Below are 128,314 nucleotides of genomic sequence, written 5' to 3' on the forward strand. Positions count from 1 at the left end.
ATTAATGTAGTAAGGGGATACATTTCATTTGATCACAAAATAAATAACTAATTTTGTTTCAAGGTGTGCGTGTAATGTTTGCACCCTCAAAAAATGTTTTTTTTTTTTAAATATTTTTACAACATTTTCTCTACAACAAACATTCTTAAAGGTCATAATTAGCAAGGTTCGGTTAAGGTCTGACATTTTCTTTTGAAGTTGTACCCATAGGTAAGGTGTTTACAACATGTTTTAGATTAAACAAATGAAATAAAATAAAAGGTGCAATTTATTAGTTTTAGAATAATGTCCGAATGTGTTTGTAATTTTCTATCAACAATTTAATGAATTGCCTCACAATTGTTTCAAATAATATCATGGCTTATGTATATGTAAATGAGATGAAATCCAAAAATGACATACATTATTGACATAGGCAATCTTTTTGTCATTACCATAAACTAATGGTGATATATAATAATTTCAGCAGCATCCCAGAGGGCAGAAACTGAATCTAGGCCCACAGAAGAACGAGGTCGTAATGTCTTGTTTGGCCCATTACAATAATACAATTTCACTATTGTAGGCCCCTTATTGAAGGTTTTACCGGCTCTGCAGATTTCCGTTGTCTCTACACTACCACCTGAGCAGCTTCTCAGCACTCCGTCTTGCCAACGCATGTAGCCACTGCCAGTAAAAGGTAATAAGCCAGATCTAAAACAGCAAAAAATTAAGACAACATTACAACAAGTCAAACAAATATTATTGCCCCTTAATTAGATTACTTTTTATTTTATAATAATTTTAAAGGTGATTTTTGGAGAATATTTTATTTTTGGTATATTTTAAGTCAAGCATAATTTTTTGCATAATCAGAAATTTTAACATAAAAATAAAATTACTATATTGCAAAGTTAGTGGTAACAAATTTGTAAAGGTACCCTCTTATTTTGAATTGGACAGAACCGCACAATCTAGATTATGTAAAGATAATACGTTAAAAGACAATGTAGACACTACTTATGCCAGAATTATGTATATTTACAGGAGATCTATGTGAAAAAAATGGATTGTTTTTTGATTGGATGGATTGATTAGATGAATTTGATTGGATGAATGGATGGATTGATTACTAATATTGTACAATAATACTATTTAAAAAAAAAAATTGCATTGTCACCATACAAATAAATTATTAAGATTTATAAATATTTATATTTTTTTACAAAGGTGACTTTAAGTAATTCATAGTGTTATTTTGAAAAAAAGTGCAGGTGGCATTAACAAACAGTGACATGATTTAAAAATATTGCTTGGCATGCTGCCTTTTGAGTCGACAGTTGTGTTCCTAATATATTTCTAATATATTCCTGAAAAATGGAATGCTAAAAATATATATATTTTTTAAATTATCACCAACTAAAGTGCATTTCTCTATTACACAGTGGAGAAAATCAGTGGCCAGTCCCAGCCTGTTCAGGCCATTGAAGAGGAGGGATCCTTCACCCTCCATCTGACAGCTGTTACACCCTCTCTAGCCTCACCGTCAACACAGCCACCAACACCACAATTTAGCCCCAAACATAGCCCGCAGGTGCCACCTGCAGATTTTTCCCAAAATTGAGGTTCCAATCATGCAGCAATTCATTCATTAATGCTATTAATCAGCAGGCTGCAAATATGCAGCAAGTGGCACACCAAAATGATCGCACCTACAGGGAAACAAGTTGGCATGTGGGGGAGGTGCGTGCAATGCACAACTTCCACAGAGATATCTGGAATGACTTCCTGCAATTTGAAACTCATTTCCTCCTCCTCGTGGAGGAACAGGAACAACAGCAAGTCACAATTATTAGATTAATGGAGAACCAAGGCCAAGCAACCCATGAAATGAACATCACACTCATTCAGCAGCCTCCAAAACATCTGGGGCCACAACTTCAAACAGTACTTAAATTCATTCTCCTTTGCAGAGATCAGTAAGGCCCAGAGGTTCGCAAAGAACCATCAACAGTTCCCTCTGCATCCAGAGGCCAGAGAGGATGAAGGTCACCTAACCCAATAGCATACATATTCTTTCAATTACAAATAAAGTACAAATAATTCTAGTGTATTTTTTTATGTGTATACCATTTTTTATGGTTACATTTTTCAGCCAAATCTTTTAGTAAAGTTTGACTTAATAAGTAATGTGTCTATGTTTTCTTTTCGAGATTACAGATTTAATATGCTTTGCAATCAGTGACATTTATTATGTAGACATTTAAACACAAAAGGTTAACATTTCTAGTTGATGAAAATGCTGATTACATTATGTAAACTAAAATGGTAATTTTTTATTAAGTCATATTTTGTTGGGGACAAATAATCAAATACATTTTTTAATTATTAGGCACATTTGCTAAGGTTTTTTTTTTTTAAATCACTGAGTGTTTTTCCATAGCAACATTCAAACGTAAATTTTGTGCTAATTTTTCATTATAAATAACTTTGAGTGTGTTATTTAGCACAAACCAACAAAAGTCCTATTTGATTTGGCATTTTTAAATATTAATGGGCATTTAGAGATGAGTTTTTTAAGGTATATCATGCAGGAAAGCAGTTCTGATTCTTATATTTTGCATAATACACATACCCCTTAGAGCAGGCCCCCGTAGTCAGTGGCCCACCCACCCGCCCAGCAGCTTTGCCGGGAGTCAAGTACAGTGGAATTCTCGCGAGAGGTCAGAAGTTCTTGGGAGATTCCTCTTAATCAACAGCAGCCGGAGACAGTCAGTCCTATTCAGCGGCAGCCGCCGGAGCATGGGACGGTTGCAGCATAGGAATTTGTAAGAGAAATTTTTACATATGGTCCACAAAGGATTTTTTTCCCCATACAAATGGCCCTTGGCACAAAAAAGGTTCTCCACCCCTGCCTTAGAGCTATAGCCTGATAGCAAATATGTACATACCGATTTTTAAACTTACAATATACACAATCTGAATAATTAAGGTTAGAACTATGGTTAGGATTAAGAACACTAAAACATCATTAGCACACCTATTATGGTTTATTTACTCACCACTTAAGTGGTCCGGTATGACTTGCTGCCTTACCAACCTCCTTAAATCTGTACTCCACCAGATCTTCCTAATTCATCTGCTTGCTCACTGTTTTCTCCATCAACACCATGGGGCAGATATTATGGAGAAAACAGCAGCCGAACACAATCTTAGCCACCTCTTCGGGACTATACAAGAAAAGGCCACCCGACAAAAACATTGTTCTATCACACATCAAGTGTCCTTATGTGCATGCTGGTAATTGTGTTCAGCATCAGAATTGGGGGCAAACAGTGGAATCAGAAGCCAAGGTAAACACGGATACCTCTTATCACCTGAAAAACATGGATAGGCTAAGTTAATATTTTATTTATGATATTGGGGTACCCTTAAAAATGTTTCTATGTATGTTGTTGGTTATTGTTAATTTTGAAAATGTATCTATAACATAAGGTGATAACATATTTGATAGCCTTCTGAAAGCATATCTTAATGACCTTGCAAACTGGTTGAATGCAAACACAAATTTATTTTATTTGCATAATATATCGTTAACAGTTGGACTGATATATAGAAAATGACATAATGAACGGCACATTGTGTATTTTTTGGCTTAAAATATCAGTCCAGTTAAAAACAATATATAAACACATAGACAAATATACTGAATTTAAATATTGCAGCAGCATGGCTTGGGTATTGTATTTATCTCTTGTTAAGTCTTAATACATCTGCCCCATTATTCTTAAGTGACACTCATATGCTGAGTCACCAAAAAAGAAAACATAAATAATATTAGTCATTGACTACACATGATCCATGGCAAATAAGCATAATGTCATCAATTATGTTTGTTTGAACATACCCAGTAGTCAACCCTCTGGTATTTCTTCCTTCTCAAATATAGAATATAAGGATGATTGTAGACTATAGGGTTCATGACATAACCATACAGTAGATAACCAGACAGAAGTATCAGCTGCATATTATCATCACAGTCTACTTGCACATTAAGGTGCTGATTTCTCCATATCACCCATTTTAAATGCAGTGAAATAAATTAATATTAACTAAAGGCAGTTAGTGAAAACTAACATTTTTACTTGAATTTATCATTATACTCCTGCCTGTACAAAGACAGTGATAAATATGTTTTCAGATTACTTTTTAGCACGCTTACTATACTATGTATACATATATAGATGGAGCCTCCTCTAGCCGTCTCTGGATAGCCATGGTGAGCCATGGCTGCAACACAATACATAGAACAATACAGTAGGGGATCTACAGATCAATTGTCAGATTTGGCTGGTTGGAACAAAACCTGGTAATATCTGAGTGACAGTTTTTGGCAGTTTTCCAGCATTTCAAATCAAATGGTCAACTGTCATCTGCTCTCATCCATTACCAGGATTTTGTTCCAACCAGCCAGATCTGACAATCGATCTGTAGATGTATGGCCAGCTTAATCCTATTAATCACTTAATCCTATTAAAGGGCTAGATGAGGATGGCTCCATCAGTATGTTGGCCTGCATATCAGAATCAGAATCAACTTTATTGGCCATGTATGCTTGCGCACACTAGGATTTTTTTGTGGATATACAGTGCAGCATCAAGCAGGAATTAAGGGGGGAGGCATTACATACATTACATTGAGACATTACATGTCGGGAACACATGCCCACCAAGCTTCACAGTGCCTAGGCAGCCATCCATGGCGCCATTGGTCACTTCAGCAGACCGGTAGGTGACAATGGGGCAGATGTATTAAGCTTTAACAAGAGATAAATCCAAGGGTGATAAGGATAGATAAACATATGGCTTGAGTGCACAGATTCTAGGCAGCCATTTGCGGCGCCAGCTTCGTGTAGGAGAAACAGCATTGAGAGCCAGCATGGGCGATGGTGGGGGTGGGGGGCTGGGGGGGGGGAAAGAGTCACTGGGGCCTGGGGAGAGTCAGTGAGGCCTAGGGCTGGAGTTGGGCCCTCCCTGGGCTGAGTTCCAATAGTCTGATCATCTCTACTCCCTGGGGGTGGGGCGGGGGGGGGAGGGCACCACCACACAATTTAAAGCTCCAGCCACTGTTGCAGCGGGGAGTCAGCAGCTGAGACCTGTGGGCCTGGTCTCTTCTCTCCGTCATGGCTGGGTGCCAGTGGGGGTCGCCGTCGCCTCAGTGGTCATGCTGGGGACTGAGCCAGCGGCTGGGTCCTGAGCCTCTGGTGTCGTGACGGGGCCGGGCTGTGCCCCATCTTCTTCTGTCTCCTCCAGGCACCCCCTGCATGGAGGTGATCCTCATGCCAGGATGTGGCGGTGTGCTCGTCCCGGCCGGGTGGGGGGTGGTCGCCGTGCCGCCAGTAGCTGTTCCGCCAGGTTCTCCCTTCCTATCTCCCTCCATCCTCCCCTGTCCACACCTCCACAGGGAGCCCTTTCTCCGGGGCCGAGGATGTAAGCTCCTGTGGATGGGAGCTCGCATGTGTGCGACCATCCCTGACCGGAAGTGAATATGCATTAAGGGTGTTACAAGAAGAGGGATCAAGTAACAACAGAGTAGCCCATGGGCTCCCATTGGCTAACACTAAATTCATCTTGGTATATCTAAGAGCATAGTAACTTGGCAGGTAAGTATTACTCTCACTATTAACCTTTCCCTTCTACAAACTGCAGGGGTACTAAGCATACCACATTGTCCTACAAGAGGGAGTGTTGGTTTATTTTTAGCTGGAATCATTAATTATATGTTTATAAAATGAGTTGTATATATGATATTTACATGTCTTCCAGAATCTTGCTTACATGTTATATACCATTTTGTGTCACATATTGTGTAATGGAAAGTTAGCACATGTTCCAATGATGTGTGAAACCAATGACTTTCGTTAAAGGTGAATAACAGCTGTCTTTCTTCACATAAGTAATGTGTTCAAGGTGATACACATACCCTTAGGCTTCTCTTCCCATGTAGAACTGCCTCTCTGAGTAAACATGTCGTAATATGCTATAAAACTTTTCTGCTTATAGGTTTCATTACAGTGAGCAGTTCACACAGTAACTTTGTCACTGTCTGATTATATAGTTGTTTACCATACAGCTGCAGATAGCCACAAATCTTTCTGGAGATTGTTTAGGAAACTAGTACAAACATCTACAGGAATGTGATACAAATAAAAGAATTCCCATTCTAAAAATAAAAAGTACAGACTACTGTATGAGACTTATGTATGTTACTTTTTCAATACACTGTTAATATTTTGCGGGGAACAAAAATCTAATTTGAAATTATTTTTAAGAATACCTGGAATGAGCAGGGTATCGGGAAGCAGGCAGAACACCAACAGCGACATCCCAATGCACATAATCCCAACACCTGGGTGGTAAGAATGCCCTCCCCAACTCTCCCTACCTGCAGCCTAACCTTACCCCCCACCCCCCCCCGCACTCTAACCTTTGCCCCACCCACAGCCGAACCCTAAACTCCCATAAACTGCCTAAACCTAACCAAACCTCCACCCTACCGCCGCAGACTAATGCTAATCAGCCCCTGCACACATATGTTCGTAATGCGGTCAGTTGGGATTCCGATGCCGGTATTGTTCATAATGTCAGAGCACAGACTTCCCTGAACAGTAAATATTAGTAGCAGAGGCAGACTCCATGTTGGATTTTTCTTCTACACGTGTGAATCTCTGCGAAAATGGGCACCATTTTCAAAGTAATTTCAGCAGCACTAAAGCGGAACAATTGAGAGGAGAGTATTAAATACTAGTGTGCCGGCTGGTGTAGTTATTGTGCTCATCACTGGTAGCTCCTTGGCTGCGGAGCCTAGCTGTGAAGCTAGTTGCATGGTAGGTATTTTTTGGGCTGCAGTGTCATCTATTCAATGATGATTGTGCTGCACTGATCTCTGGCTCCCACAATTGCCCTTTTCCTGGCGAGACACCGTGACACACGGGAGGGACAGTGGGACAGTCTGCAATTGGCGGGACAGTCCTGCTGTAATCAGAACAGTTGGGAGGTATGGAGCTCCAATCACAGTAGAAGTGAAGGGGAGGCCCAGCGTCCCTGTTTTAAACAATGGCAATTTCATAGGCGATATGCTGGTGTCGGTGGATTGCACCCATTGATTGCCACCAACTGTGGTGAGACACCGTTCTTATCAGTTTACTTGGTAGTTACAGGTAAACAGTCATACCTTACCAGGGAAGTCCAGCAGTAGAGCATTGTGTTCCTCCTGGAATGGGTCATGTTGGGAGGTATGGGCTTGGCTATTGTATTAAAAGCACAATCTGCGTTTTCAATAAAGTTCTGAAAAGCTAAAGTTGATTTGTTTATTTTCTGCTAGCTACATTTTTATATTTTTTTCATATTTTACAACTACAAACTTTACAGGCAAAAGTGCTATTTGCTTAGTTTTAAAAATAAGTATATATATATATTTTAAAGTAAAGTTCTTAGTTCTTACATACAGAACAGCTGCTTTGCTTGATTTAGGTTTTTACTGTTTTACTGCTGATTACAGTTACTGACAGCTGAAATAACAAAGTGAATCGCTTCGGTTTCCACTTGAACTGTTGAACTGTTGTATTAGAGATGTTGGGGCAATACAGGCAATCTGCGATAGAGTGTGAATCCAGACGTTTGTAACCTACACTGCCCCTTATTATGCCTACTTTGTCCTGAAGTCATGCAGGTTACCTCACACTCCCATAGTGGTGTATGTTATTGGGCTGCTGCATGCAAGTGTAAAATTAGTCACATTTAATTGAATTTCCCCTGACCTGATGCTTTGCTTTGCATAGAGTATAATATGTCCATTACCAGAAAACAAGCTATACACAGTTGTATATACAGTAGGCCCTTATTCAGGTTGATTCGGCCGGGCACAAATTCCCCCGGGACCAATGTGTTGCGTATGCGTAGCAGCATATCTGCGCATGTGCATACACTGTTTACCGAGTGCACACTCCCTGCCTTTCGAGCGCGCGGGGGGGGGGGGGGGGGGGGGGGGAGAGGTGCGAGTGGTCTGGACCACCTTAAACATTTGCTCACATCTGAAATTTGTTTCTGTTTGTGACTGGAGAGGTGCAATGGGGAAGGGAAGCAGTGATCCAATACAGCCAAGAACAGCTAGAGATGACAATGAAGGGTACGGTCACTAGATAGTTGCTTCTAATTGGATATATGTGAAATCCCTTCTGAAGCTGATATGTGCTATCTTCAATAATCATTGACCACAAATGTGTAAATATGCAATTTCTATGTGCCAATTTTTAAAGGTTCTTTTATGAGCACATATGCATTCAACTTAGCATCCGCACTTCCTCCTATCACCTTCATGCCACATTTGTTAGGCTAGGTACACATTATGCAATATATCCTTCCTATTGCCGATGAACGATACATTGTTAGACCTGTACACTCATCATGGACCTTATTCTGATCTGCAAATTTTGCAGCGCTGCATGTGGCTTTAATGCCGCCCACCGCTTGCACGGCTGCCCGCCCCCCTCGCTTAGTGATCATCGAATGATTTGGAACGAGCATGAAAAAATTAGAACATTCCCACGGACACATGCGTGCTGTCTGACTTCCACTTGCCGAATGAAGATGGTGCCGGAGCCGGGACTTTTATAGAGATACGGTCTTGCGAGAATCCGACGCGGGATGATGACGTTTTGGCCTCTTTTTGGACTCGGAAAGATGGCGGGACATGGCAAACTCCTCGAATCTGGCCTCGGATTAGGTAAGTTTGGGGGGTTCAGATCTCTAGGATCCGAACCCGCTCATCACTATAATGCAGTGGTTCTCAAATGTGGTCCACAAGGCACCCCCATCAATCCAGATTATAAGGCTATCAATATAACAGGTGATTATATCATCTGTGCATAAACAGGTATATCCCTAAAAATTGGACTGTTGGGGTGTGTTGAGAACTGCATTTGAGAACCACTGTGCTAATGTACAGTATGTGCAAACTAAAATCAAAACTTAATTGCACAAGCTGAAGTGTCTGAAATGAATTACAGTTGTTTTCTAGATACAGTTACAGATAAAGCAGAATTATAAGGCATGACTTTCACAAGTGTCTTTTTTCTCCACAAAATGAGTGGATCATTATCTCATTGGTGACCTAGGGTTAGCTGACATGTGGCTGAGGTTACACGCTCTTTCACTAAGAAACGCGCAGTTGTTTTATTTCATTCTATTTGATAAATATTTATATGCAGCTGTTGCTTCTTTTTGACTTTTGGCAGCAATTTCTAAACTGTATTTTTACAGCACCGTCATCTGTTGGTGTTCACAACTTTCTGAATGGTGTTTAAAAATGTAACAAATGACATATTGTCACCCCTTTTTGTTGAATACAGCTAAGTGGCAGCTGTCATTGAGTGAACGAGGTGGGTGGGGGGGGGGGGGGGATTAGTGGCACAGGTGCATAATCTCCATCAATTTTGGGGGAATGATTATTCTACAATATGTTGGTGTCAGTAATAGCTGCTTTCATTTCTTACAATGGGAATAATGTTATCTCTGCTATTCTTCGCTTATGCTACAACAGATTATGTACACACGATGTGTACAGAAGAACTGCACTTTTTTAAAATGTTCTTCTTAAGAAAAAGCAAAAAGAGTCCAAAATCCACTTACAAATATTACTATCAGTGGCAGCTCCTACTTAATTTTTGTAAGGGGCTGCTGCTGCCTTCGTAACCAAAGAGGAGACAACCAGGTCGCAGCACCTGCGCAATGGCTTTGGCAGGTGCCAGAACTGGCTCATGCACAAACACTAGGACTACACATGAGCAAACACCTGGCTTCTATGGCCTGCATTGGCTGTAGCCCACAGAAGCTGGACTGGAAAAACTTGCATGTACAGTATCTCTTCTGTGATCCATCTGGATATTCTATAAATAGCTAAAGAGACATACAATAGTTTGCATTTAAAAGTTTTAAAAATGTATTTTTATTTCTAATCATTATTCTCACATTGGACCTTATATTGGCCATTTAACTGAATGGCCAATATATCGCTGGTCCTTCAGCCAATGTATACCAGAAATATGTCTGTGAATGATGTCATTCACAGACATATTGAGTCAGCTGTGTAGCAAAGCCAATGGCTGAAATATTGGCACACTGCCCACCACCCATAAACCCACTGCCCAAGCCCTCGGTGATTGACAGAGCAACTGGGTAGGCTCATGTAAATGCCCAGTTGTGACATCAGTCATGACTTATAGCACAACATATATGTGGAACACACTGCCCAGCCGCTGACACACAGATGCTGACACACAGACAGCCACTGACACACTAACACACTGATGCTGACACACTAACAGATAGACGCTGACACACTGGCAGATGCTGGCACACAGACGCTGACACACCAGCACATTGACAGGCAGATGCAAACATACTGACACAAAGACCAGAACAGAACCGGTGCACCGTGTTAGCGTCCAGAGAGAAAATCACACTTTGACTAATAAGGGTCTTCTCTTCAAGTTAAAACAAAGGCTGTACTTTCACTCTTGGGCCACCGGGTGGCACTATTACTTCAGGGATTGTGATGTAGACCCTTAAACAGTAAACTGGTCCTTAATGTATTTTCTGGGAACCTCAAAGGCAGGTCTCTATATGGATGAGGCCTTGACAATTCTTGGTGCAACCTCCAGGTCACGCTAGTGTGGGCGCTTTTGCGTTGCCACACTCAGCTACACCTCAGTATGTTACTGGGGATGTGCTATCACCAACTCCTTCAGACGGTCTGCCAAGGATTAACTCGAACTATGCCCTCACCCTCTGGCCATTTGCTTTGACACAGCAGCCCATAAATCACAATGAAACACTCACTATTAGCAGGCAGGGTTCAGCTGGGCTCACCATGTTGCTGGGCTCTGTTGCTGCTGCTGCTGCTGCTTTACTCTGGGACTGGGCTCTGCTGCTGCTGCTGCTGCACCCCTTGCTTGTCACCTGTGGTGCTGGGGCTCCTCTCTCTCTCCCATGCACTCCACATGAGTCCTTCCCTGCAGGCTTCTCTCTCCCATGCACTCCACATGAGTCTTTCCCTGCAGGCTTCTCTCTACTTCCTCTTCCTGCTCTGCCTGTCCATCAGGGTTTCACTCCCGCCCCTGCTGCAATTAACCCTGGCTGGGCTGGCAGCATACATTATGCTGGGGCATTAACCCCTTACTAACTGTGGCACCTGGTGACTGATATCACCTAATGTCAGGGTGTTACACACACATACATCAATATGCAGATATCCACTGATACACAGATGCTGGCACATGATGACACACAGACACTGACCTGCAGGCACATGCTTACATGCTGAAACATTGAATGCTGGCCATACTGTACATCATGGTAATATCGTTCCAACCAGCCAACTAGGTGGCTGGTTGAAACAATAATCCTGCAGTTTGTAAGAGACGTTTGCTCCCACACTGAAAAACAGCAGATAACAGTCTGTCCAACTAGTTGGGAAAAACCTGGTTGATTTTTCATAACCAAGTGCTCTAGAGTAGAGGGAACTTCCCCCCAACTGAATGATAAGTAGGTAGACATTGGTCTGCAGTGTCCACCTACAGTATGTTTTCCCATAACCAGGAAAGGACCACCGGTGTCCCAGTGTGACTTACTGCCATTACCCCACACCCACCACTCTACCCCATTTGGATTGATATTCGTTCCCACGCTAAAGGCCCTATCCCCACTACTGATACCTACTCCCCCCTGCAAAAGCCTTCCCTTTGCAATTAGCTCCCCCTGGGATCAGGACCCACCCCTTCGCACCTGCTCCACCCCTGCCATTGGCACACACTCCTCAGCCACTGCCTCACTGTCACTGCCACTCTGCCACTGCTCCCTTCAGCACTATGGATCATGACATCTCTTGCTACACTCTGTGCAAGAGTCCACTGAGGATGACTGCTGAGAAAGAGCTGGGCACACTGCTAATAAAAACGTTACAGCAGATGCCCAGCATCACTGGGCAGAATGCCCTAGTTATGGCCCTGAGTGTACAAACCAAGTCAGCATAGCAGGCGGTCACAGTTTACAGGTATGAGAGTAGCAGTACCTTCCTCCTAACATGGCAACAACTGCTTTGAAGTAAAAAAAAAAAGAAAGATGCATATAATAAATTAAGGGCAAATATATTTCATATACATTATGTTCTGTCTTCTACATAATCTCTTCCACCCAGAACAAAATGTTCTGCTTGTAATCTTCCCACCATATATATGACTCCATAATTAATTAAAAAACATCCTTGTCATCAATTATCAATTCAGCACAAGTTCAGTGACAAAAAGGTAAATTAAATTGGAAACATCAGGAGCTTTGCAGTTTGTATATCGTGGAAAGGATCATGTTGAAGTGTCTGTTAAATGTACATGAATTCATGTGAAAACTTATAGTGATATAAAAATCATTTAAAAACAGAAAAGCAGAAAAATTATTTCCAAATATGCTCTACATTTATCAAAGAGGCAAATAACTGTGGCATAAGGGTTTACAATTTAATGCTTACTGACGTACAGTATTAGACACCATCCCAGGTGTCTAATACGGTATGTCAGTGTGACATAATGTGAATAAGGGATACTACTGTGTGGTATAATGTGTACAAGTAGAACTACCATGTGGAATAATGTGTATAATGGGTACTAATGTGTGGCATAATGTAATGATAAACTATGCTTATCTTGGGAAAAATGCACCTAGGACTGTTAAAGGAAGTCACGATTTTGAAACTTGTTTGCAAAGCTCATGATATGTACTGTAATGTTTTATGTACTCAGGATGATATAAGTACATGTTATGTCACAATGTCAGGAACGGTGGGTTGGGTTCAGACTTGCCAGGTAACTGGGTTCCATGTGCATTATAAGAATGAGCAATCAAGCACATCTCCAGGCTGCAAGCCACACAAGCCAGAGACGGATGCCTCTGTCCCCATGGCACCGTTGCTGCAGTTCTCTTGGCTTTGCACTTTGGTTGGAAGTGCCATCTGCACACCATCCTTATGGCCTTGTAAATATTGTCTTGACTAAAATGATGTAAGCAGCAATCAGATCCAACCAGAACATAAATATGTCAGATCAAGCAGTGCTATAGTGGCCAATGTGGATTGAACACAACTTAATGCTGATTGCTGGGAGTTACTCATAAACTTTTAGCAGATTCCTCAATGCTTATTGTACCTCTTATCAGCTAGTGAAGTGTACAGTACATACCATTCTAAAAGATTTCAGGAATTTTATGTGATGCATTTAAGCATAGGACTATATTTTTACAGATATAAGGCTAGATGTCATAGCGTCCAAGTAAAGTGGCCATGCGGGATGCCGGACGGAATTTTAACTTTTTATTAAAGGGGGAGGCAAAACTTTGACTTGTAAATGATTGCCTCTTTAAAAAAAATGAGTTTGACTGGCATCCCGCATGGCCGCCGAACTTGGACACTATGATATCTGAAAGATCATCTTTGAATGATTAGCTGTGATGCTGGCATGATGACTCTCCAACATATGTTTTTTTTTCCAGACCTGATTGCAAAGCACTTTTTTTTTAGCAAATAGACAAAAACATGTTGCAATGCATGTGGGGCAGATGTGCAGAGAGAGAGAGAGAGAGAGAAAGAGAGTTGGATTTTGGGATTATTTTGATTCTGTGTGGGTAAATACAGGCTGCTTTGTTATTACACTCAAAGCATAACTACCATAGGTGCAGGGGGTGCAGCTTCTATGGGACCTGAGGTGTCTGGGGGGAAGGGGGGGGGCATCTTCTCACAATTGGTTGTGAGATAGGGGCCCATATAAACCTTTATTATGAGGCCTACAAATATATAGTTATGCCGGTACTTGTTTCCTAGCACGGCGCCCGTCGGGTCGCATCGCAAACCTTAACTTAAGGTATGCGATGGGACCCGACTGACCCGATTTCGGGCTTTTTAACAGCTTTCCCGACAATGTAAAAATCGGGTCCATCGCATGCCATTATACCGACCTGATTTTACATTGTATGTAATGTTAAATGGCCGTTTAAAATCGGGTCCATCGCATGCCATTATAATGGCATGCGATGCGACCAATGCGATGGACCCGATTTTACATAGGAAGCAATGTTAAATGGCCCCCCATACCCGATTTTTTTGTATAGCCACCCAGATGGGTAATTTTTATGTCAAATGCCCCCCCATTGTTAACTCCACACCACGATGACTGCCAAGCCGAAGTGTGGTGAGCGCAGCGAGCTGGCGAGGGGCGGCGGTACGCGTCCTCCGACCTTTTTGTACCCCTACTATCCACTTCAGCGTGGAGTTGACTTTATATAGTGTGGCGAGCGCATCAAGCCACCTAGCCCGAAGCGTGGCGCATGGCCACGTAATACGTCTGAAGTAATGCGCATCCCCTCGTAGGGCTCGCTGCGCTCACCACGCTTCGGGCTCGGTGGCTCGCTGCACTCGCCACACTATATATAATCAACTCCACGCCGAAGTGGATAGTGGGGGTATGAAAAGGTCGGAGGACACGTACCGCTGCCCCTCGCTGCCTCGCTGCGCTCGCCACGCTTCGGGTTCACGTTGATCGTGGCGTTAACAATGGGGGGGGGGCATACAATGAAAAATGGGGTCTGGGGGGCATTTAACATTGGGGCCAATGTAAAATCGGGTCTCAGGGATCATTTAACATTGGTTCCAATGTAAAAAATCGGGTCGGTCGGGTCAATCGCATCGCATGCAATTTGGTTGCATGCGATGCGATTGACCCGATTTTTGCAACCCAATGGCATACAATTAAAATCGGTGGCGCCGTGCTAGGAAACAAGTACCGTTATGTCCCTGATAACACTGCAATTTAGATTTCAGTTTTATCACACCCACCCAAATCTAAATCTCTCTGTACATGTTACATTTGCCCCCTACAGTGCACATAGTTTTGTCCATTTACTAAAATATGTGCTTTGTGATCGGGTCTCACCAACCCCTATAAACTAACATGACCGTACCATATAATTCTCGGGTGCCGGACGGGGACCCGACGTGGGGATCCCGACAGTCAAAACCCCAACACACGGGGTCCCGATGGCCACCGGCTATTCTCCCTCGTGGGGACCCACGACCCCCATAGAGGGAGAATAGTATAGGTGGCGAGCACAGCAAGCCCGCAAGGCGCTTTGTTGCGCTCACCATTCTGTCTGGGTCCGACCAGTCAGGATCCCGACGTCGGGATAATAAGTGTCGGGATCCGACTGTCGGAACCCTATACCACATACATAATTCTCTGCTTCTAAAACCTCTCAAGAAGAGTATACTATTCGGTATGAAATGGAAGCACCATGTAGGGGAGTCATTGCTAATATTTTGGTAATAACCTCCATTTACATTCCAAACCTGTCACAGCTATTTGCTTTTTCTGTCAGGCTTATTACTGTAACCACATGCCAGCATCCTATGTGTGTGTGTGTGTGTGTGTGTGTGGGTGTGTGGGTGTGTGTGTGTGTGTGTGTGTTTGTGTGTGTCTATATGTATATAATTGTTCATTTGTAACTCTGTGCAGGGAAAACTCAGCATTTGCTGTTGTTGATGGTAATAGGATTTTCACTGAAATTTTCCTTGAGATCCTCTAACATTGGCTATAATCTTTCTATCACGTTAATTAGATAATTAGCAAACAAAATGGTAAAAATAAATGATGTAATGAATGCATCAATTACACATGTACACACAAGGCACACAGTACACATGCATTACACACACACACACACACACATATATATATATACCACACACACACAGGGACCAGGACTGGAGTACAAGCAGTCTCACCCTGGATAGGCCCTGGCAACATCTACAGGCAAGCATGTAAAACTATTACATCACACACAACTATGTGTGGTGGCCGAGGAAAGGGGGGGGGGGGGGGTACTAATTAGAGATGAGCGGGTTCGGATCCTAGAGATCCGAACCCCATAAACTTACCTGATCCGAGGCCGGATCCAGGGTGTTCGATGGTCGCCGCCATTTTTCCGAGTTGAAAACGAGGCCGGACGTCATCTTTCCGCTCTCGGATTCTTGCGAGACCTGGGGATATATAGTTCCCGGCGGTCGGCGCCATTTTCAAACAGGCTGGTGATTTCAGACAGCACGGATGTGTCCGTGGTGTCTGCTGAGCTGAGCTGCTGGGGAAACATGCTGGGGGGATGAAATGTGTGTGTGGGGGGGTGATTTATGCATAGGGGGCTGCTGCTAGTGCTACAGAGGGGGCTACATTATTTTAATTAAGCAACACATTTTTTTTTTTTAAATGACTGCTGCCAGTGCACAGTATAAGTCCAGGGTGCCCACATGTGTGCTGCATCAGTCCAGGGTGCCCGCATGTGTGCTGCATCAGACCAGGGTGCCCACATTTGTACTGTATCCATCCAGGGTTGCCCACATGTGTGCTGTATTTGTCCAGGGGTGCCCACATTTGTGCTATATCAGTCCAGGGGTGCCCGCATGTGTACTGTATCCATCCAGGGGTGCCCACATGTGTGCTGTATTTGTCCAGGGGTGCCCACATGTGTGCTGTATCAGTCCAGGGGTGCCCGCATGTGTGCCGTATAATTCTATTCGTGCCCTCTTGTGTCCTGTATCAGTCCAGGGGTGCCCGCATGTGTGCCATATAATTCCATGGGTGCCCCCATGTGTCCTGTATCAGTCCTGGGGTGCCCGCATGTGTGCCGTATAATTCCAGGGGTTCCCCATGTGTCTCATATCAGACCAGGGGAGCTGCCCTTTTTTTTAATGAAAATAAAAATATGGTGTTTTTTTTTTTTTTTTTACTGCAAGGGCTGTTAAATGCGCTGTAGTCCAGGGGTGAGCCAAGAGTGCTGTATAATTCATGGGGTGTTGCTAAGTAAGGTGTGCTGCTCTTTTTTATAATTAGAAGAATACAAATTTTTATTTTTACTGCAGGAATTTGTCTGCCGTATAATTCATGCCTGCCGCCATGTGTGCCGTATCAGTCCAGGGGTGCTGCCATCTGTGCCGTATAATTCCATGTGTGCTGTATCAGTATGTATGAGTGGAAATTAATGTTATTGAGGTTAATATAGCGTAGGAGCAAAAAATAAAAACCCAAATTCTGCGATTTTAGCAGTTTTTATGCTTTTTTAACAAAAAATCAGAATCCAAAACCCAAAAAATCCAAACACAAAACACTTAGGAGGTGTTTTGCCAAAAGCCATTAGAACCCAAAACCTCAAGGTAATCAGAACCCAAAACCCGAAAAGTGGCCGGTGCACATCCCTAGTACTAATTACCTGTGCCTGGACGAGATGGTGGAGCTCGGGTCTGCCAACCCCCCCCCCCCCACACACACACACACACTTTGCCTGCTTACTTGTCAGCAGCAGTTTTGATGCCCTGCTGGGTGGGTGCGCTCAGGGTGGGCTGTGGTGGGTGCTACACAGCAGCAGCAGCCGTCTCTTCTGCCTTTGTGGGGGGGTAGGCAGAGACGGGTTCGGTACTTATGTAATATCTGGGCTCCCATTTTTCTTATGAGACCGCGTCCCCTCGCAGGGCTCGCTGCGCTCGCCACGCTTCGGGCACGGTGGCTCGCTGCGCTCGCCACACTATATAAAATCAACTCCATGCGTAGTTGGATAGTAGGGGTATGAAAAAATGGGGTGCATTTAACATGGGAGCCCAGGGGGTTCTGCTGTTAAACAGATCTCTCCAATGATACTGATCACACCCCTATCTAGATTTGCCCCTGGTTCAGGGTCATCACAGTGCTCCCCATTATTTTTGCATCATGTTGCATGAAGAAAGGGGGGGGGGGCGTGTTCACAACTCTTTATTGATTACTGATTAGGCCACACCCTTGACAAGTTTACTGGGCCCGCCTAAGCTCTCTACGTGTACTCTACATCCAGAGATGGGTTTAGACCCCATGGGGTACTAAGTTAAATACCTATCTAGGGCCCCACCCATAAACAATCCATAGCACTATACTTTTATTCCTGATTTATGCCCCTTACATTACTTGTTGTTTTTCCTTTATGTGTGTCCTAGTTCCTCTCTCTGCTTATCTGACATCATACACATTACCCCCTAAAGTGCAGGTTACAGGCAAATACTGTAGGACTGGAGATCCAGGTGTGTCTAATCAGTGACAGCCTGCCGGGAGGATTCAGTCTGTCCAGCTCTTGGACAATTTCTGCCCTATGGAATCCATAGGGCCTTATGCAGTTGTGGTTAATCCACTTCTGACTACATCCGTGCCTGAACAAAATGCCCAATACACAATAAGCGATATCTTAAATGATATCACTCATTTTGGGACTTCTGAGGGTTATTGTTGCAATATCACTTAGAGTGTACGCTAAATATTGTTAATTATGTGCGCTCCCGCGGGTCATTAACAATATCCTCCATCATCTGTACATGCAGCTCAATTTGACTTTATCATCAATGACTGGGTGTATGTAGTGGGGATCCGATGACATCACTGAACAGTAACTTTAACGATATTGTTCAGAGTTCAAGGAGCAAATCGCCTAATGTGTACATGGCTGAAGACTTCTACATATTGGTATTTCTCAGGCTACAAAGACACAATGATTTCCGAGGAGTTTTATTTCTAGAATTTTAGGTATACATTTCAGATTCTTTACTTTGCGCTTATGCAAATAAATAGCAAATGTTAATCTAAGAGAGGAAGATAACGTAGTTAGACAACCATCACTTAATAAATTAGGAAACTGTGCAGCCGCTACACAGCTGCCACATAATAAGTACAGTATATAACATGCCCAAATCTCTACAATCTGGGGCTTATGAGCAAGCATCCAGAAGTGCTTTACACCAACAGGTGGGATAGTGTTGCTTGTAAAAAAGGAAATGTTGAAGATACTAGTTTGGAGGATGGGCAGTGAGGTCTGGACGCTGAGTCAGTTTTAGCAGTTGTCTGACATCTTAGTGATAATTGCACTGTACTATCACTGTACGAATATTGATAGGGATTTAGGGCCAGATTCTCTAAGCTTCAAAAGTGATAAAATGGAGAGTGATAAACAGCCAGCCAATCAGCTCCTACATGTCATGTCACATAATGTGTTTGAAAAATGTCATACAGGAGCTGATTGGCTGGCTGTTTATCACTCTCCATTTTATCACTTTTGAAGCTTAGAGAATCTGGCCCTGAATCATCACTTTAAATCAACGGTTCTCAAACTGTGGTTTCTGACCCCAAAGTGGGTCTCGACATGGGGTCAGCGGCGTAACTAAATTTTGGGCGCCCCCCCGCCGTTAAAGGGAGGGCGCCCAGACACCCACCCGCCCCTCCGCCCGCCGCACGCCGCACCAAACCCCCCCCATCCCCAGTATTTACCTGTGTTCAGTAGTACGTACGCGCTGGTCCCGGCTCCCTTCTTCTGCTATGAGGACCACCACAAAATGTCCGCCCCCATACAGCAGACAGTTTCAGAGAACTGTCTGCTAAATGGGGGCGGACATTTTGTGGTGGTCCTCATAGAAGAAGAAGGGAGCCGGGACCAGCGCGTACGTACTGATTACTGAACACAGGTAAATACTGGGTATGGGGGGGGGGGGGTTTGCGGGGGTTGGTGCAGTGGGCGGCGGGGTGTAACTATAGCACTGCAGCCCCCGGCTGTTGATTTGTCTGTTATTTTAGACTCCTCCATTTTGTGCCTCCACATGTATGTGCTGTCTGCTGACTACACATGTGATGACCTTCTGCAGGAACTTGCTGGGGTCCTGTAATGATTTGTATTGTCTGATGGGGTCCCTGAGCAAAATAGTTTGAGGACCCCATGTTTAAATTATACATTTACACAGTCTATAAATATACTGAAATTTGCTGGATATTTATTGAATTACATTTTTATATGTCCGTACACTGTATGGCCCTTATTCAGATCTGATTTCAGTACAAATTTGTTTGGAAAATGGGTAAAACCATGTGCACTGCAGGTGAGGCAGATGTAACATGTGCAGAGAGAGTTAAATTTGGGTGGGGTGTGTTGAAACTGAATTGCGGTGTAAAAATAATGCAGCCAGTATTTATCCAGCAGAGAAACAAAATAACACACAAATCTAACTCTCTCTGCACGTTACATCTGCCCCACCTGCAGTGCACATGGTTTTGCCCATTTTCCAAACAAATTTGTACTGATCAGATCTGAATAAAGGCCTATAGGTGATCAAATAACAAAGACACTCAGTATTTACTCAAATACCAGTGGCGTAAGTTCATCCCAGTTGCCCAAGATAAATATTGCCCCCTACCACCATACACACACACACACACACACAGCACTTTATACAAATATATGTATGCATGCATGCGTGTGTGTGCGTGTATGTATGTTGTGTATGTTATGTTTAAAATAAAGAGAGTGGCAACTTATATATCCTGTTAGGAGGGGGAGTCAGCTACAGAAGCAATATTGATGGTTTTTAATTAACTGATTCAAACTTGCACGGGAGGAAAGGTGCCCCCTTGGGAGCAGGAGCCCGGCTGCAAAGGGCTCCATTGCCTCCCAGAGTTACACCTCTGTCACATAGTGCTGCAAGTAGAATGTGATGGAACAGTCATGTGATGGAACTTATTCAGATTCATTCGCTCCCCTGCATGTTCGCACAGGGGAGCAATGTTTTGCGACTGTGCATCAGCATAGTTAGTTATGCGCATGTGCAGCCGCTGTATGCAAGCGGCCAAGGCAAATAAATTATTTGCTGACACTCGCACACATCAGTGCGGGTGGGGGTTAATAATAATTGTGTTATTCACGGTAAAGCTATTTCCTTATAAAATACAGTCTGCAGCAGACTCTAGACTTTTGGCAGACATGGAAACTCCCTCTGGAAACTCATTTACTGCTGCACTGGTGCTCTAGGAGCTCTAAACATCCAGCTGATACATATTGTGCCTGGATATTTATTATAGCACAGTAGCAGGAAATTGTACTTGCTATAGTGTCATACACTGACTAACAGCTTCGCTGAGTCATCATTTAGTTCTCCTTAAATTACTTCTCGGTTTTAAATGGAAAAAAAACAACAACAACAACCAGACATTCCTGTTAAAGATTACATGAGATGATCATGTGACCTAATAGTATGTTATGGAAAAAACTAAGCAAGGTATGGTGAAACTACTGCACTACTATCATTTCTAATCAGTAAATAAAGTCAACTAGAGGGGGAGGGGAGTAGTCAAGAAGGGGAGGTGACACCTTGTGGTGGTGGTGGTGGTGGTGGTAGTAGCAGCGATGGCACCGGCGCATGTACAGCTCATATTCAGGATATTTTCATGAATAAGGATGCGGATGGCATTTGCAGGACAGATATTTGCAGCAAGTTCTATACCGTATTGAGTTATAGCAATGTGGATTGGGGAAATTGTATCATATCTGCATCCTCAGATATGGATTGTGGTAAATCTGCCCATAAAATGCGCTGTGAAATTCACAATTGACTTGTATTTTTCTATAGATGATTAAAAGTAGATGTATGTATTGTGGAGTCTCATTTTCCCTCTAGTGGTCCTTTCCAATATAACTCATGATTCTGAGGTGAGAGTAAAGCATTACAAAGCAAGTAAATGTGTACCTGGACAACCCTTTTTCACATGCATTGTAAATACTGTTGTAGGCCACAAATGCTTATTCAGATTAATTCGCTCCCCTGCTTGTTTGCGCCTGCGCATTCGCATAGTCCTTTATGCCCATGTGCAGCCGCTGTGTGCAAGCGGCCACGGCTAATAGAATAGTCAGTGGCGCTCACACACATCAGTGCGGGTGGGGGTCATGGGTGTGCGGGCCTGGGGATCCCCCATGGGAACGCCCAGCATTTCATGGGCATTCCCATGAAAACTCTGGGCGTTCTCATGGTAATTTCCTGATGATGTCAGCGGAGGTCAGATGCCCGCCCGCTTCCCGTACAGGCACTCACAGATGTAAGACAAAAAAGAGGTGTCTTACATTTGCGAGCGCTAGAAAAATCATTAGATGGTCCACAACCATCTAACGATTTTGTGCCCACATGCAAGGCTGTGAAAGGATGAGTATGTTAATCATCCATATGCATGCCTGCGGGTGATGTCGGCTTGCGAGGGGGGGTGGCGGTGCGAGCTGCTGTGCGTGCGGTGCTCGGCGACTAGTGTACTCACAAGCCTTCAAAATTTGCAGACTTGCGAGTCAACCTGAATAAGGGGTTATTCAATTACCCCGCGACTAACTGCCAGAAAAAAAGCCCTGCGGTGTGGGCAATGGATTGGCCTTTTTCCAGTACCAAAAAAAAAACAGACTTCAGGTATAGAAACCCACTTCTTTCTGCATGCAACACGGTTTTGTAATTTCTTTCTCTGTGGACTCTACTGTACAGCTGTGAGGTTCATTCAGACTGTAGGAGCTCACGTGTTATTAGTACAAGTTTTCTTACAGGTCCCCTTCTGCTACAGCAGCGGTAGCAGTAACAGATGGCGTAGCACTCAAGGATCCTTCTGAGGAAGCACAGATTGGAGAGGAGTCGGTAATGGTTATGAAAATGGTTTCAGGGCTACTTCTGAACATGATTGAGGATACTGATGATGATGATGTTGGTGGTGGACATTGCAGGCGCTTGGTTCTAACAGAGAGAATAGCGCTAGGTGATAGTGGAAAAGAAAGGGGAAACCTAGGAGGTTTCAAGCAGTGCTTATGAATGAAGACTTCAAAAATATAGATATCAATTGGATGATCTTTACATAAAGAGTAATTTAGTAGGTTTAAAAAACCTAATGACATACATTAAAACCACATGTAAGCATGATAAGCACTTTGATAGACACTGCACAAATCTATCGTTCAAATGATAGAAAAGTGGGTCTGTTCCTGTATTGCCCTCAAACTGGCAGTCCTTCTTATTGGAGAACTGGATGGAAACAATGTCAATGATAATTACCATTCCATTTGAAAGTGTAAACACCTGGTGTAGATTAATCTTCCCGGTCTGTAACAAGTGAATTAGGGTACAATGCAAGTCCCAATCGGCCATTAGAGGTGTTTATATCCAATGGGATCAATGAGTCCTCACTAGTGATGTGACCAATATGAAGTGCGTAATAGCCCAATGGTCACTGGAGATGACTGTCGCTGTTGGTCTCCACAGTTGGATGGATTTATGGAAAAGCACTTCCAGGGGACACAGGTGATGCAAGGAAGGACTATGATTTCTGTGGAGGGATCCACAGGGTATTTGCAAATGTGAATCAGTGCAGGTTGCGGGTTTCTTAAGCGTTTCGCTACTCTCCTATATGCAGCTTTATCAAGGTTATAGGAGATAATGGACTAGTTGTTACATTTTTTTTTAGCCAAAGTTTTAGAATTTGACAAAAAATTTTGTTGATTGAGCTGCAAGTGACAAAACACGGAGGAGGTTCTGAGTCTGGTGGAATTACACAAGCCGTAACTCGGCTAGACTCAGATTCCCGTTGTTTGGAGCAGTTCAGATTCCTATTTCTAAGTAATAAAAATGTAACTGGATGACAGTGTAAGTATAAATACTATATTTTCAATTTTTCTTTCAGAAATGTGTATTTCTCTCATTTACTCTCTGTCAACAGTGTCTGCCAGTGATGCTGTGTTGTTTACATATGCTCATGTGACAGTTGAAAGTGTGCAGTCGTTGGTCATGTGATCTGATGTGTCCTATCATGTTACTGAGTTTTCAGTCATTAAACAATGCCATTTTATATGTTATAGCTATAGCGCTGGCTATCCAGTCACACGCTGATATACTGTACACATGCCTTAGTATGCATATATCAGAGCCCAACCTCATACTCAAGAGTTATGACAGGATTGTTCTATGGTCAGCTAATGTAGTAGATTATTACTGATTATGAATGGCTGCTCAGGGAAGTCCTGATCAATTTTTTGGAATAGATCATCATAGTACAAGTCATGTTTGATGAGTCTAATGTGAAAACATTGAAGTTATATGGTAAATTTGATGTTTTAAGTTTTTTTTGTCAGAATTATCCTTACAGTGAGGCATTGATGTGCTGCTTTCCTGTGATGTGAGCAGTGTCTCCATGAAAGCTGTTACTCTGTAAATCTGTGGAGTGATACCACTGTGGCTTTGTGCATGGCTGGATTAACAATGGGGTTTAGGCAGCTCCAGCTCCAGACCCCCTATCAAAGTAGTCCCTATAGGTTCTATGTACCAGCACAGGTTTGCTGTCTCAACCTTGAGGGATGCATGTATTTATTTGGGCTTAACTACTATGAAACCATGTAACTTTATGTAACCTTATATCAATCATGCATGCACTAGCAGTATTTACAGTACTATACAAGTTCAGTATCCCTTATCCAAAATGCTCGGGCCCAGAAGAATGTTGGATAATGGATTATTTTGTATTTTGGAATATTTTTTGTATTTGAATGAGGTATATTGTGGTATCTTGCATTTATGTTTTATAAACACATCAACACTTGAAATACACCCAAACATATTTTATTTATGCATGCAACAAGGTTTTAAAACATGAAACAAAGTTTGTGTACTATCTCAGGCACTGAATTAGAATGCCAAGCAATGATTTTCTTGCACATATTTCAGGCCACTTACATATAATTTCCTCAGTAGTGCTGTTACAGATCATTTACCCAGAAGTGCCAGTTACAGTTGCCCCCAGTAGGGTTTTAGCAACAAAAAAGTACATTTTGGAGACTATGGTTTTTCGAATAATTTGAATAACGGATATTTGCATAAGGGATAATCAACCTGTATATATTTTTTATCAAGGGGCCCATACTAGGCACACTTTAATGTTAGTCAAACCTCTGTGGCAGCTGGCTACACCTCTGAACAACGACCCCTATCACTGCATTCTCCAGTGCGCCCTTCATGCAAGCGAACCATGCAGGTGAAAATGTCTATTGAACCTGATATACTGTACACAGTGTTTTTCTTCAATGAAATAAGTTAGTTGTAGAACTCAGATTAAATGGTATCAGCTAAAGTTACAAATAGATACAAGATTAACAATAGTAGATTCCTTTGTTAAAATCACATCCAGTCCTCGGGCATACCTCAAAAACTGTCCCTCTATTTGGACACTGTCCCGCTGTCTCACCCGCAGGCTACGATTTCCCCCGGGAGGAGGGGACAGGTAGAGTAGCAGCCAGGACAGAGCAGCTGGTGGTCACTAAGATGCCTTAAGCATGTGCAGGGCGGGGAGTTGAGCCTAGAGGCTGCCCAGCTGCTTTAGGATTGCAGGGCACACCCTGAAAATAACAATGTCAAAGGATCGTACAGTGAGGCTCCACCCCCTCCACCTGAGGCTCTGCCCCTCTTCCAGTGCTGCATGTCTCGGATTGTTACTTTCCAAACATCGGCGTAGCTACGTTTTGGGCGCCCCCCGCCACCCATTCAAACCCCCCAATCCCCCGCAGCCTTACCTTTCGCGCTGGTCCCGGCGGCTCCGTTCTTCTGCTGAGGACCACCACAAAATGGCCGCCCCCATACAGCAGACAGTTTCAGAGAACTGTGTGCTATATGGGGGCGGCCATTTTGTGGTGGTCCTCAGCAGAAGAACGGAGCCGCCGGGACCAGCGAAATAGGTAAGCCTGCGGAGGATTAGGGGGAGGTGTAACTATAGCACCGCAGCCCCCGGCGCCCCCATATGCACAGCGCCCCCCCGCGGTGGCGGGGGCTGCGGTGCTATAGTTACACCAGTGTTTCCAAAGTTGAGAGGTATGCCTTGGGGCACAGTAACACTGGTGGCTCCAGAGGTGGGGATGGCTCCAGAGGTTCAAAATTTAAATAGGGGAGCCATGCCAACTGCCATTCCAAAGTGACCCACTGGCATTTGGTGCAGCTCCCCTATTTAAATTTTGAATTGTGTTGCAGCCCCACCTCTGGAGCCACCAGTGGTAACAATCCATGTTTTCCATATCTCCTTGCTATAGCAGAAGTGTATTCATTGCTTTTGAAAAGATCCACAGATGGTTCTAATGATTCCACTTGTCATTCTGTGTGGATACCAGGAAAACATGCACTGTGTATCAGAGGACAGGATTGTGATCACTGTCTTGTAAGTGTTCTGACCTTCACTTTATTTACTTCTGAAATTATCTTTTTACTTTATAAGAGCTATTTAAAAGAATACAGATTTATAGAAAGTAAAAAATTGCAGATTTTTTGTACTGTTTTGTACCGACAGAAAAAGAGCACTGTTTCTAAATAATACAACAGCAGAATTTGAGCGCTAGGGACTGACTATGATGTGTCGTGAGCAAATTGCTGCCCTGTGGTGGAGGGATGCCACCCTCAAAAAGAACTAACAAGGAAAAGAACCACTAGGCGCCGTTTGCACAAGTTGCTTGCAATATAGGGGCTCACAAGTGTAAGCAATAAACTCTCAACCATACCAATTGTGAGCTACAATTGAACCCCCCTTTTCTTGTCAACTGCTGGGACACTTTTGGTTACACCTGGGAGTGAAAGCAAGCCATTACAAACTTTGGTGCACAGTAACCTGCAACCCTCATAAACACAGTGGTAACTAAGGCCTTTATCCATAAGCGCTTAGTATTGTGAGAATTAAGTGCACTTACATTAATGTAATTTTTTAATTATTTGCATGTATGCAATTTATTGTTTAACTGTGAATTGTTATTAATGTGTTATTAAATTGTTACTTTGTGTGTGCAAACGGCGCCTACTGTTTCTAAATATTCTATTATTTTTCAGCAGAAGTCATTGAAAAATGAAATTACTTACACATTGCAACAACTAATCACGTTATTACAAAGTCAGACCAAATTGACTTTATTTGCATTCTTTATACTATAGGATTGGACATGCGTAACCAGTTACAACATTTCTTACCTATAACGATGGAGGCTACAATAGCACTCTCTTATCTGATGTCCACCTAGAACACTGTCTCAAGCTGCATGAGGTTGTCTGCTCTCTGCAACTTTTGGCAGCCTCTGTGCAATTGATCAGTGTGTATCAGGCTCATATCTGTCTTCACAGAGATCCTGTAACGTGCGGTTAGAGGTTCATATTAGCAGCAAAGATGGGATAGCTCCCATGGCTAGACAGTGTGCTGACTTCAATGCAAGACACCTGTTGTCTGCAAACTCTATGTTTGTGGGGCTTTAAACCAGCCAGTTCACATGTCCTCATGGCAATGACATAAAAGGTATGTAATGCTTTAGTTCAGTTACATTTCCATTTATTGAGTCTTTGGGAATCCTGCGTAAACCATGATTTATTTGTATTGATGATGTCATGTTTAGTACTATTGAAGCAATTCATTATTCAGGCGACTTTGTAATCAATACAGTTATGTGTGTCACAATTCATTATTGGGTTCTAATAAAATGTTCATTATTTGCATTAACAAAATTCTGTTCATTTCACATTGCCTACGAAGTTAACAAAGGAAACTTTTTACCCTTTTGACCTTAGCATTGCAATTCTAAGTGATAAACTAAACATTCATGAAAACTTAATGAGATGGGAAATTAGTCCATTCTCATATTTCGACAAGCGACATTACACCACTGTCTTCTCATTGGAAGATAAACCTTTCCTGTAAGACGTTTATTCTAAAACCTTTTTTTTATTTATTTATTCAAAAAGTATTTAGCTGAGGACACTTGCCAGAAGCACAGACGTAATGCCCAAACATCAAAAACTTGTCGCCTCTGAAAATGACGGTAATATTATATTCGTGTTCTCACTTTTTATTTTATTTATTGCATTGCTTTACTTTCCGTGTGACAATTGAACTCTAATACCTCTGTAAATCTTGAGTTATATATCTTTATAGATCAAATTGCACTTCTTTAGACAGAATAGCACACATTCATTTTTTGATCCAACTTAATCACCCCTAATGTTATACTTTGTGTTTTTACTTCTCTTCAGCAAAATGTAATTAAAGTTCTCTTTAAACTCAATTGTACATGCACAATTGTGTACTCAATTATTTAATATACATTTCTGCATATTTATATTGCTTTCATATTGTGCTTTTTATATAATAAAAAAAACCTGTTAAACTATCACTTTTCTTTCATAAAACTTGTATATGATACATAAGCTATAAATCACAATAAACAAAGTATCATAGCATCAAAGTATAAAAGTACATTGAATACTATATACCAGATTTTATATAGTTCTTTGCTAGAATAATATTAATAATTGTCCTTTTTTGATATGAGTTTATATTCATGCATCATATACATTATTTAACTGGGCTTCAGACCTGCAGATTGTAATGTAGTTTAATTTGAACAAAGTGTACTGATATATAAAACAGTGCTTTCAAAATCCATATGAAGGTTGAGCTGATCTATAGAGCATGGATGTTGATTTGCTCTATACTATACATGTGCCAAACCGTAATTGGCTGATTATATGACATGTTGTCAATAAATGTGTATTTCCTTAATTGTTAATGTTTTAGACCACCTATTTCCTCACTGCTCTCATAGCATGAAAGTCATCCAATTTCAAAATCAGTGATTTTGGTGAAGTTTAAATGTACATTTATTGAAATGCTGTGTACATTCATGTCTGGTCTCCTCTTGTTCAAAGGATAAGGCTCAATAAATGCTATATTATACATAACCACTGGGAGCATGGTTCAACTTCAGTGGATGATTGAAATGTCACTCTACATAAACTAAGCAATAAGAATATCAAATATCCATGTACAGAGAAATAAATTATTTTAGGAATAATTATTTTGAGCTATTTTACAACTTATATTAAATTGTATGGTAAAAAACACCCTCAAAGGTTTAAAATTGATAAAAAAAATCTATAATTATTGATAAAAATGTATTTAAAAACATTGTTAAAATCATGTAATTTTTGAAACCCAAAATTTGGTTATAAAAGCCAAATTTCAGATCAAGGGAAGATTCAAAATGGGACTTGGATTAGATTGGATCTCCTCATGGGACCCAGATTCAAACTGCACATCTCTAAAGCAATGTAATAAAAAACCTACTTGTAAATAAGTTATAGATCCAGATAGTACTATACATGTTAAAGACTAAATATATATGCAACGCTTTGTTGACTCTAGTATTTAAGCAATTTATTTTAGAAACTGCTATTACTTTAAAATGCATAAAAAAATATACAGAGAAGTCATGTTTTGCGATAACAATAGTACATTTAGGGTACTTGTGCAGTTACGTAGTTAGCGTAGCATCCCTGTCAGAATCAGTGTAGAGTTCCCACGGCCAGCGTAGTCAGCATAGTTAGCGTCCCTGTCAGTATCAGAGCAGTGGTCCCGCCCGTTCGCAGCTAGCCGGAGATTACGTAGTTAGCGTAGTCAGTCAGGCGTCCCTGTCAGTATCAGCATCGTGTTCCCGCCTGTTCGTGGCAAGCCGGAGCTTACGTAGTTAGCGTAGTCAGTCAGCGTTACGCAGTTAGCATAGTCAGTCAGCGCTTATTACATTGTGTGGGAACCATTGACCATTTTAACCTGCCTGACATGACAGGTGTGAATGTGTTCCTGAAACACCCCCACTATCCACTCCAGCCCGAAGCGTGGCGAACTCTGCGAGGGGACGCAGTACGTGTCCTCCTGACCTGTTCATACCCCACTATCTATGTCAACGTGGAGTTGCTTTTATAAAGTGTGGTGAGTGCAGCGAGCTACTGAGCCCAAAGCGCTGTGAGCGCAGCGAGCCCCGTGAGGGGATGTGGAATACACGTCAAGTTATCCACGTCCCCTGTTGGTAACCACCAGATCCCCTGCACTGACAGACGCCGGCGGAGAGGGGAACATGTGGGCACCGGCGGAGAGGCGCTCCATCTGTCTGAGACACAGGAGATAGGGGTTCGGTAGCGCATGCATCTCCTGCACAAAGGAGGGGGGGGTGCGTTGCGCTCTCCACACTTTGGGCTCGGTGGCTCGCTGCACTCGCCACACTTTATAAAGTTAACTCCATGCCGATGTGGATAGTTGGGGTATGAACAAGACAGAAGGATGCGTACCACGTCTCCATGCGGGGCTCGCTACGCTCACCATGCTTCGGGTTGGCGTGGATAGTGGGGGTTTGAAATGGAGGCATTTGCCAGTATGTAACATGGAGCACTGACAAATGCGTCCTTTATTGTGCATGAAACACACTTGCGCAATGCACCAGAGACGCACCCGCTACCGAACCCCTAGCTCCTGCATCTCAGACAGATGGAGCGCCTCTCTGCCGGTGCCCACATGATCCCCTCTCCGCCGGCGTAGGGATCTGGAGGTTTCCAGCGCTCAGAGCCGGCCCTAGGCATAGGCAAACTAGGCAAATGCCTGGGGCATTTGGAATGCCTAGGGTCACCAGCACCTTCTGCTGATTAAAATGATATGCAGCATGCCTATATTCTGTGTGTGAATGAGGCTGTATTCATGGAAATTCATGGAAATTACTGTAACATAGCATTCCATATGCAGGTACAGCCACAGTCGCACACAGAATATAGGCATGTTGCATATCATTTTAATAATCGGAAGCTCCGTGCGTGTCATGGTCACATAACAATGCAAATAAGATGAATTTTCAGCAAAAAAGGCACCCAACGTTAGCAGAACTGACCAGGAGCTGCATGGCCTATTGAGGCAAGATCGATGGTTGAGGAAACATTTGTATCCAAGCAGAGGCAGAGGTCACAGTGTTAGCAGCTGTGCGATTGCTGTCTGTGGGTGGGTGGGTTGGTTTTGCAATAGTGTTCAGCATATGTGTGTCATGTATAAATGCATTAATATTGTGCGACATATGTGTAACTGGCATTATGTGTGTCAGGTGTATAAGGGCATTACTAATGTGCAATATATGTGTAATGGGCATTATGTGTGTCATGTATATAAGGGCATGAATAATGTGCACCATATGTGTAAGGGGCATTATGTGTGTCATAATGTGAATAAAGGTTGGCATAATGTGTAAGGGGCATTTTGTTCCTAAGGCCATTAATAATGTCGTGTAAGGGGCCTTACTGTGTGGTATTATCAGGGGTGCCGAGAGAAAAGGGTAGGGGGTACAAATTACCCAGCCAAAGTCTGATGGAAGGGCCCAGTGGGGGCTTGGGGTCCCCTCCCCTTGAGTGACAGCAGCAGCTGCAGCTCTTCTCCTCTGCCCAGCACACACTGCTTTGTGCTGGGTTGCAGTGTGGCCATGGAGGTGCTTAAAATACAATATTTTCTCAGGATTTTTTTCTAAGGGTATAATGTGAATAATGTGAGGAGTAATTTATATTGGGTAAAGTGGTACTACTGTGTGATGTTACATGAATAAGGGACACCATCGCATGATATAATGTGAATAAAGTTGCACTACTGTGTGGCATAATTTGAATTGGGCTTACTATTGTGTGGCCATGCCCCTTCCCAGCAAGAACACACCCCTGTTTTGGCTGTGCACCGATTGTGTGCACTGTTTCTATTTAAAATATTGTGGGTAGGAGCACCAAAATGATGACTGCTATGATGAGGGTTGATGGTGCTGAGAAAGGGGAGCAGGGTCAGAGGTGGAACTAGTGGCGGTGCTAGGGGGCACCAGACAAAATCTTGCCTAGGGCGTCATTTAGGCTAGGGCCGGCTCTGCCGGCGTTGTGTGAGAGGTGCTCACTAGGTGCTCACTAGGCGGTCCCTGGGACAGTACGGTGACTACAGTAGCTGCCTGAAGGGGGCACTACGCTGACTATGCAGGGCTACCGCAGAGTCACTACGCTGACTATGCTAGGAGGCTGTTGGGCTAGCTTAGCCTACGCTGAAAATGTAGCATAGCCTGCCGCTATGAAATTACACAAGTACCCATTTTAGTTTTGATTTGAAACTGACATATATGCATAAAATACACACAATAATTAATATGTGCATTTGTTTTTGCCTACAGTACAAATTGAAGTTGGAGAAAATGCCGGTAAGTCATACCTACCTAATACATACTATACAGGATGTATACATACTTTATGACTTTTTGGCTGCTCCGTGTGGGAAGGAGCAGCTTGGTCAGCTCAGAACTGTACGGTCCAGGGCATGTAATCATGATGACATCACCACTACAGCATTGCAAAGCGGGGTGTAAGGCTACCTGGATGCATTTCAGCTTGAATTGCATCATCACCCACCCCACTTTGCAGGGTCAGTGGGGGCATGAACATAAGGGCTAGGGAAGCAGATGGGGATGTGGGATAATTGCCCACTTCATCCAAAAAAAAAAAAAACAGTGGCAAGAGAAAGATTATTGCATTTAGCTGTACTTACACTAATTAAAAAAAAAGAACTTATCCCCTTTCTTTTCCCTTCCCGCACCCTCGATCCCCGGTTACTCTTACTATATACCAGCTATTCTCGCCTTTATATCTGACTATGGTATCGTACACTATACACCCACATTTAGATTATGGTTAACTGTCTCTCTATTAATGCCAAGGGCCTCAATTCGCCAAATAAGAGGAGAGTAGCACTAGATTACTTTCACAAACAGAAGGCCAACGTTGTGGCTGTACAAGAAACGCATTTTAGGGCCTCCGCCCCTCCGAGGTTCCATGATAGACACTTTCCTCACTGTTACACAGCCAATGGCCCAACTAAGAAGGCTGGAGTTGCAATTTTGATCTCCCAACAATGCCCCTTCTCCCTCACTTCCCAATTCTCTGACCCTGAAGGCAGATTTCTGATTTTAACAGGCCTATTAGATAACAAGGAAGTGACTATAGCATCTTGCTACGCCCCCAACATTAAGCAAATTACATTCTGCAGGAAATTCTTCACAAAGATCCAGCAACTATCTAAAGGAGCCATACTACTACTTGGAGACTTTAACTTAGTTCCAGACCCATCAATGGATAGCTCACGGAACCAGTCCTTGCCCCGCAGACATGCTCTCCCCCCCTCAAAGAGTATCAAGCAGCTACTTTTAGAGTACGATCTATACGACTTATGGCGGGTTAAAAATCCATCGGTGAAAGATTACACCTTCTTTTCACACCCACACAGTACATATTCGAGAATAGACCTAGCCCTCTCGGATAAGTGGTCTATTAAATCCTTTTCCCAGGTCAAAATTCTCCCTAGATCGTGGTCGGACCATTCTCCGCTGTTCCTAAAGTGGGACATAGCCACTAGAAAAACCACCCCAGGTCCTTGGAGGCTAGGCTCCCAAAGCCTCACCCAGCCAGAGTCCCACAAAGTAATTCAAGAAGCCGTAGAGCACTATCTTTCAGAAAACTCCCCAGGGGACACCTCCACATTTACCCACTGGTGCGCTCTCAAGGCGGTGGTAAGAGGATCCGCGATCCAGATAGCGGCAAAGCTTAAAAGAGATTATAGGAAATCCTTAGAACAAGATGAGATCGCCCTTGCTTCCTTGGAGTCAGCCCATAAGGCCGACCCAAATGACAAATCCCTCTTTTTTTTTTTTTTTAAATATCTTTTTATTGAGCTTTTTCATATATAATGAAAATAAACAGATATCATACATACTGTGTTTCTGACTGATTATTTTTCATAACATATGCAAGTAGTTCCGGATATACAGTAAGGATATTACAAAGGTTTAGAATAAACATCATGTGTATAAACATATCGAGAGTCGTAGACATAAACATAAATATATGATATGTGTTTCACGTAAGATGACAAATATACCATAACATTTGTAATAGTACTGGATTTTTCAACCAGAAACAGAAACAAAAAGCAAAAACAGAAAAAACAAGAAAAAACCATATCTATGTAAAGACAAGGGAAGTGTGGGGTGGGAAGGAAGAGGGGGGGGGGGGTATATATATCTTGACATGGCCTATCTTAACCTCATTATAGATATAAATATGAATAAGAATAAACACTCCTAGGATTCAACATTCTGATATAGGGACGATCAACGTCCCTGATGTTATCTTTTTCATGAGGAACCATTCAGTATTTTGAAAAACTTTAAATATGTGAGATTGAACCTCTGGTTCTTGACCTTCAATAAACAAAGCCCATTTCTTGTAGAAGGAGATTATGCCAGATTCTGGGGTTACAGATGCTGATTTCCTATCATAATATAATAGTTGTAACATTATATTCTGTACCTCCATAATAGAAGGTTTGGAAGGAGATAGCCAGTATTTTAGAATAGCCTTCTTAGCTACTGTCATAAGTATTGTAAGTACAGGTATAAGCAGTGTTCTATTCTTTCCCAGGTCCCAAGTTGAGAAGTTTACTAATATACATGCTAATGGGTCTATCCGCACTTGTATTTGAAATATGTGGTTGATGTAATTAATAATTTTATTCCAAAAACGTTTTATAGCTCCACAATCCCAGAAGCAGTGTAAATAGGAAGCAGATGATACATGGCATTTAGGACATTTACTGGAATTGGACGCTGCGAAGTGTGCATATCTAGCTGGTGAAATATACGCCATTTGAATCGATCGAAAATGCACCTCCTGTAGATAGGCGGAATTGAGAATCTTCATAGTCCTATCATAATGTGAACTGATCGCCTCATATGAGGTGAGAGTAGGGAAGTGCATTTTCCATTTCTCAAATAGTTCTGTCCATTTAGTGACAGTCTGTGTGTCGGATAATAATGTATAGAGGGACGAGAGACGGTATGGTTGCCTTCTGCAGGAATTCAATAGGGTATGAATTTTATTTGGCTGTGAAGTAGCCAATGGAGTAGTCTGTTTATCAGGGTGCAGCAAAGGATACAGGTAGTGACGAAGCTGTAAATACATAAAGAATTGACCATGGCCTAGCCCATACTCATCCTGGAGTTTATTAAATGGCAGAATTATGCCACCTGGGTCAAAGACTTTTGAGGAAGCAGTAATGCCTTTGTCATGCCAGTTTCGGAAATGGGAGTTAGAAAGGGATGGGGGAGAAGAAGGGTTGCCCCAAATAGGTATAAATTGTGTTGCAAGATGATTACATTTAAGTGTTTTATTAATTGAGCACCATGCAAGGTAAATATCTTTAAATAGTGGGTTATGCCTAATGTTTGGAGGTATATCTGTTAGCTTAGAGTGAAGAAGGGCACCTGGAGAGAATGGGTGTAGCATAGCTTCATCTAGATGAATATCCGTGAATGAGCAAGAGCCCAACAGCCAATCAACAACGTATCTAAACATTACTGAGTCGTTGTATAATGAAAAGTCAGGTACACCAAGTCCTCCTAGTTTTCTAGGGGCAGTTAGTTTTTTAAGGGCTACTTTTGGTTTTTTACCCTGCCATAAAAAATTGTTTATCATTTTGTTTAGTTTTTTAATGTCTGTTTTTGTTAGCCTTATTGGTAATTTTTGTATTAGGTAAAATACCTTAGGGAATATTATGCTTTGGATGACAGCGATACGTCCAAGGAGAGAGATAGGGAGCATTTTCCAACTTTCCATCAAAGCAGATATTTTTGTAATAACTGGCGTATAGTTTTTTGCATAGAGATTCCCAAAATCTGCTGTTATTTTAACCCCTAGGTATTTAATGTCTTGGGAGGTGGAAGCGAATGGGAGGGATGTTACATAAGATTTAGTATTTGCATCTGTTGACGAGAAAAATAGAATTTCCGATTTGGTGATGTTTATTCGGTATCCAGCTCTGGCTCCGAATGAGGAAATAAGACGTAGTATTTCCGGGATTGTTGTGGGGGGATCAGATATAAAGAGCAGCATGTCGTCTGCAAACAATGATAGGCGTAGTTCCTTGGTTCCCACTTTTATTCCTTTGAAAATGGCAGAAGAACGCAGTGCTATCGCTAACGGTTCTAACGCTATCGCGAAAAGGAGTGGGGAAAGTGGACAGCCCTGACGGGTCCCTTTTTTGATGGTAACTGGGGCAGATAGATGACCATTACTTGCTATTTGTGTCTGGGGAAGATGATATATGCATTTTAAGATCTGGATAAATTTATCTGGGAAACCAAACTTAATCAGTGTATGAAATAGGTGAGGCCATTCAATCAGGTCGAATGCCTTCTCCGCGTCCAACGATAAAATCAAGTTGGACGAGGAGAAGGGTGCGCCCGTAACTGAAGCATAGACCGCTGTGAGTACTTTTCTGACATTGATTTCAGAGTGTCTGCCGGTTATAAAACCGGTCTGATCTGAATGGATTATATTAGGCAATATTGTTTTAAGCCTTTCGGCTAGGATCTTGGTCAGAAGCTTATAATCAAGGTTAAGCAGGGAAATGGGCCTGTATGAGCCTGGGAGGGAAGGATCCCGACCTGGTTTTGGTAAGACTTTTAGGATGGCCGTATTAAAATGTAGGGGGGGTGTGTCTTGCGTTAAAAGGGAATTAAGTACCATAACTACTGTGGGACCTATCAGTGGGAGAAGTATCTTATAGAAGTCGCCATTTAGGCCATCAGGGCCCGGTGCTTTATCTTTCTTAAAGTTTCGGATGGCATCCTCTACTTCTTTTAATTGTATAGGTGCTGTTAGAGCCGTAGCTTCCTGTTGGGATATTTGGGGGCATGGTAATTTAGTCCAAAAATCAGATGGGAGACTAGGGAGTGATATAGGAGGGGTATCTTCTGGAGGTGGACCTGAGTATAGTTTTAAGTAAAAATTGCGAAGTACTTCCGCTATTTCAGTGTTGGAGGTCGTCAGGTCACCTTCCGGGGTTTTAAGTGGATGAACTACTGCAGGGGGTCTTGTCCCATTCAAAAGATTGGTTAGGAGTTTTCCTGTCTTATTTCCGAATTTATGGAATTTATAATTCACCGAAAATAGAAACCTATCGCCTAAGGATTGCATGTAGTCGTCAAAGTTAGTTTTTGCTAGCAGATAAATGTTTTTGTTAGACATTGTAGGAGATGTCTTATATTGTTGATAGGCAGCCGTCAACTCATTTTGGATCTCTAGGTATTTTTTTGTATATTCCCGTCTCATTTTGGATACGTAAGCAATAATTGAGCCTCGTAGGACGGTTTTCGCCGTCATCCAATAGAGGGTTGGGTTAGATTCTAGGTGTGCTACATTGTTACTGTTATAGTCCCTCCAGGTGTCCTCTAAATGTTGTTTAAATTTTTTCGAATTGGCCAGGTAGGAGGGAAATCTCCATGTCTTATGTTTAGGGGATTTCAGGGGGGATTCCATAGTGAAGGAGACTAGGGCGTGGTCCGATATAACAATCGGGGCAATGTGGGAGGATATTATGTTGGCAAAAACTTTATGAGAGGGTAGGACATAATCAATTCTTGACAATGTTGCATGGGCCGCAGAAAGACATGTGTAGTCTTTTTCGATGGGGTGTAGTGCCCGCCAAGCGTCAATTAATTGGAGTCTCGTTGCAAATTCAGGAACTCCCACTTTTGGGAGTGAATGGGCTGAGGGGGGGTTTTTGGATTTATCCAGTGTTAATGAGGATACTAAATTGAGGTCTCCGCATATCACTAGGGAGTCAGGGATTTTTGGGGAAAGCTTTGCAATGATATGTTGAAAAAACTTTTTTGAGTACTTATTTGGGGCGTAGATATTGCAAAGCGTGAATGAACATGTACCTATTTTTAGGGTGAGAATGAGATATCTACCTCTCGGGTCTGTTATAATATCAGAGGCATCACAGGGTATGTGTTTTTGAATTAATATTACAACCCCTCTGGATTTGGATGAGTATGGGCTAGAGCCTAGTACCTTCCAACCTAGAGTATTCAGCTTCGTCACTTCTGCTGGGACTAAATGCGTTTCCTGCAAGAAGGCAATGTCAATACCTTGTTTTTTGATGTACATTAAGACTTTCCTCCTCTTAGCCGGCGAATTTATTCCTCCTACATTCCATGTTCCCATGGTTAACGTATCCATGATCCTCGGGTGAGTTTAAGGTTTCGCAGGTCTGTCAGTCTTCGTGAGGTAAGAGCTGGTGAAACATAAGGAGAGAGGGGGGGGGAAGGAGACAAAGACAGGGGGAACACAAAAACATAGCTACCAACTATAGTAGTTACAATATGTTTCATAACTATCAATTTGTTGATAATATAACAGGTAGAGAGAAAAAGACAAATTCCTAGTTATGAAATCAACTTCCGTATAACTATAATCTGGGTATAAAGAAAAGAGTAAAGCCTCAGTGGAAAGAACTCGTCCGGTAATACAACCGTGTAAGGGCAGTTATCAGAGCCCTCCACGACCCCCACCATAACTCAGATTTATAACACCATAAACACTTATGTTATGCATCATTCCCAGCTGAATGGGGAATGTGTGCGGGAGAAATACATTATTTATAAATTGAGGAAATCTTTAACGAGTGTCCCTGAAAAAAAAAAAAATTTGAAGTGGTAAAAATGACCTAAAAACATTAACTGCTAAACCTTGTGAGGAGAAACAAATATAAAAGAGAGGAGGGAGGCATTAGACCTGGAATAAGCTTTAGGTCTGACGTACATCTCTATTATAGGGAACCATTATAGGGAATCTGTATGGTTTGAGGATAACGTCCCTGATTTTGTTAAGGTATACATATATACCTAATAAAAGGAAAAAGTACCGTCCAAGGTAAAAATAAAAAATCCAAAAAGGAAGGAGGTAAGTTGCAATGTCGTTATTTTGATGGCATAGCGTTCTGTAAGAGAACCAATGTATTTAGATCTCTGACTGCTTAGGGAGGAGCACGTTGAGATGATGGTATCAAGCTGGTTCAAGGAGGGGTGGACTGGATCGGATCACTGATGTCATGGGAGAATTGAGTCGAGATCTCATCTAGGTACGCTTGGGCATCTTGTGGATTCATGAAGTCCTTGTGGGAGGAGCCATCGTAGATGCGTAAGCGAGCTGGGTATAGGAGGCCAAATTTTCGGCCCTCATGTATCATTTTGGAGCAAATGGGCGAAAAGGCTTTACGGGCCCTAGTAAGCTCCACGGAGTAATCCTGGAATATAAAAAGCTTTTGGCCCTCCCAGACCAGGTCTTTAGTTTTGCGAGATGCTGACCAGAGGATCTGTTTATGGAGGAAATTTAAACATCGGAAAAGCGTGACCCTGGGTCTAGGTTTGGAGGGTGAGGGGATCGGGCCAACCCTATGCACCCTCTCCACGACCATATCATTGCAGTCTTGGGCAACCCCCAATAAAGTAGGCAGTGTATTCCTTACAAAATGTGCCAGTGCTGTGGTCTTAATAGATTCTGGAATACCCACTATGCGAAGGTTGTTCCTTCTAGATCTATTTTCTATATCATCCAGCTTCTGCCATATCTGTGAATTATCAGAAGTTAAATGTCTGACGGTTTGTTTAAGTCCATCTACCTCATGAGCAGTGGCGCCTATCATGTTCTCAGCATGTGCCATGCGTTGGGTCAGGGAGTTGATCTGCAGCTTAATGTCTGTGACCGCTTGCTGTAACAACGGAGCCATCGTGGATTTGATGGCTTCCACGATGTCACCATAAGTTGCTGGGGCTCCCGGGTCTTTGCATACCTTAGTGGCTGGGTCTAACTCAGAGGCAGCCTTCTTTGAAGCCGGAGCGGCACTATCACGCTCCGTGTCTGCGCCGGGCGCCATGTTTGGGGATGTGCGCCTCTTGTCATGGCGTGCTGCGGGCGGATTAGCTGTGGCTGCAGGAGTTCCTGAGCGGTCCATGCCTGCCAGGAGGGGATCGGTAAGCAGAAGCTCTGTGTGCCGGGGTGTTTGGAAGCTGCGGACAGCCTTTACAAGGTACAGCGGGACGGTCTATGGAGGAGCTCCGGGTGCCTGCGTCCTCACACCATGAAGCCGGAACCGGAAGTCTGACAAATCCCTCTTTAAGCGGCTAAACGAAACCAGAGACAGGGTTAACGGTCACTATCTAGCCACGGTACACCGCAATATTGCTAGGTTGAACCAAAAATACTACCTCCTTGGCGACAGAGCGGGAAGAATGTTGGCTAGGAAGTTGAGGGGCAAGAGAGCCAAAGAAAAGATACACCTGATATACTCAGAACACGGGGCGAAAGTATTTGATCCTAACGAGATAGCTAATGTTTTCTCAACATACTATTCTAAACTTTACAATCTACAGGATGATCCCTCCACCCCCCAGCCTGACGCGGGGGGAATGGAGAATTTTTTCGACAAAATCTCCCTACCCGCCTTGCCCCCGGAGGCCCGTTTATCCCTTAACGCCCCCTGGACCTCGGAGGAGGTACAGGGCGCCATTGACTCCCTCCCGATTGACAAGGCCCCGGGACCAGATGGCTTCCCATCAAATTTTTATAAAACATTTAAATGCCAACTATCCCCTATACTGGCCAAAGTTTTCAATGAAGCTTCTGAAACTAAGCATTTCCCCTCAGAAATGCTCGAATCCCGCATAGTTACTATACCCAAGCCAGGCAAACCTCCTACCTCGGTCCAAAATTTTAGACCCATTGCGCTTCTCAATTCGGACCTGAAGCTATATGCTAAACTTGTTGCAAACCGAATAAGCCCTCTCCTCCCTTCCCTCATTAAAAATGACCAGGTGGGATTTGTCTTAAATAGGCAGGCCCCAGACAACACACGCAGGGTTATAGACGTTATTGAACATTGTTCAGCAGAAAAGATCCCCCTATTGGTCCTATCGTTGGACGCCGAGAAGGCATTTGATAGGCTCCACTGGGGCTTTATGCAATCAGCCCTGGAAAGGTTTGGCTTCCAGGGACGCATATTAGACTCTATTTTGGCCCTTTATTCCCAACCCTCCACTAGGGTATTTACCAATGGCTGTATATCACGAAGCTTCCAAATCACAAATGGCACTCGCCAAGGGTGCCCCCTTTCCCCCTTAATATTTGCTCTCGCAATTGAGCCTCTGGCTGAACGCATTAGAAGCGAGGGTTCCATTCTAGGCCCGATAATCGGTAATCTCTCCCATAAGATCAGTTTATTCGCCGACGATGTCCTATTATGTATCCTAGACCCCATAAACTCCCTTCCTGCCCTACATAAGGTATTGCGAGAATATTCCGAAGTTTCGTATTACAAACTCAATACCAGTAAGACGGAGGCTCTACCGTTAGGCCTCCCGCAAGAGCTAGTCATACAGTTGAAAGAAAACTACAATTACTCTTGGCAGTCCTGCTCTTTAAAATACTTGGGAATACAGCTGGCCCCTGGTAAAAATATCATTGATTATAATTACAACCCCTTACTAAAGGCTTTCTCTGATTTAACTAGGGATTGGATGATGCACAATGTCTCGTGGCTGGGGAGAATTGCGGCTGCCAAAATGGTTCTCCTTCCAAAATTAATGTACCTTTTCAGGTCCATCCCAAGACTTCCCTCTAAGGCCGTTCTTCAAAGATTTAACCAACTTATATCTAAATACGTCTGGAAGGGGGCTAGACCGAAGGTAGCAAAGAAAACCCTAATAAAACCCAAATCAGGTGGAGGTGTGGCATTTCCTGATTTAGAGCGCTATCTTGCTTCCTGTATCCTAAACCAAGTTAGGGATTGGATGTCACCCCTTGATCAAAAACCCTGGGTAGTCCTGGAAAACTCCTACCCCCACCCCATCCCATTGGTAGACTTGCTGTGGCTACCCCCTACTATAGCACGCAAATTCGCAGCGCAATGTAAATCTATCCAAGTAACACTTGACGCCTGGTATAAAGTGGTAGAAGCTACAGATAAGGCAACCCTACCAGCCCCCCCTCTGTCACTTAAAACCCTTAAGTCTTTAATCCCTATACCTCAGCTGAATAGATGGGTAGCTCAGGGCATATCTTCAGTGGGCGATCTCTACATAGAAGGACACCTCAGGTCATTCGCAGATATACAGAATAATTATAATATTCCAAAACAGGACTTTTTTATGTACCTACAGTTAAGAAGCTGTCTCCAAGCACACTTACCAGCATCAAACCATTCCCCCTTCATACCTACATATTTGAAAAATCTAGCGAGCTCCTCTTCCCATAAGGGGGGAATCTCTAAATGGTATACCCAGCTCACCCCAGCCCCGGATGGGCATAAATCACCCTCCCAAACACAATGGGAAAGAGACTTAAAAATGTCCCTCTCTGAGGAGGACTGGGACGGTATCTTCAAGTCGTGTTTCAAGATCTCACGTTGCTTACACCACTCTGAAATGTTCTTCAAACTTATCCACAGAGCCTACTTCACCCCGGAGAGGCTACATAGAATCTGGCCATCCACCACAGACCTCTGCTGGAGGGGATGCGGGCTGGTTGGAGACCTTATCCATGTCTTCTGGGAGTGCCCGGCTCTGTGGCCTCTCTGGGCGGAAGTATTCCTCCTAATAAGCACTATACTCTCTCGCCCCACTGCCCCAGACCCAGCATTTGCACTGCTCCACATTTTTCCACCCTATTTCTCTGCCGCAGACAAATATTTAGTTGGGCATGTGCTCATAGCCACCAAAGCTATGATCGCTAAACAGTGGAAATCAGAGGTCACCCCGACAGTAGACTCTATTCGAAAAAAAATCCACAAACACTACACCTTTGAAACCACTGGAGCGAAATACTCCTCAGCACCAAACTCAATCTTGATGAAATGGTTTGGTTGGTCCCTCTACTGTGATAAGGTGGGCGCCACAAACCTATTATGTGATTCTTCTGAGGCCTCTTCTCTTACCTCTTCCTCTATTGGCTTTTAGCCTTAGATCAATACTGTATAATGTTATACTATTTACCTCTACAGTCAGATGATACACCAACTGATTTAAATACTGGTATACCCCCGTTCTTCTAGACCAGAGATATGTACCCGTTCAATTATAACTGTTATTAGATAAGCAATTCGATGCAAATGCTCTCTGTATCTCTTCCTTGTACATGTTCCCTTCCCTTCCTTTTTTCCTTTCTGTACCCTCCCCCCCCCCCCCACAAAATGTCTTTCAGACTAAATTTTTTGCAATAAAAATTTAATGTTTAAAAAAAAAAAAGAACTTATTTTTTCAGTTTTTCAGACGGTCAAATAAGTCAAATAATTAAATTGATGATTGGTTATATATGGTTAATTGCAAATTTAAACTTTAAGGCAATAGTGAAAAATAACCCAATATGTGAGTGATGCAGTAACATTAATAGGGATGGAAGATGTCCATACTTTAATGGAGGAAATTGTGTAATCATTCAGTTCAAAAGGAAAACCCATAAGCAAAACTTCCTGTAACTTCTTTCTGTCCCAGTATACGGTGTGTTGAAACTGAAATCTAAACTCTAGTGTAAAAATAAAGCAGCCAGTACAGTATTTACCCTGCACAGAAACAAATTAACTCACCCAAATCTAACTCTCTCTGCACATGTTACATTTGCCCCACCTGCAGTGCAACATGGTTTTTGCCCGTTTGAGAAGAGGTCTTAGAATAAAACCTCTCTAAATAAATTTTATTTGATACCTTAGTAAATACTAAAATCATTTTATTATGAAAATATATTAGATTTCTGCTGTAAAGCATCTAGTGACCTCTGATTTATTCCTATACATTTTTAACAGACTTAAGACAGACAGCAAATATGTTTAAAAAATAACCTTTCTTGAAGTTCAGTTGTGTGTCTCGATATCACATTATGAAAGACAATAAAATCAAACTCACTGTCAATCTGGGCTTGATAAATGATTCTCTTTAATATCAGAAATCAAGCAAACCAGCCTGCCAGAGCTACATGTTATTTCTCTGTTCAACTATTCTGTTTGAAAATGCAGAACTTAAAATTTATATCAGAAACCACATTTTGCTAAATAATATAATATTGTTCTCATTTACATCTGGTGAATTAAAAATTCAAAAGCCACAAAAATGCTTTATTACATAAAAAAAAAAATCCAAATTTTTTTTTTCCAGAAAAATACTATAAAAACATGTATAAAATAACATTGTCCTAATGTTCATAATGTATTTCTAGTTGAAATACATTATTGAACAGAACTAATGTACAGGGGCATACACACGTTGAAATGTGTGCTAAGCGTTTTTTGCTAAGCTATTTAGGGTAGGCAATTTCTCGGTGTCTAGATCACCCATAGAGAGCCCATACACATGCAGAGATTTGTGCTAAGCAATTTCACTTGAACAAAAAAAAAAAGGCAGGGTAGTGGTTCAGGATGAAGTAGATCATGATTTCTATCGCTCCTTCTGTACATAGAGAGCGATTTGCAGTCCATTGCTAAGCAATTTGACTAGATTTTGACTACATGCACTGACTTAATGTAGCTAGCGGCAGTGGCGTAACTAGGGCTCCATAGCCCTAGCAGTTGCGGGGGGGAGCCAGCAACACATGGGCTTACTGTCACAATGCAGCACCTGTGGGAGCTGGAGGCAGGAGAATGCCAGGGGCTAAGTAGGCGTTGGCGCTAGCTGCTAAGCAAGGTATGTGAAGCAGGGAGGCACTCTCCCCGCTCTGCTCCATTTCTGAGATGAGGTGCGCTGTCACTGCCAGACTGCTGAGTGTTGCAGCCTGTGCCTATTTGTGACAGGCAGCTGGGCCAGCTTTATGTCCCTCTCCTCTCCCATTGCCACACTTCACTTGATTTATGTAGACTGTGGAAGGCTTTATAATCAACCTAAATCCTTACAGTAAAACACATTACAGTGAGGCTTTAGATTGATTATAAAGTCTGCCACAGTCTGAGTAGGCTGAAAGAAGCACATGAACTTCCCTGCTGTGTCCGGACACCTGCTCCTGGAGCCTGCCACCCACCATTGGCATCAGGAGGACCTGGCACCCTGACTCCTATCCTGTGTCAGGTCTAAAACTCCTCTATGTTGTATATTCAGTGGGAAAACAGGCACATGAGGGATATCTGTGATGGGAGGGATAATTGTTATGGGGGCACAAGAAGGATATTTATGAAACAATATATATATATGGGAGGGGGAGGGGTGCAAAAAATTTTTCATCAGGGGCGCAAAATTTCTAGTTACGCCACTGACTAGCGGGCGATAGCGGTGTGCTGGACTGCGCATCACCATCGCTTGGGGGCATACAGTTTAGCAATCTGTGCTTACTTTCTAAACGATCTGCTCAGATTGCTTAGGAAAGAGCACAAAATCACTCCATGTGTATGCCCCTTAACCCCTTACCACCACAGCCTGTTTTTGCCTTCCTGACAGAGCCCTTTTTTTCAAATCTGACATGTATCACTTTATGTGGGGATAACTTTTTATTGCTTTTACTTGTCCCAGTGATTTTGAGATTGTTTTCTCGTGACACATTGTACTTTAAGTTAGTGGTAAATTTTGGTCGATACAGTCTTTTTTTTTTTGTGAAAAATACCAAAATGTCGTAAAAAAAATTGAACATTTTGCAATTTGCAAAATGTTAAATTTTCTGCTTGTGAGACAAATAATCATACCACTCAAAATAGTTAATAACTAACATAGACCATATGTTTACTTTATGTTTTAATCATTATTTCAACCTCCTTTTATTTTTTTTGGACACTAGGGGGCAGCAGAGTCAAAATTATACACATAACTCATAAAACGCTGCAATTGGCTGTTCACATTTGAACAGCCAATCGCAACGATCGCCGATGGGGGGGGGCATCGCTGCCCCCCCTGGGCAATGAGGGAAGATGTCTGCTGTCAGGGACAGCAGACATCGTCCCTCTGTCACCGCGTCTATAGACGCGGTGACAGTTTAATGGCATGACGTACATTTATCCAATGTGTCGGGAAGTACATCCCGACCATGACGTAAATGTACGTCAAATGTCGGGAAGGGGTTAAAATATATTTCAAATATTTTTGTCAAAACCTAGAGTATATATGTATTAACAAGTAGCAGCACTCAAAATATCAAGTCCTATTTAGACAAGTTAAGTAAACCACATTTTATGTTGATTTATTACAATTACTTTTATGAACCTTAACCCCTTCATGACAGAGCCAGTTTGTGCCTTCATGACAGAGCCATTTTTTTCAAATCTGACATGTTTCACTTAAGTGGGGATAACTTTTTTTTGCTTTTACTTATCCCAGTGATTTTGAGATTGTTTTCTCGTGACACATTGTACTTCAAGTTAGTGGTAAATTTGGGTCGATACAGTCTGTGTTTTTTTGTGAAAAATACCAAAATTGTGGTACAACTGGGCAGTGAAAATGAAAAAAATAAATTTTTCATTTTCACAGCTCAGTTGTATCAAAATTGGTGAAACCCCGGGGGGTTTGAAATGTACACTATACCCCTTGATGAATTCCCTGAAGGGTGTAGTTTGCAAAATGGGGTCACTTGTGGGGGGGTTCCACTGTATGGGTGTTTCGGGGGTCATTCAACCAGAATCTGTGCTGCAAAATCCAAAAATCACTCCTGCCATGCACCCAACTGGTATTTTTGGTCACACGTGAGGCATTGCCGTACTCGGGAGAAATTGGGGCACAGATTTTGGGGTGCTTTGTCTCCTTCATTCCTTGTGAAAATGAAAAATTTTGAGCCAGATCTGCATTTTTGTGTAAAAAAATGTAATTTTTTACACAAAAATGCAGTTCTGGCTCAAAATTTTTTATTTTCACAAGGAATGAAGGAGACAAAGCACCCCAAAATCTGTGCCCCAATTTCTCCCGAGTACGGCAATGCCTCACGTGTGACCAAAAAATACCAGTTGGGTGCATGGCAGGACTCAGAAGGGAAGGAGTGATTTTTGGTGGTGGAATGAATGGTGGGTGCTATGTCGCATTAGCAAGACCCCCGAAGCACCAATACAGTGGAACCCCCCCACAAGTGACCCCATTTTAGTCACCAGCTTTGGGAGGGGGGCTGGCGCTGCGGCTGGCGGGGGGGTGGGAGGGGTGCTGGCGCTGCGGCAGCCGGGTGGGTGGGAGGGAGGGGGGCTGCCGGGTGGGAGGGGGGGGGGGGGGGGGCTGGCGATCGGTGGTAATCGGTGCGGTATATACACACACACACACACACATATATATATATGTGTGTATATATGTATATATATATATATTTATATATATATACATATATATACACACATATATATATATATATATATGTGTGTATATATATATATATATATATATATATATTTTCAGTGCATATATTTAATTTTATAACTTTTTCTGCAGCTTGATGCTGCTGCTGCTGCTGCGGGGGGGAGGGGGGAGGAGGGCAGCGCTGCGTGCGCTCCAGACGCTCCGGGGGAGCCGGGGGAGCTGCTGCTGCCGGGTGAGTGCCCGGCGGGTGCGAGGGGGGGGCTGCACATCGGTGGTGATCGGTGCTGTACCTGACAGCACCGATCACCACCGATCCCTGTGTTACCGAGCGGCTTAGCCGCCGGTAACACAGGAAACGCTGTGAATGGCTGTTCAGATTTGAACAGCCAATCACAGCGATCGCCGACCGGGGGGGGCACCCCTTCCCCCCCTGGGCGGCGAGGGGGATGTCTGCTGTCAGGGACAGCAGACATCACCTAACTGTCACTGCGTCTCTAGACGCAGTGACAGTTAGAAGTCATGACGTACATGTACGTCAAATGTCGGGAAGTACTTCCCGACCATGATGTACATGTACGTCAAATGTCGTGAAGGGGTTAATCACAGACAAAGTTTGTGAATAACCTCTCTACAGTATGTACACATATCAAGCAGAAAATACTGCTTGATATGTGTACATACTGTAGAGAGGTTATTCAAATACATAAATAAGTGCCTACACATGTGCTAATGAGATCAACATAATATATGTTACTTGTTTGAGTGCATTTGAAAACATGCGTGTGTCTATAGGGGCCTACACATGGGTAGATTTTGGTGAGCAGTCTGAGCAATGTAGACCGCTTAGGATCGCTCAGCGCACACAGCACTGCACAGAGATGTGTCAGGGATGTGTACTGAGCTGTCTGTCAGGGATAGTGAGAATACTGGCCCTGACCAGCGATTAACTAGATTTAACACTGCTGACACAATAATCTTACACTTGTTGCTTTTTTTTTCACATATTTTATAAATGCATGAATGTCCATCATTCAGTACATAAAATAAACTAAAATCTTCTTTCTTGGTTCATTAAAGTCCATAGGGATATTTAACTGTATTTTTAATCCAATGGGAGATGCAGTTGCTTAATATGAGCACTCGCCACTGTATGACTGGTGTGGAGTAATCCTGAATAGCAATTCAACCAATCAGAAGTATTTTACCCACACTAGCCAGTAAGTGGAAGTTAATGTGGATCAAAGATGTTCAGTGGCAGCTGATTATGGCAAACAACTGCATAATGTACCGTTGTTTGGTATTTTCTCCTATTGGATTACAAGGCAAAACTATTTTTATTAGATTATTATAAATAATTAAATTCAATTCAGATGTAAAGTACAACAGAACATGCTGGTACTATGTAAGAAAATATTAGTAAATAATAAAATAAGATTAAAAACAGATTATTTAAGTTTATATTAAACTTTTAAACAATTTATTTCAAAGAATGGGGCCTATTATGTAATATCTCTTGTCTGGAAATTCATGTGGAAGCATTGGTGGGATTTAAGTCCTAGGAGGAAACCCCTTTTAAAACATTTTTTCTTTCTGCTTAAGGGGAAAATTATGACTCGGAGGATGAGGAAAATAATCCCCCGAAACGTCGAGAAAAAAATTGGAGAGTACCAGATATGAAGCCTTGGTTGGCAGAGACGGACGATGAGAACATAAATGCCACAAATGAAGAAACCAATGAAAATGGAGAAAGCCCTACTACTGGCAGGAAAGGGAGAAAAGGACGGAAAGGACCTCGACCAGCCAAAGGAAAAGGAAAGGAAAAGAAGGATAAGAAAAAAACGGATGCTGATGGGTAACTTTGATGTTGAGTGCACAAAATGTATATTTACGCCACTGCAACCAATGCATTGGTATGCTGGTTGGAAAGATAATCGGGCTGTTTGGGGGAGTGAACAATAGTCATTCAGTTGCTAAATCGACTAGTTGGGAAAATCAACCATAGCTGATTTTTTTCCAACTAATCATCCTAGTGTAGGGAGCAAGTAGGCATTGATTATTAGGTGCGAGCTCTAGAAAGTGTTGTTTTCCGGAGCTTGATACATACAGTATAAGGAATGCAGTAGAGTTTTTGTAGTTTGCAAAAATTGCACTTTTTGTAGTTTTCACTGTACAGTATTTTACCCTTCCTACTACATTCTGCTCTAGAAGGGGACTTAGAGAAGCAACTAGAGTTCATCACAGACTGTCTTCTAACTTTGCTTGACCTACTAATCCTGCCAAGGTTGTTGTTTGCACTTGCATGCCCAATCATGTCATTCCCCATAGGGTAAACATACAGCACAGCACAAACAATACTGCATTAGTGTGTATTAGGCCCTGTCAGCTGAGCTATAAATAGTACCTTAGAAGAGAACCTAGCTATGTTATATACTAAAATGGTGTTAAGTATGTGCACATGGCCATTAAAATACAGAGTATTTAAGGTATAAAAGGGAAGAAAAAGTAGAACAGCACTGGATTTCACTGAGTGTGAGTGGAGATACACATATGTATCAACGTAAAATGTATATTCTAAAAAATAAGGATATCCTAACAAATAAAAACAATATACATGTGCAAGTAACAATTCCCATGGAGAGGTGTCTCTCTAGAAGTATTGGGATTGTGGCCCCCTTCAAAAATGTTGCTATGGACCCACCAAGTTCTGGCTACACCCAGGCATGCACACTTGCAGTATGTTTTCCTTACCGCTCAGTATGAAGTACATACAGTATACTCCAGTCTCACTGATGTTTATTCAAATGTAAAATTGTTGCCAAAGATTTAGTTGGTGATAAAATGCTATCTTCGGGTCAGATCTATATATGACTCCTGATGTGCATAGAAACATGGACACTTTCAGAGACATGTTTGACTGAAAGTAAACAATCACATGCTGGATTATTTATATAACATCTTTATTGATTTAAGATACCCTGTTGAATCTCAAGAATAATATTCCTGTATTATTTGGTTATATGCTGTCTGAAATTTCAGAACCAGCATATTTCTGTATTTTGATGTAATGAATGGTGTTTTAATAAAAACATTTAAACAAACAAAAAAAAATTGCTATCTTCGGACTCCCACAAATATTGGCAAGTAGTGTATATAGTACAGTATAATTTCTCCTGGATTCTATGATGCAGGGGTTTTCTCATGTGTTTTTTCTGCATTTCAGTTTTCATTTATTTAATTTGAATAAACTGATTGTTTTGATATTTGACAATCTCTTTCAGATTTTAGTGATCAATTCTGCTGTTAGTTCTATTCAGTATTTTTTCTGGTTTTACAGTAGTTTAGATTTTATATATACTGTACATATCTATCTAAATGCAGGTCTGACTCTGACGAAGATGAAATAACAGATGAGGAATTAGAAAAATTAAAGGAAGCAGTAGAGGAAAAAAAGAAACTGATTGCAACTATAAGGAACAAACCTTGGAAGATGAAACAAAAGTTGGAAGTCCTAAAGTAAGACCTTGCTGGCTAATTATTTGTGGTTACATTTATTTAGTACTATTTTTACAAAACCATTTACAGTATATATATATATATATATATATATATATATATATATATATATATATATATTTTGTGGTAGAACTAAAAGCAAATTGACCATATGCTTACAGTGAACTAAATGCATTGATTCAGAGAGGAATGCAGACCACCCATACCCATATACTATTTTATTAATTCTTCATCATCAGCCCTATTATTGGTGCATGTGTAACACATACCTCCCAACTTTTCAAATGCTGGCATCAGGTCTCCAGTGTGCGGCCTGCACATTCCCAAAAGGGGTGTAGCCTCGTGAAGGGGAGGTTGCTTCATGGCAATATGGCAGTGCCGCAATCTTGATCTACCCACCCCTTTTTTTTCACTGCCCTGCTGTTCCAACTGCCCCCACCCCCACAACTGCCAGCTTCCAGCTGGCTAGACGTCACACAAAAAAAAAAAAACATGACTGTCATGCGAAAATTGGGACAGTTCAGCAGTACTTTAAGATAACAGGCTTATTATTGTTCTAGACAATTATTTTGAAATACCTCCAGTGAACATTGCATATGTCAGTACACCTCTTTTCTGTGTCTTCGGTCCCAAATACAAGTGACATGCATGTAATTCTGCATATACTTAGTTTCAGAGAAGTGCTAAATTATCGCAGATATTTTATGCAAATAGGCGTATGGTCAATTTAGCACCAGCCCCTTTAGTATGTGAGGTTTTAGAAATGAGAGTTTCAGTCTCCAAGCTCCCATCCCAGAGTGCATTTATTCATTTATTCCAGTAAGCCTGCCCACTCAATAATCAGGCAGCAAATCAGAACCTGCCTCTCATCTGTGAGAGAAGGGTTTTATTAGTTACTCTGTTTATTGTACTTTAAACATGCAAAACAAATGCCTGTGTTTTTTTTTTTGGGGGGGGGGTTATGTAATTTTACATACAGCAAGCCAGATTCAGTAAAGCAAAAATGCAAGCATTTGTTACCATGCCTCTGGTGCAAATACATTTATATTGTTTCTGTGCAGAGTAAATACTAGCTGATGTTGCATGTAGACCCCAGTTATTAGCTTTATTTTTACACTGGAAATCACTTTGAACACAAGCCACCTAAATCTAAATCTCTCTGCACGTTAGATTTGCCCCACCTGCAGTGCAGCATGGTTTTTATTTACTATACTTCTAAAATGTCTAAGTATTTCAAAAAACCTTCTTAAAAAAAAAAATAAGCATGTGTTTGCTATTTCTGTAACAAAATAATATATCTACCTTTTAGGGATGCTCAGGAATTTGTGGAAAAATTTGAAGGAGCACTTGGAAAGGGAAAGGGCAAAAAGCTGTATGCATTCAAAGTCATGATGCTTAAAGTAAGTGCATTTTGATTTATTTGTAAATCTATTTTAAATTGTAAATGCAATATTTTAAATTGTCACTTAAATATTTCGGCAAAGTATTATTTTACTAATATTACTACATTTTCACAGAAGTTACAAATTGTATTAAAACATTCTCCTGTCCTGAAGAATCAATTACCATGAATAAGCCAATTCCTGTAACAACAGGACTGTTGTCCGTTCAGCAACCCTGTGTTACATTTCTCACTACTGTATGAACATTTCACAAGGGTGTTGACTACCCCAATCATGTTTTCATGTGGCTTTAGACTTCCAATATAATTGACTCCAGGTCTAGAGAATTTGTCTGGTAACAGCAAGTAAAATAAATAAATTAGATATTTACTAACTTGTGTTGCAACACATACAAATAGATGTGCACTGAAATAAATTACAATACAGCTGAATCTAATGAGGACTTACAGTGATATAAAAATAAAATACAAAAATGTATTTAAAAATTGACTGTGAGTTAAAAATATAGGTACTTGTGAGTTATCCGGGCTGCCGATTTTGTCCTTAAGTTTGGTTAACTTAAGGACACCCGACCGACGCGATGCCCACGATTTAGCTCCAAATCGGGGGCATCGCGTCGGTCGTGGCCGTTATAAGGGGCCGCGACGCGATGCCCCCGATTTCCCATAGACAGTAATGTTAAAAGACACGATATCGGGGGCATCGCGTCGGTCGTGGCCGTTATAAGGGGCCGCGACGCGATGCCCACGATTTCCCATAGACAGTAATGTTAAAAGACGCGATGGACCCGATTTCCCATAGACAGCAATGTTAAAATAAAATTACAATGTGAAATTGGGCAATATGTTTTTAAAAAAAATGTTTCATGGCCCCCCACCACCGTTAACGCCACCCCGCTATTGACGCCAACCCGAAGCGTGGCGAGCGCAGCGAGCCCGCGAGGGGCGGCGGTACGCGTCCTCCGACCTTTTCATGCCCTACTATCCACTAGGGCGTGGAGTGAGAATAGAATAGTGTGGCGAGCGCAGCGAGCCACCGAGCCCGAAGCGTGGCGAGCGCAGCGAGCCCCGCGAGGGGACGCGGACACCTGTGAAGCCCGCAAGGGCACGCGGATACCTGTGAAGGTGTCCGCGTCCCCTCGCGGGGCTCGCTGCGCTCGCCACGCTTCGGGCTCGGTGGCTCGCTGCGCTCGCCACACTATTCTATTCTCACTCCACGCCCTAGTGGATAGTAGGGCATGAAAAGGTCGGAGGACGCGTACCGCCGCCCCTCGCGGGCTCGCTGCGCTCGCCACGCTTCGGGTTGGCGTCAATAGCGGGGTGGCGTTAACGGTGGTGGGGGGCCATGAAACATTTTTTTTTAAAACATATTGGCCAATTTCACATTGTAATTTTATTTTAACATTGCTGTCTATGGGAAATCGGGTCCATCGCGTCTTTTAACATTACTGTCTATGGGAAATCGTGTCGGAAATCGGGTCCATCGCGTCTTTTAACATTACTGTCTATGGGAAATCGTGGGCATCGCGTCGCGGCTCCTTATAACGGCCACGACCGACGCGATGCCCCCGATTTCGGGCGCGATGAAAAAATCGGCAGCCCGGATAACTCACAAGTACCAAAATATACAATGCTCTGACACAAGCTGTAACATTGCATGTTATTTATGCCTACTGCCTTCTCCCTCCTCAATTGTCTCTCTGGGGTTTATTCTAGTTCATTCTTTCTGACAAAATCCTCACTGCAGGTGAGGCAGATGTAACTTGTGCAGAGAGAATTAGATTTGGGTGGGGTGGGGTTTTACTTCAAAGTGAGATCTATATTGCAGTATAAAAATAAAGCAGTCAGTATTTACCCTGCACAGAAACAAAATAACTCACCCAAATCTAATTCTCTCTGCACATTTTACATCTGTCCCCCTGCAGTGCACATGGTTTGGTACTTGTGAGTTATCCGGGCGTCCGATTTTTTGATTGTATGCCTTAAGTTAAGGCATACAATCAGATGCGATGCGATATCGCATCGCATCGCATCGCATCGCATGCGACCATCGGATGCGATGACCCGATTTTTCCATAGGAATCAATGTTAAAATGATTCCTATGGAAAAAGGGGTCCTTTTCATACCCCTACTATCCAAGTGGGCATGGAGTTGGATATAAACCTGTGGCGAGCGTAGCGAGCCACCGAGCCCGAAGCGTGGCGAGCGAAGCGAGCCCCGCGAGGGGACGGTATTCCGTGTCCCCTCGCGGGGCTCGCTACGCTCGCCACGCTTCGGGCTCGGTGGCTCGCTACGCTCGCCACAGGTTTATATCCAACTCCATGCCCACTTGGATAGTAGGGGTATGAAAAGGACCCTTTTTCCCATTGAATTCCATGTTAAAATGGACTCAGTCCATTTTAACATTGATTCCTATGGAAAAATCGGGTCATCGCATCGCATCGCATCGCATCCGATGGTCGCATGCGATGCGATGCGATGTCCCGATCCGACCCGATTTAAAAATCGGACGCCCGGATAACTCACAAGTACCCATGGTTTTGTCCTTCTAAGAAGGATTTTGTCAGAAAGAGTGAACTAAAATAAGGCCCTCTGTCTCCATTTTTCTCTCACTTTCCCTTCCCATCACTTTTCTCCCCACCTATTCTCTTCCTTCCCCCAATGTCTATCTCTGTCACTGCCCCTTCACTCACGTTTGGGAATCAGTGACAGAGGTGAGAAGGGGTCAAAGTTCATACTAACTGTCATAAAAAAGTATGACTTTTAATTAGCAATCAATTTTTACGAAATAGATACCTAAATGTAAAAGAGAAATAGGCAAAAAAAAAAAACATTTTAAGGTCTGATTCAATTTCAGAATTGCATGTCACATGGTGCATCTATTAGCCAGTTACCGTAGACTGATTTCACGTGATGCAAGCAGAATCAGGTTCTGTCAAGTTACAGGCTGTTAGTCATATCTCTGGCTCTGAGTTGACATGCAGAATCTATTTTGGTGGTTTCTGTGCATAATTCAATTGGCCCCTTTGTGTGACAGCTTTTACTAAATAAACCAGATTAATATGAAGATATGTGCGGTATATTCCAAAAGACTCAGAAGGAATCTATTTAGTAAGTCCTGGAGAAATATAAAATCAAGAGGGATAAAGTACCAACAGACCAACTTGTATCAAGCTTCAAAAGTGATAAAATGGAGAGTGATAAACAGCCAGCCAATCAGCTCCTTCCTGCCATGTCACAGACTGTTTTTGAAAAATATCAGGCAGGAGCTGATTGGCTGGCTGTTTATCACTCTCTTTTTTATCACTTTTGAAGCTTGATACATCTGGCCCTTAATCTCTCACCACTTTATTTTTTCTCCAACAAAATATTGCCCCAGGTTTAGTAAATAGACCCCCTAAAGCTGCAACTATCTTAAAGTGTACTTTACAAAATGTGTCAAAAAGTATAGTTTTTCTAATATGCACTTTTCTTTTAGAAATGGATGAAATTTCAAAGAGATTTTGATAATTTCAAAACTGCCTGCATACCATGGGAAATGAAAATTAAAGAAATTGAAAGTAAGTGAGATGCTTTAACCAAGGGGTTCCCAACCTTTTTTGAATCACAGCGCCCTACAGCATCAGAATATTTTCACGGCACCCCTAGGCCAAAAAAACAAACAGAATACATTTAACAGATAAGTAGATTGGGTTTATATTTGTCTCCTAGGGTCAGTTATGTGGTAAAGTGCAGGATTTGCTTCCGTTTGTACACATTTTATGATTGGCAGCCGTCAGCACTGGTTTTGCTCATAAATAATTAATCATAAATAATTTGAATTGGTCCTGGACCACCATCCCGGGGCACCCCTGCAAGTGTCCCAAGGCACCCTAGGGAGCCACGACACACACTTTGGGAACCACTGATTTATTCTGATTATTTAAAAACTACAACTGGTTAAAATTAATATCATACATAGCTATTTAGAAAGGTAAACATATAAATAAAATTGAAAAAAAAAAAACAACAATCTTATAATAACTGTATTAAAAATTCATAATCACAAACCTATTTTAAAGTGGGATAATGAAGCTGTTCAACTTTTCATAGCATATACTGTACATTTAGCAGTAATAAAATTAACCTACAAATGATGCTAAATTGTTACAATGGTAGCTGTTTCTATAACTTATATAAGACATTTTTTTAATGATAAGAATGGTTGGGACTATTTGTTTTTTCATACTCTCAGTGGGACATTGGCCAGGTTGTAATGGGAGATAATTTAACCGGCAGGGAAAAAGTTGCTTGAAGTCAAATGTTATACTGACTTTTTCCCAGAACTTGGCCAATATCATGGCGTGCGTCTTTAACACTCCGAATGCAAATCGGATCCGACTTCTCATGGTATTTTTAAACCAGGAAGTGTCCAAATTTTTCAGACCAACCAAAATGCGTAGTAAAGTATAACAGTCACAGGAAAGGATGAAATGGGAGCTGAGTTAGCAAGTCTCACAAAAACCTGCTCTATAAATTCAGACATAAATTGTGATTATTGTTTGTTGAATAAGTTGTATTTGGCAATGATGTAAATCAATAAAGAGTATGACAGCACTTTTGCAACAAACAGTTAATTGTATATTTATTTCTAACCTTAAACATAAAACATACTTTGATTGATCAAAATAGGGAAATCCTGCAAATATTAGCAAGATTTCCCTATACTGAGTCAGGACTGCTCTTCTAACTATCACCAGCTGCTAGCACCACATACAGGATCTAAGAGTCACTAGGTCGACAACAGGAAGGTCGACATTCATTAGGTTGACTACTTAAGGTCAACAGCCCTTTGGTCGACTTGGCTCTGCCTAAGATGCTGCCCAGCTGTGCACGGCACCGCGTGATGTCAGAGGTCGTGCTGTGCTGCTCAATGATGGCCCACCCATAGCCAGTAAGACTACTTAAGTGTGGGAGGACAGCGACTATTCCTGTGGTGAAAATGCACTATGCGATCATTACATTATAATATATCATAAGAGGTTGCTGGTATCAGTGATATTGGCCTGCCCACCAATTTGTCCAGGTTTGTCCAATATCACTGGCCAATGCTATACCAACAACCTCTTATGATATATTATATTGTCATTAAATGATTGCGTAGTGCATTTGCACCCCCTCTGTCTCTGTGTATACCACTTTTATTCTCAGTAGATGGCACCTTTCATTACTGAAGGGTGTGCAATTTAGAGCCATTTTCTCTACTATTCCTGTGGTGACCAATGTCTGGTCGTGCATGTTGCAAAAGTGGGGTGTAAGGTCATTTTTTTTCCTGTTGTGCCTCAGCCCTTACAATTAATCTGCACACCCTCTTTAAAGGAGTGTGCATCTTCTTCAGTATCAAATTGTCTATTAGGGGAGGTGCATTTTTAACTGTTCGCACTAAGAGATAAATTGTCTAGAAACGGCTCTGGCTATGTAGTCAGTGACTGTAAACATTGCTGCCATTTAGTTCATACCTATTGTCCTAATAAGTGCTCGAAAGTCAGTTTTTAGGGTACTTGTTTCCTAGCACGGCCACACCGATTTGCATCGGGGTGGTCGTGTCGGAAAAATCGCGTCGGTCGCATCGCATGCGACCAAACCGCATGCGATGCGGCTGACACGATCGACCCGATTTTTACATTCAATCAAATGTGAATAGGGTCCCTGGGACCCTATTTTACATTGGATTCAATGTAAAATATTCCCCAGACCCCCAATTTTACCCCCTCAACGCCACCACCCCACGATTGACGCCAACCCGAAGCGTGGCGAGCGCAGCGAGCCCGCGAGGGGCGGCGGTGCGCGTCCTCCGACCTTTTCATACCCCTACTATCCACGTCGGCGTGGAGTTGAGAATATAAAGCGTGGCGAGCGCAGCGAGCCACTGAGCCCGAAGCGTGGTGAGCGCAGCGAGCCCCGCGAGGGGACGCATATAACTTATACGCGTCCCCACGCGGGGCTCGCTGCGCTCGCCACGCTTCGGGCTCGGTGGCTCGCTGCGCTCGCCACACTTTATATTCTCAACTCCACACCGACGTGGATAATAGGGGTATAAAAAGGTTGGAGGACGCGCACCGCCGCCCCTCGCGGGCTCGCTGCACTCGCCATGCTTCGGGTTGGCGTCAATCGTGGGGTGACGACGGGGCCATATACAATGTGAAATGGGTCATATTGGCCCATTTCACATTGTTTCCTATGTGAGATGGACTTAATCAAGTCCATCTCATCTTGTGCCATTATAATGGCACAAGAACGACGCGATGCTCCCGATTTCAATGTTAAAAAATATTTTAACATTGAAGCCTATGGCAAAATCGTGGGCATCGCGTCGGTCGCGTCGGGGGCCATGTTAATGGCCGCGACCGATGCGATGCCACCGATTTTGCCTTTGACGGTAAAATGGACCTGATATCAAAGGAAATCGGGTCCATCGCGGGCATCGTGTACCTTAACTTTAAGGTACACGATGCCTGCGATTGTGGCCGTTCTAGGAAACAAGTACCGTTTTTAGTGTACTATCTAACTGCAAACTATATGTCTAATTAACTAACTAAAATAGCTAATTAGCTGCTAATTTTAGATTACGAAATAGAGAATACCACTTACATTTGTAATAACAATAACTGCAAGCCAACTAGAGATAAGTCTATGTCTATCCTCAGGTCACTTTGGCTCTTCAGTTGCCTCTTATTTTATTTTTCTACGCTGGATGTATGGAATCAATATGATACTCTTTGGACTGACGTTTGGCCTAGTCATGGTGCCTGAGGTAAAGCAATAAACTGGCTAAGCTACATTTAGAATGATTATACAGTATGTCATCATGTAATGAGTTTCCCTGACATGAAATATATGATTCATCATTGGGTAATGTATAAGAATTATAAGAATAGGGAGTTTACCTTACCGAAAGCTCAGCAAGCTCTATATAAAGCAAATGTATATTTAGAATATATATATTCATACTATACTGTATATTTTGAAATTGTCATGAAATATTTAGTTTCAGTGTGTTTAAAGGTGCCGGATTAAAGGGTGAACAGTGTCTAGACAGTCAAAATGCAGACACCAAAAGGTCGAGGTACACAATGTTGATAGTGAAATAAGGTTAACATGCATATGGTCGACATTGACATAAGGTCGACACAAGCAAAAATGTTGACATGTATATTATTGACCCTTGATAAGGTCTACATGGTTTTTAGACAGGTGACACCTGAGTACGTGGACACCCATTTTGTGTACATGTACCCTTGCATGCCTTGCTTTGCTAGCCATGCTTACCATTCCCAATCGGACTACATGTGGATGTTAAAGTTTGAAAAAGTCCCCCAAAAAATAATAATTAAAAACTCATGTTGACCTTTTAATGGGTTAATCATTAACATGTCAACCTTTTTCTTGTAATGATCTACAGTAATTCATGCCAAACTTTTGTCAATGTAAAAGAGTTTGCTGAAATAAATCACAAAAATTTCTAATTCAATCACCTATAATCAGGTGGACATTGGCCTATGTTACTTCTTAGTGCTACATGGGAAGAGAATAAGGACATTATTCGAGTCCACACGCAATGCTGCAAATTTTGTGGACTAAATGCTGCTAACTGCCCGCAGGGATGGTCGCCACAATTCCCCACACAGCATAATCATCCATTCGCAGCCTTGGGTGCAGGGGAGAAATCATTCATTGGTTGGCGAGACACCTCTCCTTGCACGAGACTGCGAAGGGTTTGGGGGCAGTCTATAAGCATGGTATGACTACAGTCTCTTGAGTTCCTTTCTTAACACAAGATAGACATATACTGTATGCACTTGTTTGGAGTTGGATCACTTTGTTTGCTCTTCCCCCGGTGCAACAATTGGACTGAGAATGCTGGCGATGACAATGACATTCTAAGAGGCTAAATGCATCTGAACTCCTACCACTTATGCTAACACTACAATAATGGTCCTGCTGATATCTATGTGCATTATTACAGTCTTGTTCTATGTTCCTTTTACATTGCAAATATAACTTTATTAGCTATTAATAACACTTCCCAGCCATGAACAATATTATATATGAATTGATGGTACTTATGTAGTAACTGGGCTGCCGATTTTGAAATCGGGTCCATCGCATCGCATCGCACCCGACCATATCGCATGCGATGCGATGCGATGCGATGGACCCGATTTTTCCATAGGATTCAATGTTAAAATGGACTGAGTCCATTTTAACATAGAATTCAATGGGAAAAGGGGTCCTTTTCATACCCCTACTATCCAAGTGGGCATGGAGTTGGATATAAACCTGTGGCGAGCGTAGCGAGCCACCGAGCCCGAAGCGTGGCGAGCGTAGCGAGCCCCGCGAGGGGACACAGAATACCGTCCCCTCGCGGGGCTCGCTTCGCTCGCCACGCTTCGGGCTCGGTGGCTCGCTACGCTCGCCACAGGTTTATATCCAACTCCATGCCCACTTGGATAGTAGGGGTATGAAAAGGACCCCTTTTTTCCCATTGAATTCCATGTTAAAATGGACTCAGTCCATTTTAACATTGAATCCTATGGAAAAATCGGGTCATCGCATCGCATCGCATCGCATGGTCGTATGCGATGCGATGCGATATCGCATCGCATCGCATCTGATTGTATGCCTTAACTTAAGGCATACAATCAAAAAATCGGCAGCCCAGATACTACATAAGTACCGAATTGATTACTATAGACTTGTACTAGAAAGTGGTGTGGCTGGAGTCAGCCACACCTCTTTTCTAGGGCTCATTTTGCCCTTGTGTCCAGCTCTGTATGAGCCTACTTTGTGTTCAACTTTATACTAATGTTTTCTTGTTGTTTCTTCTTTGTAGGCATTAATGGGAAAGCCATATGGTTCAATTCCAAGGAAAACAGTTCCACGTGCTGAACAAGCCAATGCTATGAATTTTGCCACGCTGTGGGACTTTAGTGTAAGTAGCATAAATGAGTGATTGCCATGCGCAGGATCCATTCTAAGAATGAATATTCCAATTTAGAAAGCACAGATTAATGATCTCATAACATAATTAAAAACAAATTTTATTTGAGTCTCACTATACCTATTCACCCAATGGACTTATATAATATCAATATTCAAGCTATAACTACTCGTATACTAACAGATCTTAAATGATGGCGCTGTTTACCTCTGTCTTATATTGGGAGATGTCACTTGATTAAAATGGTAACATTTCCACGCCTATTATATGCCATACAAATGTTACCAGTCATACTAAAGGAATCAGATTTGCAGTTGTTATATACTGCTATTAGTGCTTTTATATGGGCCGGAAAAACTCTTGAATTTCTATGTTTAAATTAAGTCAAAAGGCTATTCTAGGTGGAATTAACTTGCCCTGTATACATAGCTATGTATTGGCCGCCAACTCCCGCTACGCGATAGATTGGATTAACAATACTAATAACTATGCAAATGTGCCTTTAAAACAAGCATTTTGTCCTGATATTCCATTAACTAGCTTACTACATATGAGACCTTCTAATTTCCCGCCTGCTATATCAGGCTTTGATTCTCTAAACTAAAAAGGCGGTACAAACCCTGTTATCGGGTTTTTACCGCATTTTGGGATGCTCTAAACATCCCCCACCGGATTACTGCGACGGGGGGGCATCACCAGCAAAAGCTGGTGATGCCCCATAGAAGCCTATGGGCTTCTACCATGACCCAATGCCGCCCTGCACCGATCCCCCCTGCCCTGCACCGACCCCCAGCTCACCTGTGTCCGGGCCGCACAGAGCTGTGCTGCCTGGACCTGTGACCTCCTCCTCTCTGCACTGTGATCCTCTTCCGTGTGCAGGGAGGAGCAGAGCCCGGCACAGCAGCAGCAGCGCCGGGTAAGGGAGGGAGGGGGGAGCCACCGGGACCCGCTGACTTACCGCAAAGGACAGCTCTTAACGCAAGAGTGGTCCTTTGCCATAATTATCGCATATGTTAGAGCATATGCAATAATTATGTAGGTGATGGGCGGCAAAGGGTGGCGGACCTGGGCTGCGGATGTTATCTTACTGACTTCTATGTATACTGCATGGAGAACTTCTCGTTCTAGATTGGGATAATGTCCTTACAACTCATTTTTTCTTTCAATTCATTATAATAATGTGACACATGTACCTTTGTAACAAAATAGTACACTAGCTCATACATGGTCTGTAGGAGGCATTAGGTTATTAATAGATGTTCTGGATACAGGGGATTTTACGATGCATTCCTATCAGAAGTTATGTGAGAAATATGTGGATTTATATATCCCTATATTTTCCTATTATCAATTAAGAAGCTAAGCATCTACTATATTAGTCAAATTGACAGATAAAGATATTACAGCTGGCTTGGATTTAATTACACGCCATGCTACTAATAAGAGATGCACTACCTCTCTTCTATATTTTAAGATTAAACGACAACATCGAGTAGAGGATTTACAGACAGGGATGGCAAGATGGACTACAGACTTACCCGATGTTCCTCTTTAGTCCATACTGTCTGCATTTACTCGCATAAACAAAAACTTAGTAGCAGCATCGTATATGGAAATGCAATATATACTACTGCATTGGGCGTATTATTCACCTAATGGAAGGCTCCAGATGGGAGCATCTATAGATTCAAATTGCTTTATGTGTGCAGCTCCAGGGGCAGACCTGTATCACTGTATGTGGAGTTGCCCAGCACAGGTTTTGGGTAACAGTAACCCAATATATGCGAAACATTTATAATATCACTGTGGTTCTTACACCTGAGTGTGCAATTTTGGATATATATACATCCTCCCCCCAAAACAGGCCCCCATTGGGACAGCATTTATTTCAGGCTAAGGTAACTGCAGCAGCACAAACACAATTTTGTCACAATGGACATCTTAACACACTAACAATATCTTTGTTATTACCTAGAGCAGTGGTTCCCAACCCTGGTCCTCAAGTATCCCCAACAGTGCATGTTTTGCAGGTCTCCACACAGAATCACAGGTGCTCTAAATAGCTCCACCTGTGATCTTTTCACATGTGCCTGAATAATGAGTGCACCTGCCGGGTGACCTGGAAAACACTGTTGGGGGTACTTGAGGACCAGGGTTGGGAACCACTGCCCTAGAGTATCATATCTATTTCAAATGGATTGGTTGGACATGTTCATAGATAAAGACAAAATTCCCAAAAAGTTCTTTAGAATATGGTTGCCCTATGTCAGAACTCTATCTCCATTTACTAAAACCTCATTAAGGGCCACAGTTTCTCTGACATCATGGTATAATTGGGAAATAATTATGAATGGTTCCTGTCCTTTCTAAAGGATTTTAAAAGTTGTAATTTGAGATTAAGTAACAAATATCAAATGAATACTACTAACAATATAGATGCAATGTACCCTTTGTGTGCTGGTCAATACGGCTGGTCATGATTGACCCTTGTTGCAAATTGCATTCTGAATGTCATGTCATTCTGTATTGTGGATCTCATGTCATCCTTTAGTATGACCGGTAACATTTGTATGGCATATAATAGGTGTGGGTCGCTGAAATCATTCGGGGGGGGGGGGGGGGGGGGGGGGGGACGCATCGGGCGGGGCTGGGGAAGAGGCAGCACTACTGCCTTCTCCATAGAAGTGAATGGGACCTGGGTTACCTGTTCAGACTGCCAAGCAACCCCGGTCCGACCTGGGAATAACACTACTTATGCCCCAGGTCGAATTGCTAGATTGCTGGACCCAGGATATACAACATGGCCCTTTCACACTGCACGCCGATCCGGGTAGACCAGGCAACAACCCGGGATCGACCTGGGTTATTTTTGTGATGTGGTATCAGCTAAGAGTCAGTCATATCTTGCAATTTATCCATTTCAGCATACACAGGATTGCATTTTTTTAGATGCATTATTTTCCCCAACACTTTAACATGCTTCCATCTCTATATGAATCCCTGTGTGTTCTGTTTGCTACTAGTTTTCACTAACGTCCAGTGTTCTGTTTTTGTTTTAGGGACTTGCACAATATTCTGTCCTCTTCTATGGTTATTACAACAGTCAAAGGACCATTGGATGGCTTCAGTTTAGGCTTCCCCTTTCTTATTTGTTAGTTGGAATTGGCACCATTGCATACAGCTTCATGGTTGTCATTAGAACGTAAGTTTGCTTTAGAATACCTATACTTCCTTTATAGTTCTTTTTCTAACTTAGCTGCACAAATGACTAAATGAAATGCAAATGGAATTGTGAAGGTGGTCTGACAAACCTTTTTGCCCAAAAAGTAAACACAAAAACAGATTTATTCCAAACATTAATATAAATCTTAAAAAGAAAAGAAATGTAAGGAATGGGAAAATGTTAGGGAAGGAAAAGGGGGGTGAGAACAAGAGACAAAATTAGTTAATGAAAGTTAATGGCATTTACATGAGGCAATTTTAAAGCTGTTTTATAAGCAATCTGACTAGATTAAGCATGGATTGCTCTGTGTGTATACCCCTGGGTGATGGAAATTCTCCTGATTAAATCTTGACTATATGTAATCAAAATCTAGTCAGATTGCTTAGCAAGTAACTTCACATTGCTCCTTGTATACAGAATAAGCCATCTGGAGCTTTATAATCACTCCCCTGCCTTTCCATGTGAGCCCTCCTCTTTTTCCTCTTAATGGTCATTAGACACCCAGGAATCACCCACCCTAAATTGCTCAGCACAAAACTCAATGCTATTATGTTTCTATTTACTTAGAACCGACAAGACAGTTTCAGGGTTAAACCCTTTTGTTGTTTTTGTCAGTCCTAACTGCTACAGTCAGCTTGTTGTGGCTGTGCTAGGGTGTGGGTGTTTCATTGTCTACCTCTGTCAAAACTTATATTTTATACCTGTTCAGAGGTTACGCTGCATTTAGGCAGCAATAATCCCTAGCAGATAGACTATAAGTTACTACCAGAAATTATATTTCCTTTAAGTGTATGTATAAAACAACAGTATTTTTGAAGTGATCTGACTAGATAATTTAGAAATTGAGCACGGATCGCTCCTTCTGTATAGCCCATAACAATGTACATGTGCGGTCCCGCTTCTCGCCTTCGACGGCTCAGATATTCAGTGCAGGCACTAAATATTTGAGAACTCCTAGCAAGTGCTAATAGGCAAACATTAGGTTAGCACAGATAGCTTAGCACACATCGCTGTGGCATAGCATGGCGAGCATAGCATTGGTTGAGCGATCTGTGCTGAGCGATCTGTGCTAACCTAGATCACTTAGCACATAAAAAGTAGTCCCGTTTGTATAGGGCTTGACTTAGAATTGCCTGACTGATTCATTAACCTCCAAGAATAAGGATGTGACACCTGGAAAGTTCCACTCTTAACCCTCTCAGGCCAAATTGCATCCAGAAGTGAAGTGTTTTTCACTTGTAGTGTTTTAGCAGTTACCACAAAAATTAACAAAATGTAAATTAGTGCAGTGATAAACACACATTCATTCATATAAAGATGTGGAAAGCAGTACAGTTAGAAGAAGTCCATGGGGATTCTGTCTGCGCCGAAGACATTTTTTCTGGATAAATCATTTTAAACATGGTCTTAATGTGATGTGCGCTTTGGACACCCAATTGAGATCACCACGTCGGATATGGGGAAAAAAAAATCCATATCGCGGGCATCTCGATGGAATGAGTGCATAACATTCTACATGAAAAATTGCAAACAAAAAAGCTGTGTGCATGATGGGTGCCACTCCTGCTTATTTTTCATCAAATATGCAAATGAATGGACGTTTTAAATGCATTGTTTGGAATGTTTAAACACAATCGGCAGGATTTTTGTTGTTGACTCATGACTGTGGGCAAAACTTGGATCCACCACTACACAGGTGAAGATGCAGTCAAAATAGTTGCCAATGCCTTGTGAAAGTATGCCAGAAAAGTTTTATCGTCTGGAAAGGTGATGGCCCCTGATTTTTGGGATTCAGAAGGAATTATCTTAATTGACCACTTGCAAAAGTGTAAAATAAATGTCCAAGATTTTGCATTCAAATCAAGCTTTAAATTAATTCCCCATCGACATTATTCTCTGTATTTGGACCGGATCAACTTCTTCACGTTTTCAAATTTGAAATCTGGCTCAGTGAGGAAGTCATTGCTGCTGTCACTGATTATTTTATAGATTTTGAGACATCCTACTTTTTGGTGGGATGTTGGTGGCATGCATAGAGCTCACATTAGAACCATACAGGGTACACAGACCTTACCATTCACTGTAACTGAAAAACTAAAACAGAGCACAGATAATATTAGCATCGCAATTCTCCTAACACAATAAAGCTGAAATGTAAGGAAGCAAAGGAGTAATTATCAGAGGGGATCCAGGCTGTATGTGGGTTACACCCCCAGATTGCTGAAAATTGGGGTGCCCAGTGAAGCCACTCCCCTTATCCAGTCACAAAAATGGAGGATGGGGAGGAGATGAGGGTATAGATGGTCGCTGAGTAGGATAGAGCTGTAACTGAAGTGCAAGGCAGAGATGGCCAAGACATGAGGCAGAGGTGTGCGAGAGCAACCGTATGTGGTGGAAGAGTACTCTGTGGTGAAAAGGAGGATTTCAATGCTTGCTTGAAGCTTTGGAAGGTCAGGGTTTAGTTGCCCTTGGCCAACATGTTTTCATGAGAAAGAACAGAGCCAAGAGCTATGGGTTAGCACTGGGAAAATTTTGTATGTTTGAGGTTTATATATGACAGATATGGTATCTTTCACTTACCCTAAATTCTCATCTTGCTATTGCAGAATGGCCAAGAATGCTAATGAAGATGGTGGAGGAGATGATAACAGCTTTAATTTTAGCTGGAAAATGTATACAAGTTGGGATTTTCTCATTGGAAACCCAGAAACAGCTGACAATAAATTTGCATCTATAACAACTAGTTTCAAAGTAAGACGATTATATGACTTCTCACTGTTGAGCTCAGTGTCTGGACTGCTGGTTTGGACCAGAGTGTTTTACATTCATTTTAGTTCAAAATGGCTTCTTCTGTCATATCTTTATATTTATTCCGTTCAGGAATACACTTTACCAATAAATAAAGCCAACTCTTCCCCTGGTTTAGGGTCCTTGCACCAGCTTGTAGGTGTTGTTTCAGTTTATTCATCCAAATAGACGTAAAGTGTGATTCAGACCCGCTTGTTAAGGGCCAAACTCGGCCCCCGGCTGATTGTGGGGGTCTGTGCAAACCCCCGAGTGAACACCTTCGTCGAGTTCCACACTCGCCGAGTCATTCGCTCCATAGTGGGTGGAATGGGGACGGGCATGGGGAAGGAAACAGAGGAACGCACAGAGTTTTACGGGTGTGCCCATAAAAAACGCTGGCCGTTCTACTGTATATGCCAACTACGACCAAGATAAAAGTCAGTCATTTGATGGTCAGTGGCCGCATGCGAGTGGATGTGTAAGCGTACACACCCACTTGCATACAAATGCGGGGATTCGTGTGGAGGAGGGTCAGGCATTCGGCGGGCGGCGTTTAGCTGTTTGCTAGGCTTAGAACATACACAGCCTAGCAAACAGGTCTGAATCAGGCCCACAGTGCCTATGCCAACTTATTTATACTTCAAGAACTGCACAAAGGTCTAGAGCAATAGTGGTATACTGTACTTTATACAATATAGTTTTAGAATGTATAGCTGTATAATAGTGCCTAGCCAAACAGCACAGGCATACAGTAAACAGAAAGGATTCTAATTGAATTTTCAAACTACAGTATCTGCAAAACTCCTGGCAGGGAAAAAGAAATGTACTGTATATAATTTTACTGTACCAGCTCCCTCTACTGACTTATTACAGTACTGCATCATTCACAGTGATTACATTGTATTTTCATTGCCATGCAATTGTGATTCTATTTATACTCCATGTAGTGTATTTAATGTCCTCTTACTAATAAAGGGTATTTCCAAAATAACTGAGTCTAAAAAAACAAATTCCTTTGATGAGAAAATTTTATGATGAGATGTGAACAAACAGAAAAGGAAAGTTCACTTTGCTTTTGGGGCAATTAGACTAATAAGAACGATCATGTAAAACAAGAGAAATAGATAACTGCACTAAAAATGGATGATGCAACACGTGCTGCCAATAGTATCACACTTTAAAAAATATATATTATATAAAATAATTAGAATGAAAAACTGGTTGATATCATGTGATACAGTCATTAAGGTATATTCATCCAGCGAGTCCTAATTAGAATTCTTGCCAAAGGCGTGTCAGTTGATGGTTCTAAGATGGTTGAATGAATAAGATCTTGGTTGCAGGACAGAAAACAGAGAGTTGTAGTAAATGGAGTACAGTTAAAGGAGGGAAAGGTTAAAAGTGGAGTACCCCAGGGATCTGTACTTGGACCAGTGCTTTTTAAGATCTTTATTGGTGATATTGCAAATGGAATTGAGGGTAAAATGTGCCTTTTTGCAGATGACACAAAGGTATGCAACAGGGTAGACACACCAGGAGGGGTAAAACACATGATTGAGGATCTAGGCAGATTAGAGGAATGGTCAAGAGCATGGCAACTACATTTTAATGCCATACTAAAAAATGCAAAATCATGCACTTGGGTCTCAAAAATCCAAAGACTAAATATAGTTTAAATGGCACTATAATGGAAACTACTGAGGAGGAGAGGGATCTAGGTGGTACTATTTCAGGTGACTTAAAGGCAGGTAGGCAATGTAACAAAGCAATGAAGAAGGCAAGTCAGATGCTTGGTTGCATAGGGAGAGGTATCAGCAGTAGAAAGAAAGAAGTAATAATGCCACTGTATAGGTCATTGGTACAACCTCATCTAGAGTACTGTGTTCAATTCTGGAGGCCATATCTCCAGAAGGATATAAATACATTAGAGACTGTACAAAGAAGGGCAACTAAAATGGTGCATGGCCTACATCACAAAATGTACCAGGAAAGACTAAAATATCTTAATATGTATAGTTTAGGGCAGAAAAGGGAGGACATGATAGAAACCTTCAAATATATCAAGGGTTTTAACAAGGTACAGAAGGGAGACAAGGGCGCCGATTTATGTTTTTGCTGGTGGGTGCTCAAGGGGGCGTGTCCTTTGGGGATGAGGTGTGGCCTTGCAATGGCCCCCCACAGACCCCCCAGTCTGGGACTGAGGCAGGCGGGGATCTGGGCAGTGCCGCAGTGGGGTCCCTGCAGCGCTGGGGAGGCAGCGGGGTCCCAGCAGCGGATGGGAAGTCAGCGGCGGGGTCCCTGCGGCGAATGAGAACTGGTAGCTACTAGTTCCCATCTGCCACAGGGACCCAGTGGCACAGGTTGGTGGCGGGTGAGCTCCGGCCATGGCCCGTGGGTGCTCATCATTTTCCATGGGTGATTGGGCCTGTTTCGGCGCCTATGGAGGGAGATATTCTTCACAGGAAGAGGAGCAACAGAACATGAGGACATGCACTGAAACTAGAGGGAGAAAGATTCAGGGGAAATTGGAGAAATAATAACTTCACAGAAAGAGTAGTAGATAAATGAAATAGCCTCCCATCAGAGGTGGTAGAGGCAAATACAGTAGAGCAATTTAAAGATGCTTGGGATAGGCTTATTGATATCCTTACAAAACAAATATGGTTTGAGGTAACATGTTAAAAAAAGGGGCAGACTGGATGGGCCAAGTGGTTCTTATCTGCCGTAAAATTCTATGTTTCTATGTTTCCCAAAATGCCTCACTAAGGAGTGTCCCAATTGTGCATGCAGCCTTGATTGTGGACTTACACATAGCTAGAGGCAGGTGCTCAATTAGTTTAGTAATACCATTCTGGTGCTTGGGAGGAGGGGTAATACTCCATGGTTTCTCCCAGCTCACCAATCTAGAACACTACATGATAATAGAATTCAGAGATATTGGTTACATATATTTGTGCAAATTTATGTTTAAGCCCCCAAGCCGTCATCAAGGCATCTCTGTATATTGGGGATCTCTAGTGCTATATCTAGGTGCAGGGTGCGGCACCCCAAAAAACAGCACAAGCCAGAAAGCTCAGAGCAGCACACCAGTGAAAATACTATAGTGTTAATCGGTATTAGTAATAGGAAGCAGAAGCTATATAAAGAGAGAAAAAATAAAAAAGAGAAGAGAAGCCTTGAAGACGGCTTGGGGCTTACACATAAATTTGTGCAAATATATGTAACCAATATCTCTGAATTCTATTATCATGTAGTGTTACTACTCTAATACCATTCAGTGAGCTGGGGAAACCATGGATTGATTGTGGACTTCACTTGGTAGATAATATAGAGAAATTCTCCTAATAAGTAGAGATCCAGTGGATGGCATTTCTTGTTTATGAATTGGAATGTCCAGCAATAGATGGCTGTAGTGGAGGATGGTTTCTTCAGAGGTTGGTCTGGTCACATAAAAAGGTGCAGGGTGATGTCCAGGTGGGTGAGGTATCTACATTGATCTTGTATACACCGACACATTTTGGTGTACTAGCAGCTTTTTCAATGCAGTTATCTTAGTGTTGAGTATGGGTTTATATACCAGTAATAATTGAGAAAATGACCAGTAAACATTTTTGATTGAGTAAGAGACAGAGAATTAAACATTCTTTGTATTAGAGTTAAAAAACCGACATAAGAAATATATTAAAAAGATTATATTACCATACAATGATGGCCTTGCATTTCCTGAAATCTACCAGTATATATGTTTTGGATTGTGGGAGGAAACCGGAATATCCTGAGTAAATCCACACAAGCATGGGGAGAATATACAAACTCCACACAGTTAAGGACATGGTGGGAATGGAACTCATGACCTCAGTGCTGTGAGGCAGTAATGCTAACAATTACACCGTCCATGCTGCCTAGTCATCAGACCCCAAAGTCTGATGTTATGAACACAGGCTCACATGATCACATCTCCAGGTTTAAACTCAATGAGAGTGCCAGAAAAATAGATAACCAATAAGGAGATGTTACTATGTAAATGAGATAAGGAACTTGTGATCTGGATAAAACAAGCCAGTGTGTGTGTGTGTGTGTCTACACAATGAAAGCTGGTGAGTGGCTCCACCTGTCCCTCCAAGGTCTGAAAGATGGGAGCACCTGTGTTCATGAAATACCCCTATGCATAGGTGCCGATTCTGTGGGTGCTCAAGGGCACGAGCATCCATGGAAATTGATGAGCACCCACGGCCCGCTGCTGGGCCGCCATATTAACTTGCTAATTTGCGGCTGCAGCACCCACATTGCCGGACCCGCCACCTGGGAAACAGTATTCCGGGAAGAGTGTATTCTGTCCGCGGAGTACCTGCACTCTGGGGGCATTTATGTACCAGCACTGTGGGGGCATTTATGTATGTAGAACTCTGTTGCCGTAATTTGAATTTTGGATTTGGTATTATTTTGGTATTATTTTGTGGCCACACCCCTTCCCCATGCCACTCCTCTATATTTTTGACTTGAGCACCCACCAGCAAAAACATAAATCGGCACCTTTGCCCCTGTGTCCCCTGATGTTCTGACAGTGGAGGGTAACACAATGGGGAACATGCAGTCCAGACTTGGTAGTACCCAAAAGAAAAACTTGTGTGAGCTTCTACACGATACAGCCATAGCAGTGTTGCTGGTATGATGAAGAGGAATTCTCCATGTTCTCCATGTTCACTGTGGGAACTCCATGTGGCCTGTCCCGAGATTTAATAGTTGGTTGCCTGTCCTTTGGCTTTTTAGTTTGTTATTATATTTTATTGGTGTTTTGAAGTGTTTTTTGTTTGATGTTTGTTTTGTATTTTATAACTTTTGGTTAACCAATGTGATCTCTTTCTAGACATACCAATAAGGGTATGTGCATAGCTATGGTAGGTGCACTATGTGTGTGTGTGTGTGTGTTTGTGGCATAACTTTAACGTACTCTGTTGTATAAAGTAAAGGTTTTGGCACTATGGGCCTAATTCATGTTTTTTATGCAAATGCATACACAGCTGTTTTTTTATAGGTCATAGAACTGCTAATCATTGCAAGTGAAGCTGCCATCCAAGTAATTAGATAGACAAGAGCCGCTGCAAAGTCCCCTGCAATTGCATGTGCAGCATTACTGCAATAATTAGGAGCATCGACTCCTAGGGTTGACCTATGGCTACACAAACTGGTGGCAGCAGTAGCGGCTCTGCCACAATGTTTCTCTGCTTACATAATTGCAGCTGAAGGCAGATACATGGATTGAAAATGGCCATACAATGCCTGCGGTTTTTCTGCCACTCCCATGGTAACTATCTCAAACTGTCCCTTACTCTCAATCACTATCCGTATGAAAAAAAAAGTTGAGTGCTAATGCGGCACCTGCGTAGTCTGCCGATAATCACATTGTTGCAAAAGCATCGGTGTTGCGTACAGGGGCGCTGGAACGTTTTTAGGTTGGGGGGGGCAAGATATAATCTCATTTTGGCGCCCCCTAAATTGCTATATGTTACCCCCGGGCACTATACACACTGGCAGCGGCATATACACGTGGGCATTATACACAGGGCAGCGGCATATATGCATGGGCATTATACACAGGGCAGCGGCATATATGCGTGGGCATTATACACAAGGCAGCTGCATTTACGCATGGGCATTATGCACAGGGCAGCGGCATATACACGTGGGCATTATACACCGGGGGGATTGAGGGGACTGTCACTGCTGGAGCTAGAGCAGGAGTGCTGCAATGCTGAGAGCCTGCTGACACATGCATTCAGTTCTAGCAGGGAAAGTACACTTTGTACTTCTACGGAGCGGCAGACGGGCAAATGATGAATGGGGCAAAGAGGGTCTTTTCCGGGAGTCCCTGAGGCTCCAGCCACACATCAGGGTAGGGACAGGGAATTCAACGTGGGCTCCTAGCTTTAGCACAGCGAGACGTTGGTGGCAGGGAGTGGAGCGTGGGACACCAGTCAGGGGCCCTTGTAAGGGAGAGTACCTGTATCCTGGAACAAGGTGCAGGCTCCTGCCCGTCTCGACTGGTCCTCCGGCCATCGGTCAGGCTGGCGCTGGCTTCCTCTCCTGTGCAGGGGCGTTCTAGTGTGGGCGCTGCTATTGCAGCGTTGCCACACTCAGATGCGCCGCTTCTGCTCTGGGCTGCTTCAAGTGGGGAGGGTCTCTACGCCCGCGTGTCCCTCCTTCCTCTTCGGCTCCCCGCAGCAGTCATCCATGTGGGCGGACGGCTGCGAATAGGAATCGGATTCTTGCTGAGGCGCTAAAGCAGCTGTGCGGGCGGGCGGCTGCGATTAATCAGTAATATAGGCCAGGGGTAGGCAAGTAATTTTTGATGAAGTCCTGAATTTTGAAATGATTTTGGTCGATGTCCAAAAAATGCTGCCAATACGGGGACAATGCTGCCAATACAGGCACAATGTTGGCAATACGGGGACACTGCTGGCAATACGGGCAATACAGGCACAATGCTGGCAATACGGGCACAATGCTGGCAATACGGGCACAATGCTGGCAATACGGGCACAATACAGGCACAATGATGGCAATATGGGGACACTGCTGGCAATACGGGCACACTGCTGGCAATACGGGGACACTGCTGGCAATACGGGGACACTGCTGGCAATACGGGCACACTGCTGGCAATACGGGCACACTGCTGGCAATACGGGGACACTGCTGGCAATAAGGGCACAATGCTGGCAATAAGGGCACAATGCTGGCAATAAGGGCACAATGCTGGCAATACAGGCACACTGCTGGCAATAAGGGCACACTGCTGGCAATAAGGGCACACTGCTGGCAATAAGGGCACACTGCTGGCAATACGAGGACACTGCTGGCAATACGGGGACACTGCTGGCAATACGGGGACACTGCTGGCAATAAGGGCACAATGCTGGCAATAAGGGCACAATGCTGGCAATAAGGGCTCAATGCTGGCAATACGGGCACAATACAGGCACAATGCTGGCAATACGGGCACAATACAGGCACAATGCTGGCAATACGGGGACACTGCTGGCAATACAGGCAATACAGGCACAATGCTGGCAATATGGGGACAATGCTGGCAATACGGGCACAATGCTGGCAATACGGGGACACTGCTGGCAATACGGGGACACTGCTGGCAATACGGGGACACTGCTGGCAATAAGGGCACACTGCTGGCAATAAGGGCACACTGCTGGCAATACGGGGACACTGCTGGCAATAAGGGCACAATGCTGGCAATAAGGGCACAATGCTGGCAATAAGGGCACACTGCTGGCAATATGGGGACACTGCTGGCAATAAGGGCACAATGCTGGCAATAAGGGCACACTGCTGGCAATAAGGGCACACTGCTTGCAATATGGGGACACTGCTGGCAATTTTGCTCACCTCTTTGGTCCTTGATTCTGCGGGCGGGTGGGCAGCGCCGGGCGGGAGGGAGGGCGGGCGTTCAGCGCCGGGCAGCGCCGGGCGGGAGGGAGGGCGGGCGTTCAGCGCCGGGCAGCGCCGGGCGGGAGGGAGGGCGGGCGGCCGGGCAGCGCCGGGCGGCCGGGCAGCGCCGGGTGGGAGGGAGATGGGGCGGCCGGGCAGCAGGGAGGACGGCCGGGCAGCGCCGGGCGGGAGGGAGGGCGGCTGGGCTTGGCGCGCGCTGGCCGCATCTTCAGCCCCCGCCCACATGAGCCGCTCACTAGTCAGGGGAAGGAGACGTCACGTCTCCTTCCCCTGGCTTCCGCATCTGCCTTAGCGCCGCCGCCACAGAAATTTTGGGGGGGGCAAGCTGCCCCCTCGCCCCCCCCGTTCCGGCGCCACTGGTTGCGTACAAACTAGGGATGTGCACCGGCCACTTTTCGGGTTTTGGGATCTGATTACCTTGAGGTTTTGGCTTCTAATGGGTTTTGGCAAAACACCTCCTTAGTGTTTTGTGTTTGGATTTTTGGGGTTTTGGGTTCTAATTTTTTTGTTAAAAAAGCAGAAAAACTGCTAAAATCTTTTTTTTTTTTTGCTCCTACGCTATATTAACCTCGATAACATTCATTTCCACTCATTTCCAGTCTTTTCTGAACACCTCACACCTCACAATATTGTTTTTAGGGCAAAAGTTTGCACCGAGGTAGCTGGATAACTATGCTAAGCCACACAAGTGTGCGGCACATGTAGAGTGGCACTGCAGCGGTAGATACGGCAGTACTAGGCACCAGACAGGTAGATACAGCAGTACTAGGCACCAGACAGGTAGATAAGGCAGTACTAGGCACAAGACAGGTAGATACATCAGCAATACTAGTATATGTGCACCAGCAGAATTTATAATAATTAATTTTATTATTAGGTACTGCTTGGCACTCAGTGGCACACGTCAGTGCACCAGCAGCATGGAATTATTTTTTTACAGTCCCACGCAGCACAAGTATTATTTTTTAATTAAATTATATATAACAGCCTAGTATGTAGTTGTACTACTAGGTAGGTACTCTTAGGCAGTAACACTGCCAGTGGCAACAGTGGACTGAGTAAATTATAATGGCAACCTCTATTCACAGTATTCAGTGCAGGCTGCACCAGTGGACTATATATAATTCAATTAATTAAGTATTAATAATATAGCAGCCTAGTAGGTAGAGAAAATAAACTACTAGGTAGGTAGGCAGTAGCACTGCCAGTGGTCAACACAAAAGGTAGTTACACACCACCAGTAGCTTTATGCAGTGCACCAGCAGAATTTATAATAATTAATTTTATTATTAGGTACTGATTGGCAGTGGCACTCAGTGCCACACATCAGTGCACCAGCAGCATGGAATTATTTTTTACAGTCCCACACAGCACAAGTATTATTTTTTAATTAAATTAGATATAGCAGCCTAGTATGTAGTTGTACTACTAGGTAGGTACACTTAGGCAGTAACACTGCCAGTGGCAACAGTGGACTGAGTAAATAATACTAGCAACCTCTATTCACAGTATTCAGTGCAGGCAGCATCAGTGGACTATATATAATTCAATTAATTAAGTATTAATAATATAGCAGCCTAGTAGGTAGAGAAAATAAACTACTAGGTAGGTAGGCAAGCAGGCAGTAGCACTGCCAGTGGTCACCACAAAAGGTAGTTATATTACACACCACCAGTAGCTTTATGCAGTGCACTAGCAGAATTTATAATAATTAATTTTATTATTAGGTACTGCTTGGCAGTGGCACTCAGTGGCACACGTCAGTGCACCAGCAGCATGGAATTATTTTTTACAGTCCCACACAGCACAAGTATTATTTTGAAATTAAATTAGATATAGCAGCCTAGTATGTACTAGGTACTGTAGGTACACCAGGTAGGCAGTAGCACTGCCAGTGGCAACAGTGGATTGAGTAACTAAATAATACTGGCAGATTCAGTGTAGGCAGCACCAGTGGACTATATATAATATAATTAATTATTCATATAATATATATTACAGCACAGCACCAGAGGTAGGCCCCAGCACATAGGAGACAGTAGTACTACAGGTACACAGTTAGACTGTCCTCCTTGCTAGGGAGAGCCCACCCTAAGCAGAGAGGAGAACAGAGTACACAGCAGCACTGAGGGAGACAGCCCCAGCGAATAAAATAATTACAGCACGGCACACCAGAGGTAGACCGCACAGAGGAGACAGTAGTACTAGAAGTACACAGTTAGACTACACAGCAGCACTGAGAGACAGCCCCAGCGAATAAAAAATATTGCGTTCAAGGTCAAGTTCAAGCTCAAGTTTAAGCCCCAGCAGCAACACACCCTCTCCCAACCCACTACTAGACTGGAGTGAAGATGGTGGGTGCAGCATCCGCTTTTAAAGCCTCGCAAAATTCGGCGCCGGGAGATGACGTTCTGACCACGCGGACGGACCCGAGTCAGGCGGGAATCTCCGAGCGCTGCTCGGAACCGGGCTCGGAATGATGACGTTGGTGGGGGCTCAGATCTCTGGAATCCGAGTCTGCACATCTCTAGTACAAACATGAATTAAGCTCTATTTTGATTCATTTATAATTCTATTTGTTGCTAGATAAATTTTAAGATCAATCATTTTCTTTTTTTTTTTTCACTTTTATTATGCAGGAATCCATTTTAGAAGAACAAGAAAACAGGAAGGAAGAAAATATTCACTTAGTCAGATTTCTCCGAGTTCTTGCAAACTTCCTAGTAATGTGCACCCTGGCAGGCAGTGGCTATCTTATTTATTTTGTTGTACGCAGGTCCCAGCAATTTGCTTTAAAAGGTTTGGAAAACTATGGTTGGTGGGAGCGGAATGAAGTTAGTATTATTATTAATAGTATTATTTTCAGTTAAGATGCTTTTTTGATATTGTATTTATTTCTTATCTAGTTGATTAAGTTGATTACACTGAATTGAACCTTTCAAATACACAATTAGTACTTTGACTATACTTATTGCAACTGTTTTATTATAAGCAGAGATGATAAATTATAAATGTAAAATAATTCATTATGGGAAGAAAAATTAACAAGCTACTTATAAGCTAAATTGAGTTATTATAGGGAATTCTGCTGTAGGGATGGAATTGATACAAAGATAGGTTAACCAGGCTGAATATGTTTTCACTGTAGAAATGGAGGTTGAGAGAAGCATCCAGGGCCGGACTGGGACCAGAAATCGGCCCTGGCATTTTGAGCACACAGGCCCACTTGTAGTAGGCGGGACCCTTGCGTGGCGAAAAGGGGGCATGTCCTCATGGAAAGGAGGCGTGGCATCACAAAAAGGAGGCATTACACTGCCCAGTACACATTATGGAACACACCGTAATGCCCATTACACATTATGGAACACACCGTAATATCCATTACAGAAAATGGTGCACACTGTAATGCCCATTACACAAAATGCTGCACACAGTTATGGCCATTACACAATATGATGCACACTGTTATGCCCATTACATATTATGCCACATTGCTACATGTAATGACTCCAGTACAGTAAATTAGTTACTGTAGTGCAATGTTACTCATACGTGCAGTAGAGCTTCAATCCTACTCCATCCACTTCCCTGAGGTGAATTCAGTGGCTGATTTTGGCCTCAAATCCCAGAATCACGCCGATCCTGGGATTGGCCTCCCTAGCCAGAGCATGTGGGCTGCACAAAATTGGCCCACAAGGTCATCGGCCCTTCTGGCATTTGCCAAAAGTGCCAGGTGGCCAGTCCGGCCCTGGAAGCATCAAATATCTGGGTATGCGGTCAATAGGTCGACAGTGTCTAGGTCGACAGTCAATAGGTTGACCACTATTGATCGACAGGAGAATGTTGACACATGAAAAGGAAAATGATGACATTGGAAAAGCCGATGTAGAAAAGGGTTAACATGAGTTTTTCATGATTTTTTGGTACTCTTTACCTAGAACGGCGCCCACGATGTCCATCGCTGTCATCGGGGGTAAAAAATCGCGGGCATCGCGGCCATCGCATGCACTAAAAAAACGGGTGCGACGCGATTTCCCATAGGGATCAATGTTAAAAGTGTCAATGGACGCGATTTTTGTGTTCAATGCCTCAATGCCCGCGATTTTTCCATAGGAAACAATGTTAAATGGGCCACAGAGCCCTAATAGTCCCCCTGAAGCCAGAAATGGCCCCCACAATTGTTAACGCCACCCCACAATCAACGTGAACCCGAAGCGTGGCGAGCGCAGCGAGCCCGCGATGGGCGGCGGTACGCGTCCTCCGACCTTTTCATACCCCCACTATCCACGTCGGCGTGGAGTTGAGAATAGAATAGTGTGGCAAGCGCAGCGAGCCACCGAGCCCGAAGCGTGGCGAGCGGACGCGGATACCTTCACAGGTAAACGCGTCCCTTCGCGGGCTTCACAGGTATCCGCGTCCCCTCGCGGGGCTCGCTGCGCTCGCCACGCTTCGGGCTCGGTGGCTCGCTGCGCTCGCCACACTATTCTATTCTCAACTCCACGCTGACGTGGATAGTGGGGGTATGAAAAGGTCGGAGGACGCGTACCGCCGCCCCTCGCGGGCTCGCTGCGCTCGCCACGCTTCGGGTTCACGTTGATCATGGGGTGGCGTTAACAATTGTGGGGGCCATTTCAGACTTCAGGGGGACTATTTGGGCTCTGTGGCCCATTTAACATTGTTTCCTATGGAAAAATCGCGGGCATTGAGGCATTGAACACTAAAATCGCGTCCATTGACACTTTTAACATTGTTCCCTATGGGAAATCGCGGGCATCGCGGCCATCGCATGCACTAAAAAACGGGTGCGACGCGATGCCCGCGATTTCCCATAGGGAACAATGTTAAAAGTGTCAATGGACGCGATTTTAGTGTTCAATGCCTCAATGCCCGCGATTTTTCCATAGGAATGCCCGCGATGGGCGCCGTGCTAGGTAAAGAGTACCGATTTTTTTCTAAACCGGCTTGTTCATACTTTACCATCCCAGTGCGCATAGAAGGAGAATATATTAGTGTACCAAGCACAGCGACGCACCATGCGGTACACTTATATGGTGTCCATGTTGGCCTGTGTTGTCATAGACACCCCAAAACTCACCCTGGAAATCTCATGTCGACCTTTTGCTTATATCCACCTTTGTCATGTGTCAACCTTCTGCCTTTTGACCAATAGTGGTCAACCTATTGACTGTTGACCTAGACTGTCAACCTATTGATCCACACCCAAATATCTGTAGCAATCAATTATCATTAAAAGTATTTCTTTTATTTTTTGAAATAAATGTGCTTGGGTGCAGTGGTTGAGAGAGCCAGCCAGAAGCTGCAACGGAAGCCTCATTGGTTCCTCCCTAAGGCTAGGGCTTGGATTTATGAGTGTCACTTTAATCTGAGTCATGCATCCTTGTGTGAGATGCAAGGCTGGCAGATGCAGTGGTTCCTGGACAGGTTCGTCAATGGCTTTGCAAAAGGTGGAAATCAACAGTTAAAATATAAAAAGATAAATCTAATCCAAGGAACAGTGCCTGATTAACCAATAGGCTTATGAGGCTGCAGCTTAGGGCAACAGGACTAGGGAGAGGGACCCTTGCAGGTGACAGCTGAGGAATAAAAATAAGACCCAATTTATTCCATGCTTGTTGTCTATCACCCATCCAGATGTACTGGGGTGGGGGTGGGGGGTGTAATGTACTTGAGGTGACTGCTAGATGGCTGTGCCAGTGTAACTTTACTGATGGAACCATTACTTTATGTGCTACAGTGCCAACTGGTCTGCCTAAAGCCTCCTTCACATGCGTCAAGCAGTAGGTCTGGGGCTGGTGCAAGGTTTCTGGACACCCTAGGCAAAGCTACACAATACCGACCCAGCTTCCCAAAATATCCTTCGCCAAGACACTCGCATACTGTACATTATTGACTTCTTCTAATAATATTTTTTATATTTTTTAGATTAATGAACAACATAAATATAAAATAATAACAATATAAATATAACAAAAACATTAATACTGTCTGCAGGACCACCATATAATAAAACATGTTTTTATAGTTCACCCTGCATTACGATGAGCATATTAGTGACCGCCAGACATTACGCAGAACATTTTAGTGACCACTAGACAATATGACAATCATTTAAATTAATACCAAACAATATGGACAGATTTTTTTTTTTGTGACCACCAAGCAATTTGAATAGCATTTTAGTGAGGGGCACTCTTACATAACAGAAGATGTATGTACCTGTATATACAGTTTTAAAATACATTTCTTTATTGGGTATGCTCTAAAATAGAATAGGTTACCTAGTTTCCTTTCCCTCTTTTCCTCTCTTGGCATAAAAAAGCAGCTGCTTAAAGCAGCCTAATAGTGTTGCCGGCCCTGATTAGATCCTACATGCCAGTTGTATAATCTTTGTTATATGCACTTGGGCAGTATGAATGGTGAGTCCCTGTGTGCCCATACACGTGTGTTTAGCAGCATGACAAGGGGATCTACATGTGTATTAGCCTAGGGCACCTGGAACCTTTACTCAAGTCCTGCCAAGGAGCAAGCTTCTTCTTTGCTAAAAAGGACCACCATGCATTGACTGCTGAAGCCTCAACAAAATCACCATAAAATTCAGTTATTCTGTTCCTCTGACATATAATGTGGGCCAAACATCTTCGGCCCTGTTTCTGCAGTCTTCTGACCTGATCTGCCAAATGATCAGCGATCTGTCAGCGGAAACAGGGAAATGTATGTAAAAAAATCTTGACTTGCCCCGAATTTTTTTGCCTAACATGGACATCTACACAAGTGAAGATAGTTTTAACTGGCAATAACCTGGTGATGCCTGGAAGGCTTTACTAAAGCAATACCTATTGCTTGAATACTTACCGCTCCGGAGTCCAACGTTGGCGGCAGCAGTGCTGCACAAATCACCAGTAAAGTGGTGCTTCAGCCATTTAACCTGTGTCATCAAAACATCTGTGTTAAGCTAAACATTTTGTAGTACTAGTTGTTTGTGTACATAACTTATATATTTGTGCTTCTTGTTTTGGTAGGTGAATACGGTCATGTCTCTTTTAGGAATGTTTTGCCCAACAATGTTTGATGTCGTTAGTGGGCTGGAAAACTACCATCCTCGCATAGCATTAAGATGGCAACTTGGCCGCATATTTGCTCTGTTTCTGGGTAACCTGTACACATTTCTAATTGCTCTCATGGATGAAATTAATCTTAAGGTACAGTGAGGAATGGTTCAATCGTATTGCAAAAAATTATTAATTTCCAATCATAGAAAACAAAATCTTGGTACTTTATGGAAATATTTTCTCACAGTTACATTGTAACTTTTTGCTTGTTTTTTTTTTCCCACAGCGCCAAGAAGAGAAGATTGTGCAGCATAATATGACCCAGTGGTTTGCCAATATTTATAATGCATCTTATGTAGAAAATTCTACAGGTCCTCCTTTTCAAGTTGATCCATCAGATGTCCCTAGGGGACCTTGCTGGGAGACGATGGTCGGCCAGGTTCGTTAGCTTTTAATGGGAGTATATTTTGCTTGTTAATTTGAACAGATAACAGCAATGCAAAATCAACAAAGTTGGAAGGAATAGGGCATATACAGTGGAGGCATTGAAAGTGTACAAGTGTAAAGCTGTGGACCGTGCTATGCAGCACCCAATCCCGATGCACAGAATCAAATGCATGGAACAAGTACCATGCTGCTCAATGCAGCATGGCCCCCACTCCCCTCTCAGTGCCGTCCCTCCCTGCCAGCCTTTGCTGGCACCCCGCCAGGTCTGTCCAGATCGCTCTGTTTGCACACACCATAGCAATGGCGATGTTCCCAAGCATTGCCATTGCCAGCTCAGATATTTATAAAATAACTAGTCAGATCGCCTAGCAAGTGCATAGAAAACACAGTGATTAGCACAGATCACTTAGCACACATTGCCCTGGGAAGCTCAAGGGAAATGCAAGTGTTAAAGGGGATTTCAGTATCTTTCTAGTGTAGCCGTTGAGCATATAGGACCGTGGATAACAGCATTTTATGTATAGCTGCTGAGAAAGGTATTTGTTTGGTACTCTGTGACAGTGTGGATGAAGTGATGTGTGGTGTTTGCAGAACCTTGTATAAATGTACGTTATACTGACTTTTCCAGTTAGACTCTGATTAATACATAATTAGCAACTGCACTAGCAACAAAGTTTCCCCTATGATTTGGCTTGGATTCAAAAGACGACAAGCACAAAAGTAAAAAAAAAAAAAAAAAATTATAATAATATATGTATATATTTTCAGTACTTTTTTCCTAGCAGGGCACCCGTCGGGTCTCATCGCATACCTTAACTTAAGTTATGCGATGGGACGCGACCGACCCGATTTCGGCCTGTTTAAGAGCTTTCCTTACAATTTTAAAATCGGTCGCATCGCATGCCATTATAATGGCATGCGATGCGACCGATGCGATGGACCATTATTTAATGTTAAATGCCCATATAAAATCATTTGCATCGCATGCCATTATACCCCCACTATCCACGTCGGTGTGGAGTTGATTCTATATAGTGTGGCGTGCGCAGCGAGCCTCCGAGCCCGAAGCGTGGCGAGCGCACGTGGATTTCTTCACATATATTCCGCGTCACCTCGCAGGGTACGCAGCGCTCACCACGCTTCAGACTCGGTGGCTCGCTGCGCTCGAAACACTATATAAAATCAACTCCACGCTGACGTGGATAGTGGGGGTATGACAAGGTCGGAGGATGCGTACCGCCACCCCTGGCGGGCTCGTTGCGCTCGCCATGCTACGGGTTCACTTTCATTGTGGCGTTAACAATACGGGAGCATTTGACATAGTAATTACCCATCAGGGTGGGTAAACAATTAAAAATGGGGTCTGGGGGGGGGCATTTAACATTGGTTTCAATGTAAAATCGGGTCTCAGGGACCATTTAACATTGGTTCCAATGTAAAAATCTGTAAAATCGGTCGCATGCGATGAAACCGATTTTTCCGACCCGATGGCATACAATTAGAATCGGTGGCGCCGTGCTAGGAAACAAGTACCATAATTTCCTTTGCACACACATATATATATATATCTATATATATATATATATATATATATATATATATAGATATATATATATATCTATATATATAATCGATACAGATGGGCGGCACTCACAGGATTTCTTAGTAAACAAACGTGAAGATTTATTTCAAACACGATCCAACATGTTTCGGGTCTTGCCCGTCCTCAGGGATGTATATATAGATAGATTCGGGGGTCGGTCTGCACTCTGGTTGCCTGGCTGCAACTGACCGTGTTGCCTTCCCAGTGCTGTGATGTATGAAGACGTGGAAAGAATGGGCGGCACTCACGGGTTTAAATCCAAGAATAAACTTTAGTGGGGGTGTCACAGGAAAACCGACGTTTCGAGGCTTCTCTGCCTCTTTTTCAAGGTGTGTACAAAACAAACAAATGCAGTGAGTTTAAATAGAAGCACAATCACTCCTTACCCCGGTTCAGGTGTCCCAGGCGTCTCGCTTCCGCCCGCTGGCTCCGGAGGGCGCTTCCGGGTCTCCCCGTGCGTTACTTCCGGATGCGCGCGTCACGCTGGCGTCCGTCTGGCGGCGGGGCAGTCACCATGGTTACCTTCTGGGCGCTGTGTACTAGCGTCCTGTCGTCATGGATACTCACCACGCCTGCCACCAACGGATTGGGTGTTCCTGAAACGGACAATAACAAACTTAGAACACATGAACAGAATCATCTAATCGAAAAATATACAATCAAACAGTGCAATAATGGTAACGCTCCCTTCCCTGTGTAGTGGGGGTGAGGGGGATAACTGAAGCGTGATAACGCTGAGCCGTGGCTGCGTGTGTGAACCATGTCAGACTTGTTAACAAGTACTGATGGGTTGGAGGTGCTGAAAATGATTGAAGTGAATAAAGAGGGAACATAAAAATTTTTTTTTTAAGAAAAGGTTTTTTTTAAAAAAACAGCTGGCTGGAGAAAGGCCTGGCGAATTCCCTGAGATCTACAAAAACGTAAGATCTGTTGGGCTGTGAGTACTAGATGAGGGGAACTGGGGATGTCAGCTGCCACTTGCACTTTGCTGGACTGTGGCTGCCCTGGAGTTGGATGGTGTAGTATCCAGGGTGAGGCACTGTTATCAAAAGAGGACTGCTGTGGGGACGGGCATGTCCCGGATTAGTCTGGGAAGGTGGGTGGGGCGGCTGGGAGGGGGGGTGGGGGGGGAGGGGGGGGGGTTAGGGGAGCCGGGAGAGGTAAACAAATTATTTGGGGGGTTTTGGGTGGGAGGAAGGACTGGCGGGGAACGGCTGGATGGGTGGTGGGACCCTGTGAAACCTGGGTGTGGTGCCAAGAAGGAGTCTGGCCTGGATGGGTAGTGACAAGTGAAATGCCTATTGGGATGTTGTGGGAAACGAGGGATCCACCTCCTATCTGATTTTGCAAAGGCACCCAGGCACCATTACCAGGTCAGCGAGAGTGCAGGTCAGCGAGACTGCCAGATCTCCAAACCCCTATATATATATAGATATATATATATATATATATATATCTATATATATATAAATATATATATAGATATATATATATATATATACACAGGGCATAAAGTGGTCATGTGCAGTGGTGGAGGAACTAATTTCTCTATGCCACCTAATTACACACCCTCCCCTCCCCTCCCCCCATTAGGCAGAGACAGGGCCAGTGGAAGGGTTTTTGGCATCCCCCTGCAAACTATAATGCTTTTCTCTGAGAATTACCGTGCAGGGCCAATGTGGAGGTTAAAATGTTCTACCTCATCAGTAGAGGTGGTGGAACTTAGTTTCCCCCTCACTTTAATATATATATATATATATATATATATATATATATATATATATATATATATATATATATATATATATATATATATAGTTGGCATTTCATTTACATGGTCCCCATGATGGGGTCTTGCCAGACAAAAGTCTTTGGAGTGCAATGCAATTCAATTCTGAGCAAAGGCAGTAGCTCTGCCCTGGATCCCTTAAATCAGTTTAGGTGGCAATAGCTGAAGTCATGCCTAAAGGGTCCTCCACAATGGAAGATGTTGCTGAGCAATCTGTGCAATGTAGATCGCTCAGGATCGTTAAGCACACAGCGCTGCACATGTGTGCTGAGTAATCCGTCAGGACTGGTGTTCTCTGCTGAGAACACTGGCCCTGACCAGCGATTCACTAGATTTATCCAGCATGCTTGATCTTAATCACCAGCCAATAGCTTAGAAAGTGCCCTGAAAACGCCCCAAGTGTAGGCCCCATTAGAATTGTTGAATCATGGTCATTCATCAAATAATGAAATCACTCCTCACAAGGCCCATTATTTATTGTCATAATATTCATAGGGTCCTTGTTCTGTAACTCAGATCTCACACTCTAATGGAATAGGTGCTCATCCTTTATACTACGGTTTGAAAATTTGGTCCTTTGAAAAATATAAAATGTAAATAGCTAAATAATACATTTATAATTGAGCAGAAAACTTTGTTTTGATTCCAGGAATTTGTTCGGCTTACTGTAAACGACATCATGACGACATATATCACTATACTAACTGGTGACTTCTTACAAGCGGTATTTGTACGTTTTTTTAATTACTGTTGGTGCTGGGATCTGGAGTATGGATGGGTATGTAATTATTTATTAATTTTTTTTTCTTTTGATCAAATATTGCATATTTTAATATACATGTGTCTAGAGTCCGTTTCTGTGTCTCTGAAACACTGCCATCTGATGGCACAGAGTGAAACTACATCTCTTTTCTCTCTCACATGCACAAACACAGAGGCAATCACAAGGTAGCAGACTAGCTTTCGAAGCATTTGCTTCGAGTGGGCTTACTAGTATTTTAATATTTGTTACTTGTCCAAAAATGTAGCGTATTAATGCCAAACTACCTAAACTCCAGATATTGTTGCACACATGCACAGACCATGGCTTAAATTTCTGATATCTGCGTCAGGATGTAATACAGTTGGCGTTTGTACATTTTTTTATTAAAAGTGGAAATCCTTTACAAGGCAAAACCATAAATGACAAATCTTTATTTTTTTTTGCAGCCTTCATATTGTGAATTTGATATAAGTGGTAATGTGTTGGGGTTGATTTTCAATCAAGGGATGATCTGGTAAGCAAATGTCCTTATGAATACGGAATTAATTGAAAAGCCTATACATAATTGTAATATTATTTTTGCCGAGTCATTTAAAGACAAAGGGGAATATATGTTATTGGGTCCGAGTTTGCCAGTGGTGCAGGAAGCTTGCCGATCTTGGGTGATTGTTTTAAAGCGGCAATCATTTACATGATTAACTTTTACCTAAATGATTGGTGCTTTAAAAAGAATTCTGAGATTGACTGTAATCCAGCACCTTCAGCAATGTTAATTTGTTGGTAGCCAATTAGCCTACCAGTATATTTTTGGATTGTGGGAGGAAACCCACACAAACACGGGGAGAATATACAAACTCCGCACAGTTAGAGCCATGGGGGAAATTGAACCCATGGCTTTAATGCTGTGAGGCAGTAATGCTAACCATTACACCATAATGCCCAGTGCCAAAACAATTCAGCTGTTTTTGCAATAACACTATATCAGTGTACTATATTTTATCATTACAACATGCATTGCAGGGGTATATTTGGTCCATACCAACCAATTAGCCTCACACATATGTATTAGGGTACAGATCATTAGGTCACTACAATGTTGGTTGACAGTAATTAGGTCTACACCATTAGGTTGACATGCATTTAGGTCGACATGAGTCTAGGTCGACATGAGTCTAGGTTGACAGGGTCATTAGGGTGACGGGGTCATTAGGCCGACATTGGTTACGGCGACAGTCAAGAGGTTGACGTGGGTTTTTTCTAATTTTTGTCAACATAATGACCCTGTTGACCTAATGACCCTGTCGACCTAGCCCTTCCTACATGTTGACCTAGACTCATGTCGACCTAATGACTGTCGACCATCATGCTGGTGACCCAATGACCATATCCCATGTAATATTGCGTTGCATGTAACTCTAAGTGCAGCTCAGTATGGTTGGTTTGTGCATGCGCTGTAACTGAGGTATGCATTCATGTCATAGCATCTCAGATGTTTCTCACTGACGGATTTGTGGGTGTTACTGGGTAGTAAATGGGCATTTGCACTTAGGAGAAGCATCCTGTGGGCATGTGGTTCGGGTTTTAGCTACAGATGAGACCTATAATGACTCATGTGTGTGGATTTTGCATGTCTTCAACAATACCAACTTCTGCTCCTACGGTAGCGTGATGTAGGTGTAAGAAGAGACAAATTAACCCCTTCAGTGGTGGGGTTTTTATTTTTGGGAGCGCTCCCCACTGGGCGAGTTTTTAATGGGGAGCGCTCCCTTTAAAAAAAAACACCACTACCCCCCTGGGTCCGGGCAGCGCCGCTGAACTGTCAATCAGCGGCTGCCTGGACCTGCGCCCCCCGCGCCGCATCGCTGTCCCCGGCAGCCGGCTTGTCATAAGCCGGCGCCGGGGACTTCTATTGAACACCCGGAGGGGAGGGCTGAGGAGGAGGGAGGAGGAGGCGACGCCGCAGAGGGGAGGGAGCCGGGCAGCGCGACGCTGCCTGAGATCAGAGTGAACTCAGCAGCGCTGCCCGGCTCCAAACAGTGGCAATCCCGAGAATTTTCCGGGCTTGCCAGACTGGGCACTGAGGCACAGCCCGGAAAATTCTTGGGATTGCCACTAAAGAGGTTAATGGGAGGACACTATCATTTCAGTATAATGTGAAGTACATAAAAAACAATGTTTGCAACCAAAATTTCTCTGTTTTCACTCTGTGTGTAATGTAAATAAATGATACTGCAATTAAAGATACTCGACTCTGAAAATGGTTCTCAATTGTTTGTTGATACGTTTCTACAGTTTAATTTTGCAAAACATTTTCATTTTGTATATAAAAAGTAGAATATACTGTATTTTATTTGTTCCAACACCAAGCTTAAATGGCTACATTCAATAACACTGATAATGGATTTCTCGGCTAACAACATTTAACCCTTTGGTATTTAACCCTTTGAGTGCCAAGTGAATTAGTAAAAAATTGGGGTGAAAATTGCCACGCATACATTTTCATTCATCATAATGACCAGTCATGTTTACCTTATATAGGAAATATACTTTTTTTACACAACACTTTTAATTTGAATTTATATAATAAATGTGAGCGATGCTAGTATTTTTAGCCGGTATTTTGAACATCTCTCACAGACCTGTTGGCACTCATATTTTGCTCATCTTTCACAGGGATGTTGGCATTTTGAGTGGATATTTTTGCGCATCTCTCACAGGGATGTTGGCACTGAAAGGGTTAAACCTGATTAAACGTAAAAAAAAAATATTTCTCATCTCAGTGTGAGAAATGATAAACAGGCTATTGTAAATACTAGAAAACGCATTTAACCCCCCCCCCTCCCCAAAAAAAAATTCATAATTACGCAATTCGATGCCTTCAACAAAATTTCTAATAATGAGTATCTATAGCTGCAATCTTTCCATATCAGTTTATTGTGGTGCTGTAATTGTACTGCTACTTATATATCAGAGAATTCCACTATCGCTTACCTGGATTCTTCTCTACTGTACCTACAGTACGTTCAACATGAAAAAGTGTTTCATTATCAGAGTCTCTACAATATCATGTTGGAAAGAGTGGGTGAAATTTAATAGGATGAGAGATTCAGAAAGTGAGAGATTTGGTAAGAAATCTCCAGTTTTTTTAAAGTGGCAATCATTCACACTGCAAAACCAGTTTGATTTTGCTGTGTAAATGATTGCCGCTTTAAAAAAACTGGAGATTTCTTACAAATCTCTCACTTTCTGAATCTCTCATCCTATTAAATCTCACCGATAGTGTCCTTTTCAAGATAAAGTAATCTCATTCATTTTCTTGTTATCTTTTTAGGATGGGATCATTTTATGCTCCATGCCTTCCAGCCATTAATGTGTTCCGCCTACATACATCCATGTACTTACAATGCTGGGCAGTAATGTGCTGCAATGTTCCCCATGCAAGAGTGTTTAAGGCCTCCAGGTCGAACAACTTCTACATGGCCATGCTGCTCTTCATTCTGTTCTTGGCCATGTTGCCTGTAATCTATACCATTGTCTCCATCCCGCCATCTTTTGACTGTGGACCTTTTAGGTATTCCATTTAAAATCAACATCTTTTATGTATATATCTTTTCATTAAATTAGTATTACTTGCCATTGTTCCTACACCAATTTCTTGTAGCTCTATGGCAAGCTGTATTCTCCTGCCAGAAATGCCTGGGATGTTTGTTTATGCTCCAGAGTTAAGGCTACTGAAGGGCAAGTATGTTTAAAGTGAACACACATAAGGAAAGCCAGTCCCGGGGCATTTATTCAATCCCGGGATTTGGGATTGAAAAATGCTCAATTACGGGATTAACCTAGCTAATAATAACCCCCCCCCCCCCCCCCCCCCCAGCGCACAAAATCCCAGGATTGCTACCCTGCCAACACACTAGAAAAATCTATGATTTTAAGATTTATTTTAAGATTTCCCTTGCACTCCCAATCACTCCTGGTCAAAAGATTTAAGATTTATCTTAAGATTTCAGAAAAAGTTGAACCCCTTCAGTGGTATAGCTGGAAATTTTTCGGGCTGAGCTGTACTGGTGCTGGCTCCCCTGTAACATTTTCATGCATATCAATGATAGGTTGGTGTGCTCTGTCATAAGTCCCCCACACACATACATATCTCACCATTTTGACCACATGCCGCACCCCTGCTGCTGCTCCTCACGTCGTTCACTTGAAAGCCCGAACACTCAAACACTTGAGCGCCCGAACACTTCCAAGCACCCCAATACCTGAGCGTCCGAGCGTGCTGGAATACCCAAAGGCCCAAGCACCCGAGTGCTCCTGAACAGCTAAGCATCTGAACATGCCAAACACCAGAGTGCCCAAATAGGCCCGAACATCCACAATCATCTGAATACCCGAGCACATTCGAATGCTCCCGATCGCAATTGAATTCCCGAGCACCAAACTCACCCAAGCCGGCTAATGTACCCAAACAACCGAGTGCACAAACATGCCAAGCACCCGATTCAATGAGTGCCGAACACGCCCGAACACCTGAACGTGTGAACACACCCGAACACACCCGAACACTCAAATCAATGAGCACCCGAACGAGTAAACATGCCCGTACACACCCGAACACCTTAATCCCTGAGTGCAGGTTTGGAAGTGTAGTTCCACAACAGCTGGAGGGCCATGAGTTTGATACCACTGCTATAAGGACTCTGGCCAATCCGCACCTGTACGTGAGAAGGGAGGTTGTGCACTTAAATACTGCTGGGGTGTAGCGTGAGGAGGTAGTGTAGTGACAGAGTGAGCGGATGTAAGGTAATTATGCAGTAAGAGAAGGTAGTTCACTGATCTAGTGCAGGGATGTAATGTGAGTAGGAAGAATAGTGATATAGATATATATATATATATATATATATATATATATATATATATATATATATATATATATATATATATATATATATATATATATATATATATATAGGGCCCCAAACTGATATCTTGTTTAGAGGCCCCAGAAGCCTGAATCCAAATCTAATAGGAAGCATGGGTGAAAGCATTTTACAATTTAAAAATTTAAAATATGTTGGATTATTTTCTATTTTCTATTCGTCTATAGTACACTAACCTTAACCATGTGACATCTACAGTATAAGTACTTTGGGATATAGTTACCCTGCCAACATTTAAAATGTTAACATTTAGACAGTTGTGTTGTCAACATTGTTGGATTGTTGACATTGACATGCTGATATGTACACAGTGTCTTCATCTAAACTGTCAACATGTGAAATGAAGACATTGGGATGTCACAGGTGTACAATTGGAAGAATTTGTGTGATGTTCAGGAACTACACTTGAACTGGAAGTTGCAGGGTTAAAACGAGCAGGTTTAATGATGGACTTGTATCAATGGAATACAAAACAGGCTGATCCCAAATAACGTAGACTTGCGGGAAGCTGGAAGGTACTGGAATAGAACCTGGTGGACCCTGGACAGAATGGGATAGACAGTAGGTGATACGATGGAGAATGGCTTCCCAGGACCGTGGAGGAGGACGGGCTGAGCTGAAGGCACACAAGGGACTGAAGTGAAGCCAGGAGTCTCCAGAAGCAACTGTCATGGAAGACTTTTGCACTGACAGTAAATCAGCCTAGGCAGATCCCCTATATAACTAGAGGGTGGCTGCCATTGGTTATCAGCGCAGGAGGGCAGGGAAACTCATTGGCTGGCCCAATTGCCTATTTGCCCATACCTAAAATGGTGGCGCTGACCTCCCAGCAGTTTTCCTGCTGACCTCCTAGCGCCGCCTCAGTACCTGTCCCTCATGATGCGCCGGGACCCACCCCCATGCAGCGATCCCCATCAGCTCCCCTACCACGATCAGCCCACTGCCGGGACCCCATCGGACACATGGACAGCTAATGGCGGACACAGACGGATGAGTAACAGACCCACCATGGGCCGCCGCGGATGTCCGTGACATGGGGTATATTCAATTGTACTCAAAACTGTCGTCAGTTTTCGACCTTTTCAATAAGGTCTGTTTTTATCTGACAGGTCGGAATGTTTTGATCTATCGGAATCCACGTGGATTGGCGGAATAGCTGCAGATCCACGTGCTTTTGTCAGAAATCCGGATAAATCCGGCAGGTTTAAAACAAGTCGGATTGAGACAAGGAGGATGGCACCGGGTGTGCAGCAGCAGCTCACCTGGCGCTGTCCTCCTGTCTGCCATCCTCCCACCTTTCTCCTGCCTCCTTTCCGGGCGCTCACCCAGTCCCGCTGTTGGGCTGGGTGAGCAGCAGCAGCAGCAGCTCACCTGGCAAAGAGGGTGCTGTCCCGCCTCCCATTCATCTTCAGCCGCATACCTGCTGCCTCCTTGGTTGCTCACCAGGTCCTGGAGCCGGAAGGGTGAGCAGCAGCAGCACCCAAATCCAATAGTCGGATTTGACCGCTGATTGAATAGGGCATGTCGGATCCATTCCGACAAATGAATGTCAGAAAAAATCTGACAATAATTAAATATACGCCATTAGGTTTAGGCTGCAAGATCTGGCACCCCCCGACCTGGAAGTCACCATTTTCCTGCTGCAGCTGAACAAAGCTAACTGATCATTACACTCCTGGGAGCCACAACATTCTGAGCTCTTTGATATTTTATCAGTGTCGAAATGCAAGAACTGAGAACACACTTTCTACTAGTGTCTTTTGACAATAAGGTGAATATCGTTCTTCACGACACTATTTTTGGTTTTTGAGTTCCAGTTGTGTCTACAATGGTGTTAAATTCCCAGACAATGGTGTTAAATTCCCAGGGCTTACACAATATTGTAAAAAGGTGACTGCATTGTGTACATATTTTTGTTTCTATATATTCTCAGTTTAAACACAAAATGCATAGTTTCACTACGATTGATTGTTTCGTTGGGAACAGAACTGCATGGCAATATCCTTTTTTTTTTAAATATAATTTTGTAAGAGTGAGTTAATAGCCCATTTCTGGCTCCTAGCTATGATCGCTACACCATAGCCCATTGGGACAAGTCACTATTTTTGCCTAGATAAAAGCTTTCCATGAAGCATCTACTACAGCAAATAAACACTCCTAATGAATGCTGCACTAATAACAACACTAAGCATCTTTTTATAGCCTTAATTTGCAATATTGTATAATCACTTGTTTATTAAAATATAAATGAATGTATTTTCATATAATATAAATAATATATCAATGACTCAACAATAACCATTATTGAAGCTCTTAATAGAACTAAAAAAAGATATGCTTTAGCACCCTCTAGTGGATGTTTATCAATATACATTTTAGTAACGGATTGAAAATCCTTTACATATAAGTATGGCATAGTTCAGTTATAATAAGTAGCCCATGACTTAATTAGCCTTTTATTTAACCATAAGTACAAAACCTCTAACTTAAAATAATTGAGACTGACGCAAATAAATCACGCAGACAAAATAAAGACTCAGACACCAGAATTACGTTTAAAAAAGGTCAAAGGAATTATTTATTGAAGACCTTGTTAAGCTAAACTAGAATTTAAATTTGGAATTTTTGGGATCTTAAAGATCAGGTCCCTAACGTTAAACTAAAAGATGGAGGATGGCAAAAATTACCACACGCCAGCCCAGTCAACTTGAAACACGTGACTTAAACTTAAGGAGGGGTTCACCACCGCCTCCTAACTGGCACAACCTGCATCGTGAGGATCTCACCACCCCCTAACCTGGCAGAGCAAAAATGGGCGGTCCCGCAGGGGAACGCCCCTTGTCCACCCGCATGGCGAGGACCACTCGCCGTCCTACGAAAGGGGTGGTGTCCCACGATGACCGCTTATGCCCCCCTTTGACCGCTGGCTGGTAGCGACTTTCCGCCATTTTGGCTGAAAAGCCACCACAAAAATTGCTTAAAAAAGACCAAGCGTACCAGCACTCCGAGGGATAACCATCCCACCGTTGAGCGCTAAAATAGGGAGGGCTTCCAAAGGTAAGAAGGTGGAGGTCACATGATTCCTAGAGCTTAAGTAGTGCTATAATGTACCCTCCCCCTTAACTTCTGATAGGCTAACTACTTCTGCCAACCTTATCACTAGGCAGAAAAACTGAACAGAGTTTTTCACTGCCTGAACTTTTACTGACCCTAAGTCAGGGCTCTTATATTGCTTCATGCTTAGGCAGCCCTCATCTCCCCTAAGTAGCCCATGACTTAATTAGCCTTTTACTTAACCATAAGTACAAAACCTCTAACTTAAAATAATTGAGACTGACGCAAATAAATCACGCAGACAAAATAAAGACTCAGACACCAGGATTACGTTTAAAAAAGGTCAAAGGAATTATTTATTGAAGACCTTGTTAAGCTAAACTAGAATTTAAATTTGGAATTTTTGGGATCTTAAAGATCAGGTCCCTAACGTTAAACTAAAAGATGGAGGATGGCAAAAATTATAGTCGCTACCACACGCCAGCCCAGTCAACTTGAAACACGTGACTTAAACTTAAGGAGGGGTTCACCACTGCCTCCTAACTGGCACAACCTGCATCGTGAGGATCTCACCACCCCCTAACCTGGCAGAGCAAAAAATGGGCGGTCCCGCAGGGGAACGCCCCTTGTCCCCCCGCAGGGCGAGGACCACTCGCCGTCCTACGAAAGGGGTGGTGTCCCACGATGACCGCTTATGCCCCCCTTTGACCGCTGGCTGGTAGCGACTTTCCGCCACAACAAGGTTGCCTCAAGGCAACCTCCACCGCCATCCCCAGGAGAGATCCCGAAAACCATTAACCCAAGTATTCAAGCCCAAACTCTAAAAATATCCTCCAAGAAAATACAATTTCCCGCAGGGGAAAGATGCACCCCATCCTCACGATAAAACCTCACACTGTCCAAAACCAGAGAAGGATGTTTGACCACAATTCCCCCCATGGCCCTCACAAAAACTCCTACTGCGGAGTTCACTTTCTTGCGAGCCTTTTCAATGGCGGAGATCCTAACTGCACCCCGCCAATGAAACCTGGGGACTATCTCCGACCACACCACCTTAACACTAGGCCAGTGTGCCCTCAAAGCTACCAGATCTGAATTGATACTTAAAATCAAGTCAATCCCTTTAGTAATACCCAGATCATTACCACAGAGATGAATGACCAGCCACTCAGGCCTGCCCCAGTTCCTCTCATGCCTCATGAGCACTTTCAGGAACTCGACCCAACGCAAACCACAGACTCCTATCCACCTGACCTGCCTATCACCAAGGTAATCATGTGACCTTCTCGCCATTGGATGCCTACCAGCCCAATAAATAAAAGAATGGCCGATGAGCCATATTTCTCCCGACGAATCCGTAGAAACTGAAAAAATAAGGAGATTCCCTAACATCAGTATCTTGTTTCAAAACACAACTTTATACATAATCAACCCCATGTGAAGGAGAAAACTTAAAAAACCTCCCGTGGACCAGTTTTGCCAATTGAATTAAGGCCCCCGTGGAGGAAAAAGTAAAAACAACCTTCACACCATCGATTCCGGAACGCTGCCGTTCCAAAACCGACAGTAAACTACGTTTTAGGGTTGGCGCAACAGGCGCATCTACAACTTATCTAAACGAACATAAGACTTGTATGCATTCGACTTCCACCGACCTAGCGCCCGGATCTCACTTACCGACGATCCGGACGCCGACGCCTGTGTAGCCGACCCAATCCGAAAGGAATGGGTACCATACTCCTGGGGCCTTAGTCCCAGTACCTCTAGACAATGCTTTAAAACTGCAGCAAATTGAAACTTAGACAGTGAACTCCCATTTGCATGCAACAAGAACTGCCCCTGAATCCCCGCAGGGCGGATTCCTAAATAAGCTTGCGCCAAGCTAAGCGGGCAGATATCCTTAACGGTTTGCGCCTGCAATGTGACCCAACGCCCCTTACCCAGTTGATCTGTTTTGGACTTAACCAACCTGCATAACACGCTGCCACTACCCATTTGGACGTTGCCCACCAACAAACCTGCCTCTTTGCCCGCTTTGTTCTTAGCCACTAACTCGCTCACTCTAAATGCCCCGAAAAATGCAAACACAAAAGCAGTTCTAAACAGCAGCACCTCAAATGGAGATTCCCCAACATCCGCTAACACTTTAATTAAATCCTTCAGCAGTGTCAAATCAATGGGACGCCTTGCGTCCTTTGGTGCCGGGTTGGCCCTGGCCCACCCTTTCATCGCCTTAGCCAACACAGAGGACCGAGTGGGGTCCTCCTGACCTCGCAGCCGAGAATGAAAGGCTATGCCCGCAAGGGCAATCGACATGGCCCCTTTAGCCCTACCCGCCTCATAGTGCTCCCACACAAAAACACCCAACCTGTCTTCCATGGACTCACCTTCCCGACCATACCTACACAGAAAGGCCTGCCAATCCTTCCATGCTGCATCATATGCCCTTTGTGTGGCAGGAGCCAAAGCGTTTCTGGCCAGACCCACTAAACCGGTTCGATGATCTGCCAGACATAAGGCGGGCATGTCAAACCCACTGGAGACGCCCCGGGTACCAATTCCCGGAACCTCTCCCATTGAAATCGGGACAATGCATCCGCAATTTTATTATCAATGCCGGGCACATGACTGGCAGAGAAATTAATATTAAAACGCAAACACTGCAACACTAGATGCCTGAGCAACCGCAAGGTGAACGGGCATGAACTCCTCTGATTGTTTATTGCGTGCACCACCCCCATGTTGTCACACCTAAAAACTACCTGCCTATCAGCAAGCTCCCGGGCCCACAACACCAGGGACACGACAATGGGAAACAATTCCAATAACAGCAGGTTCCTAGTAAAACCCCTATCCACCCAGGACTTCGGCCAGCTCGAAACACACCATTCCAACCTGAAAAAGGCTCCGAACCCACAACTGCCTGAAGCATCCGTAAAGAACTGCAATGCACTGTTGTAGCAAGGAGGTGCAGGCCACAAAACCACCCTGTTGAACGAAACCAAAAACGAGGACCAAACCTTTAAGTCCTCCCTGATTTCCCTGGAAAGGTAAACCGAATGATGGAGCCGTGCAACACCAGCTGTTGCCCGTTCCAATTTGCGACAAAAAACATGGCCCATGGGTATTATCCTGCACGCAAAATTGAAAGATCCCAATAACGACTGTACCTGCTTTAACCGCACTTTCTGCTTACCCAGGCAGTCATCAATAAGACCCAACAGCTTCTGAACCTTGTCCGCCGGCAGCATCCCGCCTCGGAATTGATTTCGATTCCCAGATAACTGAGGCAATGGGTTGGACCCTCCGTTTTCCCTTCCGCTATGGGCACCCCTAGCGCTCCAAAAACCCTCTCAGTAACCTCCAATAACTTCTCGCAAACCTTGCTCCCGCCCTGACCCACAAACAGGAAATCATCAAGGTAATGAGCAATACCCTGCTGCCCTGATGCCGACTGAATGCACCAATGCAAAAAACAACTAAACCTCTCTAAATATGCACAAGAAACCGAGCACCCCATAGGTAGACATCTATCCACAAAAAACTCGCTACCTAACTTGAAACCCAGGAACCGCAAGGAATCCGGGTGTATTGGTAACAACCGAAAAGCAGCTTCAACATCTACCTTTGCTAACAACGCATTGCGGCCACAGCCTCTCACTAACTGCAAGGCCTCCTCGAACAACTGGTACCTAACCCTGCACAGTTCCTCCGGTATGGCATCATTAACTGACCCACCGTGGGGGTGAGATAGGTGTTGGATCAACCTGAACTTTCCTGGGGTGCTCTTGGGTACAACACCTACCGGAGAAATGCACAAACCTTGTATTGGCGGTAACGCATATGGACCGCACATACGCCCTAACGCTATTTCCGCGTCCACTTTCTGGCGGACAATGAGAGGAAAATCCCTGGCCGATTTTAAATTCCTAACCGAAACAACATGCACAGAACCCTCGATCGGCAACTGAAAACCCCAACGAAAACCATTCAACAAAAAACTGGCAGCCTCAAGATCCGGGTAGTTCCTAAGCCACCGGTCTAACTCAGCCACCACTATAGGCGAAGGGGCCTTACTTGTGACTTCCAGCGGCTTCACTGGCATCACCTGCCTTGGAAGATGGGGCTGCGGTGCAATCCTTTGCTGGGTGACTGGACCCGCAAACTCTGCAGGAGTGGCGAAAACGACAATTCGCCCCCCTATTGCATTTTCCCTCATTGTAAGCGAAACACTTGCCCTTGCCCGCTACCTTGGGGGACTGAGCTGGCGCCACCGCCACCTTTTTCCCCGAACCTTCACCCAAAGGCCTGGTCTGCTGCGTGACCTCCAACCAGACCTCAACATCCTTAAACCCCATGGGCAACACCCCGTTCCCGTCCTGTTTACGACAAAACTTTTCATCATACTCCCGCCAGGAATACCCCTTTGTCTTCAAATACATCTCGTGTACCAAAAACAAATATTTTATAAGGTTGGGGTATTCCGCCACCCTCGTCTCGGCATAACAGGCTGCAAAAACTAAAAACCCTTTGAGCCACTGGTGAAAATTTCTAAAAGCATTTTCCCCCATTCCATCGGCCTTTTTTGCCTTCTCAAAAGCCTGCTTCATGTCATCAGTCAGTGTAAAAATATCAACATACTTCCCCTTTCTAATCTTTTCCCTCATCCTCTTACGGATGCCCCTGGTGACCGCTGTGTTCGCACAATGAACCATTTCGGTGAACAGGGGTGGCTCCGCAGGAGGAGGAGCAGCGCTTGCACCCAAAGGCTTGTCTTTTGTGGTAACCCTAGCAACCTGACGCGCAATCATCCTGGCTAACTTACGCGGGCGCCGAGGGGAATCCGACCCCACGCTACTGGTGTCGCTATCTGTGGAATCACAAGATGAATGACCCGCACACTCACCCGTGCCCGATGTCCCTGGAGCTTCGTCAGCCGCAACGGCCAACCCGGAAACTGCTGCAGACGATTCAGGGGCTGTCCTCTGCTCAACCCTGACCTCCCGACTTCTTCTCCTGGATGCTGATGCTGTCGCTGCACCCGCACTCGCCTGTGAAGACACAACAAGAGAGGGGGGGGGGAGAAAAAACACTATCCCCCTCGGCCCCGGCGGAGGCCGGAGCTACCGCCGTGGCAGGGGGAACCATCTCAACAGCACCTGAAGGCGGAACCCTCTGTGGATGAGCAAACCTGGGCGGGTTCCCATATCCCCGCGGGGTCTGGGGGTACCCAACCACACCTGCCCCGGGAGAAAACGCGTAACCTTGACCCAGTTGAGGCTGCCAATACCCCGAATACCTTGCCCCTTGCTCCCAAACACAGCCCGCTGAACTGGGTGAGCTGTACCCATGTGGAACCATGGGCCCCCACATATGTTGGCCCAAGTTCCCCGACTGATACCCTCCTCCATGCTGAAACCCATAACCCGTGGAAAACACAGGTCTCCAGGGACCTCCCTGGGACACCACCCCTTGCCCGCCACCCCCCATGGGAGACTGAAAATACGGGGAGCTATGGGGCACCCACTGCCCTTGCCAACCCGACATGGGGGGGCCCTGTGGCATTGAGAGGGAATGAGCCCCCTGCCAGGCTGCTGATGACGTAATCCCCCCCACTGAGGAAAACCCCGGGTAACCACTCGATGCAGGTCCCTGCATTTGTACTGAAGTGCCACGGAGCTACTAGCATAAAAAACATTTCCTGCCACTCCTGCCCCTGTAGGTGGCGCTGGTGCACCACCCCCTTGCCCCGTCATGGAATTGTAACCCATAAGCCTTGGCCCAGACTCAGCAAAAAACCCCTGACTAGCCCCAGAATTGGGGGGAGCCAAGCCACTTCCCCCCATCCCCACCATATACTGAGGTCTGAGATTACTCAAACCCCCTAGTGCAGGACCAACATTTGTGGATCCTGCAGACACATTTAACCCTGCAGAGCTCATGTTTGTTCCAAGCAGACCAGGGACTGCCTGGCCATCCACCGCCAGCCCTCCCCCTTCACCAAAACCAGCCTCCCCCACCTCCTCACTCCCCATAGCGGTGCTCACCCGCAAAACACTGTTGCTCCCCGCAAGGGAAGACAATGCACTTTCATCAGCCCCCTGCTCCGGCCTGTGTCCCTGCAGCGCCGGGGACCCCCGAGCCTCCGCCGGCCCAGAGGACGTCCCCGCCGCCTGAATCACAGCGCCAGGCCTCGCGCTCACCAGAGCCGAGGCCTGCGCTTCATGCCCGGCACCTCCGTCAGCGGGAGGCGGCGGCATCGTCACCGCCGCGTCATCCGCTGTCAGCCCAGGCCGCGCGCTAGTCAGCGCCGCGTCCTGCGCCTCAGCTGTGGAGACGCTCCCCGCCGGGGAGCCCTCCGTCTCCAGCCCACTCGCCACCAACGCTTCTGGCTGGGAGCTCTGCAGGCTCCTGGCCTGCTCAATAGCCGGCCCCGCCACCGCAATCGACGCCGGAGCAGGAGAGGGGGAAGGGGGAGCCATTACAATTATTAACCCATCGACTGGGTTCCCTAAGGGGGCAGGCAAAGCCTCTGCACTGTCCCCAGCGCTCACCACTCTTACCCTGGGCCACCTGTACCCCGCTAGGGGCCTGGCTGCATCCACCAAACGGCGGGGAGGGGGAGCAGAGCGTCTAGGCCTAGGCATGATGCTATCAAGAAGTTTGAACAAAGTTTGCACTTACCAGATCTGCGCAGGACCCACAGGATACCAGCACTTCCAAAGGTAAGAAGGTGGAGGTCACATGATTCCTAGAGCTTAAGTAGTGCTATAATGTACCCTCCCCCTTAACTCCTGATAGGCTAACTACTTCTGCCAACCTTATCACTAGGCAGAAAAACTGAACAGAGTTTTTTCACTGCCTGAACTTTTACTGACCCTAAGTCAGGGCTCTTATATTGCTTCATGCTTAGGCAGCCCTCAGCTCCCCTAATAGAAACACAGGCCCCTAGGTCCAGGGTGGCGAACACCTCAAAATCCAGAGTACTGTATACCAACCTTGTTATGGCAAATGGGTCCTCCTCCACTTCACCATATTCCCATTGACATGTTTGGGTTGGTGGCACCACCCAGTGATAGTGAATACCACAGAATTAGTGTAGAAAGTTAAACAAACCATTGGATTTTCTCTAAATATTTGAAATACACACAGATAAGTACTGTCATTTGCTTGTGTCTCTTATTCATTCAGAGGGTATTAGGAAACTTATGAATAAATACAAATGAAACAAAACGTAAAATAAAGGATTTTTTTTATCAGTCACTGCTTATGGCACATATTACCCAGTATTATACCGGGTATAAGCAGGTTTGCGGTGTGAAAGCACTGGGCCACTAATTGGCAATGATGGTGTTTACCTGATGTTGGTTGCCCCAGGAACAGGGCGGAGTCCGGAGCGGGGATCCGTCCGGCAGGCAGAAATGTGTGGAGCGGCAGGTGGGCTCCGGCACACTTATAGCCACTGAGCTCCTACTCTGTGCATATGTAATGAGCGGAAGCCAGTGCAGTGAATATTTAATGAGCGTGTCCCCCCCCCCTGCATATGTAATGAGCAGACCCGCTCATTTCATATGTAGGGGGGCAGGGACCCGCTCATTAAATATTCACTGCACTGGCTCCCTCTCATTAGATATGTACAGAGCGGGACCAGCTCAGTAATCACTAGGCCAGCGTCCTAAATACCATTTCAGACCCTTTCACACTGCCAAAAAAATGGGTCTGAAACAGGTAGGACACTGCTTTTTACCCATTTAAGAAATACCAGTATTTCTTAAACGGGTAAAGCACCCTGGAGCTTTCACAATGCAGCTCTAAACGTTTTAAAAGGCAAAAAAAAGGCAATATACCGATTAAGAGCTGCATTGTGAAAGAGGTATGAAATGCTTCTAATTGTATCAATTAGATGGGGGTGTGCGTTGTTTTATGGTTAATAATTATAATATGTATACATATTTTTTACTAGTGGAAAGCAGAGAATGTTTGAAGTTATACAGGAGACCCTACAGAATGACTTTCCTTCAATGATTGCAAAAGTATTCGGCTATGCCTCAAATCCCGGACTTATTTTACCTTTCATCCTGCTTATGGTGTAAGTATACTAATGAGAGGACATAAGTGCTGATTTATGTTTTTGCTGGGGGGTGCTCAAGCCAAAAATATAGAGGAGTGGCTTCATTGGGAAGGGGTGTGGCCACAAAATAATACCAATTTATATTACGGAGCACAGTCTCCAATATTCAAATTACAGCAACAGAGTTCCACATACATAAATGCCCCCACAGTGCAGGTACATAAATGCCTCCACAGTGCAGGTACTCCGCAGACAGAATACACTCTTCCCGGCATACTGTTTCCCAGTGGCGGGTCCGGTAATGTGGGTGCTGCAGCCGCGAATTAGCAAGTTAATATGGCGGCCCAGCAGCGGGACTCAGGCCCGTGGGTGCTCTTCAATGTCCGTGGGTGCTCGGGCCCTTGAGCACCCACAGAATCGGCACCTAGGTGAGAGGTTAGTATATATAGTAGTAATTGTTTTATTTGATACGTACAAAATAGTTTAGTATTGCCACACAAAGTAGTAACTCCCCCAAAATTTGAGAGCAAGCCTTATCACTTCTTCTACTACTACAGCTTTTAATGCTACTACTACTACTTCTGCTGCTAACCCCTAAGTTTATTAAAGGTGAAGATGGGAAAGTTCTCCCCTGGACATCTTAGTTTGTGTGCAGCAGCAGTATAATACAGTAGGTAACTGTGTGTGATGATAATGCTAAACACCATATATCTTGCAAGAGGGCACCTAGTTTGAAAGAGGAGTCTCCATCTTTCAATAGGGGTAGGTGCCAGAATGGAGGATATAGGAAAGGTACTTTTCTTCCTCATAAAATGCTCTTCAGATTTATTTCTACACATGTGTGATGACATAATTGTGCCATCAGACACAGTGATGTCATCACACATGTAGAATAATGTAATTAATGTTCTGTTGCCTTTTCCCAGAATGTATTTTTTTTTTCCATCAATAGATTTTTATTGGTGCAGAAAATTTATATGGGGTACAAAAAAGAAAAGGGGGCATTCCAGGGAAGGAGGGGGGGGAGGGGGAAGGGGCGTGGATAGCAAACATAAGGGGGGTTACAAATCAGACATAGATCATAACATATCACTGCGCAGAGTGATCCACGGTAACGGCATAAATTCAAACAATACAACACAAGCACTGATTATTATTGTACATTGTATATTGCTGCTCTGTGGCCTAGGGTTAATGGACTCTCAGTTATAGGAGGTAGAGGGAGCAGGGCTGCGGGGCTGACATTGAACTGGGGAGGCATCAGGAAGCTCAGTCAGATTGAATTGTGGCGAAATAGGAGTGGTATCGGGGGGGAGGTGACCAGCACCATCACCCTCCGAGGTGTATATAAACCAAGGCAGCCAGCGGGAGTGAGGGGGGGAGGTCTGGAGGAGAGGGGTAGGGCATTGGTTTCCATAAGATAATGATGGTTAGTCTTCAGGATAACCTTAAGGAGAGAAGGGGGGGAGGGTTGTTTCCATTGCTGTGCCAAATTGGCCCGAGCAGCGATGAGGATATGCCCTAGGACATAAGTTTTCTGTGTCGGAACATCCTGGGGGTAGATGTGGAACAGGGCGATATGGGGGGAGGGAGTAATAGGCGTCTGGAGGACTGTGGAGGCTAGGCTGAAGACCTCCTTCCAGTACTCCCGGAGTTTTGGGCAGGACCAAAAGATGTGGTATATGTTCCCCACACCGCCACACTGCCTCCAGCACTTATTTGAACAGGAAGGCCAAAAGGTATGGAGGCGGTCGGGGGTTAGGTAGAGCCTATTGATGAGTTTGATATGCATCTCAGTGTGATTTAGGCAGCGGGACATTGTGTAGGAAGATAGAAATATTTGACGCCACTGGGCTTCCAGGATGTCGCTTAGGGTTTTAATCCCATGGGCTTTCCAGACCGTCAGTCGAAGGTTGGGTATCAATTTCGCTACTGTGGTGATAGGTAAGGTGGCTATAAGAGAGTTCGAAGGGGGGAGCGAGGCCATAAGTTGGTCCCACGTATGAAGGGAAGCTATAGTGGATGGAAGCAGGTTCGGGAGGTTGGGTCTAACATGTTGCGGGATCTTGAGGAGATCTGATAATGGGATAAGGGGGGAGCGGGTTTGTTCGATGGTCACCCATGCCCTGGGGGAAGAAGGGTCAGTGTAATGCTTAATTGGGGCTAGTAGGCATGCTGCTTGGTATTGGAACAGATCGGGGAGATCAAGTCCCCCGAAGGCTCTTGGGATTGACATCTTGGAGCGGGCCATAGTCGGGGGTTTCGCTGCCCAGATATATTTTGTCAGGATGGAAGTGGCAAGTTGTAAGGACTTTTTAGGGAAGATATATGGGATGGTACGAAACAGGTACATTAGTTTAGGAAGTAATGACATTTTAAAAGCTGCCATGCGTCCCAACCAGGAAATTTCAAAAGAGAGCCAGGATTTGGAAAGGGCGGCAAGGGAGGTGAGGAGGGGGGATAGGTTGGCATCAAAGACATTTGCCATAATGGGGGTAATGTGTATGCCAAGGTATTTTATTGATTTGGTTTGCCAATTGTATTTGTATATGGATTTCAGTTGCTGCAGTGAGTTGGTGATGTTTATCGGGAGGGCATCAGTTTTAGTAGTATTAAGTTTATAGTATGAGGCTGCGCTATATGAAGCTAGTGTTGAGTGGAGAGACGGAAGGGAGGTAATAGGGTTGGTCACAAAAAGGAGTACATCGTCTGCGAATAGGCTAAGTTTATGGTTACTGGATCCTTTTTGCAGACCTGGGAAATTTGGGTTATTGCGAATGGAGACGGCCAGAGGTTCTATGGAGAGAACAAAAATTAACGGGGAGAGGGGGCAGCCCTGCCTAGTGCCGTTTGAGATCTTAAATGGGTCCGAAACAAAGCCGTTGGTGAACAACCGGGCTGACGGGGAGCCATATAAAGATAGGATTGATGTGAGAATCCGATCCCTGAAGCCAAAGTGCAACAGCACCTCCTCCATATATTTCCAGTTTAGTCTATCGAATGCCTTTTCGGCATCCAATGATAAGAGGAGGAGGTGCTGTTCCGCCGAGAGAGAGTCGACCAGATCAAACACTCTTCTGGTATTGTCCGAGGCCTGACGCCCCGGGACGAATCCCGCCTGATCCGGGTGCACCAGCAAGGGCAGAATTTGGTTAACCCCTTCCTGACAGAGCCAGTTTTTGCCTTCCTGACAGAGCCCTTTTTTTCAAATCTGACATGTATCACTTAAGTAGGGATAACTTTTTTTTGCTTTTACTTATCCCAGTGATTTTGAGATTGTTTTTTCGTGACACATTGTACTTCAAATTAGTGGTAAATTTGGGTCGATACAGTCTGTGTTTTTTTGTGAAAAATACCAAAATGTCGTAAAAAAATGGAAAATTTAGCAATTTGCAAAATGTTAAATTTTCTGCTTGTGAGACAAATAATCATACCACTCAAAATAGTTAATAACTAACATAGACCATATGTCTACTTTATGTTTCCATCATTATTTCAACTTCCTTTTAATTTTTTTGGACACTAGGAGGCTTACAATATGAATAGCAAATTCTCAAATTTTCAAGAAAATTTCAAACACTGATTTTTTTAGGGACCAGTTCAGTTCTGATGTGACTTTGAGGGACTTGTATGTGAGACACCCCCATAAATGATGCCATTTCAAAAACTGCACCCCGCACAGTATTCAAAACAGCATTTTGGAAGTTTGTTAACCCTTTAGGTGTTTCACAGGAATTAAAACAAAGTGTAGGTGAAATTTCAAAAAAAAATTTTTTTTGCAGATTTGCAAATTTAATACATTTTTCTAAGGAACACAGTACATTTTACTAGAGAAATGTGACTAAAAATTGATTCCCCCAATTCTTTTGTTTTCATAAATATCCTATATGTGGCCCTAGCCTGCACGTTGACCAAACCACAGGCTTCATAATAGAAGGAGCACCTACTTGATTTTGGAGCCTCCTTTTTATGAGATTATTTTTTAGGCACCATGTAGGTTTCTAGGCACCATAAGATGCTAAAATTTAGGAACCCCCCCACAAGTGACCCCATTTTGCAAACTACACCCCTCAGGGAATTCATCTAGGGGTATAGTGTACATTTCAAACCCCCAGGGGTTTCACCAATTGTGGTACAACTGGGCAGTGAAAATGAAAAATTTAATTTTTTACACAAAAATGCAGTTCTGGCTCAAAATTTTTCATTTTCAGAAGGTATGAAGGAGAAAAAGCACCCCAAAATCTGTGCCCCAATTTCTCCCGAGTACGGCAATGCCTCACATGTGACCAAAAAATACCATTTGGGTGCATGGCAGGACTCAGAAGGGAAGGAGTGATTTTTGGATTTTGCAGCTCAGATTCTGGTGGAATGTTGGTGGGTGCTATGTCGCATTAGCAAGACCCCCCAAGCACCAATACAGTGGAACCCCCCCACAAGTGACCCCATTTTGCAAACTACACCCCTCAGGGAATTCATCTAGGGGTATAGTGTACATTTCAAACCCCCAGGGGTTTCACCAATTTTGATACAACTGGGCTGTGCAAATGAAAAATTACATTTTTTACACAAAAATGCAGTTCTGGCTCAAAATTTTTCATTTTCACAAGGAATGAAGGAGACAAAGCACCCCAAAATCTGTGCCCCAATTTCTCCCGAGTACGGCAATGCCTCACATGTGACCAAAAAATACCATTTGGGTGCATGGCAGGACTCAGAAGGGAAGGAGTGATTTTTGGATTTTGCAGCTCAGATTCTGGTGGAATGTTGGTGGGTGCTATGTCGCATTAGCAAGACCCCCCAAGCACCAATACAGTGGAACCCCCCCACAAGTGACCCCATTTTGCAAACTACACCCCTCAGGGAATTCATCTAGGGGTATAGTGTACATTTCAAACCCCTGGGGTTTCACCAATTTTGATACAACTGGGCAGTGAAAATGAAAAATTACATTTTTTTACACAAAAATGCAGTTCTGGCTCAAAATTTTTCATTTTCAGAAGGTATGAAGGAGAAAAAGCACCCCAAAATCTGTGCCCCAATTTCTCCCGAGTACGGCAATGCCTCACATGTGACCAAAAAATACCATTTGGGTGCATGGCAGGACTCAGAAGGGAAGGAGTGATTTTTGGATTTTGCAGCTCAGATTCTGGTGGAATGTTGGTGGGTGCTATGTCGCATTAGCAAGACCCCCCAAGCACCAATACAGTGGAACCCCCCCACAAGTGACCCCATTTTGCAAACTACACCCCTCAGGGAATTCATCTAGGGGTATAGTGTACATTTCAAACCCCCAGGGGTTTCACCAATTTTGATACAACTGGGCTGTGCAAATGAAAAATTACATTTTTTACACAAAAATGCAGTTCTGGCTCAAAATTTTTCATTTTCACAAGGAATGAAGGAGACAAAGCACCCTAAAATCTGTGCCCCAATTTCTCCCCAGTACGGCAATGCCTCACATGTGACCAAAAAATACCATTTGGGTGCATGGCAGGACTCAGAAGGGAAGGAGTGATTTTTGGATTTTGCAGCTCAGATTCTGGTGGAATGTTGGTGGGTGCTATGTCGCATTAGCAAGACCCCCTAAGCACCAATACAGTGGAACCCCCCCACAAGTGACCCCATTTTGCAAACTACACCCCTCAGGGAATTCATCTAGGGGTATAGTGTACATTTCAAACCCCCAGGGGTTTCACCAATTTTGATACAACTGGGCTGTGCAAATGAAAAATTACATTTTTTACACAAAAATGCAGTTCTGGCTCAAAATTTTTCATTTTCACAAGGAATGAAGGAGACAAAGCACCCCAAAATCTGTGCCCCAATTTCTCCCCAGTACGGCAATGCCTCACATGTGACCAAAAAATACCATTTGGGTGCATGGCAGGACTCAGAAGGGAAGGAGTAATTTTTGGATTTTGCAGCTCAGATTCTGGTGGAATGTTGGTGGGTGCTATGTCGCATTAACAAGACCCCCCAAGCACCAATACAGTGGAACCCCCCCACAAGTGACCCCATTTTGCAAACTACACCCCTCAGGGAATTCATCTAGGGGTATAGTGTACATTTCAAACCCCCAGGGGTTTCACCAATTTTGATACAACTGGGCTGTGCAAATGAAAAATTACATTTTTTACACAAAAATGCAGTTCTGGCTCAAAATTTTTCATTTTCACAAGGAATGAAGGAGACAAAGCACCCAAAAATCTGTGCCCCAATTTCTCCCCAGTACGGCAATGCCTCACATGTGACCAAAAAATACCATTTGGGTGCATGGCAGGACTCAGAAGGGAAGGAGTGATTTTTGGATTTTGCAGCTCAGATTCTGGTGGAATGTTGGTGGGTGCTATGTCGCATTAGCAAGACCCCCCAAGCACCAATACAGTGGAACCCCCCCACAAGTGACCCCATTTTGCAAACTACACCCCTCAGGGAATTCATCTAGGGGTATAGTGTACATTTCAAACACCCAGGGGTTTCACCAATTTTGATACAACTGGGCAGTGAAAATGAAAAATTACATTTTTTTACACAAAAATGCAGTTCTGGCTCAAAATTTTTCATTTTCAGAAGGTATGAAGGAGAAAAAGCACCCCAAAATCTGTGCCCCAATTTCTCCCGAGTACGGCAATGCCTCACATGTGACCAAAAAATACCAGTTGGGTGCATGGCAGGAGTGATTTTTGGATTTTGCGGCTCAGATTCTGGTGGAATGAATGGTGGGTGCTATGTGGCATTAGCAAGACCCCCGAAGCACGGTGAAATTATGAACCTAATAATCCATAGATGTGTGGTATATTTTAAAACACTCCTTTATACATAGGCCGGGTTTGTCGGGGCAAGTGTCACACTGGAAAATAGTTTGCTTTCTTATTCCCTTTTTATAGCAAACTTTGCACCTTTTTTGTGTCCTGCCCTTTTTTCCAGTGGAGGGGATTTCATCAGGAAAATGCTGCCCTGGTACAATACGGGGGCCAGTACCAGAAGTACTGGGGCCCTCTGCCTGCTTGTTCCCAAATATTAGGCCCTTTATGACTTCCTCTTGAAAGTGCATAAATGTCCCCCTCTGGCCGGTAGAACGGAATAGCACGTAAGCGTTATACAGTGCCATCTGGATGATATACACGGCCAGCTTCTTGTACCAGATTTTTGTTTTCCACAGGGCACTGTACGGCTTCAGTACCTGATCTGAAAGATCCACTCCGCCCATGTACCTATTGTAATCCAGGATACAATTAGGTTTTGAGGTGTGGGTACTGGTACCTCGTACAGGGACGGAGGTGGTACTGTCTCCGTGAATTGTTGTCAGTATAAGGACATCCCTCTTGTCCTTATATTTGACCAACAACATATTTTCGGTGCATATTCCCCTGCTTTCACCCCTTCTCATTACTTGGGCAATGTGCGTTTTTGGGAGGCCTCTTTGGTTCTTGCGCACAGTACCGCAAGCTGCTGTACCTCTTGAACCAAGGGCCTTAAACAGGGGGATGCTAGTGTAAAAGTTATCCACATAGAGGTGATAACCTTTATCCAGGAAGGGGTGCACTAAATCCCAGACAATTTTTCCACTAACACCTACGAGGGAGGGGGGGCATTCTGGCGGTTCAATTCTTGAATCCTTCCCTTCATATACCCTAAACCTGTGAGTGTACCCTGAGGTGCTTTCACACAGCTTATACATTTTTATGCCATACCTTGCACTCTTACTGGGAAGGTACTGGCGGAATTTAACCCTTCCTTTAAAATGTATAAGGGACTCGTCTATGCAAATGAATTTATCTGGGATGTACATCTCTTCAAATTTGGCACTAAAATGATCAATGACCGGCCTGACTTTGAATAGCCGGTCAAAGGTGGGATCATCTCTGGGTGGGCACTGTGCATTATCGTTGTAATGCAAAAATTTAAGGATCGTCTCAAATCGAGCCCGGGTCATGGCCATACGGTAAAATGGGGTGCTGTACAGAACATCTGTACTCCAATATTGCCTAATTTCTGGCTTTTTTACTATGCCCATATGAAACACCAGACCCCAAAACGTCATCATCTCTACTGCATCTACAGGGGTCCACCTAGCAAATGATGACGTGGGGTTTTGAGCAATAAACTGCTGGGCATATAAATTAGTTTGGTCCACCATTAAATTTATAAAATCATCAGAGAAAAATAATTTGAAAAAGTCAATTTCTCTGAGACCTGTGGAATCAAATTGGGTTCCTGGCATGGCCAAAAACTCAGGAACCTGGGGCTCAAAATTGTCTGGTGGTGGGGTCCATACGAGATCAATTATTGGGGGGGGGTCTCAGCTGCTCTACGGGGGCGTCTTTGAGGGGGTCCCTCATCACCAGAGGAGGAAGAGGAGCTTAAGACGAATCCTTCAAATTCCCCGCTTGCCTCACTGGCTGTGTCAGAGTCAGAGGCAAGCATGGCATATGCCTCCTCCGCTGAATACATTCTTCTGGATGACTGGGATGACATTTGGGATGACATTTGGGATGACATTTGGGATGCCATTTTTATTTTTGTGTTACTGGTAGTGAAATGTTTCAACACGTGTATAGGGTAGGGGGGGGGGTACAAACTGTATTTAAACCCGGGGGGTATGTAGTGTGTAGTGTGTATGTAGTGCAGAAAAAAAAATACTTTATACAGGAATTTGATCCCAATAAAAAAAAAAAAAATTGAAGGGGTTAAAAAAAAAAAAATTGAAGGGGTTAAAAAAAAAAAAAAAAAGGTCCTGCGCCAAAAATTGAGCACAGATGTTGGTCAGTAACGTCCGTCACTGAACAACGCTCAAAGGCAACAGGAATTTGATAAAAAAAAAAAAAATAGATCAACCCTGTGCCGAAAAAGCTGATCAGTGATGTACGTCACTGATCAGCGCACAGTGGCCACAGGACACCCACAAAATCACAGTGTGTGTAAAAAAAAATTAAAAAAAGACCCCACAGCACCCTAAAAAAAAAAAGGTGATCAGTGATGCGACACTGATTACCAGTGAGGGGCAGCAGGTGCACAACCTTTGGTGCAACTGACAGTGCAACTGGCAGCAACTGACAGGTATATATAAAAAAAAAAAACCTCTGCACCCCCAAAAAGTTGCTGATCACCTCAGATATAGTGATCAGCACAAAAGGCAGTGGCAGCAGACACAAAATATAGCACTCTCTATCACTCTCTGTCACTATCTCTCTCTATCTCTCTATCTCTCACTATCTATCACTCTATGACACTGCAGCAGCAGCACTGACAGTTATATATATGAAAAATAACCCCTGCACCCCCAAAAAGTTGCTGGGGGTGCACAAAAGGGGGGCAGCAGACACAAAATATAGCAGTCTCTATCACTCTCTGTCACTATCTCTCTCTATCTCTCTATCTCTCACTATCTATCACTCTATGACACTGCAGCAGCAGCACTGACAGGTATATATATATAAAAAAAAAACCTGCGCCCCCAAAAAGTTGCTGATCAGTTAATTTATACTGATCAGCACAAAAGGGGGGGCAGCAGTCAGTTATATAAAAAATATATAGCACAATCTGTCTCTATCTCTCTCTATCTCTCTCTATCTCTCTCTCTCTATCTATAACTCGATGACACTGCAGCAGCACAACACAGCACAACACAGCACAGGAAGTCACAAGAAGTAGCAAGATCCAGGCAGTGATCAGGTAAGTATTTGGCAAGGTTCAGGTCAGTATATCGCGGCAGCTAGGCACGGTGACCGCACTGCACGCAATTCCAGACCGGAATGGCGTCTGCAGTGCAGTCACCGTTAGTTTAAACCCCCCTCCATGGCTGTGATTGGTCCGTCGGTCCGACGAACCAATCACGGCCTTTGGGGGCGGGCGGGGTGAGGTGGGGTGACACCAGTGTCACCATTACACCCCGCGGTGATTGGTGCTGTACTTTACAGCACCAATCACCTCCGATCCCTGTGTCACCGGCGAACGTTATTCGCCGGTGACACAGAAAACGCTGTGAATGGCTGTTCACACTGAACAGCCAATCACAGCGATCGCCGACGGGGGGGCGGCATCGCAGCCCCCCCTGGGCATGCAGGGACATGTCTGCTGTCAGGGACAGCAGACATGTTTAAACTGTCACCGCGTCTATAGACGCGGTGACAGTTTAAATCCATGACGTACATTTACGCCATGTGTCGGGAAGTACTTCCCGACCATGACGTAAATGTACGTCAAATGTCGGGAAGGGGTTAATACGGAGCGCCATAAGTTTAGCAAATAGCTTAATATCGGTATTTAATAGTGCGATAGGTTGATAATTTTGGCAGAAGGCCGGGTTTTTGCCTGGTTTCGGGATGGTTACTATACGGGCCTCTAGGAGCTCTGGGGCAGCATGACCTGTGGAGGACAGTTCATTGAAAAGATTCGTCAAGTATGGGGATAAAAGGTCGCTGAAGGTGATATAGAAGTCTGTAATAAACCCGTCGGGTCCAGGGGCCTTGTTGCGGGGAAGGGATTTAATGGCCGATTGAACCTCTGGCTGTGTCCAGGGGGCATTTAGGGAGTCTAATTGTTCCGGGGTAATGGAAGGGAGTTGTAGGTCGTGTAGGAAACTTGAGATAGTGTCACTGGTGGGCTGTGGTGTGGAAGGGTCTGAAGATAGATTGTACAGTTTGGAGTAATAGTCTGCAAATTGGTTGGCTATATCTTTGGGGTTGCTAAATTTCTCTTTGGACGGGGAGATTATACATTTGATTCTATTCCTGGCTTGTTGGGTACGTAATTTGCGGGCTAACATTCTGCCAGATCTGTTGCTGGAGAGATAGAATTTATGTCTTAATCTATTCAGAGCGGACTGGGTACGCGCCAGGAGAAGTTTTTGGAGTTGGCCACGTATGTTGGCCAGCTCCTTCTTCAGGAGATTCGATGGGGCTGACTTATTTTGTGATTCCAGGGCACCCAGCTTAGTCTCCAGGGCTTTCTGTGTTGCAATGGCCCTTCTCTTTAGGGTTGCTCCCGCTTGTATGGCCGCCCCTCTGGTGACCGCTTTAAAAGCGCACCAGTGGGTGGTCACAGAGGTGTCCTGTGGTGCATTATGAGACATATAGGAGTTGATGGATGCTAGAATAGATGTTTTGGCGGTGGGGTCAGACAGTAAGTGTGGGAAGAGGCGCCATGGTCTGGGGGGGATTTTAGATGGTTGGAAATCCCACTGCCACAGAACTGGCGCGTGGTCAGACCAAGTAATTGGGAGGATGTCCACCTTGGTGGTGTGCTGCAAAGCCCATTTATCGCATAGGATGAAATCGATCCTAGAGTACGTGTTGTGTACTGGGGAATAAAACGTATATTCACGTCCGGTGGGGTAAGAAGTTCTCCAGGTGTCATAGAGATCGAATTCTAGCAAAAGGTTGCGGAATGCTAAGGACATGTTATTGGAGGAAGATTGGCCGGTGGCGGGGCGTCGGGATTTGTCCAGCAAGGGGTCTAGGGTCAGATTAAAGTCTCCTAACAGTATGAGGGAGCCTTTGGCGGAATTCCTAACTAGAGAGAGTAGTTTGCGCAGGAAGGGGAGTTGGTTGGAGTTAGGAGCGTATATGCAGACAATGGTCGTCAGCTTGTCCTCGAGGAGACCCGTCAGGATTAGATATCTGCCATTCTTATCTGCTATTTGGGATTGATGGACAAAGGAGGTGTGGCTGCTAATCAGGATTGCTACTCCATTTCGTTTGGATGGGCCGTTAGCATAGTAGGCTACGGGATAGTTCGAGTTCTTAAAGGTGGGGGGGTTGGGAGAGGCAAAATGTGTCTCCTGGAGCGCAACCACATCCGCCCTTTGCTTGTGAAAATATGTAAGGGCAAGCCTGCGCTTATTGGGAGAGTTCAGACCTTTAACATTGAGTGATAGGAACTTAGGCATTCAGGGGCTTAAGGGGGTACGATAAGGGTGGGGGGCATCTGGTCTGGTGGGGGCTAGGGCAGCAGTCTTTGCTATCCATTACAGGGAGGGGGGGTGGGGGGGAAGATGTGGAGTTGGGTAGGGACAGAGAGCGAGGAGAAGAGTAAGAAAAAGGGAAAGGCAAAACAAAAGGGTCCAGTAATTGGGCCCGCATGACTACTGCAGGGGAGAGAAAGGGAGGGAGAAACTCGTGCAGTAGTAACTAGAGGTTAGGGGGGTGGCCTGTGTTTTGAGCGGGGAGAGAAAACAAGGCCGCCACTCATAGTTATACAAACAAACATAAACATATAATGGGGGGAAAACCAGCATATTATATTGTAATAAAACCTGAGAATATTACAAAGAAACCGTTTGACACATCTAAGTAATCAGAGGTAGATAGTATAAGATTATGATAAACTGTCTAATGTACTATCAAATACCATAACATATAACTAACTAAAAATAGAAAAGTTACAACTATAACCATGGGACTAGGCGTCTGGCGCCCTGCTTTGCTAAACAAATAGAGAGAGTATACTCATCGCTAAGTCCTCATCCCGGTGGAGGAGGGAGCAGGGGGGACGGCCGTAGGGTCCATGGATCAGCAATTATGAACAAACGTGGAGAGGGACAGTCTTTCAGGTGTTGGACCATTCCTGGCGCATGGACTGCGGGCGTCTCGGTTCTGGAGGTCTTGTGATCGAGATGTCCCATTCCAGTAGGAGCTTGATCCCCGCATCCAGGGAAGATATGGTGTACGAGGTGTCATCATGGTATATTATCAGTTTGACTGGGAACCCCCAGCGGTACCGGATATCCTGGGATCTTAGTGCCGAAGTAATGGGGGCAAATGCTCTCCTGTTAGCCAGGGTGGCGGGGGAGAAGTCTTGAAACAGCTGGAGGCCGCCCAAGACGTCAGTGTTCCTTTGCTCACGTGCCGCTCTCAGTAGTTGTTCTTTTATCGTGAAGAAGTGAACTCTGAGGAGGGTATCCCGGGGTAGGTCGGCGGAGACCGTCTTAGGTCTGGGGAGGCGGTGTATGCGGTCTATCAACAGTTCCTTGGGATCTGTGGAGGGGAGAAGTTTGCGGAAGAGAGAGACGGCATATTCTTCAAGCTCAGAGTTGGCCACAGAGTCGGGTATGCCTCGGATTTTCACGTTATTACGTCTGGACCTGTCCTCTAAGTCCGCCAGCTTGGATTTAAACTGGGTAATCTCCTGTTGTTGTTGATCGTATGAGGATATCAGGTCGTTGTGGGACGCAACCAGTTCTTCCATTTTCCGCTCTAGGTGGTCTGTTCTGTCGCCTATTGCCACTAGCTCAGTTTTGACCTCTCGAATGGCTAGTTTGAGATCTTTGGCTATCTCAGCCTGGAATGCCGAGAAAACCTGGCATAGGGATTTTACCGTCACCGGTTCATCTGAGTTAGCGTCTATCCCTGCCACTCCAATTGCAGGGGTAAGCTCCTCGATTACTCCCAGGGGGGAGGGCATGTGCTTCGGGGGGCTAGAATGGGGGGCAGGGATTTGAGAGGATCTCCGCGAGGACATAGAAATTTTTGCCGGGACAGCGTCCTTGGGTCTCTTAGCGGGCATGTTGATATTGACGGCACACAAAAAAAAAAAAGGAAATTAGGGTACAGTTAAAGGATGGTACCGTGGGGGTGTTTGACTCAGGCTAAGAAGGCATGGTAGTTGCTGGAGTTCCGGTATTAAGTAGTGGCAGCCATGAAGTCCGAGTGCTCACATTTGTACAAATAGGGATGCAAAAATCTGCGTTAGATCCACTAGGGTGTGCTGGAGCTGCTATAGGACCTGTAACAGGTCAGTTAGAAATCAGGCTGCGTGGACCTTTTAGTATGGTCCCCAAAGTGGGGGTGATATGAAGCTGTCCAGCAAAGTTAGGTTAAGCTGTGTTAAAGGGCAGTGGGTTGAGCTCAATTTTAGTGGTCTCTGTGGGAGCTCCAGGGGGGGGGTTCAAAGGAAGGTGGTGGGCTCCAGTGACTGTGGGGTTGTGGGTGTAGATGCCGGCTGGGAAGTGGGGGCGCAGGGTATTGAGAGGCTGTAGGCACACTCTTAGAGGGGTACTCACAGTCAGCTTCAGGTCCACAGGGTAGAGCCTTATGCGTTGGGAGGCACAGTCTGTCACCTCTGATGGCTGCTGCACTCTCTTCTGTCTGTGCAGCACAGTGTCTCTAAAGCAGGCCTGTGTGGGGATGATGACCCCTTACTAGGGTGGTGCTGTGCGGGGACCGTCCCTGCTGGGGATCGCCGCTCCGTCCTGCAGTGCTGGGGGTTGAGGGCCGCGCGATCGCCGCGGCTCCAAAATCGAGCCCCCGGCTCCGGCTACCGGACCAGGCCGCAACCCGCAAAAGCGCTTAGAAGCGCTTCCCGGCTCCGGGGCGGGGACCTGTCGCAGCCGGAGGCGATGGGGCAGTCGGCGTGAGTGTTGTGGAGGGGTTAGGTCCTCTCAAAAGCAGCTTTTGGGCTGTTGAAGGAGCCCGGCGGTGGGAGCACCCGTGGAGTGCGTCTGGTCCGCTTGCGTGCCAGGCCATGCCCCCCCAGAATGTATTTTTTAATGAATAGAACTACTGCAGTGCTGTACAAACTGAGGACTTAATATTAAAGTGTATAGTGTGTTTTAATCATACATCTAACCTGAAAACGCATAATATGCACTGAGTAGTATAGCGTCTTTTTTGCTCAAATGCAAGTCTTAATTGCAAGATGAGACTGCAATAATTAATTTCATATGCTACACTTGTATATCTGTGTGCAATTCAGTCTGAGGGCGAGATTCTCTATTACAGAAATGCGGTAAAAACCCCGTTATCGGGGTTTTTACCGCATTTCTGTATTCTCTAACCTCCCTCCGCAGTGTCACCGCTGCGGAGGGAATCGCCAGCAAAAGCTGGCGGTTCCCTGCAGAAGCCTATGGTTTTCTCACCGCAGCGGTGTGTGAGGGATCCGTCACGGATCCCTCCCAGCATGCCCTGCAGCCGGCGCGTCAGTCTGCGCATGCGCAGACGGACTCCAGGGTCATAGACCCGGAAGTCCAGCAACGGCGCCGCATCGCAAGGGACAGCTCTTACCGCAAGAGCTGTCCCTTGCGTTAATGACCGCATATTTTAGAGAATATGCGTTCATTAGAAATGCGGTGGCCGGCGAAGAGGGCTGCGGATTTTAGAGAATCCCGCCCTCTATCTGTATACGAAGCACAATGGAACTCGGTGGGACAAAAGCTGCTGCATCGTAGCTCTTCATATACTGTATAGGGATTCAGACATTTGCAAGTAACAAGCACATTTGAGCAATAAAGAGATGGAAAAAATGCTTAGAATAAGCCAATTCCCACAGGACCTGGTGCGCTGAACAGAGAGGTTAGGTGTGACTGCAGCAATAGTGTATGAGGAAACATCTATACTTTACAAAACATGCTGTTATGTCCCCAATACATAGTCCAATTGTGAGCACATTTCAAAAGCCTTCTGGCAGCATTGCATGTTTGCTTATAGTATAGCAGATACATTTCCTTTATTGAATGATGGCTGGGGTAACACTTTCAGATTAACAAGTCATTGAAGTCAATGACCACACCATATTACCCATAGAGCAATGCAATGCAAAAGGTTTATTAAGACACTTCCTCATATCTTAAGGATCATGGCAGTAAGTACAAAACCAGTTAAGTATGTGATTATGTGAACAAACTAATTTGAATGACACATCGCCACCAAGTATACTGCTTATATGTAGCAGTATATGCATACCTCCAACATGACCTGCTCCAGGAGGGACACAGCACTCTATCTCTAGACTTTCCTCTTAGGGGGAGCATTCTGGTTTTGCACACCGAAGGTCAGGCTGTGCGCATTTCTGCGCATGTACATGCACTGGGTGTACATTACCAAATGGGAACACCCAGCATTTCATGGGCGTTCCCATGAGAACGGTGGGCGTTCTCATGCTAATGAGGCCGTGATGCCGGGTGGAGGGGGCAGGCAGCTGACCACCAGATGTCAGCTTCCAGCCCATTTCTTCCCGAGGGTGGACGCATATGTAATGGTCACCGACCATTGAATGATGTGGGTGTTCCCCCGCAGCATGTGAATGGATGTTTATGATGTTTATGATGATGTTGACTGTCCAAAGTGGTGAAGCTCTGTATTAAAACACTGTGTGGACAGGAGTATTAGCTGCAGGAAAATGCAGTAGTCAAACAACAGGATCAAAATTATACTCATGTCAATATTCCAAACTACTATACAGTATGTATTCTGATTTCCTGCAAGACGTAGGATTTCATGCAATCATCATCACATGACTGGTTCATATGTTACCCTCAAACTTATTCGATTAGACCCAGTGGTGTAACAGAAAATTTTGCTCCCCCCCGCCGGGACAATATCGTTGCCCCCCCCGTTAAAAGACAAGACCCCCCCCCCCCGGGGAGCTGGCAGGGGGGTCCGTGCGGCGCGGGGGGTACCTGTGGTCAGGGACTCGGGAGAGCCTGGAGGTCCCTGCGGCGCTGATTATGAGTTGCCGGGGTCCCTGCAGCGAAGTGGAAATACTGCGCTACCGCCGTGCGGCGGCGCGGGAAGCGCTTCTGACTCTGAAAACACTGGGCGCATGCTGATTGGCTGAATCTCAGCCAATCAGTGTGCGGCCGCGGCCAGTGTTTTCAAAGATAGAAGCACTTCCCGCGCCGCCGCACGGCGGTAGCGCAGTATTTCCACTTTGCTGCAGGGACCCCGGCAACTCATAATCAGCGCCGCAGGGACCTCCAGGCTCTCCCGAGTCCCTGACCACAGGTACCCCCGCTCCGCACGGACCCCCCTGCCAGCTCCCCGCTGCACCCACAAGCAGTGGGGAGCTGGCGAAGAAACAACAGCGCCCGCAGACCCCCGGCGCCTCCCCGCCACCGCGGGGGCTGCGGCCCTTAGTTACGCCACTGATTAGACCCCTGACTTTGCTTGCAACTAACATACAGAGGATCTACATACAACTTGTTTTGCTATTTTCAGGGCAGCTAATAAATTGTTGACATGTTCATTTATTTAAATTTGGTTATAAAATCCCTGCTGTTAGTGAAAGCAGCTCAAATAATGAAAAGGTTAAAATAGAAAAAATTGACTTCTAAACATAAAATGTAAAATATGTGACATGTGTAAAAGGAAAAAGCTTTAAGATATAAAAAAGATCTGTAAACAATGTTTTTTTAGTGCTTTTTCCTTTTATATATTTTCTATTTTATCATGATCATTTATTTATTTCTGTTTTGTTTAGGATGAGTATCTATTACCTGAATGCTACATCTAAGGGCTATCAAGCAGCAATTCTCGAACTAAAGAAAAAACTGCAAAGCGTAAGTATAAATATGTAATGTACATGGACACAACATTTAGGGTAAATGTACAACACACTGATAAGGGTGAAAGTAAGCCAGTGAAGAAATTGCCCATGGCAACCAATCAGCTGCTTTGTATAATTTTATAGTATCCAAATTATAAATGTTACTTCAATGCTGATTGGTTGCTATGGACAACTTCTCCACTGGCACACTTCTCCACTCTTATAACTGCCTTATACATTTACCCATATGTCACAATTAATATTTGATTCTGTTTTTTTTCCGTCATCTAGCAAGCTGAGGAAAATAAGAAGAGAAGTAAGAAAGCAGCAGAAAAGGCAGCAGAAAAGGCAGCAGAGTCACAAGAGAATGCAGCAGCACTCGCTAAAGATAATAACCCTGGTAAGTCTGCAACAAACTTTGGTACTTGTTTAGTTTCACGGCGGCAGCGCATGCCACTCTGTGTTTGAATCTTGGCAGCTTGCCAGACTGCCTTACTTCTCTAAGCTACGTTATCAGCGTAGTGACTGTTTGAATCCTGGCAGCTCGCCAGCTGCCTTACTTCTGTAATCTATGTCATCTACGTAATCTGACTCCGCGGCAGCCCAACGCTGACAGCTCATTGTGGCACTTGTAGTTCCACATAGAAATAGACACCCCGGCACACCGGGCTGCCTTACTTCTCTAAGCTACGTTATCAGCGTAGCACCGGCAGCAGCGCTACGCTGACTCCAAGGCAGCCCATCGCTGACAGGTCATTGTGGCACTTTTAGTTCCACAGAGAAATGGACAGCCCGACACACCGCTAACAAAGGGGGCATCTAAAGTAGACACCTGGCAAACCGCTAACAAAGGGGGCGTCTGAATTTTGCGTCTACTACTTAGATGCTATAGCATCTAAGTACAGCGCTGGCAAACTGCTCATTTAGATGCTTTAGCGTCTAAATTTAGATGCTCCGCAAACCGCTAACAAGGGTGCATCTAAATTTAGTAGGGTATAGGGGTACATAGGGGTGCAGTGTGCAAAACACTATTAAACCTAATAACAATGACACTTGTCAACGTAACAGCTGTCGACCTTGTTTATTCCACTATCCACGCCCGCCCGAAGCGTGGCGAGCAGACGCGGTACGCGTCCTACCAAGCCTTTCATACCCCCACTATCCAGGTTGGCGTGGAGTTTATTTTGGTGTAAAGATTTTATTAGGTTTTACATCATAAACGCGTGGAAACACGAAAATAAACACAGAGAAATTATCACAGCGTATATTTAACAGGAATGAGCCGTATGTTGAGACCTCCTTGGCCTGTGTTAGTATACTAAAAAGAGGGGAAAATTCTCCTTGACACATCCTAACAAGAACTTATTATTCATTCAAGACTTAGTAATATTAACTAGAAAACTTTGGGGTGCTGTGCTGTTTTCATATATTTCTATTCAATTATTAACGGGGAGACAAGACTAGTATACAAGAAGGAAAGATGGGTGAAGGGATGAGACTGGTACTATGATACATTTCTGGAGTCTAAGCAACAGTTATACTCCTAACTGTCAGAATCTGAGTCAATAGATATTTTCCTGCTGGGAGTAGTATGGGTTCCTTTCTTCTTATAGGTCTGTGAGGTGATGACAAGACTACTCTGGAAGAGTAAGAGGTGTATGAGGGATACCGCTCTTCTCCAAAGGCAAAAGAGGCCAATCACTCCGATCAACCAGAGGCACACCTATCTTGGGTTTGACTAGCAGTATGGCCTGATATATTAGCCATTCTAACTAGTTCTGGGTTTAGTTGATTTATGAATAGGCCCCATTTTTGGTGAAATTTAATTTTATACACTGGGGTGGCAAATTTCAGGGATCTAATGTCAAACAGGAGAAGTTGGAAGAGCTTGTCTTTTAATTCACCCATAGTAGGTGCTGAGGGTTTGATCCAGTGGATCAGTATTAGTTTCTTTGATAGGGTAAGAATGATCGTCAAAAGATAGATATTAGTATTAGGGTGTATGACTGCGGGCCAATTTCGGGATCTATAATTACTGAAGTTGCAAACAGTACATTGACATATTGTACGACCTTTCTCCAGAACCTCAATATCTTCCTGCATGACCAGAAACAATGAAAATATTTGGTGTTTGTCATCCCACACTTGGCACATTCCCCAGTGGCCTCAAGATACATGTGTTTACTCTGGGCCGGGGCAATATAAAGTCTGTGTATTGTCTTAAAGTGGACTTCTTGGAGATAGGCTGATTGAAGGATCTTCATAGAAGAGGGAAAATGGTCAGTTAACGTGTTTATATCAATATCACATGCTAAATCAGCAGTCCAATGTGCAGTGAGAGAAGAAGTCGAGGGTGATGGTTTGCAATCTAATATGATAGTGGCGTGAGTAGAATTTCCTTTCAGATCTGAGGGGAAGGGGCGGACCACGGCGCACGTAGCGTAGGGAGACACGCTCTCCCCTCCCCCCACCTCCAGCGTGAATGGAAGTCTGTAACTAAGCCAGATGCGCAGCAGCTAACCTAATGTGGCTTCTAACCCTGCCCGAACCTGAGCCGTCCCGGAGCACGAGAGGTGGCGTTTGTGGTGACCGCTGACTGTGGAGCGTCCTGTGCCGCGGAGAGCGCTGTGTCGGAGCACCGGCCGGCGGGTTGTGGTCCCACGTGTGGCGTCTGGCGGGCACTTCAGCAGTTGGTGCCGGCAGCTGTACTGTGAGAGAGTACACGCTGACGGACTTACTACAGCACTCGACTTCACGCTGTTACCCAGTGCCCTCGTGCATACCGGCGAAAGAGGAGTGTGCCGGTCGGGTGCCCGCTCCCTGAGGGTGAGCCAGCCGAAGCCTACCGATTAAGTGGAGAGGCCGCCTGCTCCCCCCCCCGTACAGAACTACCTGCATAACCGTGAGTGCCCTGAACCATTGTTACTCGGAGGAGCCCGTTGTCTCTCAGTTGGTGCTGGGACTGTTGTTTTTTGGGCACATTGGAAAACAGTATGCGGTTGGAGGATACACTATAAACTGCCCGATTAAAATATACCGAGAGGAGGTGGTTGTACTCAGTCGGCCCTGAGAGAGTGGGGGTGGGGTACAGTAAGTCGGCTGGTGTAATTCAGGACGGGACTGATCACTTGAATATATATTTTCTGTCTCCTCGCTGGTGAAGGACTGCTCAGTTTGTGACTGTGTGTCAGTGACTATTGCATATTATCTGGAGTACCAGTCCAACATTGGTGCTGGTTAAGATGGGTAAAACAGGTCAAAGCACTGCGGCCGCCAGGCTCGAGAAGTATGCTAGAACCCAGGCCCTGTCCCAGTCTGGGAGCAGTTCACGCACCGTTACCCCTGTATCATCCCCCAGTAAGAGCGAAGGGGCACATGCCACCCCGGACATAACTTTACAGCAGGTTATAGAGGCAATTAACAAATGTGAAACTCGCCTTGCCGAGCAGTTGGGCAAAGTCCAGTCTGATATCATGCTTATTCGGCAAGATGCGGAAAGAATGAGAGAACGGATGACCGAGGTGGAGACGCGAATCTCATCTTTAGAGGATTTGGCTACTCCCTTAAGCTCTCAAATTAATTCCATCTCCTCACAAGTTGGTGAGCTGAGGGTGAAACTCACGGATATGGAAGGCAGGCTCCGACGAAGTAACGTTCGTTTTCTGGGTTTCGATGAGAGAGTAGAAGGCAGTGAACCGGAAAAGTTTTTAGAGGACTGGTTGGTCCAAGTATTTGGAAGGAACACCTTTTCTCCCCAGTTCTCTATTGAGCGGGCCCACCGTATCCCAGGGAGACCCCCTGCACCGGGGGCGCTACCGCGGACTATCATTGCTAAATTCTTGCATTTTAAGGATAGGGACACCCTCCTTCGAATGGCAAGGGATAAAGGGGACCTGGCTTATAATGGGAAGAAGATTTCCACCTTTCCTGACTTCCCCCTTGAGGTGCAGAGGGACAGAATGAAATTTAAAGTGGTCAAGGCTCGGTTACGCGAGTTAAACATTCAATTTAATATGCTGTACCCGTCCAAACTAAGAGTGGCGGTAGATGGTGTGTCTAACATATTTTTTTCCCCAGGAGAGGTGGCGGAATGGCTAGACCGCTCATACCCAGGGAAGCGCCAGGTTTTGGCTAGCTAAATTGATAGTGGTTTCCACTACCAGGTTGTCCGGGGAGTTTAAGTCCTGCATTTTGTTGGTCAGGAGAGGTCATGCTGATTTATACTGGCGGTCAATAAGTAAATAGGCCGGAGGGAGGGGGAGGGGGGAGGGGGTTGTTTTTGTTTTTCTTGTGGTTAAGTATCGTAAGCCTCAAAAAAGGGGGGAGAGTGAGAAGTAAGGGTAGGTATGCCCGGGGTAGGGCCTACAGGAGGGGGGGGTGGGGTGGGGGGTTGTGTTTGTTGATGTCATTTTTATGTTGGAGCTTACATGGTCCGGTCACCCCCGAGAGAATATAGAATCTATGGGGGGATTAATAAAAACTTGTCTGGCTGTGGATGGAGAGGTATCATATAAGGCTGACTTGGAATGGGGGTGAGCTTTTTGTCATGGAACGTTAGGGGTCTGAACGACAGGGTCAAGAGGGCGACGGTCTTGGGGCAATGCAAAAAGTATGAGGCTGATGTTATATGCCTCCAAGAGACTCACCTAAGCGCAGAAAGATCTAAGTCCTTAAGGCGGCCCTGGATTGGCCCTGTGTTTCACGCCCCTTTCACCAATATGTCCAGGGGGGTCTCTATTTTGATCAAGAAGTCCCTGGCATTTACTCTAGGTAGTCATAAAATTGACCCGGGGGGACGGTACATATTTATTGAGGGTCGTATAGATCAAGTTCAGATCTGTATTCTTTCGGTTTATATCCCCCCCCCATTTTCCTACGAGGTCATCAAGAAAGCGGTGGAATTTGCGGCGGGTTTCCCTCAAGCTTCGATAATTTGTATTGGCGACTTCAATAAGGTTTTAGATCCCGTTTGGATAGGTGGAGGCCTGGGGTGCAGCCCATAAACGAAGGTAGTAAGTTCAGGGAATTTATTCAGGAGGTTGGATTAGGGGATCCATGGAGGATAAGGTACCCTGACCGAAAACAATTTTCATGCTACTCTGATTCTCATGGGGTCTTTTCGAGGTTGGACTTAGTGCTTCTCTCGAAGGACCTATTAAATAGAGTCCAGTTGGTTGAATACAAGGCGCGTGGTATTTCGGATCATTCTCCGATTATTGTTGATCTTGATTTGGCAAGGCAGGTTGGATATAGGAGTTGGAAGTTGCAGCCATTCTGGCTCTCACAGATGGGCGAGGTGGGGGAGGTGGAACAGTTGATTGGGGAGTATTTCCAACTGAACTGTGGCTCGGTCTGTGGATCCATCCTATGGGACTCATTCAAAGCGTATATTAGAGGGGTGTTCATCAAAAGATTGCTTTTGTTAAGAAGAATTATAGGGCGGAGACGGAAAGACTGGAGGGTAGGTCAGTGGAGTTAGAAAATTTGTATGTTTCCAGCGGTCAGGAAGCGGATCGGGTAGCGTGGCAGGCTGCCCTTAATGAATGGCGTGATCACGTCCAGGACACCTTCTGCCAGAGAGTAAGAACGGGAGATCATAGGCGATATGTTAATTCAGATCGGGGTGGGAAATGGCTGGCCTTGATGGCTAAGAATGAGCGTTCTTCTAATCTCATCTCTGAAATTAAGGACGACACTGGGAATAGTGTAAGGGATACCCCCGCAATTGTGTCCAGTTTTGTGTCATTTTATAAAAAACTGTTCACCTCTCAGGTTTTGAACAGTAATGGAAATATTGTAGACTACTTGGGGGCATTGGAACTCCCGCAAATTTCTGGGGCCTCTAAAGAGCTTTTGGATGCCCCAATTACGTTAGAAGAGGTAGTCTCTGTAATTCAAGCCCTCCCAAAAAACAAGGCCCCGGGGCTGGACGGGTTACCGGGGGAATTTTATTCAAAATACTCTAATGTTCTGGCCACTCCACTATGGGAACTGCTGGGTGGTGTCCAGGCTGAGGGTAGGCTACCTCCCTCTATGGAAGAAGCTTATATTGTTATGATTCCCAAGGTGGGGAAGGATCCCTCCAGGTTGGATCTTATCGACCTATATCTATCATGTCTTCGGACGCTAAAATTTTTGCAAAAATACTGGCCAACCGCTTGGGGAAAGTGTTGGATGAAATAGTACACCATGACCAGACAGGTTTTAGACCTGGTAGGTCGACGGCTGTTAACCTGAGGAGGGTACTTTCCTATATTCAAATTATCAATTCTGGTAATAAAGGTGCGGCCGTGGCCTCATTCGATGCCAGTAGGGCTTTCGATGTAATTGAGTGGGAGTATTTATGGCCCGTGTTAAGAGCATTTGGTATCGGGGAGGGTTTTATTGGATGGATAAGGTTAATGTATCGGCAGCCATTGGCTCGTATCTCGGTTAATGGGTTTACCTCCTCCTCCTTCCCTTTGGCCAGGGGTACAAGGCAGGGGTGTCCGCTGTCCCCGCTGTTGTTTGCGGTGGCAGTGGAGCCACTGGCTCATTTACTCAGACAGAAGCTGGGCTGTTATAATTCATGTGGGAGTAAATTGGTATCTCTGTATGCCGTTGACCTCCTAATTGGGTCTGACAGTCCGGGCGTTGATCTCCCATTAATTGTGAACCTCTTAAATGATTTTGGGGGTATGTCAGGTATAAAAATGAACTGGGACAAGTCCCATGTTATGTTCCTGGGTTCCGTGACTCCCGATATCCAGCTTGCCTGCCCGTTAAAAATCTCTAGTAAATTTAAGTACCTGGGCGTTATGATTTCTGACAATCCGCGGGATTATATCTCGGACAATCTAAGGCCGCTTCTTGGTGAAATTAAAGCCAAGTGTCGGAGATGGGTTGGTTTGCCACTATCGCAATTGGGAAGGGTTAATTTGTTGAAGATGTGTATTCAGCCAAAACTTTTGTACCTGTTGCTCCACTCTCCGTGCTATATAAGTGTTACATTTTTTCATGAGTTGAATAGTGTTCTTTCCTCATTTATTTGGAAAAACAAAAGCCCGAGGATTAGATTGTCCATCTTGACCCGGGACAGAGGAGAGGGGGGTCTTGCCCTCCCAGACTTTAGACTCTATTATTATTCATCACAGTTATGTCATCTTTGCCCATGGATAAAGGGATGTGAGGAGGCTGGGGAATTCAGGACTCTGGCGATGGCGGGACAATCGGGGTTGTCTCCTCTCCAATTGTTGTTGGCAGGGAAGTTATGGGGTAAAGCACCCCCCTGATAGGCCAAGCTATACGCGTGTGGAGACAGGTGCATAAGTTGACAAATTTTGTGGACACAGACCCTCAGTCCTCAGTCTTCTCCTTGTCGGAGGTCAAAAATTGAAGGGCATAGGCGGAGGAATGAGGGAGGCGCATGGTTTGCTGGATGTAGGATCGTGGGTACAGGAAGGGATAATTCGTTCCTTTGAGGAACTACAACCAGAGGCGTAGGGAGGGCGGAGCCACCGGAGCTCATGCTCCGGGCGGCGATTGGTTGACTGGCGCCGCCGGCCCGCCCCCCCACCGCAAATGATCCCTGTCTGCATAAGTAACTAACGGGCCGGGCAGCGTGCGCATCGCCGGCTGCTGCCCGGCCGGCGCCTGGCTCCTGCCCTGCTCGCCCGGTCCCTGCCGCCAAGCGTCACGGGCGGTGGGGCTAGGCGGCGGGCTGACACTCTGACCTCCTGACCTCCTCTCTCTGAATTGCTGCTGCTGCCCGGTCCTGCTTCCGGGCAGCGCAGCGTGAGTGTCAGCGGCGCTGTCCCGTACAGCGCAGCGGCAGTTCGGCACTGTCTGTGTGTGACTGAGCAGGGAGAAGGAGAAGCAAGTGGTGATGGAGCCACCCTCCCCTCTCCCCTCTGACCTCTGATGGCACCGGGCTCGACAGGATTCAGGAGGACCCATGCTGCTGCGCTGCCAGCACTGTGCGCTGCGGTAGACATGGGAGGCAGCTGGGACTGTCTGCAGTAGCTTAGACCCAGCGCCGACAAGGAAGACCTTCCTTCAATGTTGAAGGTACTGTAAACTGCAGCAGTGCACTTATGTTTAAGGGAGAGGGGATGTGGAGCAGCATGTACTGAGGTGTGTGTGGGGGAGGATGACAAGAGGTATAAAGTGCACTCCCTCCCCCGCTCTCCATCTAACCTCTCATATTTTTGTGTCTCCAATCCTACTCACGGCCTTCCATTGCTCTCTTTGTGAATCTCTCTGGCTTCTGCTGCTGCCCTGGCCTGCTGTGTTGTGTGTGTGTGTATATATATATATATATATATATATATATATATATATTTTATATATTTATTTATTTACAGCTGTCAGCATGTTATATAGCGCAGATGATTCTGTTACAGTGTCTTATATAGCGCAGCAGATTCCGTTACAGCGTCTTATATAGCGCAGCAGATTCCGTTACAGCGTCTTATATAGCTCAGCAGATTCCGTTACAGCGTCTTATATAGCGCAGCAGATTCCGTTACAGCGTCTTATATAGCGCAGCAGATTCCGTTACAGCGTCTTATATAGCGCAGCAGATTCCGTTACAGCGTCTTATATAGCTCAGCAGATTCCGTTACAGCGTCTTATATAGCGCAGCAGATTCCGTTACAGCGTCTTATATAGCGCAGCAGATTCCGTTACAGCGTCTTATATAGCTCAGCAGATTCCGTTACAGCGTCTTATATAGCTCAGCAGATTCCGTTACAGTGTCTTATATAGCGCAGCAGATTCCGTTACAGTGTCTTATATAGTGCAGCAGATTCCGTTACAGTGTCCTATATAGCGCAGCAGATTCCATTACAGTGTCTTATATAGGGCAGCAGATTACGTTACAGCGTCTTATATAGCGCAGCAGATTACGTTACAGCTTCTTATATAGCGCAGCAGATTCCGTTACAGTGTCTTATATAGCGCAGCAGATTCCGTTACAGTGTCTTATATAGTGCAGCAGATTCCGTTACAGTGTCCTATATAGCGCAGCAGATTCCGTTACAGTGTCTTAT

General features: G+C 44.3%; 1 protein-coding gene across 1 annotated transcript; it reads left to right on the forward strand.

Annotated features, from left to right (window-relative positions):
* The first annotated feature begins 39,905 nt into the window (after positions 1 to 39,905).
* Positions 39,906 to 121,390, forward strand: LOC146075556 (transmembrane channel-like protein 3). Its single transcript, XM_083184901.1, has 20 exons — positions 39,906 to 41,397; positions 42,352 to 42,531; positions 48,513 to 48,765; positions 50,292 to 50,426; positions 51,736 to 51,826; positions 55,308 to 55,389; positions 58,516 to 58,622; positions 60,702 to 60,800; positions 63,869 to 64,011; positions 66,639 to 66,783; positions 76,926 to 77,120; positions 81,327 to 81,506; positions 81,643 to 81,795; positions 85,845 to 85,973; positions 86,405 to 86,472; positions 89,290 to 89,529; positions 101,916 to 102,041; positions 119,220 to 119,298; positions 119,577 to 119,685; positions 121,368 to 121,390. The coding sequence occupies exons 1-20, from the start codon at positions 39,906 to 39,908 to the stop codon at positions 121,388 to 121,390; spliced, it is 4,029 nt and encodes a 1,342-aa protein (XP_083041027.1).
* Positions 121,391 to 128,314: the final 6,924 nt, after the last annotated feature.

Source organism: Crinia signifera, chromosome 1 (genome assembly GCF_055691185.1).
Source record: "Crinia signifera chromosome 1, ASM5569118v1, whole genome shotgun sequence".
NCBI classification, from domain to species: Eukaryota; Metazoa; Chordata; class Amphibia; order Anura; family Myobatrachidae; genus Crinia; species Crinia signifera.

Coding starts and splice junctions, on each gene's coding strand:
- LOC146075556 (XM_083184901.1), top strand. CDS start 39,906: ATGTTGGCTAGGAAGTTGAGGGGCAAGAGAGCCAAAGAAAAGATACAC. Junction 81,796..85,844: donor GGGAGACGATGGTCGGCCAG/GTTCGTTAGCTT, acceptor TTTTGATTCCAG/GAATTTGTTCGGCTTACTGT. Junction 102,042..119,219: donor CCTTTCATCCTGCTTATGGT/GTAAGTATACTA, acceptor TGTTTTGTTTAG/GATGAGTATCTATTACCTGA.